This window comes from Mus caroli, unplaced genomic scaffold, assembly GCF_978045245.1.
Source record: "Mus caroli unplaced genomic scaffold, Mus_caroli_1 scaffold_20, whole genome shotgun sequence".
Taxonomy (NCBI): Eukaryota; Metazoa; Chordata; class Mammalia; order Rodentia; family Muridae; genus Mus; species Mus caroli.
The window spans coordinates 21,374,806-21,515,805 of record NW_028227275.1 but is presented as its reverse complement, the minus strand read 5'-3'; the positions used below and the strand labels follow the sequence as shown (position 1 = coordinate 21,515,805).

The following is a 141,000-nucleotide window of genomic DNA, read 5'->3' as shown; positions in this document are numbered from 1 at the left end:
ATCGTGATTATTGTGTTTAGCCATCGACAAAGTGCTTTTTATCTTATAATTATAGCTGAAAAAAGTAAAATTCTTTGATTGGTATAAATTTATAAGATTTGTGTAGGCGCTTCATTTGGCTTTTGGCTGGTCTTAAAAGTATAAATATGCTCTGCATGTCTTGGTCATAGAATATTGGCTTATAAATTATTGGGTATGATTAAAAAGGTGTAACATTGGTAACAAGACAGTTAGCTTTAAATTGGTAACTCAGAGTTGGAGTCATTTTAAAACAACATGTGGCATAAACTAGGCCAAAAACCTAGGTCTCTAAGGATACTTCTAATTGAGATAATATTTAATATGATTCTTATCCTAGATAGTAGACTTATAGAAATAAGATTCAAAACAATGTCTCTTTAATAAAACTTTCAAATTATACTGTCATGCACTCATAAATTGGACGCCAAACTTCATAATATGATAGTGATGCTTATAATATTGATTTTAAAGAGAATAAATTTTTTAAAATTGGGTTTTACTTCCAAAAGTTATAGATAATATTCTAATGTTTCAAAAGAAACTTAAAAATTATGGTTAAAATTGCCAATGTTCTATTGACTGCAGTTTGGAGGTTGATCACAAATTTAAGATTTTTTTACTCACCCATATATTTTTAAGATTATTAAATGAGAAATCATCTTATGAGATCACTAATGCAGCTCATTGCGGCCATCCAGCCATACAAAGCAAAGACAGACTTATTGTTAGACCTAGTGGGGAAACCCCCACCCCATTCCCGATTCGGCGTGCACCCAAAAAATCACGAATGACCATCTCTTGCTGTAATTACATGAGGACGTTTAATTACAGAGCTCTGGACCAGCATGTACCCCACACAGAAGATAACGAATATCGGCCCTGAGGCTTGAAAACCAGGGGGTTTTATGGGGTAAGGGGCTTACAGGTGTGGAATTCAGCATAGCGACACACTATTGGCTTATTCAAACATTAACAGAAAGCAGGACTTTGTTCCTGTGGGCTGGGAGCTTATCTTTGTTCACATAGCAACCAGTTGATGTATGACTTTACCCAGTGCCAAGGGACAATAGACAGAGGGGAGGTTCCGGCCAGATAGCCTTGCCTGCTTCCTTGCATTCTTTTCATCTTTACAGTCAAGATACTCTTAGGAATGCCTTCACAACAGCCCTGCCCTGGCATGCCTGGGGGCTGTTCTGCTTTGTTCTCAGTCCCAGACCGGGGCAGTGGGCTCTTAAACAACTCACAAGTTACAATATTTTATCTTCTTTCATTATCTAGATATATTCATCTTTGTGCAGAAATTAGACCCTCACACAATCAGTTTGGTTATGGTTGTGACCTTACAGGACCATAAAAGGTTATAAAAAAAAATGTTTTAATTATAAGTCATCTTAAGAAAGACTGTCCAAAATGAGAGGCATAGACAGACAGTTGAATTCTTCCCCTGGAATCTGTCCTCACTGCAGGAGGGCTGTATGCTCAGATTAAGAAATATTTACATTTGAGTTAATGCAAAACTCAGAGCAGCCTTGGCCAGCCTTGTGTAGCATTTTCTTTTGTTTTGCGAACCTGGCCCAAGGAAGTTCTTGAAACCTAGCCGCTCCCTGCCTTCAGGGGAATTTCTTTTTAGCTAAATGACCTTGTTTCAGATCTACCCAGGTGTTGTTCATAGTAAAGTTTAAATTTAAGATTTATAAAATATCAATCAGGCTATAGAACTTATAAAGGCATTACAAGCTAGCTTGTCTGCTCCATATGAAATTATTATAGATTTGTAAGATTGTTTTTTTCCTTTGCATCCTGTTAATTGTAAAGACTTTGCTATAGTGAACTGGTGACCATTAAAAAGGTTTGCCCCTCAGAATGGCTAATAGTCTTACATCATATAAGAAATTTTTATTTTCTCGGCTTCAATAGAAGAAGCTAAGACTTTGAATCTTTCAGTGTATTGTTTCTTAAATGAAAAGTAATTTATTAGCAAATGCCTCTAAAGAAACATTTACTTCAAATCTTTGCTGTCACATAATGAACTTTGAAGTTCTGGGGAATAGCTGTTGCTCCATAAAAGAGATTCAGAGGCAATATCTTTTTAATATTTATGGTCTTAGTTACCCTAGAAAAAGTGTGGTACATAAAATTAAAGAAAGAAATTATTTGCTTACTTCAAATTATTTGAGAACGCTTCTAGGAGATGTTAATTGGCTAGGACCTCACCTTAAACTCACCACAGGAGAACTTAACCTTTGTTAGGTGCTATCAAGTGAGATTCAAATTAAATGGTGAGAAACAAAAAGGCTTTACAGAAAGTAGAGGAAACCTCTGTGATCAATTGTTATCAATTATAATCAATAGTAATCAAATATTAGCTGCTTATTCTAATTGTTATGAGCACACAGCAATTCTTTGACAAAGAAAACATATATGTAAAATCATTTTTCTTCATCTCCAAGTAAAGTTTTAACATCCTATTATAAGGGTACTGTGGAGCCAATTAAGAATTGTAAGGTAGAGCCAGGCATGGTGGCACACACCTTTAATCCCAGCACTTGGGAGGCAGAGGCATGTTTATCCTGTACTTTATAACTAATGTCTATATCAGAGGTGAGTATATACAATATGTTTTATTCTACGTCTAGGTTGCTTTACTCAAGATTATATTTTCTACCTACATACACTTGCCTGAAAATTTCATGATATCCTTGTTTTTAATTGCTGAATAGTATTCCATTATCTACATATATCAAATTTTCTTTATCATTCTTCAGTTGAGGTACACCTTGGTTGTTTCCAGTTTCGGGATATAACAAATAAAGCTACTATTAGCCTAGCTGAGCAAGTGTCCCTGTGTTATAGTAGGATATCATTTGGGTATATTCCCCCGAGTGATTTACAAGGGTTGTGGGGTAGAATTATTCCCAATTTTCTGAGAAACTGCCAAATTCATTTCTGAAGGGATTTTTTTTTTTTTTAACTAGCTTTCAGTTCTACGAGCAATGTAGGAGTCTTCATCTTTTTCACATCTCTCCAATGTGTACTGTCACTTGAACGTTTTCTTTTGTACTGTTTTGTTTTGTTTTGTCTTGTCTTGTTTCGTTTTGTTTTCTTTTGTTTTTAATCTTACCTATTGCAATGGGTGTAAGATGGCATCTCAGAGTCATTTTTATTTGCATTTCCCTGATGACTAAGAAAGTTGAACATTTCTGTAAGTGTTTCTTGGCTGTTAGAGATTCTTCTGTTGAGAATTTTCTGTATAGCTCTCTGCTCCATTTTTAATTGGGTTATGTAGTTTATTGGTGTTTAACTTCTTGAGTTCTTTATATATTTTGGATATTGGCTGTCTGTTGGATGTAGGTTTGGTAAATTTTTCCCATTGTAGGCTGTCCTTTTGTCCCATTGATGGTGTCCTTAAACTTACAAAGCTTTTCAGTACTAAGTCCCAATCTTAGTGGTTCTTCTTTCTTGTTTGTTATTCCTAAGACAGTGGAGTGAAAAGAGTGTTGTGGGGTAAGACTTGGTCTTAGGAGATATTTAGGATTGCTATATAATAATAAAACATTTATCTGTCTTATGTCTAAGTCACTATGCTTAAATAGCAGACATGCCTTCTGTGAGATCCTCTGAAGGGAAAAACTGTTTAGCACCTCATCATAAAACAGCAAGGGATAAGAGAAAGGATTCATTGCTAGTGCTCCTTCTTTGGTGAGTCACCTAGAAGCCTCTCTGGCTAAGCTGGTCAACTCTTTGTGAAACAGAGAGGAAGAGCAGGAAAAGGATTAAGATGTTCTGTACAGGTAAATATGCACAGACACATATACATTTAAACATTCATATACCGATACTATGAACAGGCCTGACCATTTGTCACCATCAGTTCCACAAGTATTCATGCATATTTATCCATATAGTCATATAGCTACATACAAACATATAGACAAACAGACATACATATTTGGATGAATGGAAGAATGGATAGATGGATGGATGGATGGATGGATGGATGGATGGATGGATGGGGCAAAGCTCCCCATGCTAAGCCACTCAACTAAAAACTTTATTTCTTGCTTCTAGTCTTTGTATACTTATTTACAGAGAAAGTGCTTTAGAAAATTACCTCAGACTTTAAATGTTACATAAAATGCAAGTTACAAAAGGATGTTAATATTAAGTTTAAAGCAGTGTTTTGTTATAGTGTACCCATTAAAAGTTGAAAGCAAGTTTTGCATGGCCTTGCCTTATCATAGTACCTATCTGTGACTTTATCCTTGGACCTAAATTCTTCTCTATGAACACAAAATTCTCCCAAGTCTTTCTCATTTTGGTTTGATTATGAAAGCTGATTGTACCTCTTATTATGCAGTCTTTACATACTATCCTGATCAGTAAGCATATTCTATTCTTGCTTCTAAATTTATTACATCCTTCTAGCAACTAAGGCCATCTCTAAAAATTTTCTTCCCAAACTTGTTTGAATTAAATTAGGAATACTACAAAATCATTTTCTGGTTGTATATATAGCATCACTCTAAGTCATACATCTTCAATATATACATACAGAGATCTGAATAAAAGGATGAGATAATACCTAGTGATTGTTATATATTTTTATTAATAACAGAAAAGTATATTAATGCAGGAATATTTCCTAAAATGGATTTCTCATGAGGCTTGGCAAATCTGTTGTAAGTTTTTAATCTAAGGTAAACTCATCTCAGGAAGATCACCTGCTACTTTTCAGCTTTGATTTTTTTGGCTCCTGACATTTTAGTTTCAAGAGGTCACTTTTATTAATTATTAATCTTTTTGCCTGAGGTCTTGGTGTGTTGTTCAGGAATTTGTCTCCTGTAGCAATGAGTTCACGTAATTTACCCCAATTTCTCTTCCATGAAATTTAGTGCATGTGTGGTTTCTTTTGTTTCATTTGAATGTAAGTTTTGTGCAGGGTGATTGCTATGAGTCTGTTTACATTCTTCTACATGCAGTTATCCAATTAGACCAGCACAATTTCTTTAAGATGCTTTCATTTCTCGATTGTATAATCAAATGTCAAGTGTCGATAGGTGTGTGGGTTCATTTTTGAGTCTTCAATTGTGTACCATTGATTGACATGTATGTTCTTATGCCAAATCCATGGTGGTTTTTTATTGCTATTGCTATTGCTCTGTAGTATAGCCTCACATCTGAAATAATCATACCTCAAGAAGTGATTTCATTGTCCAGAACTGTTTTATCTGTCTTGTGGGTTTTGTGGAATAGTTTGAAATGTGGCACTGATTTTAGCACTATTTCCTGCTGTCTACTCATCTTGAGTGTGTTTGCTTCTTTCTGTTCTATAGCTTTCAGGTTTTATGTTAAGTTGCTTGAATGAGGTCTCTCCCATTTCTTTATGAAGACACTTAGTTCTTTGAATTTTCCTCTTAGAACTGCTTTTAATTGTGTCACATAAATTTGGGTATGATGTGTCCTCATATTCATTGAACTCTATGAAGTCTTTAATTTCTTTCTTGATTTATTCCATGACCAAGTTGTAATTGAGAAGGGCATTGTTCAATTTTTTTGACTGTGTGGGATTTCTGTTGGTTTTGTTGTTTTTAAGTCTACCCTTAGTCAGTGATAATTGGATAGAATGCATGGTATTATTTCAATATTCTTATATATTTTGAGTCTTGTTTTATGTCCAATTGTGTGATCAGTTTTGGAGAAGGTACCAGGAGGTGCTGAGAAGAAGGAATATTCTCATATTTGGGGGAAGGGTGGTGAAATGTTCTGTAGATATTTTGAATACTTTTGGTTCATATCTTCTGTTAGTTTCACTGTATCTATGATTCTGTTTATGACCTGGCCATTGGTGAGAGTGAAATGATGAAGTCTTCCACCATTATTTTGTGAGTTTCAATGTGCATTTTTTACCTTTAGTAAAGTTTCCTTATGAATGTCCTTCCCCTTCTCATTTGATAACTTTTGGTCAAAAGTCTATTTTATCAGACATAAGGATGGCAACTCCAGCTTGTTTCTTAGGGCCATTTGCTTGGAAGACTTTTTCCAACTTTTTACTCTGAAGTAGTGTCTGTCTTTGTCACTAAGGTGGATTTCCTGCATGCAGCAAAGGTTGCCTGTGCCTTTTTATTGAAGAATTTAGTCCATTGATGTTGAGAGATATTAAAGATATATGCTTCTTATTTTCTGGGGGTTTTTGTTGTTGTTGCTGCCGATGAAGGCTGTATTATATGTGCATTGTTCTCTTCTTGGGTTTTTTTGTGATCTATTTAGTTTCTTGTGTTTTCTTGGGTATAATTACCCTCTTTGTGTTGGGAATTTTATTGCAGTATCCTTTTTAGGACTAAATTGGTAGAAAGATATTGTGATTTTGTTATGGAATATCTTGATTTCTCCATGTATGATTGTTGAGAGTTGTGCTGGGTTACTATCCTGGGATATAATTTGTGTTCTCTTAGAGGATGGTTGACATCTGTTCAGGATCTTCTGGTTTTAGTGTCTCTGTTGAAAATTTTCATGTAATTCTTATAAATAAGAGTTTATATGTTACTTAAACTTTTCCCCTTATATTTTTAATATTCTTTATTTGTTTTGTGTATTTAGTGTTTTGATTATCATGTTACGAGAGGATTTTCTTTTCTGGTCCAATCTATTTGGTGTCCTGTAGGCTTTCTTTTAAATTTTTGGCCATCTCTTTCTTTAGGTTAGGGAACTTTTCTTCTATGGTTTTCTTGAAGATGTTTTCTGGTACTTTGATCTCGGATTTTTCACGTTCTTCTATTTCTACAATTCTTGGGCATATACCCCAAAGGTGCCCTACCATACCACAAGGACACATACTCTACTATGTTCTTATAAGCCTACTTTGTACTAGCCAGAAGCCGAGAACAAATCAGATGCCCCATAACAGAAGAATGGATACAGAAAATGGGGTTCATTTGTACAATAGAATACTATTCAGTTATTAAAAATGAGGACATTCATAAATTTTGCAGACAAATGAATGGATTTAGAAATTATAATCCTGAGTGAGGTAACTCAGACCCAAAAGGACATGCATGGTATATTCTCACTCACTGATGAGTGAATATTAGCCAAAAGTACAGAATACCTAGGATACAACCTACAGACTAGAAGCAGAAGGTCCCAAGTGAGCAGGTTTCAACCCCACATAGAAGAGGGAAAGAAATAATCATGAAAAGAAAATATCATTCATTCTTTGAAAGCACTAGGTGAGTAGCAGCCAGAGTGCTAGCAAAATAATAATCATCAATATTCTAATACAAAAGCCTATAAAGATGAACATGACTTCAAAGACTGTAGAAACAGAGGAATGCTAGGATCAGTGAAACTGTTTCTAGTTTACTGAAATGAATCATACTACTAGTTTCCATGTAGGCATACATTTTAAATATTTGCCTTAAAGTTGCTTTAATGAAGGTTATAAATAAAAATATTAATTCTCATGTAAGAATAAATTATGATAATATTTTGAAATTACGCAATGATCAGAAATACTATAATTGATGGAAATTCTATTGTAATCAGTTGAGAAAGGAAAATAAACCATAACAAAACATTTACCAAGATCTACAAACATTATTCTAGAAAGACACTTAGAAACTTGAGTGAAGCAGTTCCTCTTCAAAAAAGAAAGGAAGGAAGGAAGGAAGGAAGGAAGGAAGGAAGGAAGGAAGGAAGGAAGGAAGGAAGGAAGGAATCCTATAGTACGTGGTCTAGGCTCCTTATATTTATGTGTTACCCATTAACATTGACAATAATTCTCTCATGACACTATGCAGAGAAAAAATGACATTTGTACTTAGGGGAATTTATGGCTCTACAATGCACTAAAAGTTAGCATGAGACCTGTACTCATGAAATCACATCAGAAAAAAATCTTAGAATAATATAGAAACAACATGGCTCTTACATAGCCATGCATAGACCAAGATATAAAAGTCAGAATCTGACCTGCACTTACCATGTGTTTTCTTCAGTTCCTTCATGAGCCACTGTGCTTCCTCTTGTACTTTGTCCTTAATAGTCCTCTTTCCAATGCCCAAATTCCTCAGGTGATGAGTGTGAAGTGCCTTGTGGCTTTCCATACATTTCCATGGCTAAAACCAATGCCAGAAGAAACTGGAACAGACACTGGAAATCTCAGACATAGAAGGAGCTCACAGGTGGCAGTAATAGAGTCCTAACATATCTTTGAAAAACAGGCATGACCTCTACTCTCCACCTTTCAGTTCACTCTCAAAACTGCCTACTGCACACACAAGCACACACACATTTACCCCCTCCTTTAGAAATCTTTTCAAAACTTGGGAACCTTCCTCTTCCAAAGAACAATAATCCATGATCAATGAGGGCTTCTTTTCCTTCCTCATAGTCAAACAATACCACAGTAGGCTGTGAGTCAAAATACAGAATGCACATAAAGCCATAGGATTAAGAAAACTGGAAAGAAAAAGGAAACAAAACTAATAATTGACAATTAACTTGCATTTTCATAGCGATAATCTATTTAACCTGATGATAGAATCATGTTATAGTATTTTTATTCAGAGAAACTGTGTAATTCCTTACATTATGAATACTGTTACATATATATGGCCTACAGTGTGCCAGAAAATCTGCAAAGATATTAAAACACTAAAGCCATAGAATTATCACACTAAGATATTAATATCACCTGTTTTTCAAATTACACACAAAAATGCAGTAAATTTAATATCAATGGACTCAATTCCCCAATAAAAAGACATAGACTAACAGACTGGCTACACAAACAGGACCCAACATTCTGCTGCTTACAAAAAAACCCATCTCAGGGAAAAAGACAGACACTACCTCAGAGTGAAAGGCTGGACAACAATTTTCCAAGCAAATGGTCTGAAGAAACAAGCTGGAGTAGCCATTCCAATATCGAATAAAATCGCCTTCCAACCCAAAGTTATCAAAAAAGACAAGGAGGTCCTTAATCATCACAGAAATGCAAATCAAAACAACCCTGAGATTTCATCTCACACCAGTCAGAATGGCTAAGATAAAAAATTCAGGTGACAGCACATTCTGGTGAGGATGTGGAGAAAGAGGAACACTCCTTCATTGTTGGTGGGATTGCAAGCTTGTACAACCACTCTGGAAATCAGTCTGGTGGTTCCTCAGAAAACTGGACATAGTACTACTGGAGGATCCCGCAATACCACTCCTGGGCATATATCCAGACGATGTCCCAACCGGTAAGAAGGACACATGCTCCACTATGTTCATAGTAGCCTTATTTATAATAGCCAGAAGCTGGAAACAACCCAGATGCCCCTCAACAGAGGAATGGATACAAAAAATGTGGTACATTTACACAATGGAGTACTACTCAGCTATTTAAAAGAATGAATTTATGAAATTCCTAGGCAAATGGATGGACCTGGAGGGCATCATCCTGAGTGAGGTAACACAAGCACAAAAGAACTCAAATGATATGTACTCACTGATAAGTGGATATTAGCCCAGAAACTTATTATAGCAAGATATAAGATACAATTTGCAAAACACATGAAACTGAAGAAGAAAGAAGACCAAAGTGTGGACACTTAGCCCGTTCTTAGAATTGGAAACAATCACCCATGGAAGGACAGAGACAAAGTCTGGAGCTGAGACAAAAGGATGGACCATCTAGAGACTGCCATATCAAGGGATCGATCCCATAATTAGCTTCAAAACGATGACATCATTGCATACACTAGCAAGCATTTGCTGAAAGGACTCTGATATAGCTGTCTCTTGTAAGACTAGGCCGTGGCCTAGCAAACACATAAGTGGATGCTCACAGTCAGCTATTAGATGGATCACAGGGCCCCCAATGGAGGAGCTAGAGAAAGTATCCAAGGAGCTAAAGACATCTGCAGTCCTGTAGGTGCAACTACATTATGAACTAACCAGTACCCCGGAGCTCTTGACTCTAGCTGCATATTTATCAAAAGATGGCCTAGTAGGCCATCACTGGAAAGAGAGGACCATTGGACACACTAACTTTATATGCCCCAGTACAGGGGAATGCCAGGCCAAAAAGTGGGAATGGGTGGGTAGGGGAGTGCAGGGGAGGGTATGGGGGACTTTTGGGATAGCATTGGAAATGTAATTGAGGAAAATACGTAATAATATATATATATATATATATATATATATATATATATATATATATAATAGCCAGAAGCTGGAAAGAACCCAGATGCCCCTCAACAGAGGAATGGATACAAAAAATGTGGTACATTTACACAATGGAGTACTACGACAGGGCCAAGAAGTGGGAGTGGGTGGGTAGGGGAGCGGGGACATGGGGGACTTTTGGGATACCATTGGAAATGTAAATGATGAAAATACCTAATAAAAATATTTAAAAAAATGAAAAGAAAGAAAAAAAGGAAAAAATAGTTCTGTATTAACATGAATATTTTCATCATCCTTAGCCACTATGTGGATCACTTGTATATCATATGTATTATAAAAGTTATAGGTGTATTTGCTATGATAGACCCTACAGAAGTTTTTGTTTTTGTTTTTGTTTTTGTTTTTAATTAGATATTTTCTTCATTTACATTTCCAATGCTACCCCAAAAGTCCCCCATGTCCCCCCTCCCCTACCCACCCACTCCCACCTCTTGGCCCTGGCGTTCTCCTGTACTGAGGGCATATAATCTTTACAAGACCAATGGGCCTCTCTTTCCACTGATGGCCAAATAAGCCATCTTCTGATACATATGCAGCTAGAGACACGAGCTCCAGGGGTATTAGTTAGTTCATATTGTTGTTCCTCCTATAGGGTTGCAGATCTCCTTAGCTCCTTGGGTACTTTCTCTAGCTACTCCATTGGGGGCCCTGTGTTCCATCCAATAGCTGACTGTGAGCATCCACTTCTGTGTTAATGGATGATTGTGTGGTACCATTGGAAAGAGTAGGTTGATGAAAGTTTTGAGAATAATTTTTGATGAATTTGCCCTAGGGGGTTAAAGATAGGTGTCTATTGATATGCAAGATTAACTATTGGCATTGTGTAATTTAGGAAAAAGACAATTTTCCCACAATTTCTTTGACATTCTAATTTATAAAATAACTGATGACATTCAGGTTGGTTGTGAGGAGTCACTTCTGTTCCTTTGCCTTTGTTTATATCCTTTACTTGTGGTGCAGTGTCAGAGTTCCCCACTAATGAAACTATTTAACACTATGTAAAACTCCAGCACTGTGTGTCCCTAGACTATGCTTCTTGTTTTTCAAGACTGCTTGATCAATCTGCATTCTTTAAACTTCCATATAAATTTTAAGATATGTTTTCAGTTTATGTAATGAGGCCAGTGAGGATTCATACAGATTGCCCTTAATCTGCCAATCATTTAAGGGGACTGGGCCATTTATAAACAGAGATAAAATTAATATATGATGTCAGTCACCATATTTGGGGCACACTGCAATAGGATCTCGGTCACTCACAAATACTGTAACTACCAGCTCTCTAATTTAAAAATGCTACATCATTCTATAAAACACAGCCATCAACAAGCCATAAACTCCACAGCATTATTAGTAACTGTAACTGTGATTTTACTTTTTATGTACTTCCCTATATCTCTGTGACAGAGCATAACCACATCTAAACCAGATTATAGCATATATGGCTTTCCTTTCTGTGTTCTTGCATTTACATAAAACCTTGTGTATTCCTTAAGGTTCATCTTCATTTGTTTACTGTCTTTCTCTGATACAACAAACTTCAGCTTACAAGCATGGAAACCATAGTGAATTATTCGGCATTCATATATCTTTCCGTTATTTCTACCTTAGAATTTTCTGAGCTATTTATCTGTAAATATCTGGGCACAGGTTTCATGAAGGTATGGTTTCCTTTCTGTGTGCACATCCCCAATAATGAGATATTTTTCATTGAAACTGTAATTTCATATTTCCTTTGTCTAAAAAACAAATATATACATAAATCAAAACTATTATTATTATAAAAATAAATTAGTAAATAAGAAAAAAAGGGGGGTTTTCAACCCACAAGATAAATTCAGGCCGGCTGAAAATACTCATCAGAGAGGGAGGGGCCACCTGCAATGTGCACATGACACTTCTTTTTTTTTTTTTCTTTTTTTTTTTTTACTTAGGTATTTTCTTCATTTACATTTCAAATGTTATCACAAAAGTCCCCCAGACCCTCCCCACCACTCCCCTACACAACCACTCCCACTTATTGGCCCTGGCATTCCCCCGTACTGAGGCATATAAAGTTTGCAAGACCAAGGGACCTTTCTTCCCAATGATGGCCAACTAGGCCATCTTCGGATACATATGCAGCTAGAGACAAGAGCTCCAGGAGTACTGGTTAGTTCATATTGTTGTTCCACCTATAGGGTTCCATACCCCTTTATCTCCTTGGGTACTTTCTCTAGCTCCTCCATTGGGGGCCCTGTGTTCTATCCAATAGCTGACTGTGAGCATCCACTTTTGTGTTTGCCAAGCCCCTGCATAATCTCACAAGAGACAACTATATCTGGGTCCTTTCAGCAATGGGTCCTTGCTGGTGTATGCAATGGTGTCAGCGCTTGGAGGTTGATTATGGGAAGAATCCCTGGGTATGGCAGTCTCTAGATGGTCCATCCTTTCGTCTCAGCTCCAAAATTTGTCTCTGTAACTCCTTCCATGGGTGTTTTGTTCCCAATTCTACGAAAGGGCAAAGTGTCCACACTTTATTCTTTGATCTTCTTGAGTTTCATGTGTTTTGCAAATTGGATTGAAGAAGTATTAAAAAAGTATAGCAAAGTAAAAACAAAATTCGAGGCTTTTGGGCCCAGGCTTGGGAGTGTAGCCTTTGTGGCTTAGTGCTCCAGGTGCTGGTCATAAAACAGATAGCTACATTCCTTCCTCCACCTACCCGCTTCCTGGGTTCAATTCAAAGAATGGCACCCTGACCATTACTGGAACCTACAATGCAAATGTGCTATCTTTAGGGGCTCTTAGATTGTTAGGGGCTCTTAGAAACTGTCTTGAGAGATAACCTGACACTTGTGACTTTATACTTCCTTGTGACTCTTAACTGGTATTTTTGGTATTTTCCAACAACACCCTCCCCACCTCCTTGAGTTGTGGGTTCTTCCTTTAAATACCCCCTTACTCAGCTACTCGGGGCGCCATGGTCCTCTACCCCGCGTGGTGTATGACCATGGGCCCTAGAGCGCTCTCGAATAAAAATCCTCTTGCAGTTGCAGGAAGACCGTTTCTTGTGTGATTTGGGGTGTCGCCTCTCCTGAGTCAGAACGTGGGGGAGTCCTCACCTTGTGGGTCTTTCATTTGGTGCATTGGCCGGGAAACGCGACCACCCCTCACACCCGAGAACCGACTTGGAGGTATGGGGATCCCCTCTTGTGTGTGTGTCGGCCGGTGTCTCTGTTTTGAGTGTCTGTTTTCTGAAACGAACATTGGAACATGTGCTTGTTGTGTTGGGTTATGTTTCTTTGCGCGACCACCCAGGGGTCCTAGACCCACTTGGAGGTAAGATTCTCTGTTTTGTCTCAGTGCTGTGTCTGTATTCTGTTCTGTGCGATCGCAGTTTCGGTTTGCAGATGCTCAGTAGTGAGACTGGGCTCCAGGAAGGAGAGTGGGGTGGGTAAGGGTAGACGTATCCAGGTGCCCACCGTCCGTTCGCCCTGGGAGACGTCCTGGGAAGACAGGGGGAGGACCAGGGACGCCTGGTGGACCCCTGCGGTAGTCAAGAGATAGTTTTTCTCCTTGACAATCTGTGTCAGCGGCCTAACTCTAGGCCGGCTGACTCTGGTCGACATGAAGTCGACGTTGGTTTTGGTTTCTTTTTTCCTTTGTGTTTGTGTCTGCTTGTGTGGTGTGTATTGTCGAGCTCGAGATGGGACAGACAGTGACAACTCCTTTGACTTTGACTCTCGATCACTGGACTGAAGTAAGGACTAGGGCCCACAATCTGTCAGTGGATGTCAAGAAGAGCGAGAGAGAATTAAATAAACAGTATTAATTGGTCTTTGGAGCCCTGCACCTGTAGTTAGGAATCTAGTGTGGCTGGAGAAGCCCTGCTAGGAGCTGATTATAAATGCTGCTCTTATAGGGACCAGCAGCTTCTAAAGTTCTATGGTAAGGGAACAAATGGCTGTTTTTCCTACAAAAATCTCTGTGCTTGTAAAAATTGGATTCATCAGGTGACAAGGTGCTCCTCTCTTGAAATTATAGCTAGAAAAATTAAGGATTTTGTTTGGTTTAAATGAGCAAATGTATACGGCCATTTCATTTTTGTTTCTAAATAGTTTCAAAAGTATAAATATGTTTTATATATCTTGATTATAGATTAGTGGCTCATAAGTTATTGGTTATGATTAAAAATTTGTAACATTGGTAACAAAAAGTTGGCTTAAAACTGGTAACTCTGGGTTAGAGTAATTCAGAACATGTGGCATGAGCCAACCCATGGGAAAAGGTCTCTAAAGATACGCCTGAATTGTTTTTAGAGTTAATTTTTAAAGAAAATAGATTGTTTAAAGTTTGGTTTTGCTTCTCAAAATTGTGGTTGTATGAAGCCTCCTGAGTGGCCTGGTCCACAACCTTCCCCTTATCCACAGCCTCAACCCCAGCCACGGAGGGAACCCCAAACCCCTCAGGGTGTCGAGAGGCGGACCGCTGCGGGTACATGGAGCTGCAGAGCACAGAGTCCGGGCAGACTCTGGTGGACCCGCCCAAACTTTAACCCTTCAGTACTGGTCATTTTCCTCTGCTGGTATTTATAACTGGAAAACTAACCACCCCCTTTCTCAGGATCCCCAATGCCTCACAGGGTTGGTAGAGTTCCTTATGTTTTCTCATCAGCCTACTTGAGATGATTGTCAACAGCTGTTGCAGATGCTCTTAACAACCGAAGAGCGAGAGAGAATTCTGTTAGAGGCTAGAAAAATAGCCCGGAAGCCAACGGGCGGTCTACACAGCTACAAAATGAGATCTACATGGGATTCCTTTTGACTCGCCCCAGTTGCGACTGCGACATGGCTGAAGATAAGGAGAGCTTGAAAATCTAACGCCAGGCTCTGGTCTCCAAGGTGCCTCAAGACCGGCGGCCCACTAATTTGGCTAAGGTAAGAGGTAATGCAGGGGCTGATCGAACCTCCCTCAATGTTCCTTAAAAGGCTTATGGAAGCCTTCAGGTGGTTCACTCCCTTTGATCTTACCTAGGAAGAAACTTCAGAGATTAGAAGTTGTATTACAAGAGAGAGACAGTTATGTGATCTAGTGAAAGAGGCAGAGAAAGTGTGTGTGTGAGAGAGAGAGGCGGGAAGCAGAAGAAAGAGAAAACAGGAGGGATCTTAGACAAGAGAGAAATTTGACTAGAATCTTGGCCGCAGTGATAGGAGAGAAAGAAAAAGACAGGATCTCGACAGGAAACCTGGGCAACTGAAGACTGAGCCTCAGCTAAAAAGACTCAGCTGTGTCAGACTGAAGTTACTTATTTGAGATACACCCTTTGAGACGGGAAGTAGTGGCTAACTACACCAAGGCAAGTAAGAAAATTCTTGGGTATTGCTGGCTTCTACAGACTCTAGATACCTGGGTTGGCGACCTTAGCTGCCCTGTTGTACCCCCTAACCAAGGAAGGGGAAGTGTTTGTGTGGACCCCAGATCACCTGAAAGCCTTTAGAGAAATAAAAAAGGCCCTACTGATGGCCAGCCTTTGCCTGACCTAACCAAGCCTTTCACTCTTTATGTGAAAGAGAGATCAGGGGTCGCCAGAGAAGTCCTTACTCAGACTTTGAGACTTTGAAAAAGGCCAGTGGCTTACCTATCCAAGAAGTTACACCCTGTTGCCAGCGGGTGGTTTTCTTGCCTGTAAACTATTGCTGCCATAATCTGCTTGTCAAGGATGATGATAAGCTCACTCTGGGACAGCAACTAGCTGTAATGGCATCCCACGCTCTTGAAAGCATTATCCAAAAGCCCCCTGACTGATGGATGACGACCAACGCATCTGTGACACATCAGAGCTTTTTGTTGACTGAATGAGTGACCTTCGCTTCGTTCCACCTGCTGTCCCACTGCGTGAGACTGCACCTACTCATCACTGCGCTGAGAAACTGGTACTTGAAATGATCTGAAGGATCAGATCAGCCTTGGCCTGAGGGTTCGAGCTGGTACACTGATGACAACAGCCTCGAGGTTAAAGGTAAGCAGAAGGCGGGGACAGCAGTACGGTGGTGGACAGAAAGCAAGTGATCTAGGCCAGCAGCCTCCCTGAAGGGACGTCGGCCCAGAAAGCTGAACTTGTGAATTTGAGACAAGGTCCATAAATGGCAAAAGAAAAGTCTACACTGACAGCAGGTATGCTTTTGCCACTGTACGGAGCAATATACAGACAGAGAGGACTGTTGACATCTGCAGAGAAAGACCTAAGATGTTGTGGCTAAAGAAAATCAGATGGCAGATCTAACTGTCAAACAGGTGGCCCAAGGAGCAATGATCCTGGCAGTCAAGGAGCCTAAAGATTATTATGACATCAGAGAGACCAGCTTTAGATACACCCCTGAGCAAATCAAGTTATGGATTTGACTTGGCCTGGGGGCCAAAATAATTCAAAGGTGTGGTTAGGTCCTTTGACTAATATGTTACAAGACTCTCTGATTGGCAGAAAAAATAGTCAAAAGCTGCAAGGCCTGTGCTATGACAAGGTAGAATTTCTAAAAGAAATCTTCCCAAGGTAATGGACCTGCCTTTGTTGCCCAGGTAAATCAGGGACTGGCCAAGATATTAGAGATCGGTTAGAAGTTACGTTGTGCATGCAGGCCCCAAAGCTCAGGACAGGTAGAGAGAATGAATAGAACCATTAAGAGACCCTTACCAAATTAACAGCGGAGACTGGCGCTAATGATTAGATAGCTCTCCTACCCTTTGTGCTCTTCAGGGATAGAAACACCCCTGGGCAGTTTAGACTGACCCCCTATAAATTACTCTACAGGGGGCCCCCTCCACTGATAAAAATAGCCTCTGTACATAGTGCTGACATGCTGCTTTCCCAGCCTTTGTTCTCTAGGCTCAAGGTACTCCAGTGAGTGAGACAGCGAGCGAAAAAGCAGCTCCAGAAGGCCTGCTCCAGAAGACCTGCTAGACGTCTCCACGAAGAAAACCTTGAGACTCGGTGGAAAGGCCCTTATCTTGTACTCTTGACCACCCTACTTTCTACCTTTATGGGACCCCTTTTGGTTTTGCTTCTGCTTTTAATTATAGGTCCATGTGTGTTAAATAGGCAAGTCACCTTTACTAGAACAAGAATTAGTGCAGTGTGGCTTTTAGTTTTGAGACAACAGTACCATGCCCTAAAGGAGCAAGTATGTCAGGGAGAAGATAGTGTCTAGTTCTAAGATTAGAACTATTAACAAGAAGAAGTGGGGAATGAAGAAGTATTAAAAAAGTATAGCAAAGTAAAAACAAAATTCGAGGCTTTTGGGCCCAGGCTTGGGAGTGTAGCCTTTGTGGCTTAGTGCTCCAGGTGCTGGTCATAAAACAGATAGCTACATTCCTTCCTCCACCTACCCGCTTCCTGGGTTCAATTCAAAGAATGGCACCCTGACCATTACTGGAACCTACAATGCAAATGTGCTATCTTTAGGGGCTCTTAGATTGTTAGGGGCTCTTAGAAACTGTCTTGAGAGATAACCTGACACTTGTGACTTTATACTTCCTTGTGACTCTTAACTGGTATTTTTGGTATTTTCCAACAACGCCCTCCCCACCTCCTTGAGTTGTGGGTTCTTCCTTTAAATACCCCCTTACTCAGCTACTCGGGGCGCCATGGTCCTCTACCCCTACGTGGTGTATAACCATGGGCCCTAGAGCGCTCTCAAATAAAAATCCTCTTGCAGTTGCAGGAAGACCGTTTCTTGTGTGATTTGGGGTGTCGCCTCTCCTGAGTCAGAACGTGGGGGAGTCCTCATGTTGTGGGTCTTTCAGGATCTTGTATCTTGGGTATTCTAAGTTTCTGGGCTAATATACACTTATCAGTGAGTACACATCATGTGAATGGGGCTCAGAGCTAAACAAAGAATTCTCACCAGAGGAATACTAAATGGCTGAGAAGCACCTGAAAAAAATTTTCAGCATCCTTAACCATCAAAGAAATGGAAATCAAAACAACCCTGACATTCTACCTCACACCAGTCAGATTGGCTAAGATCAAAAATTCAGGTGACAGGAGATGCTGGCAAGGATGTGGAGAAAGAGGAACACTCCTCCATTGTTGGTCGGATTGCAAGCTTGTACAACTGTCGCGTCTGCTCTCAACCAGCAAGAACGACACGACCACCAGTCCTTCTAACAGCAGTTTATTCAGTCCTGTTTCTTCTTGTTTATATCTCCGCCGCCCCCCCCCAGCCCTGGGCCTCTCACTCTTAAATACTCTCAGTTCTCATTCACACACAGCAGGCCATGCCACCTCACCAGGCACACAGCTTCAGCTAATCAGGGCAGCAGGGGCATATCTCCATCAAAATGGATTTACCAGTATCCTGGTACACCTGCGCAGCTCTCAATATGTTTGTGGTTTATATGAGGAAGTCAGGTGCAAGTCATCTGACTTAGCTGCAGTCCCTGGCGCCTTTGGGGCTGCTGCCACACCCGCTCCCCACATCTCCCCCTTTTTTCTTTTTTGGCAGAGAGAATGTCTGTAGATAGCCTCCCACAGCCATGCCCCTTACCCGTCCTTGGGAGACAAACAGCATTGGTTTGATCCCTGTCTTAGGCTGGTGACATGCCCAGGGAGGCTTATCACTGACTACCTCTCTATCATGCCAAGCCACACCTGGGGAGATTGTGTTTTGCTTGCAGCAGGTGCATCAAAAGGCCAGGATGTTGATTAATCTATGGCCAGATCTTAATTGCTGCAAGCAAGCCTCATGGGTGAAGGTAGAGGACTGATCCCCAGTGTGCAAGCATAGGGGCCTTACACAAAACCATCCCTTGGGCTCATCACCCAAAGAGGTCTTGGCCAGCTCCCGTGTAGTTTTTCCTGGGGGAAGGGAACTAGGACACTGAACCTTCATGCAATCAGATGTGCCTTCCAGAGGATGCCAACAGCAAGCTATCCTCTGTGCAGTGCTTAGCCTTGCACCCCACGGCATAACGCAGCATAATTTCTTTTAGAACGGCAAACCGAATCTGAGAAGATTGTCCTGCCTCCACTGCAGCAAAAGCCTATGCTACCATGGCGAAAGTGCAGGCCTGCACACACTGCACCTGACACGTGTCAAACACACAACACACACACACTATAACAAGCATACATCCCAGGGCTCTCATCCTGGCTCATCTTCCCTGAAGCAAGGGATAGATAGCCAGAGGGGCTATCTCTTTAAGGGGAATTCAGGGATCAAAAAGGTGTGGAAAAATTTGAACGTCATGCCGAGCTGTTATCGGCTTCTGGAACACCGAAAGGATCTCCCATCTCAACTCCATCGTCCGTGCTTGTGGGACCATCCACCACATCCACAGGGGCAACTGGATCAGGAGCCTCATTCTTGCAGCGTCTCACCAATCTCTCCGGCACCCAAAGAGGTTCCGTCTGGTCCTGTGGAAACACACAAACAGACCCTCTCGCCCACGTCAACACCGGATCTGGTCCTTTCCATGTGCCTGTAAGCACATCTTTCTACCTGGCATATCCTTGTAGGCCAGGCACTCTTTGAACATGTCTATCTGCTGCTGCGTGGCCATCTTTATTCAAATTTTAAAAATTTAAAGTATAAAAAACTAAAGAAAGTCTCATCTTAGGGATGCGGCTATAGCCTATTCCCTCCTTTTGTTTGTATAACATCTCTTTGATGGTTCTATGGGTTCTTTCAATAATCCCCTGCCCTTGAGGATTATGGGGCAAGCTATGCTTCACCTGCACTTCCATTTGTTGACAAAAGGACATAAAGGTCTTTGCAGTATAAGCAGGTCCATTATCTGTTTTAAGCTGTTGGGGTTTACCCCAGGCAGCCCAGGCATCGAGACAATGCTGGATAGCATAAATTGCTTTTTCCCCTGGCATAGGTGTGGCATGTACAATACCTGAACAGGTATCCACTGAGACATGAACATATTTAAGCTTTCCAAACTCAGGAACATGAGTAAGGTCCATTTGCCACACCTGAAGGGGCAATAGGCCTCGAGGATTCACTCCAAAAGAAGGAGGATGTTGGAACACTGCGCAATGCCCACAGGAGACAACTATGTCTCGTGCTTCAGCCCTAGAGATATGAACCCTTTTCTGCAAGGTACTAGAATTAACATGAAAGTTATCATGAAAGGCTTTGGCCAATTCTAAGGTGGTGGATAGAAACACAAATTGCATTCGCGTGCAGGCATCCACAACATCATTCCCTCTGCTCAAAGGTCCTGGGAGCCCTGTATGGGCGCGAATATGATTAATATACACTGGAGTGGAGTGCTGCCAAATGAGCTGCTGCAATGTAGCGGCCAATTCAAATATAGGACTATGTGATCGAATTTGTCCTGCAACTTCTAATCCTTTAACCATATTAATCACATACTGAGAATCAGAAATTAAATTGAAGGAAAAAGAACAATTTTTAAATACGTCTAATACAATTTGTAACTCCACCAATTGGGGTGCTCTGGGTTGATATTGCCTAAGAACTGGTTGTTGAGATTCAATAAGATAGGCTCCACATCCAGTTTTGGACCCATCTGTAAACATATTCACGGCTCCTGAAATGGGCCTTTCCTGCACTATCTTAGGAAACACAACAGCATGAGCTTTATAAAAGGTAACCAATGGATGTTTTGGATAATGATTATCTATTATGCCATTAAAGCTACAAAACAGAATGGCCCATTCATCCACTGTGGCTACCAAAACCTTTTGCTGATGACTATCATAGGGAGTAACCAGCATACTCGGTTGACATCCAAAATGCTGCAAACATTGTTGAAGTCCTACCAACGCCAAATTTGCTACTGCAGTTGGATAATGTTCCACAGTCTTACCCATGGATATTCTTGGATGAATCCGGAGCAAAGGTCCTTCCTGCCAAACTAAACCAGTGGGCTGCATTTCTGTTTGCAGTATCAAATGGTTGATGGGCATTCCCTCCTTACATCTCATTAATTGCGCTTTACTCAGCTCCTTTTCTACAATAGATAAGGCTTGTCTAGTCTCAGGGGTCAGACTCCTCACTGAATTTAAATCTGGATCTCCTTCTAATATCTTAAACAAGGGCTTTAATACAACATTAGGTATCTTTAAATATGGCCTAATCCAATTAATATCTCCCAATAGTCTCTGAAAATCATTAAGAGTATGTAAAGAATCTAATCTTAACTGAACCTTTTGTGGCTGCACCTCAGTAAGAGAAATCCTGGCACCTAAATAGGAAACTACTTGATCTTGTTGAACCTTTTCAGGTGCTATATACAGCTTCCACCTTTGTAACTCTTTCACCAAGGCAATATAGGCTGAATAAAGATATTTTTCTGTCTTTGCTGTCAAGAGGACATCATCCATATAATGTGCGCAACGCAATTTGGGAAAGGCTTTTCTAATTGGCTCTATGGCTTGACTAACATATAACTGGCACATGGTGGAACTATTAGCCATGCCTTGGGGCAACACAATCCACTCATATCTTCCATCGGGCTCCTCATGGTTACATGATGGAAGAGTAAAGGCAAAACGTTCACTATCCTGGGCACAAAGTGGAATAGAAAACAAACAATCTTTAATATCTATTACTATAATGGGCCAATCCTGAGGCAAAGCAGACAACAATGGCAAGCCGCTTTGTATGGATCCCATAACCTGCATCTGTGCATTGATGACTCGAAGATCATGCAACAATCTCCATTTGCCTGACTTCTTTTTTATCACAAAAATAGGTGTTTCCCATGGTGAAACAGAGGGACGAATATGGCCTAATTGAAGTTGCTCCTCAACCAAACTTTTAGCTGCCTGTAATTTTTCCTTAGACAAGGGCCACTGAGGTACCCACACTGGGTCCCCCTTATTCCAGGTTATGGGAATGCCCTCCTCAGTGGCCCCTAGGAAAAACCCAGGTCTTCAGTATTCATTTTCTTCCTTTGTATCATGGGGGACTTTCTTCCTTGTAAATATTTCCCTAACCCATAGGAAGGGTGCCACCCCATATCCTGCATCAGATGTCGAGAAGTAGGTGAAGATTCATTGGTAAGTCTCAAGCCTAAATCTTTTAATAGATCTCTTCCCCATAAAGAAATGGGGAGCTCCAGCACGTAAGGCTGAATTTCCCCTGAATGGCCCTCAGCATCTTTCCATTTAAGACTCCGTGCACTCATATCTGGAGCTTTTGCATACCCTAGGCCTCACAGCATCTGATTAGAATTTTGCACTGGCCATCCCTGGGGCCAATCCTTCTGTGCTATGATGCTGCAATCAGCTCCAGTATCTAGGAGCCCTAGGATGGCTTTGCCATCCACCTTCAACTCCAGAACTGGACACTGGTCCATCTGGAGAGAGAGACATGTCAGGTCTACGCCCGAGGCACAAAACCCTCCTTTTCCTCTTTGTTTACCAGCGGAGGGGAAGAGCCCATGAAGGCTAGGTAAAAGTACAATTTGAGCTACTCGATCCCCAGGGGAGATGGACACAATACCTCATGGTGATGAGACCATAACCTTAACTACCCCTTGATAATCAGGGTCAATAACTCCTGGATGGACAATGAGCCCACATAAAGCAGACGAGGAGCGGCCAAATAACAATCCTACAGTGTCTTTTTGTAGAGGACCTTTAAAAATCTGTCTCAATCACCTGTGTGCCCATCTGGGGAGTTAATACGAGTCTGGTGGTAGAATGGAGGTCCAATCCTGCTGAACCTTCAGTGGCTCTCCGCGGTTGTGGGGATGTCTCAATGTTGGCCAGGTCTCCTCTTCCCCCTGGAAATTGTCCACTGCCCCATATATTTGCGGGCCCTGGAAGCGAGGGCCCCACTGCCCGTTTTTTGACCACACACTTTCATTTCCAGGAGTAAGAGGCTGGCCATGGATGTTTCTGAGTGATCTGCATTCACTAACCCAGTGGTTCCCTTTCCTACACTTTGGACACAAAGGGACTCCAGGGGGGCGAGTCCCGCTTCCCCTGGAGCCACTTCCTTTTTCAGGACAATTCTTCCTCAAGTGTCCCTGCTTGCCGCACCTAAATCAAGCTCCAAGAGGCACATCCCTCTTTCTCTTTTGCAACTGCATGACAGCTGCAGCAAGACCAGCATTGGTCAATGGCCCACCAAGCTCTCGGCACACCTCATCCATGCCTCAATACCCTTGCTTTTAAAGGGCATAATGGCAGTCTTACACTCTCAGGTACATTGTTCATAAACCAACTGCCTTATCAGGGGCATTGCAGTATCAGGGTCACCAAAGATTCTTCCTGCTACCTCAACCATCCTAGTTACAAAGTCTGAGAACGCCTCAGTGGGACCTTGGATGATCTTAGTTAAGTTTCCACTAACTTCCCCTCTGTTGGGCAATGATTTCCATGCCCTTATGGCAATCGGATTCACCTGCTCAAACACCTGCAATGGATATCCTGTTTGTTGTAGTACAAATCAACCTTGACCCAGCAGCATATCCCTATCCCATGCTGGATTTCCTGCAACAGCGTTAGCAGCTGCCTGTTCGTTTGCAAATTCAATAAGAAAGGCTTTCTGATTTAAATACTGCCCAGGTGAAAGGCATGCCTTCACCAAGCCTGCCCAATCGGACAGCGTCATGCAGTGTCTATTCAAGGCCTCCACCTGAGCCACAGTATAGGAAGCACTCAGGCCGTATGTCCGCACGGACTCAGCCAAATTCTTAATTACCTTGAAATCCAGAGGCTCATGATATCTCTGCCCTGTTTGGTCAGTGAAAACAGGACATCCCAGCAAGGAGAGCCTAACTTCTTTCCAGACCTCCGGACAGAAGGTCCGCCCATAACCGGCTGACGAGGAGGCATAGGGAGGGGGAGCAGAAGCTAATTCACCTTCCTCCTCTGCCTCAACTCTGTTGTCTTGTCCTTTCTGTTCACCTGATTTTACTGTGTCTTCTTTCTTTTTCTTTTTTCTTTTTAAGCCCTTCTCCTCTTCCGACATACTCTCTTGTTGCTCTATAAGGATTTTCTGACATGGTTTGACTGCCTCTCGATTCAAACAGTAACAGAGTCCATATATCAGAACAAACAAGACCAAAACTATCAGACCTACCCACAAAGGGTCAATGGAAGACAAAAGCATAACTACACAGTGAGGATCTATTGTTATCATAGTTCCTTAATTTGTCCCAAAACCATGAACCTTAACTTGTCCCAAAGGCATGAACCTTAACTTGTCCCAAAACCGGGAACCTTATCGTTACTTTGTGCCTGCTTCGTGGCAACTTTATATTCGCCTCTATTTTATCCGAGGTCCTTCCCAAACTCCTGGGGTCATAAGTTTCACTTACCATGAACTTACCCTGCCAGCAACCACTGACTGCTGAAAGTTCTGAACTCGGTGGGGGAGTTGGTTCCCCATACGGGCCACCAATTGTCGCGTCCGATCTCGACCAGCAAGAACTACACAACCACCAGTCCTTCTAACAGCAGTTTATTCAGTCCTGTTTCTTCTTGTTTATATCTCCCCCCACCCCCAGCCCTGGGCCTCTCACTCTTAAATACTCTCAGTTCTCATTCACACACAGCAGGCCACACCACCTCACCAGGCACACAGCTTCAGCTAATCAGGGCAGCAGGGGCATATCTCCATCAAAATGGATTTACCGGTATCCTGGTACACCTGCGCAGCTCTCAATATGTTTGTGGTTTATATGAGGAAGTCAGGTGCAAGTCATCCGACTTAGCTGCAGTCCCTGGCACCTTTGGGACTGCCACCACACCCCCTCCCCACATACAACCACTCTGGAAATCAGTCTGGCGGTTCCTCAGAAAATTGGACATAGTACTACCGGAGGATCTCGCAATACCTCTCTCCTGGGCATATATCCAGAAGATGTTCCAACTGGTTAGAAGGACACATGCTCCACTATATTCATAGTAGCATTATGTATAATAGCCAGAAGCTGTAAAGAATCCAGATGTCCCTCAACAGAGGAATTGATACAGAAAATTTGGTACATGTACACAACGAAGTACTACTTAGCTATTAAAAGAATGAATTTATGAAATTCCTAGGCAAATGGATGGCCCTGGAGGGCATCATCCTGAGTGAGGTAACCCAAGCACATGGCACTTCTTACCTAAGATGTTATGTGGTGAGTTCCCACACTCTTAGAAGAATGGAGTTTGCCAAATGGGTTTGTGTCTTACTAGTGGGGACCAGAGAGGCTTCTGCTCACTTCCTCTGAGTTACATAGGTAAGACATCTATAGCATAGCCAGAGGACACCTTCCATTCACATAACAGTGTGTCGCTGGATGAATTCCTGCAAGGTTCATAATTTTTTCTGGAAACAATTATGTCCTAATCAGTCTGTCTGCCCTCACATATCCCTATCTTTCAGGGAAATATTATGGCGAATCCTGACAACTAGTATTAAAAACAAAGTTGCATTGACAGTATCTAGCTTGCTTTAACCCGGAGAGAAATTTGAATCCAACATACTAAGAATGAAGAGAAAATGGAAGAGTAGAAGGGATGCAAAAACTTGAATAAATATTTTATATTAATATATGAATTGGGCATGTTTTCATTTATTGATTAACACTTATATCAGTTTATTAACCTGGGCTAAAATGATTGGTTGTAATATATGTAATGCTTATTATATCTATGATATTTATATTTCAGAAAGATAAGTTGCAGTTTTTAATAAGCCTTCCTATTTTAACTAAATTACTAATTTTCTGAGAAAAATTGTGATTTGATCGTATTATAATAAATATTTATTTGGTAATTTATCTTATCTGCTCAAAAAGCAAAAAAAAAAAAAATGCTTCAGCAGTAGAAAATAGAGTTTCAATAAATCTCCCTGTTATCAAAAGCCTGCCCTATAACTGAATCCCAGAATCCCATAGATTACATTATTAAAGGTGGTGGGAGAGATTCTTTCTAAATTTCCACAGGAAGACTGGCAACGTGGCAGTTTTTAAATACATAAAGGATAAAACTTAAAAGTACTGCCCTGTGTAGCAGTGGGCCATGCCAGGAAACTTGGTAGGTTGAGCAGTACACTTTTAGACATAAATTGTTACTGAAGTCATCTATTTGATGCTGGACTCTAGAGAAATAAGTTGATGCCTAATTTAACTAAACACCAGTGGACATATAGTAATACAAGAAATGCAACAACAACAACAAAAAAGAATCCAAACTTTCAGCATAACTGGTGATATTCATATCTATTTTTAATTCATGCAAGCCTAAGTCTGGAGTTCAAAATGCTGTGAGATAAGGGACCGTTTTTCCAGAAAATACTGCGTATGTGTGGTACAGCTTCTGGAGCTCCCACTTCTGTGTTTGTAGTAGCAGTAAACCAAATCTGGAATGATCAATAGAATAATTTGTGGTGGATTAAAATTTACACTTTAAACATCAAGTGAGCCAAGCTTTATTGCTCTATTTCTGCATCATTTTTCTACTTCATTGGTCTACTAGTCTATTTTCTGTGAGTATTATATCACTATAGTTCTATAGTATAATTTCATGTGTTATAGTGTTGTACCATGAGCAGTATTTTTACTCCTTAAGAATTCTTTTACTACTCTTGGTCTGTTATGGTCCCATATGATGTCCTCTCTGTAAATATGGTATCATAAGTTTGACATATAGTACTAACCCTATAAATTAAATTTAGTAGTATATGTATTTTGTACCTTGACTTCTGTTTTGTGTTCATCATGTGATCTGAGTGGCTTGTAGTTGAGTTGAAGGTTTCCACCCAAGTTGTAGTCTGGATTTCTACAGAATAAGGTGGCCTGTGGGAAGCCACATGTGCTGATGCAGAGTGGCACAGGCTTCTGCTGGCCACCACGCATACATAGGCAGGAAAGTTGTTTGCCAAGATGAGGTTTTGAGAATTGACCAAAATTGACCAATCAGAAGAGAGAGAAATTGACCAATCAGATGAGAGAGAAATTGACCAATCAGAAGAGAGAGATGTTAATCAATCAGATGAGAGAGAAAGTAACCAATCAGATGTAGGAATGCAAATGAGGTAGTAAGCAAAAACCAAGCACAACACAATCCGGGTGTGAGACACGCCTCTCCTAGGCCTATATAAAGCAGCACCAGGGCTGGGCTCAGGGTCTATTCGCCTCTACAATCAAGCTCTCCCAATAAACGTGTGCAGAAGGATCCTGTTGCAGCGTCGTTCTCGCTGGTCGAGTCAGCAAGAACTGGTGCCGAAAACCCGGGAAGAGACATCTTCAGGCATGAGCAAAGACCCCCTGCTACAGGGAGGATTCAGAACTGCATCGCGGGGAAGGAGCGGTTAATAAAGGTTCCCGTAAAACAGGCTGCTGAGAAGGATCCGGCGTGGATTCAGAACTCTTCAGCTGGGGAGCGGTGTTAATAAAGTGTTCCTGCAAAACAGACTGCTGAGAAGGATTCAACTGCGTGGATTCAGAACTCTTCAGCTGAGGAACGGTGGTACCAGTAAGTATAAAGAAATTAAGGTAAGTCTCTGAGAGGTATGCTTTCTTACACAATAGGTCTGGTAGTTGTTGCTGAGTTTGTGTGGGACCAGCTGTTAAGGAAGGGCAGCAATTTTGTAGGAGTACCAGGAAGGCATATCAGAAACAGAGAGAAAGGAAAAAGAAGATGCGTGCAGAAAAATAAGTAACTTAAGAAATATAAAAAAAGAGAAAAAGAAAGGAAGCTAAAAATAAAGATACAAAGGATAATATAAAATATAAAGATACAAAGGATAATATAAAGATACAAAGGATAATATAAAGATACAAAGGATAATATAAAGATATAAAGGATAATATAAAAAATGAAGAACAAAAAATTAAGTCAATTTACCCTCCTCTCGAGGACTTTGACTAAAGAGGCAGCCTTCATCAAAGGCTTAATGATAGCTCTCAGGGAAAGAGGAGTAACTATTAGAAGCAGCCACTGTGCAGAATTCCCAGAAGAAAGAGAAAAAAAATGAAAATAAGCTATTTCAGAGCCCTCCTAGGGACAGAAGGAAAACGGGAGACGTCCTGCTTCCTCTCTGACTCCTAGGAGATATTCTTAGCTCTGGTTAGGATATCTGTGTCCTTTGAGCTGTCTATTGTCTGTTTTTGGTGCACCAAATTGTCTATAAACATTGTCTATAAACATTGTCAACTCATGTTTGTTTTTGCTTGGATGATTGAATGATTGTTGTTCTGTGTTTCATGTTGAAAAATATAAAAAGCAGTCTCAGTCTGCACAGCAAAAATTGACAAGTTAGCTGCACGGTGGCTGGGAATCAAGTACAGCTGAAAAAGCCCTGTTGAGGGCCGATTGCAAATGGAGCTTTTAAAGGGGCAGGCAGCCTTTTGCTTGTAACAGAAAGTTAGCTTAAAATTGGAAACTCAAGGTTGGAGTTATTGTAAACAACATAAAAAAAAAAGGTCATATGCAAAAGCAGTGTACAAAGGGTAGAAAGAGTAGGTTTGAAAATAAAGTACACATCTTTACAAATAGAAGGAAAAACCTTTCAAGGTATAATGGATACAGGAGCAGATAAAAGCATTATATCTAGTAATTGGTGGCCTACTTCTTGGCCTGTTAATCAATCGTCACATAGCTTACAAGGATTAGGATATGAGGCTACCCCAACTATAAGTGCAAAATCCTTACAATGGAAAGATAAAGAAGGAAGGACAGGGCTTTTTCAACCTTATGTACTCCCTTTACCTGTAAACTTATGGGGAAGAGATGTGTTGTCAGCCATGAACTTTATACTGACTAATGATTATTCTCAGAAAAGCAAGGAAATGATGAAAGGAATGGGATAACCCACACAATGACCCTGGAACACCCCTATTTTTGTTGTAAAGAAAAAGTCAGGTAAATGGAGATTGTTACATGACCTCAGAGCCATTAATGCACAAATGCAAGTTATGGGTCCTGTACAAAGGGGACTCCCCCTACTTTCAGCTCTACCTAAGGATTGGAAAATTATAGTAGTAGATATTAAGGATTGTTTCTTTTCCATTCCGTTAAACGAGAAAGATAAACCTAGATTTGCATTTACCCTACCTTCTGTTAATCATATGGAGCCTGATAAAAGGTATCAATGGCGAGTGTTACCCCAAGGAATGGCAAATAGCCCTACCATATGTCAATTATATGTAGGAAAAGCTTTACAACCAGTTAGAGATGGTTTCCCCTCCTTAAAAATTTGTCATTATATGGACGACATTGTGATTTGTGGACCCGAAGAAGAAAGTATACAGCGAGCTTATGGCTTTCTTAATGAAACTTTAAAAAATAATGGCTTGATTATTGCACCAGAAAAGGTACAGCAGTCTAATGTTAGTCAATTTTTAGGAGCCACTATTACTTTACGGTGTGTTACCCCACAAAAGATTAGTATGAGAAAAGATCATCTAAAGACATTAAATGATTTTCAAAAATTATTAGGAGATATAAATTGGATTCGACCTTATTTAAGGAGCCCTACTTCGAAATTAAAAACTTTATTTCAAATTTTAGAAGGAGAATCACATATTACCTCATTGAGACAATTAACACCTGAGGCTTCTGATGTTCTTAGGAAGGTAGAAGAAGCGATCCAAACAGCACAGCTAAATCGTATAAATGAGCAAAAACCTTTTTGCCTATGCATATTATGAACCATAAATTTGCCAACTGCTGTATTATGGCAAGATGGTCCTCTAGTATGGATACATCCACACATATCCCCTAATAAGACTATAGAGCATTATCCCACCATGGTGGCAAATATGGCCCATAAAGGCATAAAAAGTTCAATTACTCACTTCGGAAAAATGCCGGATAGCATAATTGTTCCCTATAGTGCTGCACAAATGCAAACATTGTGTGCGACTATAGATGAATGGGCTATTCTTAGATGCAGTTATTCTGGTTTAATTGATAATCATTACCCTAAACATCATTTATTACATTTTCTGTTATTACATCCAGTGATATTTCCAAAGGTAACGGCTAACACTCCTATAAAGGGAGCCATTGATATTTATAAAGATTGATCCAAAACAGGAATTGGAAGTTATGTGATTAATGAAAAGGCTGTAAGGTTGCAATTTACACCAGGAGCCCCTCAATTGGTAGAATGTTTGGTGGTTTTAGAAGTCTTTAAAAGATTTCTTATGCCCATAAATATTATCTCTGATTCTGTTTATGTGGTTAATGCTGTACTAACGTTAGAGACTGTTGGAAATTTTAAGCAGTCTAGTCCAGTAACTGAAACTTTAATGAAAATACAAAATTGTATTTTGATGCGTGAGCATCCCTTTTATATTCAACATATTAGAGCACATACATCATTACCTGGACCTATGGTTAAGGGTAATGCAATTGCTGATTCAGCCACCAGAGATATGGTTTTCCTATCACAAAATTCTATAGAAAGTGCAAAAAATTTTCATCAACTTTATCATGTCCCTGCTTCTACATTATGACAAAATTTAAGCTCACATGAACAGAAGCTCGAGATATTGTCCTACAGTGTGGTAGGTGTGTAGAATTTATTAATGCACCTTCCGTGGGTGTTAATCCTTGCGGAGTGCGACCCCTAGATGTTTGGCAAATGGACGTCACGCATATCCCAGCTTTTGGGAAATTACAATATGTACATGTGTCCATTGATACCAGTTCTGGTGTCCTACATGCCTCTCCCTTGTCAGGGGAAAAAGCAGTTCATGTCATATCTCACTGCTTAGAGGCTTGGGCTGCATGGGGTAAGCCCCTAGTGCTAAGGACAGATAATGGTCCTGCATATACTTCTTCTAAATTTAGCCAATTTTGCAAACAAATGCAAGTGAAACATATTACTGGACTGCCCTATAATCCACAGGGCCAATGCATAATTGAAAGAGACCATCGTACTTTGAAACAATATTTGCAAAAACAGAAAGGGGGAATAGAGGCTATGACGCCAAAGATGGCTCTATCCCTTACAATATTTACTCTTAATTTTTTTAAATTGGATGATGCTGGAAGATCACCAGCTGAAAGGCACGGACAATGGCCTCAATCGCCCAATGAAATGGTCAAATGGAAAAATGTCCTTGATAATAAATGGTATGGCCCGGATCCTATCTTAATCAGATCCCGGGGAGCTATTTGTGTTTTTCCATAGGGTGAAGAAAATCCACTTTGGGTTCCGACGCGACTGACAAGGACCGTGAAAGAGCAAGATGAATCCCAAGATGATCCTGCTATTCCTGCTCCTGTTGATTGAGACCGGGATGAGTATACCTTTGTGGGCATAGTAAGATCATGGCCAGTACCTTTACCGGTACATTCCAATTCTTCTACCTTGCCTTTGTTTTATGCAACAGAATGTTTTCTGGATGCGCCTTGTGTACGACAAACTCCTCAAGAGCCACGGGTGTATAATAGTACGAGTTTTCATTTAAATTATACACTATGCTTTGTGCATGATGTGGATAGACCTTTTACACCCTGTATATTTTTAAAGAAAAAGATTATCTCTAATTGGGCAGACCCCATTATCCAAAATAAAGTGAGCTCTGGAGTGTTACTTAATGCTTTAATGCAAGTCATCCAAGGAGCGCAATTAGGCTCAGGTGATGTTGGAAATAATGTAACTTCACCTATAAACATCACCACTATTATGATAAAGGGAAAGGTGACTATTCCCAAAAGATCACGATGGCCTGTTGGCAATGCTACTGCTAAATGCAGCGTGCCCTGGTGTCATCCGGACCTCACATTTCCTATAGTTTTTTCACCTTGTCAATCAAAAATTTTCCCTCGAAAAGAAATAGCAAAGGGTTTTGTTTTGTCACCTCCATTAGATTTTACTGTAATGAATGATAAAGAAGATGCTACAGGAAAAGAAAATATTTGGCCATATTACCAATGGATTTTAAGTAATGAGGCAGGTGCTAGTACCAGTCTGTCAGCCTTTGCACTGCTGACTGGAACCTTTCATGAGATATTGAATGTTTCTGCCACACTTTCCAATACCTCTGCTCATTTAGATAATGTGACAACTAATAGAGTTTTCAGAAATATGACTACCTATCCAGTAGAAGTTTGTGTTAGTCCTCCATTTTTCTTTATATTGGCTGAATTTCAAAATGATACAGAATGATTAGATTATACAAATATCACTTGTTTTTTGACGCAATGCTGGAATGGAACCAAATTCTTAGCCTTAGTGGTACAGCTACCAATCTTGGTCCCTGTACCTGTTGAGGCAGATCCAGAGAAGTTCCCAATAATGAATCTAGTTAGACAGAAGAGAGATTTTGGAATCACAGCTGCCATTGTCACTGCCATTGTAGTGTCTGCAGCATCAGCGGTTACCGCAGGAATTGCTATGGCCAATCAAGTTAATAGTGCTGATACCATAAGTCAGATAGCAGAAAAAAACGTCTGAGGCATTGCTCACTCTGCAAAGGGTGGATTCGCATATCACCTCAGGATTAATGTTAGTGAATCAGAGAGTGGATATTTTACAGCATAACATGGAACAGATGATGGATGTCATTCAAATGAGTTGTGTGGCATCCACTCCGCATGTATGCATTACTCCCAATAGGTATATTAATAATTCTTTTATTAAAAGTACAGACCTATCGAATTATCTGAAGGGAAACTGGTTGCAGGAGCTGGACAGGCTGCAGAAGAGGCTGCAGATACAGATCCTGAACCTTAATGGAACCAGAGTGGAACCTGTGACCCTTGGAGACTTTACCTCTTGGCTTTCCTCTGCTTTCTCTTAACTTAAGGAATGGGTGGGAGTGATTTTCTTTGGTGCTGCCATATGCTGTGGACTGGCGTTCATGCTCTGGTTGGTATGCAAATTTAGAACACAACAAAAACATGACAAGGTGATTATAACTCAGGCACTATTGGCTATTGAAAAGGGCGCCTCCCCTAAAGTTTGGTTATCTATGCTCAAGAATTAGTCGGCCTCTGAGTTCTCTGCTCTTGTGCATGAGAGAGACTCAACAATCATTGATCAGCCCTTGCACATTGATGCATACGACAGGGTGATCATGATTTCCCCACTAATTCATTTTTTGACTGGCCTCTTTTGCAGAGTTTGCCCTAGGTCATTTAGCAGTTACTGTCACACAGCACTGGGGTATCCAGAGACGGGCAACTTTCCTCATGCACAGGCCAACCTAAGACACGGGGCCCAGTGGCGATAGGGTTACCCTACAACGGGAAAAGACTGTGACATTGGAGGAACGACCTAAAACAGGAGCCACAGCAGATGGACATAATTGCACAGGCCTAGTCCAGCCTCATTTTATTAAACAAAAAGGGGGAGAAGTGGGAAGCCACATGTGCCGATGCAGAGTGGCACAGGCTTCTGCTGGCCACCACGCATACATAGGCAGGAAAGTTTTTTGCCAAGATGAGGTTTTGAGAATTGACCAAAATTGACCAATCAGAAGAGAGAGAAATTGACCAATCAGATGAGAGAGAAATTGACCAATCAGAAGAGAGAGATGTTAATCAATCAGATGAGAGAGAAAGTAACCAATCAGATGTAGGAATGCAAATGAGGTAGTAAGCAAAAACCAAGCACAACACAATCCGGGTGTGAGACACGCCTCTCCTAGGCCTATATAAAGCAGCACCAGGGCTGGGATCAGGATCTATTCGCCTCTACAATCAAGCTCTCCCAATAAACGTGTGCAGAAGGATCCTGTTGCAGTGTCGTTCTTGCTGGTCGAGTCGTACGCGCGCAAGAGTGGCCTATGGTTGCGCAGGACATTTCTGTTCCAGTTAGTAGGTTGGAGAAGGTGAGAAGGGTGAGAGGCATGATTTCAGTTTGAGTTGATAGGTACTGAGGAAGAGAGGGCAGTCTGCAGCCAAGTGATAGCCTACCTGGAGTTCTGGTGACTGGTGTCCTGCTGAATGTTTTGATGTAAAAATTTACTGTAATCTTTGCATAACTGCCTGAACCCTATGCCATTACATGGTTGACTGCAGGCAATTGATAACTGACAATTGCCATAACATTATATAAATTGCATTAGGTAAGTTTTCTTCTATAATCTTACTGAAGATACTCACTGGCCCTATAAGTTGGGAATCTTCACTTTCTTATATGCCACTTATCTTTAGATTTTGTCTTCTCATTGTATCCTGGATTTCCTGGATGTTTTGGGTTAGGAACTTTGTTCATTTTGCATTTTGTTTGATTGTTGTATCAATGTTTTCTATGGTATCTTCTATATCTAAGATTCCCTATCCTATCTTATGAATTCTGTTGGTGAGTCTTGCATCTATGGTTCCTGATCTCTTTCCTAGGTTTTCTATCTCCAGGGTTATCTCCCATTGTGATTTCTTTATTATTCTATTTCCATTTTTAGATCCTGGATGGTTTTTCTTAAATTCCTCCATTTTTTTGGTTGTATTTTCCTGTAAATTTTGAAAGGATTTTGGTGTTCCCTCCTTAAAGGCTTCTATCTCTTTCCCTGTATTATATTGTATTTCTTTAAAGGAGTTATTTATGTCCTTCTTGAAGTCTTTTATCATCATCATGATCTGTGATTTTAGATTAGAATCTTACTATTCAGGTGTGTTGGTGTATGTAGGGCTTGCTGTGGTGGAAGAACTGGGTTCTGATGATGACAAAATATAGTGACTTCTGTTGCTTTTGTTCTTGTTCTTGCCTCTCACTACATGGTTATGTCTAATACTAACTGCCCTTTCTGTCTCTGAATTCAGCCTGTCCCGCCTGTGATCCTGGCTGTATCAGAACTCATTGTAGTCCAGCTGTCTCTATGATTCTGGGATTCTGGGATCCTGGAATCCTGGGATCCAAAACCTTGGGTGTGTCAAAGTTCCTGGTAGTCGTCAAGCTGCCTCTGTGATCCTGAAAACCTGGTATGACCAAGCTCCTGAGATCCTATTGTTTCAGAGCTCCTGGAAATCAAGTTTTCTATTGGTGTTGCAGAAATGGGTGGGGAGCCAGAACCCTGGTTCTGCTCTAGCACACGTGCAAGCTCTAAAGAACATGTGACCCTGAGGGGATATTGTATTTTCTCAAAAGTGTTTGTGCATCTACTGAGATGGTCATGTGACTTTTTCTGGAGTTTGTTCATATACTATCTTAAATTGATGGATGTTCTTATATTGACACATCCCTCCATCCCTACAAGGAGGACTCCTTGATCATGGAGAATAGTGGGTTTGACAAGTTATCGGATCAGTTTGCGAGAATTTTATTGAGTATTTTTCCCTGATATTTATCAGTGAAAATGGAATGAAGTCCTCTTGCTTGTTTGGGTCTTTGTGTGAATTAGATAACACAGTTACTGTGGCATTGTAGAATAAATTAGGTAGTGTTCCTTCTGTTTCTATTTTGTAGAATAGTTTAGAAATATTGGTAAGAGCTTTTCTGTGAAGGTCTGGTACAATTCTGCCCTAAAGTCATTTGGTTCTGGGCTTATTTTGGCTGTGAGGTTTTTAATTACTATTTCTATTTCCTTGGAGATATAGGACTGTTTAGATAGTTTACCTGCCCTTGATTTAACTTTGGTATATGGTATCTGTTTAGAAAATCACTCATTTCACCTAAATTTTCCAGTTTTATTGAGCATAGGTTTTTGTAGTAGAATCTGATGATTTAGTTTTTTTTTTTTAATTACTCAGTTTCTGTTGCTATGTCTCCCTTTTCCTTAGTAATTTTGTTGACATTGATACTATCTCTGTGTCCTTTAGTTAGTTTGGATAGGGGTTTATTTTGTTGATATTCTCAAAGAATCAGCTTATGGTTTTGTTGATCCATTGTTCCATTCATTCCCTTTTTTTCTACTTGGTTGATTTTGGCCCTGAATTTGACTGTTTCCTACCATCTACTCTCCTTGGGTAGAAGTGTTTATAGTTTTGTTTTGGTTAGTTGGTTTTTATTTTTGTTATTTATTTGTTTGTTTGTTTGTTTATTTATTTTGTTTTTTTTTTATCTGAGACAGGGTTTCTCTCTATAGCCCTGGCTGTACTGGAACTAACTTTGTAGACCAGGTTGGCCTTGGATTCAGAAATTTGCCTGCCTCTGCCTCCCAACTGCTGGGATTAAAGGAATGCACCACCACTGCCCAGTGTGTTTATAGTTTTAATGTACTCCAAACAAACAGATTATATCTAAATCAGTATGTTTATGATTAGAAAATACTAATATCTAACTTCTAATACTAATATCTAACTCAATGATACATCATATAATCTAAGAGTAAAAAAAAAAGTTTTCTTTTACTCAATTATTTACTGAGTTTTATTCCTTCCTTTTTTCCTTTGCTGTATGAACCCTTAACTTTAAATTATCTTTTAAGAGAGCTCGGCACATTAAAAGAGAGGGGGAGGGAGAGGAGGAGGGAACGGGGAGAAGGAGAAGAGAGAGAACCATCAATCTGTAACCTACTCTGGACAGTCAGAGTTTGTCAATTGCCTCTGTTTATGTCACCAATTATACTGTGTGAATTTGCTCATGTGGAAATACTCAAAGAAGATTCCTTGAGTAATTGCATCATTTAGCTGTGTGCAATTCTGTATGTAATGATCTCCGGGGCATAAGAAAGATTTCCAAATAGAGGCCAGACAAAGTTAAATTTGGACTTTTCCTAAAAGCCTCATACATAATTTTTGCAGAAAAAGACACAAAAATCATAATACGGAAAGTTCCCAAGAATGCAACATTGGGATCAAAACCCAAAAGTTCAAGATAGATTTTAGCGATCAGTGCAGCTTTGCTGGAACTATGCTGAATTCCTGACTCTTGCCATTACTAATGAATTTGTCTTTGCCAATGTCTTCTCATTTAAAAATTTTCAATGATATGGGAAGGAATTATAGTAACTAAAAATAATAAAATATGCTTCCTGTGACTGTTATTCTTGCTAGAAAGAATAGAGAAGATTAGAGACAAGATAAAAAACATGAAAGCAAAGAATTTACTAAGGTTTAAGATGAAAGACAACTATAAAATGCTTTTGCATGTTAAACAGCTTTAAAATGTTTTGATTTTGATCTAGGTAAAAACAAAGCAGTAGTGGCTTTACCCTGCCAGTGTATTCCACACTTGTTTCTGTAGAGTGTGAAGCTACTCCTTGACACAGATTATTTAATTCAAATGTCAGTCCTTCCAGTAACTTCAGGTGATGCCTATCTAAAGAGATTTCTCATATCATCCGCACCAAGTGCTCTCTCTCTCTCTCTCTGTGTGTGTGTGTGTGTGTGTGTGTGTGTGTGTATAAAGGTGTAAGGCTTATGTGGAGGTCAGAGCTCAATTTTTGGTTTTGTTCCTTAGGAACTCCCAAAATAGGTTTAGAAACATGATATCAGAGTTGAACCATTTAATTTGCAATGACTTTTTCGCTAATGATCATTTACATTGACTTCAGAAACTACATAATGGAGAACTGTTATCCTTGGGCAATTAGAGAACAGAAGCTGTGATAAGAAGGAATATACAGTGACATTTCTGGGACTGGGTTAAATGAGGGCTTCCGTGGGTAATTGAGAAAAACAGCACAGCAGAAGCTTTCCTCATCTTCACTTCTGTTTTATCATCTTCATTCCATAGGGATGAAGCACATCTGGAACTTGGGAGGAATTTTAGAAAATCCAGAACATTTGGGGGTCATATCGATGTCCTTTGGGTCAACCAGAGGTTTCAGTTTGAAATTCTGTAAAATGGTGGTCAGGAATAGAAACAGCTCCATGCGGGCAAGGGTCTCTCCCACACAAATCCGTTTTCCTATGGGAAATAAAGATTGGAAGAAGGTAACTATGCCTTGTACATAAGTGAGTTTGAGTGGCGCTGTGTTTGTAAATAGCATGAGAGAATAAAATTGAATGAGTTATTGGATGAGTGTTTAGATGTATTGATGGTTGAATGGATATCTAGTTAAACAAAGACACAAAGATGAGACATATTTTCCCTGCTAACATATGATGTTAAGAAATATATTGTGGCTTCAGGTTTCCACCGATGTCTGGAAGCTGACCCTAAGCCATAGCTCTTCCCAACTCAATCCTGACCAGTGATAACTTGTCCTCCAAGAGTGCTGACACACCTAACCTCACAGGTGAGACCACCACTACTGTCTCAATACCTGATCCAAGTGGCACCTGCCCAGGGCCCAACAAAGCCAGGAACAGAGGAACAGACAGGGACATTATCCTGATTCTATCTGTCCCCAGGACCTACCCTTGTGAAACACCACACCACACCTAATCCCACCTCATGATAACATGCCCACATGAGGGTTGACACACCTAAGCTCACAAAATCTCAGGCTCACACAAGGAAGCTCCAGTCTGCAGCAACATCTGTTTACACTAGAGATGACCAAATAGTGAGAAGCAAGTGCAAGAACATAAGCAATAAGCACAGAAACCAAGACTACTTAGCAGCCTTAGAACCCAGTTTATCCAACACATCAAATCCTGGATATTCCAACACACCTTAACACTAAGATTCTGATCTAAAATCAAATCTCATGATGATGATAGAAGACTTTAAGAAAGACATAAATAGCTCCCTTAAGGAAATAAAGGAGTACACAGGTAAAAAGATAGAAGCCCTTAAAGAGGAAACTCATGAATCTCTTAATGAAATATAGGAAAACAAAAGCAAACAGGAAAAGGAATTGAAAAAAAAATCCATGATCTAAAAATGGAAATAGAAACAATAAAGAAACCAAAAAGGAGACAACCCTGGAGATGGGAAACCTAGGAAAGATATCAGGAGTTACAAATGCAAGCATCACCAACAGAATACAGGAGATAGGAGAATCTAAGGTGTAGAAAATACCAAAGAAAACATTGACACAACACTCAAAGAAAATGCAAAATTTACAATGCTCCTAACCCTAAACATACAGGAAATCCAGGACATCATGAGAAGACCAAACCTAAAAATAATAGATACAGAAGAGAATGAAGATTCCCAAATTAAAGGGTCCATAAATACCTTCAACAAAGTTATAGAAGAAACTTCCCTGGTGTAAATACAGAGATGACTATGAACATAAAGGAAGCCTACAAAACACCATATGAAATGGACCAGAAAAGAAATTCCTCCCATTACATAATAATCAAAACAACTAATATACTAAACAAAAAGCTAGAAGATCCTGTGAAAATGTCATACAGATGCTAAGAGAATTAAAAAAAAAAAAAAAAAAAGCCTTGGCTAATATACCCAGCAGAATTCTCAATTACCATAGATGAAGAAAGCAAGATATTTCATGAAAAAAAAACCAAATTTAAACATTATTGTTCTACAAATCCAAACCTATAATAAATAATAGTTGAAAAACACTATCACAACGAAGTATACTACACCCAAGAAAAAACAAAAAATTAATCTACTTGCAACAAACCCAAAAGAAGATAGCCACAAAAACATAATTCTACATCTAACAACAAAAATAATAGGAAAGAGCAATCACTGGTCCCTAATAACTCTAAATAACAATGGACTCAATTCCCCAATAAAAAGACTTAGACTAACAGAACATATACATAAACAGGACCCAGCATTTTGAAGCACACAGGAAAAAATACCTCAGGGACAAAGACAGACACTCCTCAGATTAAAGGGCTAGAAACAAATTTTTCAAGAATATGTTCACAAGAAAGAAGCTGGAGTATCCATTCAAATATCATATAAAATCTACTTGCAATGAAGTTATCATAAAAGATGAGGAAGGATACTTCATACTCCTCAAAGGAAAAATCAATCAAGATGAACACTCAATTCTGAATGTCAATGCCCCAAATGCAAGGATATCTACATTTGTAAAAGAAAAATTACTAAAGCTCAAAGCAAAACAATGAACCTTGCAAAATAATAATGGACAGATCATGGAATCAGAAAACAAAGAGAGACACAATAAAACTAACAGAAGCTCTGAACCAGAACAATTTAACAGATATCTGTAGAACATTTCACCCTAAAACAAAAGAATATACCTTCTTCTCAGTAATTCATGGTACCTTCTCCAAAATGGATCATATAATCCGTTACAAAATAGAACTCAAGATACAAGAAGTTTGAAGTAACCCCATGCATTCTATTAGATCCCCACAGACTAAGGGTGGTCTTCAATAACAAAAACAACAGAAAACCCAAATGCATATGGAAGCTGAACAACTCTCTACTCAATGATAACTTAGTCAGGGAAGATAATAAATAAAGAAATTAAAGATATTTTAGAATTTAACGAAAATAAAGGGACAGCATACCCAAATTTATGGGACACCATGAAAGCAATACTAAGAGGGAAAATCATAGCGCTGAGTACCTCAGTAAAGAAAATGGAGAGAGCAAATACTAGCAGCTTAACAGCACATCTGAAATCTCTAGAACAAAAAGAAGCATATTCACCCAAGAGGAATAGACAGGAGGAAATATTCAAATTCAGGGCTGAAATCAGCAAAGCAGAAAAGAGAACTACAGAAAATATCAACAAAATTCTGTTTCTTTGAGAAAATAAACAAGATAGATAAACCCTCATCCAGACTAACCAGAGGGCACAGAGATAGTGTGGTAGTTTTACACAATGAAGTACTACTCAGCTATTAAAAAATTTACTTCACGAAATTCTTTTGCAAATGGATGCAACTAGAAAATATCATTCTGAGTGAGGAAACTCAGTCAAAAAATAACACACCTGGTATGTGCTCAATGATAAGGAGATACTATACATAAAGCTCAGATTACACACCATACAACTCACAGACCATATCAAGCTCAAGAAGGAAAACATAAGTGTGGATACTTAAGTCCTACTTAGAAGAGGGAACAAAATAATCATGAGAGATAGACAGAGGGAGGGACTTGGGAGGAAGAGAGTCAGTAAAGGGGAAAAGGGGGCAGGATGAGGTATAGGAGGAATTGGGCTCGATATACAGAGGGTAAGGAATTGAACAGAGGTGTATACCAGTGGGGGATGGGAAACTGGGGTTAGCTACCAGAGAGACCCAGATGCCAGGAAAACAAGAGATTCCCAGGACCTAACTGAGGTGACATTGGCTAAAATACCCAAAAAAGGGGAGAGAGAACCTGTAAAGACCATACCCATAGATTAGGTACTACCCTCTTTTAATGAATGGGACCACCTACCATCTCAAAATTTTTAACTCAGAATTGCTCCTGACGAAAGGAAATTCGGGGACAAAGAATGGAGCAGAGATCGAAAGAAAGGCCATGCAGAGACTACCCTACCTGGGAATTCATCCCATATGTAGACACCAAACTCAGACAGTATTGCTGATGACAAAAGTGCATGTTGGCATGAATCTGATATAGCTGTCTCCTGAGAGGCTCTACCAGTCTGACCAATACAGGTGAAAAGAATTCTACCAGTTTGAATGAAAATTAAAGCCAGTAATCCCAATATTATTCCTCAAAATAGAAACAAAAGAACTTGCCTATTTCTGTTATGAGGTCACAATTATCCACACCCCTAAACCACCTAAACCCAAATATGAAATACAATTAAAAAACTAAATTGTCTTACAATCATAGATTTGACAATTCTCAGTACACATACTTGCTAAGAAAACACTAGAACACTCAAAAAGTCTGTCAAGTAGGTTTCATCCCAAAGATGAACAGATGGTTTGACACACATAAATCAATGTAATCCACAATATAAATATACAAAAAGATATGATCACCATGATCATCTCATTAGAAGAACCTTTTACTGAAACACAGCATTCCTTCATGAGGAAAGTCCTGGGGAGACTAGAAATAGAAGGAACGTTACTCAACATAATAAATGTTATTTTAGATCAAACCCACAGGCCAAATCAAACTAAAGAGAAAGTCTTAAAATATTTTTACTAAAATCAGGAACATGAAAACAATGTCCACTATCTTCATATTTATTAAATATAGTATTTGATTTTATGCAGGATCAATGAGACAATTGAAGGAGATCAAACCAACACAAATAGGAAGGGAATATTTAAAAATATCCTCTTTTCAGATGATAAGATTATATCCATAAACCCCAAAAATCTCTACTAGATAACTTCAACATCTGATATCACTTTAAGAAAAGTACCACTATTCAAGATTAGCATGCAAAAATCAAGAGGCTTTCTATATACAAATGACAACTGTACTGAGAGAAAAGTTAGAGCAACAGTATCGTTTGCAATATTAACAAGAAAAAACATCTTAGGGTAGCTGAACAAGTAAGTGAAAGACATAAAGACAAAAATTTAAGATATTGAAGAAATGAATTAAAGAAAAAATTAGAAGATGGAAAGATCCCAATGTTCACAGATCAGCAGGATTAATAGAGTGAAAAATTGTTATCCTACCAAAAGCAATCTACAGATTAAAATTCCATCACAAAGAAAGATTTTTCAGCTTTATATGAAAGAAACACAAGAAGCCATGATAGCTGAAACAATCCTGAATGATAGAAAAATGGACGGGGGGGAGGGGAGATAAAACTATCACTGAACTCAAATTGTATTATAATAATAAACTCAGGGTGGTATTGACAAAAAATCAAACAGGCAGAAGGTGTCACGTTATGATTTGTTCTCAAATTCACTTGACAAATGAACATGAAGCCATTTCAACACTTTAGATAAGGAGATGTGATATTGTTAAAAAGTATCCTCACTGGTAGAGCAACAGTGAGGTCCATGATCACAGCATAGACTTCTGCCACAATCACAGGTTTTCCATAGTCTCATTGGGAATACAAAGTCTCTAACATCTGGCACTAAAAAGTATTGTCTATCTGTGTTTCAACTTTTATATAAATGAATGTGTATTACAGTTGCATCTGTGGGTGAGTAAATATCAAAGTTAGCTGGTTTTCGAGTTCAGAAGATCCTCAAGGTCTCCTGGAAGAAGAAATACAGTTGGTTTTAACACCCAAGATAGGTGCTAGGCATTCAACGCAGGTATATGGCAAGAGCTACATGTTCTCTTAAGTGCTGAGCCATCTATCAAGCCCTTTATTGCTTTTGTAAGAATATCAAACACCAGCCAAGGTTCCAGCAGTGACTGGGAATGTGCTCACAAAGCCTCAATCCTAACTCAGAGCTAAGGACAGCTGCAGCCTACTAAGAGATGGAAAGCCAATTTTATTTATCAATTAAACCATATATGGGTTACATATACTCCAGAGGTTGTCACTAAACAAATAAATGTATTACAGGACATAGTTCACACAGTAGCTTTTAAAAAGTTGTACAAGCGTAGAAAAAATGTGCTGAAAATATGTTATGCACATGTGATGGTTATTTTGAAATATCAGGTTAGTTTTGATCAAAGGACTTATATACACGTATGAAACTAAAACAATAAAAATGAGATCTAAGAATATTATTCTCTTTTTCTCCTACCACTTATGTTCTTTGTGTCAGGTAGGAATGTCTCAATTACAATGTTGATTCACTTTTGCATTTTAAATTTGAGATATTGGAGAGCAAACACTGGAGAGTTCTATCCAGCAGCACACTTGTTCAGTGGTATGCATATCTATCTAAACACAAGTCCAGTTATATTAGCATCTTAGCTCATTTACTTCTATATGGACTTTATGCCTGTTGGAGAATTTCTGGTGTTTTTATTTTACACTTTAACTTTTAATTTTTTAATATTTAATGTATAGCTGAGCCTGGAGGAGAGTGATATAACAAAGACAAACGTTCAAATTATGGTTTAACTTTATCTCAATGGTGATTAATCAAAGGCTAACTACCATTTATTCTCTAGGGTAATGTCTTTTGGATCCCCAAGATAGACATAAAAGAAAATTTCAAGTGTATAAGCAGTAGGATTGCTACGAAGGCATGAACACAGTGAATCCTTAATATTTGATTCTGGCAAGAAAATGTGTCATCATTACCAAGGACAGTGCATGGGCACTGGGATTAAAGCTGCAGATCATGCACAAATTGCAAGTCTACCAGCAATTGGGAGCCACTGGATAAGTCCCACAGATCCTCATGTCACTGGAGCCTTGGAAATGACTTTCTATTACCTGCTGAGAAAGGCATGAAGTAGTCACTTTTCTTAAAGTTTCCATTGTCATCTAGAAAGTGGCCAGGGTCAAACACCTCTGGGTTGGGGAACTCCTTACTGTCATGCAGCACTGATGTCAGTGATGTTATTACCTGTGTTCCCTGCAAACAACATACAACAAAGAAAGCAATGTATAAATGTCTCAGGGTGCCAAACATTGCTCACCTTCTCCTCCATAGAGGAAGTACAAAGAATGGTACTTGGGAGTTGTTATTCTTGTCCGTTGTCACAGGTTATTGATCTCCTCCAACTTTTTGTTTGTCTTTTCCTCAATTTCTTTAAGGAATTTACTCACTTATTTAAGATCTTCTGCCTTCCTCATAGTGTTGATACTGAGGTCTTTTTCTTGTGCTTTAACTGCACTAGAGTATTCCAAGCTTTCTGCAGTAGCCTAGTTCTGGTCTAATAGTGAAATAATGCTTTGGCTATTGATTTTGTTCTTATTCTGGCATCTAGGCACATGGATTTGGAATGATTATATATTTAGGTGCTATCTTTCAGGTGTAGTGTGATTATATACCTAGGTGCTTATTTTTCTAAAAACTTAGATACATAGAATTATTCTAATATAGATTTATACCATCATCCTATAACATAGCTAATATTCGTTATTATACGCTAATTGTTTTTATCCTTTGACTACAACTTAATCTAATAAAATCATTTTCCAAATCATCTGAAGTCTTGGAAATTGACAGAGAAATGTTACAGTTATATTAACCATAAGTGACATGAATATGCCCATGTATCAGTTGTTTCTATTCATTCAGTCTTCTTTACCTCATAAGATTTATGTCAAACTCATTATTTCTCTAGAGAATCCATGAATTAGTAGTAGTATAATTTACATTTTAAGTTTCTGCAGTCTTTTCTATTTTTTGATTGCACACATATTCCAAATGTCCTGAATTATTTCTATAAAAATTTTATTTTAACGAATTTAGAAATTAATAGCTGTTCAAATTAATGGTTTCTGAAATTCATCAATAATATTTTAATGGACCAATAATAACTTAAATGGTAATGAAATACAATTATATGAAAACAAAAGTATAAATAAAATGTTAACCAGAAGCCAACTTAAATTCTGCATAGGCTTTTCAAAGAAAGCATCATAACTAGTAAAATATATGAGGATAGGTAAAATAAAAATCACATAATATTTCATTTCTATACACCATATTTAAAAAATAATAATAAAAGAATATTCATTGCTCAGTAAACCTCTAAAGCTAGATACAAGCTGTATCATTGAAAGAAAATTAATATGACTAAAATAAACCAAACAAGTCAAAGTGTAATATGGCCTTTTCATAAGTTGAAGAATTAAGCATATAAACTACTTCTAGTTATTTGTAGATTTTCCTCTCAATAATAAAAATTCCAAAACGTATTGGTTGAATTCAACTTAAATTGAAAAATATATATGAGAATATAAACAACTAATCTTTATTCAAATGATCTGTGGAAGACAAAGCAAATGTCAGATTGCCACTACCATGTCCCTGCCTCATTATAGCTTCTTTCTCAGTTGTGAACCAGCATAAGCAATGGAAAGTAAGTGTGATGGAAAGGACTGGAATCACACTGAAATGGAGAACATCAAGATCACAGAAGTGTAACAGGGAGAAACAAGCTTACCTTGGGGATGAAGTAGTTTCTGAACTTGGTGTGACAGGTTACTTCATGCACCACACCATTTGGGCCAAGGTCAAGGTATCGCTGGACCTCATGCACCATGGCATTTGTGTAAGGCATATGGTTCCTATCCTGCATACAGGGGCTGCGGTGTCTCCCAATCACATTGTCAATCTCTTCCTGGACTTTAGCTGGATACAAGTAATGACAAAATTGGAATGGGAAAAATGTAGCCTGTATCTCCCATAAATGCACAGCTACCTAGGCCATGAAGAAAGTGGCCCAGAAACATTTTGAACATATATTTTATGCTGAGGAATAAACTTAGATACATAGGATTATTCTAATATAGTTTAATACCATCATCCTACAACATAGCTAATCATAATATGATTCATTATTATATGCTAATTGTTTTTATCCAGAGTATCAAATAATATGAGATAAAATAAATATTGATAACAATAAAACAGAGTACAATTAATTTGTCAATATTGATATTAATAAAAGATATCAGAAGTAAGTTATTATAATGGTGAATATATGTAGTACTGATTGTAAAATTATGTATCTGAAGGTCTTTTTGCAATGTTATTCTCCCTATCTTAACTATCAGTGGTCAGGTTCATCACCAACAACTACTTAGAAATGTATTTGTATTTTAAACAATAACTGTTTTATGTACTCAATCATATACGATATTTATTGAGATATTGGTAGCAAAAAAGAACATATCAGTTATTTCTATATCCTATTTACAAATATAAGTAGATAATGAACACACATACATACCATATACACGTGAATGCCCACACACATCATTCATAGATTATCATACTTGGTAATATAGACAAATTGTGGAAGGAGATATATAAATATGATTCCCTATCTCCAATGTAAGAGTTTTCTAAATTATTGATATACTTTTTGATTAATGCATACTGTTCACTTTAGTTTTTAATTGTCTCTTTCATGATTTATACTTCCATGTATTTCAGTGGATGTTTCAGCTCCTAGAATAAATGTGCACTGAATGAAGACATGAGAAGACACAGTACATCTGTGTGTTCCCTCATGCTCTGTTCATTCCTGAAGCATCTCCCACGTCAATACCAAATCTTAGGCTTTCTAATTCTAGTACCCAGAACACTCTGTGAAAGTGTAGACTTGGCTCATAGGCTGTAAAGATATCTGGAGTAAATTGCTTTGTGGAAAGTTACTTTAGACAATTGAATGGAAAACCTCTTACAGGGTTACATAAAGAAAGCAGAAAAGGGAGCAAAATTTACTATTGAAGATCTATCTTTACATTCTTGCTTTTCTGCGCATTAGACAATCACCAGCTACTCTTGAGAAAGCTGGTGTAGTGGCACTATTTTAATGTGTATTGGGAATAAACCTGAAAATCTTTGTGCTTTCATTCCATTCCTTACTTCCTGGGTTTTATATTGTTATTTCTGATGGATATTTGGAAAATATGTCTTTGCAAAACACAGAGATGTTTATAGAACAATACAATCTGGGTGGTAGATTCAGTTGTTGATACTCATGAAAGGGTGGAAAGACAGAGCTTTGAGACTATTCAACATTGCCAGTTTTCTACTTTCATCCTCTTCATTATTCTTCCTATGTCAACCATTCAATGTTCTTTACATATGGATTTCTTTTAGTTTAAAAAAATTCTAAGATTTATGTGTTGGAAACTCTTACCAGAAGGGGGAAGTAATTAAGAGAATAGTGGGCAGAGCAGCCTCTGTTTCCCAACCTGATTTTCTATTTAAAATTATTAGATACAAAGAGGTACCCTTAGGGACACAGGAGAGGCACAATATGTATTTGCTATTGTATAGCAATTCTTCAAGCATATAAGCCCTAATCATCTTACAGAATCTCGCCCCTGCCCTGTGACGATTGTATTATTCTTGTATTATGAAGGATTCTGTTGTTTACTGTTGTCTTTATTTGCTAGTCTAAATAAACAAATTCTGTCTTATAATTCTGCTATTGTCATTTCAGCGGATATTGGCAAAGGATGGAAGGCATATTTCATAAATGTGAAACACCTGGTTCTATTTAAAAATAAAATTTTACAATAATGTTATTTGTAACATGAAATTTTGGTATATTTGCAAAAATATTGTTCATCAGACTTTTTTATTAGACAATTTCTTCATTTACATTTCAAATGCTATCACCAAAGCCCCCTATACTGTCACTGCCGCCCTGTTCCTCAACACACACACTCCCACTTCCTGACTCTGCCATTCCCCTGTATTGGGATATATGATCTTTGCAATACCAAGGGCCTCTCCTCCCATTGATGGCCGACTAGGCCATCCTCTGCTACATATGCAACTAGAGACATAGCTATGAGAGGTTACTGATTAGTTCATATCATTGTTCCACCTATAGGATTAGAGACCCCTTTAGATCCTTGGGTACTTTCTCTACCTCCTTCCACTGTGTTCCATCCAATAGAAGACTATAGAAGACTAAGCATCCACTTCTCTTCGCCAGGCATTGGCATATACTCACAACAGAGAGCTATGTCATGGTCCTGTTAGCAAAAACGTTCTTGCATATACAATAGTGTCTGGGTTTGGTGGTTGTATATGGGATGGATCCCCGGGTGGGGCAGTCCCTGGTTGGTCTTTCCTTCCATGTTAGTTTCAAACTTTGTCTCTGTAACTCCTCCATGGGTATTTTGTTCCTCATTCAAAGAAGGAATGAAGTATCCAGATTTTGGTCTTTCTTCTTCTTCAGGTTCATGTGTTTTTCCAAATTGTATCTTGGATATCCTAAGTTTCTGCGCAATATCCGCTTATCAGTGAGTACATAACATGTGTGTTTTTTGTGACTGGGTTACCTCACTCAGAATGATATCCTCCAGATGCATCCATCTGCCTAACAATTTCATGAATTCATTGTTTTGTTTTGTTTTGTTTTGAAATTTACACAAAGAAAGTTTCTTTTTCTTCATTCTATTTCTTAATTGGGTATTTTCTTCATTTACATTTCAAATGTTATCCCAAAAGTCCCCCATACCACCCACGAACTCCCCTACCCACCCACTCCCATTTCTTGGCCCTGGCATTCCCCTATGCTAAGGCATATAACGTTTGCAAGACCATGGGGCCTCTCTTCCCAATGATGGCCGACTAGGCCATCTTCAGATACATATTCAGCTAGAGACATGAACTCCAGGGGTACTGGTTAGTTCATATTGTTGTTCCACCTATAGGGTTGCAGACCCCTTTATCTCCTTGGGTACTTTCTCTAGCTCCTCCATTGGGGGCCTGTGTTCCATCCAGTAGCTGACTGTGAGCTTCCACTTCTGGGTTCGCCAGGCCCTGGCATAGCCTCACAAGAGACAGCTGTATCAGTGTCCTTTCAGCAAAACCTTGCTGGTGTATGCAATGGTGTCAGTGTATGGAGGCTGATTATGGGATGGATCCCTGGATATGGCAGTCTCTAGCTGGTCCATCCTTTTGTCTCAACTCCAAGCTTTGTATCTGTAACTCCTTCCATTGGTGTTTTGTTCCCAATTCTAAGTAGGGGCAAAGTGTCCACACTTTGGTCTTCCTTCTTCTTGAGTTTCATGTGTTTTGCAAATTGCATCTTGTATCTTGGGTATTCTAAGTTTCTGGGCTAATATCCACTTATCAGTGACTACATATCATATGAGTTCTTTAGTGGTTGGGTTGCCTCAGTCAGGATGATGCCCTCCAGGTCCATCCATTTGCCTAGGAATTTCATAAGTTCATTCTTTTTCATAGCTGAGTAGTATTCCATTTTGTAAATGTACAATATTTTCTGTATCCATTCCTCTGTAAAGGGAAATCTGGGTACCTTCCACCTTTTGCATATTATAAATAAGGCTGCTATGAACATAGTGGAGCATGTGTCCTTATTACCAGTTGGAACTTCTTCTGTGTAGATGCCCAGAAGAATTATTGCCCGGATCTGCCAGTAGTAATATGTCCAGTTTTCTGAGGAACCGCCAGACTGATTTCCAGAGTGGTTGTACCAGCTTGCAATCCCACCAACAATGGAGAAGTGTCTCTCTTTCTCTACATCCTCACCAGCATCTGTTATCAACTGAATTTTTGAACTTAGCCATTCTGACTGGTGTGAGGTGGAATCTCAGGGGTGTTTTGATTTGCAATTCCCTGATGATTAAGGATGCTGAACATTTTTCCAGGTGCTTCTCAACCATTCGGTATTCCTCAGGTGAGAATTCTTTGTTTAGCTCTGTACCCCATTTTAAAAGGGTTATTTGATTATCTGGAGTCCATCTTCTGGAGTTCTTTATATACATTGGATATTAGTCCCTTTTCATATTTCAGATTGGTAAAGAGACTTTCCCAATCTGTCGGTGGCCTTCTTATCTTATTGACAGTGTCTTTTGCCTTACAAGAGCTTTGCAATTTTATGAGGTCCCAAATCTCGATCTTACAGTACAAGCCATTGCTGTTCTGTTCAGGAATTTTCCCCCTGTGCCCATATCTTCAAGGCTTTTCTCCACTTTCACCTCTATAATTTTCAGTGACTCAACTTTTATGTGGAGTTCATTGATCCATGTAGACTTGATCCTGCATCCCTGGAATGAACCTTACTTGATCATGATGGATGATCATTTTGATATGTTCTTGCATTCAGTTAGTGAGAATTGTATTGAGTAATTTTGTATCAATATTCATAAGGAAAATTGGTCTGAAGTTCTCTCTTTTTGTGGGGTATCTATGTGGTTTAGGTATCAGAGTAATTGTGGCTTCAAACAATGAATTTGGTAGAGTACCATCTGTTTCTATTTTGTGGAAAAGTTTGGGGAGAACTGGAATTATGTCTTCTTTGAAGGTCTCATAGAATTCTGCACTAAAAACATCTAGTCCTGGGATTGTTTTTGGTTGGGAGACTATTATTGATTGCTTCTATTTCTTTAAGGGAATTCGGACTGTTTTGGTCATTAATATGATCTAGATAACTTTGGTACCTGGTATCTGTCTAGATTTTTGTCCATTTCATCCAGGTTTTCCAGTTTTGTTGAATATACCTTTTTATAATAGGAACTGATGGTGTTTTGGATTTCCTCAAGTTCTGTTGTTATGTCTCCCTTTTCATTTCTGATTTTGTTAATTAGGATACTGTCCCTGTGCCCTCTAGTGAGTCTAGCTAAGGGTTTATCTATCTTGCTGATTTTCTCAAAGAACCAGCTCCTGGTTTGGTTGAGTCTTTAAATGGTTCTTTTTGTTTCCACTTGGTTGATTTCAGCTGCGAGTTTGATTATTTCCTGTCTTCTACTTCTCTTGGGTGAATTTGCTTCCTTTTGTTGTAGAACTTTTAGGTGTGCAGTCAAACTGTTAGAATATGTTCTCTTTAGCTTCTTTTTGGAGCCACTCAGACCTATGAGTTTTCCTTTCAGTGTGTACCATAAGTTTGGGTATGTTGTGGCTTCATTTTCATTAAACTCTAAAAAGTCTTTAATTTCTTTCTTCATTTCTTCCTTCACCAAGGTATCATTGAGTAGAGTGTTCTTCAGCTTCCACGTGAATATTGACTTTCCATTATTTATGTTCTAATTAACGATAAGCCTTAGTCCATGGTGATCTGATAGAATGCTCAGGATAATGGGAACATTTTTGTATCTGTTGAGGCCTGTTTTGAGACCAATTATATGGTAGATTTTTGAGAAGGATCCATGAGGTGCTGAGAAGAAGATATATCCTTTTGTTTTAGGATAAAATGTTCTGTCAATATCTGTTAAATCTATTTATTTCATAACTTCTGTTTGTTTCAATGAGTCTCTGTTTAGTTTCTATATCCAGGATCTGTCCATTGATGAGAGTGGTGTGTTAATGACTCCCACTATTATTTGTGAGGTGCAATATGTGCTTTGAGCTTTACTATAGTTTCTTTAATAAATGTGGCTGCCCTTGCATTTGGAACATAGATATTCAGAATTGAGAGATCATCTTAGAAGATTTGACCTTTGATGAGTATGAAGAGCCCCTCCTTGTCTTTTTTGATAACTTTGGGTTGGAAGTCAATTTTATTCGATATTAGAATGGCTACTCCAGCTTGTTTCTTCAGACCATTTGCTTGGAAAATTGTTTTCCAGCCTTTTACCCTGAGGTAGTGTCTGTCTTTTTCCCTTACGTGGGCTTTTTGTAAGCAGCAAAAGGTTGGGTCCTGTTTATGTAACAGTCTGTTAGTCTATGTCTTTTTATTTGGGAATTGATCCCATTGATATTAAGAGATATTAAGGAAAAGTAATTGTTGCTTTCTGTTATTTTCGTTGTTAAAGTTTGGATTCTGTTCTTGCGGATGTCTTCCTTTAGATTTGTTGAAGGATTACTTTCTTGCATTTTCTGGGGTATAGTTTCCATCATCCTGTTTGTGCTTTCCATTATTATTCTCTGAAGGGCTGGATTCATGGAAAGATAATGTGTGAATTTGGTTTTGTCATGGAATACATTGGTTTCTCCATCTATGGTAATTGAGAGTTTTGCTGGGTATAGTAGCCTGGACTGGCATTTGTGTTCTCTTAGGGTCTGTATAACATCTGTCCAGGATCTTCTGACTTTCATAGTCTCTGGTGAGAAGTCTGGTGTAATTCTAATATGTCTGCCTTTATATGTTACTTGACTTTTCCCCCTTACTGCTTTTATTATTCTATCTTTATTTAGGGCATTTGTTGTTCTGATAATTATGTGTCAGGAGGAATTCCTTTTCTCATCCAGTCTATTTGGAGTTCTGTAGACTTATTGTATGCTCATGGACATCTCTTTCTTTAGGTTAGGGAAGTTTTCTTCTATAATTTTGATGAAGATATTTGCTGGCCCTTTAAGTTGAAAATCTTCATTTTCATGTACTCCAATTATTGGTAGGTTTGGTCTTCTCATTATGTCCTGGATTTCCTGGAAGTTTTTGGCTTAGGATCTTTTTACATTTTGCATTTTCTTTGATTGTTGTGTCTATGTTCTTTATGGAATCTTCTTCATCTGAAATTCTCTCATCCATCTCTTGTATTTTGTTGCTGAGGCTCACATCTATGCTTCCTGATTTCTTTCCTAGGGTTTCTATCTCCAGAGTTGTCTCCCTTTGGATTTTCATCGTTTCTACTTCCATTTTTAGATCTTGGATGGTTTTGTTCAATTCCATCACCTGTTTGGTTGTGTTTTCCTGTAATTATTTAAGGGATTTTTGTGTTTCCTCTTTAAAGTCTTCTACCTGCTTCACAGTGTTTTCCTGTAACTTCTTCAGAGATTTTTGTGCTTCCTCTTTAAAGTCTTCTACCTATTATTAGTGATCTCTTATATTTCTTTAAGTGATTTATGCATGTCCTTCTTAAAATCCTCTACCAGCATCATGAGATATGATTTTAGATCCAAATCTTGCTTTTCCCGTGTGTTGGGGTATCCAGGGCTTGCTGTGGTGTGTGTAAAGGTTTCCGATGATGCCCAGTGGTCTTGGTTTCTGTTAGTAAAATTTTTTTCATTTGCCTTTCACCATCTGGTAATCTCTGGTATGTTGGATATTCTAGCTGCCTCTGGCTGGAAGTTGTTCCTCCTGTGATTCTCTAGCTTCTGTCAGCACTCCTGTGAGAACAACTCCTCCTGTGTCCCAGTCGCAGAACACTCTCTGCAAGCAAACTCTTCTCTTTCAGGAAAGGTACACAGAATTCTGGAGCTCAGATCCACCTCCTGATTCCTAAGGTCAGAGAGCTCCCTGGAGGCCGACTCTCCTTTGTCAGGGAATGTGTCCAATGGTCTGGGTCTCAGCTCTGTCTTCTGACTGAGGATGAAGGCCCAAATGGACCCTGTCCAAGAAGCTTTGTTGCTTCTGCTGCCCATGAGCTTTCCTGAGTAGAATGGTCTCAGTGATCATAAGGTTCTGGGTGTCCTAGGGCCTGCCTTTGTCCTTTGACCCCATTGCTGCTAGCACAAGAACCTCTGGGTTTTTTGAACTGATGCTGTGTTCCACTCACCAGTGATCTCAAGATCCCAGGTGTGCTAGAGTGCCTGCAGTGTGGAGACTCCTCTGGGAACCTTGGGGCCCTCTGCTGAGATTGCACCCAAGATGGCACAGGGGTGGCACAGACCGAAACAAATGCCAGCCACTGGTCAGGCAATTGTTCTTTGTTACTGTTAACAAAACCCTCTGGGTTTTTTGGAACTGATGTTGCATTCCACTCACCAGTGATCTCAAGATCCAGGGTGTGCTAGGGTGCCTGCAGTGTGCAGAGGCCTGTGGGGACCTTGGGGGTCTCTACTGAGATCACACCCAAGATGGCATGGGCTCATCAGACATTTTATAGAACATGAGAAAACTCTCTATTCTCTAAATTTGACAACATAACCTTGACATCAAGGGAAATCCAATTATAATGAAACAAAAAATGTAAAATGCTTCACAGAATAAAAAAAAAAATTCCAGCCGGGCGTGGTGGCGCACGCCTTTAATCCCAGCACTCGGGAGGCAGAGGCAGGCGGATTTCTGAGTTCGAGGCCAGCCTGGTCTACAAAGTGAGTTCCAGGACAGCCAGGGCTATACAGAGAAACCCTGTCTCGAAAAACCAAAAAAAAAAAAAAAAAAAAAATTCCAAGGAAATTGCTTTAAATATTGGACCTTATTTTATGCTTTAGTGAGCTGAGTTTTCTTTTATGTACCCCAGAATTAGATTTATCACAATGAAGAAAGTAACTGCAAGAATTCATCTGCTATGAAGTCTTGAATTGGAGGAAGAAGCATAATGCAACCATGGCCCAATATATGCTCTAGATGCTTAGAACAGACCACCTGCCAGAAAACTCAAAGTACTGGCCTTGATGGCTTTTCAACTGCTAAGGTATCTTCATTTACTTAGTCAACATTTTCATTAAAGCCAATGGGACAGAAAGTTGAATACTGACATTTTGAATAACAATGTGCAGGACACAATCTGCATTATCCTAGCAACTTTTAGGAATGTTGTGCTTCATTACCTGTATTCTTACCTGTGACATGTGTGTGCTTCATCAAGAGGAGGAGAGTATATCTCATCGTTGTGCTTATGGACTCTGTCCCACCAAAAACCAGATCAGTCACTAATGTTGCCAGGTGTTCAATGGTATAGTCCATGTGCTCAATGCCTTTTTTCTAAGAACAGTTTAATACCATTATCTGATAAATATTGTCTTTGCACAATCAATTATAATTGAATAGACAATTTTTGACAAATACATATTGTTGATAACACAGAATCTAAAATGTTCATCAGTGGCAAAACATTTATACCATTTCAGAGACTGTGGTGTAGATGGTCTAAACTTCATTTTCCACACTTATTTTCCCAGTTTGTCAAAATTGCATTCTGAAGATTATGTTCTTAAGTTTTGTGTGTTTGTGTGTGTGTGTGTGTACAATGGATAATCAGTCTACAGAAAATATGAAAAAAGCTAATTTTGTTTGTTTTCTAGTCCTACAACCTGTATTCTAGTCTTACTGCATGTAAGAAAGATTTATGTTTCATCTCACCTGAACATAAAGAGACACATTTATTCAAAGAAAGCCTACACAGTAAACATTGTAAGAATATTGAAAGGCACTTGACTCTAAAGCTTTATATCTCCTTCACTATATCAATATTGGGTTAACAATGAGTTTCTTTGTACCTGACTTCTAGAGATCCTTTATATTTTTAAGGCATCCATAGCTAAACTTTCCCTTATTGGTTAGGAAGCACAATTTGATTTAGTAAAAATAGGAAAGTTGGAGCCATTATCTTAGCTGCTTCAAGTCTGTATGAAATTTTTCCTTTAATTTGTTCTCAAAGTTTTTTATGGACAAACAATAGCTGCAGGCTCTGCACAAAGTTCAAAGTTTATAAACAATGTGATGAATCCCTCCTAGCAAAATTATTTATGTTCACAGGCAGTACAACTAGGCTACACTCTATATGAAAGGCAATTATCAATATGATCTTTATAAAATGTAAGGGTTGATAACTTATATGTTAAAAAAATTCTAAATCACAAAGACAGAAAATGACACATTTGTGATATGCAAAAGATAAAGCAGAGAAGGAGAGGAATGCAGGTGACAAAGCTGCAAAGATGATATGCTACAAGATTGTCAACAAGGTTATAGCTTTAAATGTTAAGGCAGGAGCAGAAATAGAACATAATTATTTTCTAACCGTCATCTCGATATCATGATCCGTAGATGGCCTTCAGGGCATATAATATTTTATAACCAACACTAGTAAAAGCACTAGCATTCTCTGTATTCATACCAACATGACAAAGACACTCATTCACTTTGTAATGTAGCTCCACAGATTATTCTAACTATAAATGTGGCATTTATGGCTTGAAAACATCTTCAATAAACGGTGCTGGTCAAACTGGGGTCTGTATGTAGGAGAATGAGTATAGATCGATATTTATCACTTTGCACAAAGCTCAAGTCCAAATGGATCAAGGTCTTCAACATAAAACCAGATACATTGAATATTTTTTGGTTCTTTTTCAATTGATGTATTTTATTAATTAGATATTTTCTTTATTTACATTTCAAATGTTATTCCCTTTCCTAGTTTCCTCTCCCAAAGTTCCCTATTCTATTCCCCTCCCCCTCCCCCTGTTCCCTGACTCACCCATTTCTACCTCCTGGCCCTGGCATTCCCCTATACTGGGGCATAGAACCTTCATAAGACCAAGGGCCTCTATTCCTATTGATGGCTGACTAGGCCACCCTTTGCTACATATGCAGCTAGAGACATGAGTCCCACCATGTGATTTCTTTGATTGAGTTGGCTGACAAAAGCCTGATACAGTGGTCTCTTGAAAGGCTCTACCAGTGCCTGGCAAATACAGAAGTGGATATGCACAGCCATTCATTGGACAGAGCAATGGGTTCACAATGAAGGAGCTAGAGAAAGTACCCAAGGAGCTGAAGGGTTTTGTAGCCCCATAGGAGGAACAACAATATGGATCTAATCAATACCCCCCAGAACTCCCTGGGACTGAATCACTTTTTATTAATCATTTTATTTGTTTACATTTTAAATTTTATCCCCCTTTCCAGTTTCCCATCTGCCAATTTTCCATTCTATTCCCCTCTATTTTGTCCCAACTACAGTGTACCCATCTATCCCCTGAGTCACACCTCACACCTTTGGACTCCCTCTTCTCTGGGGAATCAAGTTTCCACAAGACAAAGACCCTCCTCTCCCACTGATGTGAGATGAGGCAGTCTTCGGGTACAAATGTAGTGGGACCCTAGGAACAGCTCATATATACTCTTTGGTTGATGATTTAGTCCCTGAGATTTCTAAGGGGTCCTGAGAATTGATACTGTGGTTCTTCCAATGGGTTTGCAATCCCGTTCATCTCCTAAAGCTTTTGCCCTGACCCTTCCATTATGGTCCCCAGGCACAGTCCAATTGTTGGCTGTGAGCAACTGCATTGGTTTTAGTCAGGTGCTGGCAGAGCCTCTCAGAGGACAGGAATACAAGGTTCCAGTCTGTAAGCACATTATTTTTAGTAGAGGAAGGCTGCTGATTTGGTTGAGGTAATTTTATATTCAGTCAATTTGTTGAAGTTACTTATCAGGTTTAGGAGTTCTGTGGTGGAATTTTATGGTCACTTAAGTATACTATCATATCATCTGCAAATAGTGATAGTTTGACTTCTTTTTTTCCACTTTGTATCCCTTTGACCTCCTTTGGTTGTCCAATTGCTCTGGTTAGGAAGTCCAGTACTATATTGAAGACGTAGGGAGAGAGTAGGTAGCCCTCCAGAGACTGCCCCACCTTGGTATCCATCACATATACAGAAGCCAAACCCAGATAACATTGTAGATGCCAAAAAGTACTCAAAGGAGCCTGATATAGCTGTCTCCTGAGAGGCTCTGTCACAGCCTGACAAATAGGCAGATGTAGGAGTTAGAGAAAGGACTGAAGGGGCTTGCAACCTCATAGGAAGAATAACAACATCAAACAACCAGACACCCCCCATCCCTGCCAGAAGTCCCAAGGACTAAATCACCAACAATGTATGTAGCAGATGATGGCCTAGTCGGCCATCAATGGGAGGAGAGGCCCTCAGTATTGAGAAGATCATATGCCCCATTACAGGGGAATGCCAGGGACAGGAAGTGGGAGTGGGTGGGTTGGGGAGCAGGGTAGGAGGAGGATATAGGAGGATATAGGAGGATATAGGAGGATATAGGAGGCTTTGGGTATACCATTTTAAATGTAAATGAAGAAAATATCTAATAAGAAATTGCCTTAATAAAAATTAAAAAAAAAAAGAGTACACATGGAACAACCTATGACTCCAGCTGCATGTGTAGCAGAGAATGGCCTTGTTTCAGGCATCAGTGGGAGGAGAGGCCCTTCCCCCTATGAAGTCTTGATGCCTTAGTGTAGGGGATTGACAGGACAGGGAAGCAGGTGTGGGTGGCGAGGTGGGGAAGCACCCTCATAGAAGCAGTGCTACGTGAGATGGGATAGGGGTTTTTCTGGAGTAGAAACTAGAAAAGGATCTAACATTTGAAATGTAAATAAATAAAACATCCAATAAAATGATAATAATAATAAAAAGTTTTCCCTGCTTTCTCTATGTCCTAAACTTGTGCTCTTCTCCTGCTCTCCTGCTGCTTTTGCTCTCTCCCATTGCTCCCAATGCTCTTACTTCCAATTTGCTTTACTATGAATGCTTTAACTCCCCAGGCCTTTGCAATTTAATCTTCCCAGTCTTTTGTAACATTTCTAGGAGAGTAGATCACATGGTTATTCCAAGTACTCTAATTATTTTTTACAAAAGTTCACTAGATATTCAAACATAAATTTATATCATGAATTGAATAAGTTTACAAAAGTGAATTTTTAAAAGCATATCTATTAAAAGTGGTTATCTAATAAACATTCATTATCTTTCACAAGATGAATAGGTTCATTGAAAGTTAAAATCCATACATTTTGTGACTAAGGTATTATTAAAGTTTTGTATAGATAAATCCAGCCAATTTTGTATCTTCTGTCCTTGCACTTAATATAAACCCTTGCTTTCCTTTATTTCCTAATATCATTTTAGGAATTCTTACAGAATTTTCATTAAGTATTAAGAAATTATCCTTTTGTATCTAGTACCTCTATAAAAGAGTACAACTTTGTTGTTCTGCAGAGGGGTGGATTAATACTTAGTTATACACATGAAAAGCAAATTAATATCAAAAAATTTTCCTCAAATGAAATCTTCTTACCCTAGCCCAAAGAACCAAAACCCCCATAGGATTACAGTTCATGGTAGAAAAATCTTAGGAAGATTACATGCTAACTTTTAACTTCTTCAAAATGGCTCCTGGCAATTTATAAAATATACTGTTACTCAACTGTTCAAAATGATTAATAAAGTTTATAAAATAATTGTGTGTAGAATACTTGAAAACTATATAGAAGGTCACTGTAATATAATCATGCACAATGTTCAAGTCAGCTTCATTACAGCGATGTAACACTTCTATCGAGATATAAATAGCCTTGATCTCCAAATTATGCAGACTTATATGTAATCAAAACTGCTGTACACATGGTATAAGAATTTAGAAATAAAATGTAAAGGATCTTATTGCTATTAAAATATACACTATCTTTTGTAAACTTTAATTTTTTTCATAATAGCAAATATGAAATTACAGTTTGAAGGAGAAAGCTCATTATTGGAGATGTGTACACAGAAAAGAAAAACATACCATCAAGTAATATCTGCACATATATTCATAGGTAAATAACTAAGAGAGCTCTAAGGTAGAAATAATTCAAAGATATATGAATGATATATAAGTGCATTGTAGTTTCCATGCTTGTAAAATGAAGTTTGTTGTATCAGAAAAAGATAGTACAGAAAGAAGTTGGCAGATGAAGGATAATCTCTAAAGATTACAAGCTTGTCTGCTCCTCTGAATACACCTTAGTCTGAAGGCCTCCCAGGAGTTCTACTGCACACAGGGCAGCCAACAGGGGACAGTCCCAAACAGCTGCAGCAGATGAGAATCTTTATGAGGTACAGTGGACTTGGGACTCATCATTCCTCACACCCCTGGTTCTCCAAATTCCACTCCCCTTCTAGCCTGAACCTTCTGCAGGAGCATACTCTCAGCTTGCCTGCTCCTCTGAAGAAATTAGAGTCTCAAGGCTTCCCAGGAATTCCACTGCTAGCAGGACAATAGACAACATAGGCTGAAGGCCAGATAGGAGTTCCACTGCATGCACGGCAACAGACCACATAGACTGAAGGTCTCCCAAGAGAACAGGGCACAACAGCTGAACTGCCCTTTTAACAACCCATCAGTCTGAAGGCATCCCAGGACATCTGCAGCCACCAGGAAAACAAATCAGCAGCTTGAATGCCTCTTGAAGACACCACATTCTGAAGACCTCCCTGAAGAGCCATTGTAGCCAGGGCAACAGGTCGATGGCATACATTCCCCTTTGAAGACCCCACAGTCCAAAAGCCTCACAGGAGGTCTGCTACAGCCAGAGCCATAAGTCTGCCAGGAGACCTGCAGCAACCAAAGGACACAGGAGGCAGCCCCAGACAGACACATCCAGACCACCTAACACCAGGAATAACAAGATGGTGAGAGTTAAGCACGAGACCATAAGCAGCAGAAGCCAGTATACTTGAGAACAATCTGAACCCACTTCTCCTACCATGGCAAGCCCTGGATACACCCAAACACCTGATTATCAGGAAGTTGACCTAAAATCCTATATCATGAAGATAATATAGTCCTTTAAGGAGGATGTAAATAATTCACAATACATGAAAACGTGTAAACAGGTAGAAACACTTAAAGAGGAAACAAATAAATCCCTTAAAGAAAAAGAGGGAAACAAAATCAAACAGGTGAAAGAATTGAACAAAGTGGCCAAAGCCCTAAAACTGAAAGTAAAAACAATTAAGAAAACAAAATGGATGCAGCCCTGGAAGTAAAAAACCTAAGAAAGATTTTAGGAACTACAGATATAAGCATCACCGACAGAATACAAGAGATAGAAGAGAGAATCTCACTCATAGAAGATACCTTAGAAGATATTGCCACAACAGTCAATGGAAATACAAATCATAAAATACTCATGAACCAAAAAAGATCCAGGAAATCTAGGACACAATGAAAGGACCAAACCTAAGTATAGTAGGAATAGAGGACAGCAAAGATTCCCAGCTCAAAGGACCCACACACTCATTTAACAAGATCATAGATAACACTTTCCCACCCTAAAGTAAGAGATAGCCATATATGTACAAAAAGCCTACAGAACACCAAATGGATTGGACAAGAAAAGAAAATCTTTTCATTATATAGTAATCAAAACACTAAATGCACAGGACAAAGAAAGAATATTGAAAACTTCAAAAGAAAATGGCCAAGTAACATATAAAGGCAGGCCTATGAGAATTACACCAGACTTCAAAACAGAGAAAATTAAAGACAAGAAAGCCTGGAAAGTAATTACACATATCCTAAGAGAACATGAATGCCATGAATATTATACCCAGAAACACTGTCGATCAACATCAATAGAGAAACCAAACTAATACAGGACAAAACAAAATTCAAACAATATCTATCTACAAATCCACCCTACAAGGATTCTTGAAGGAAAAATCCAAAGCAAGGAGGTTACCTACACCAAAGATAAAAACAAGATATTAATCATCCCAATTAATTTTTACAAGAAAACCAAAATGAGAAAATCACTTATATATAAAGCTATCTACAATAACAAACATACTAGAAATTAACAATCATCTAAATTTAATTCTCTCAATATCAATGGATACAACTCCCCTATAAAAAGATATAAACTAACAGACTAAATACCAGACAGTTTTAGTGCAGAATTCTATTTGACCTTCAAAGAAGGCCTAATACAAACACGTCTCAAACTACTTTGTAAAATTGAAACAGAAGGAACACTACCCAATACATTTTATGAAGCCAGAGTTACACTGATTTGCAAACCACACAAAGACACGACCAAGAAAGAGAACTTCAGACCAATTTCCTTCATGAATATTGATACAAAAGTACTCAATAAAATTCTTGTAAACTGAATCAAAGGACACATCAAAATGATCATTCACCATGATCAACTAGTTATCATTCTAGGGATGCAGGGATGTTTCGATATATGAAAACCCATCAACATAATCTACTATATAAACAAACTCAAAGGAAAAAACACATTATCTTCTTATTAGATGCTGAAAAAGTCTTTGACAAAAACAACAACAACAACAACATCAAAAACAACACCTTCATGCTAAAAGTATTGTAGAGAATAGGAATTCAATGTACATACATAAATATAAGTGCAATATAGGACAAGCCGTGCATAACATCAAACTGAAATGAGAGAAACTTAAATCAATTCCACTAAAATCAAGGACAAGACAAAGCCATCCACTCTCCCTCTATCTAGTCAATATAATACTTGATGTTCTAGCCAGAGCACGTAGAGAACAGAAAGAGGTCAAAGGGTTACAAATTGGAAAGGAGGAAGGCAAGATTTCACTATTTGAAGATAATATGATAGCATATTAAGTGACCCAAAAATGCCACAAGAGAACTCCTATAGCTGATAAATCACTTCAGCACAGAGGCTGGATACAAAATTAACTCAAACAAAAGAGTATCTTCCCTCTACTCAAAGGATAAAGAGAATGAGAAAGAAATTACAGAAAAGACCCCTTTACAATAGTCACAAATACTATGAAATATCTTGGTGTGACTCAAACCAAACAAGTTTTCACTTACTGTATGTTTTGTCTGTTGACAAAAATTCAAGTCTTTGAAGAAATAAATGGAAGAAGACCTCAGATGAGGGAAAGAACTCCCATGCTAATGGATCAGCAGAATTAAAATAGTAAAAATGGCCATCTTATCAAAAGCCATCTACATATTCAGTGCCATCCCTATCAAAACTCCAACTCAATTCTTCACAGAGGAAGAAAGTGCAATTCACAAATTTATCTGGAACAACAAAAATCCCAGTATATAAAAAACTATTCTCAACAATAAAAGAACTTCTGAAGGAATCAGCATTCTTGACCTTAAGCTAAACAACAGAACAATAGTGATAATAATACAATGGTATTGGTACACAGACAGAAAGTTAGATGAATGAAATAGAATTGAAGACCCAGAAATGAATCCACACACCTATGGTCACTTGATCATTGACAAAGGATCCAAAACCATCCAGTGGAAAGAGACAGCATTTTTAACAAATGGTGCTGGTTCAACTGGTGGTCAGCATGTAGAAGAATGCAAATAGACCTGTTCTTATCTCCATGTACAAAGCTAAGTCCATGTGGATCAAGGACCTCCACATAAAACCAGATATGCTGAATCCAATAAAAGAGAAAGTAGAAAAGAACCTTGAACACTTTGGTAGAGGGGAAATTTTCTTGACCAGAACACCAATGGCTTGTTCTAAGATCAAGCATTGACAAATGGAAACCCATAAAATTGAAAAGCTTTTGTAAGGTGAGAAACACTTTCAATAGGAAAAAACAACAATCCTCAGATTGGGAAAAATCTTTACCAACACTACATCCACTAGAGGGCTAACATACAAAATATACAAAGAACTCAAGAAGTTAGACTCTAGAGAACCAAATAACCCTATTAAAGTTGGGTACAGAGATAAACAAAGAATTTTCAACTGTGGAATCTCAAATAACTTAGAAGCACTTAAAGGAATATGCAAAACCCGTAGTCATCATGGAAATGCAAATCAAAGCAACCCTGAGATTACACCTTGTACCAGTCAGAATGTCTAAAATCAAAAACTGAGATGACAGCAGATGCTGGTGACGATGTGGAGAAAGAGCAGCACTTCTCTATTGTTGGTGGGATTACAAGCTGGTACAACCACTCTTGAAATCATTCTGGTGGTTCCTCAGAAAATTGAAAACAGTTCTAACTGAGGACACAGCTATAACACTCCTGGGCATATACCAAAAAGATTCTCCAACATATAGAAAGTATACATATTCCACTATGTTCATAGCAGTGTTATTTATAATATTCATAAGCTTGAAACAACCTAGATGTGCCTCAACAGAGGAAAGGATATAGAAACTGTAGTATATTTACAAAATGAAATAGTACTCATCTAATATCACATAAAATTGACTTTCAACCAAGAGTTATGAACAAAAGATAAGAAAGGACACTTCACACACCTCAAAGGAAACATCTACCAAGATGAACTCTCAAGTCTGAACTTCTATGCCCCAATTACAAGAACCCCTATAACTGTAAAAGAAATATTGCTAAAGTTCAAGGCAAACACTGAACCTCACACAATGATTATGGGAGACTTCAACTTTCCACTCGCACCAATAAACAGAACATGGAAACAGAAACTAAAAAAAAGACACAGTGAAACTAACAGAAGTGAAGAGCTAACTTTATTTAACAGATTCATATAGAACATTTCACACTAAAACAAAAGAATATAAGTTCTCAGCATCTCATGGTACCTTCTCCAAAATTAGCCATATAATTGGACATAAAACGAGCCTCAACCAATACAAGAAGGTTGAAATAATCCCATGCACATTATCAAATCACCAAGGAATAAGACTGGTCTTCAATAACAACAAACAGAAAATTCACACATGTGGAAACTGAATAAATCTCTACTGAAAGATAACTTGGTCAGGGAAGAAATAAAGAAAGAATTAAAGGCGTTTTAGAATTTAATGAAAATGAAGGCACAGCATTCCCAAGATTATGGGACACAACTTAATCAGTGCTAAGAGGAAAATTGACAGCTCTGAGGACCTTCATTAAAAAAATTGGAGAGGGCATCATCAGCTAGCAACTTACGAGCCCATCTGAAAGCTCTAAAACAAAAAGAAGGAAATGCACACAAGGTAGTAGACAACAAAAAATAATTAAACTCAGGACTGAAATCAGCCAAGTAGAAACAAGAGAAGTATACAAAGAATCAACCAAACCAGGAGCTGGTTTTTGAGAAAATCAACAAGAAATATAAACCCTTAGACTGAATTACCAAAGGGCAGAAAGATATTAACCAAAAAAGTACAGAAGATCCAGGATAACATTCTCAGAACTCAAGAAGGTTGACAAGCCAAAGGGAACAAGTGAGGATAACTCAGTATCACATAGTAGAGAGAAGAAAACAATCACAGGGTTTGGGAGAGGGCAGAAGGAGGAAGGGATCTGGAAGAGGGCACAGAAACAGGAAAACAGGAACATGATCATGTATTCAGATGGGGAGCAAGACAGGAGCCCTGAGAGCCAGCAACCTCATGATGTAAGAGGTATGGTATCCTCAAATATGTACCAAAGACTTGGGAGGTGAGAGATTCTCAGTACTCAAAGGGCAGAACCCTGGACAGAAGGCCCTGCAGTGAGAAGAATCTTTTAGTGTCTACCTCCAGTAGAAAGACAGAATATCAAGTGGAGTGATGGAATAGCCTTCCCACAGTCACAATAAGGAACCCAGGTTTGTTCATTTCTAAAAGAACTGCACAGACAAAAATGGAGAAGAACATGAGGGAAAGGAAGTCCAGTGACAGGCCCACTTTGGGATCCATTGTACTACAAGGCCTGACACAATTACTTCCACTATGGTGTACTTACAGATAGGAGCCTTGCATGGCTGCCCATTGAGAAGCTCAACAAGCACCTGACCTAGACAGAGGCACATACTTGCATCCAAACAATGGACTCAAGTTGGGGACCATTGTGGTTGAATTAGGGAAATGGTGGAAGAAGCTGACTGAGGAGGAGGGCGACCCCATAGGAAGTCCAGCACTGTGAACTAACCTGGATCCCCAATAAGGGGATGTCCCTAATCTCTGGACACTGAGCCACCAACCATGCAGCATACACTAGCTGATCTGAGGCCCCTGAGACACATACAGCAGAGAATTGCCTGGTCTGGCCTTAGTGAGAGAAGATGCATCTAAGCCTCCAGAGACCTGGGCCTCCAAGGAGTGGGAAGTTCCAGTGGGATGGTGAGTTCGGAATAGGAAGATCCTATTAGAGACAGGAGAAGAGGTATATTTTGAACAGTCAGAGGGCAGACCTAGATGGGGATAATGACTGGACAGTGAAAAAAGATTAATAATAAAAACTAAATGAAAATCAACATACATAAAACGGGCAATCTCTGTATGAATGAATACTCACTGACCTCCTTACAGAAATTGACAACCTATCTTAAAATTTATATGGAAGTTTAAAGGATGCATATTGGCCAAGAAGTCTTGAAAAACATGGAGCATAGTCAAGGGACACACAGTGCTGGATTTTTAAATAGTGTTTAAATAGCTTCATTAATGGAGAGCTGTAACACTGCACCAGAATTTACAGCTAACAGCAAACCTGAATGTGATCAATTGTTTTGTAAATTTGAGTGTCAAAGAAATTGTGGGAAAACTGTCTTTTTCCTAAATTACACAATGCCAGTAGTTAATCCTGACAGCAAAGCCAATAGATACCTATCTTTAACCGCACTAGGGCAAATTCATCAAAAATTATTCTCAGAAATTTCATTCATCAATTCTTTCCAATAGTACAACACAGTCATCCATTTACAAACATCTATAGGGTTCAGCTCAAGGGGAGGCCCCAAGACCTCACTCTATTACTGAAGATATGGAGTGCTCACAAAAAGGGATCTATCATGCCTGCCCTTCAAAAGACCCAACAAGCAGCTGAAAGAGTAAGATGCAGATATTTGCACCCAACCAATAAACAAAAGCAGCAGACCCCTGTTGTTGAATTAGGGAAGACTGAAAGAAGCTGAGGAGAAGGGTGACCCTGTAGAAGGACCAGCAGTCTCAATTAATTTGGACCCCTGAGATTGTTCAAACACTGGACCACCAAAAGGGCCATATACAACGACTGATATTAGGCCCCAAACACACATAGAGTAGACAATTGTCTGTGTTCATTCAAAGATGATGCACCCAACCCTCAAGAGACTGGAGACGCCAGGGAAATTAGAGGTCAGGTGGGATAGGGCATGAGGGCATCCATATGGAGACAGTGGGGTACAGAGGAGGTGTGGGATGTGGAGCACTTGGAGGGTGGATGGAGGGGTAGGTAATGGAATATGGAGTGTAAAAATTAAAAATAAAGTAAAAAGTAAAAAAAAAAAACTCTATAGGGTTTATTGTTGCTAGAGTCCATATCTTTTTAAATACATAGAATATAAAATTGATCCACACAATAGAAAATGATGCTGAAAATGTTTATTTTAATACAGAATTAGTTATGATGTATAGTCAAGTTGTAATTTATTTCATTTTTTCTGCCATTTGTCTTATTATTTTTTCTGCTTGACTATTCTAAGTTTATTTTTTCTTTTAATTCAAAAAATAGGGCAATGTGCTCAAATTAACAAATGCACTCTATAGCAGAGACCTGGGAGGTGAGCAAATCTCAGGACTCAAAGGAAGAAACCTTAGATGAAATGTCCTACAGTAGGGAGAAGGAACTTGTAGAGCCCACCTCCAGCAGAAATATAGGGCATCAAGAGAGGTAGGGGGTTGCCATCCCACATTCAAAAACTCTGACCCATAGTTGTCCCTGTCTGGAAGAACTGCAGGGATGTAATTGAGAGGACTCTGAGGAAACCAAGGTCCAGTAACAGTCCCAAAGTAGGATCCAGCTCAAGGGGAAGTCCCAAGGCCAGACACTATTACTGAGACTATGGAGCGCTCACAAAAAGGGACCTATTATGACTGTCCTCTGAATGATCCAAGAAGCAGCTAAAACAATCAGATGCAGATATTTGCACCCAACCAATGGACATTAGCTGCTGCCTCGTGTGGTTGAATTGGGGAAAAGCTGGAAGAAGCAGAGGAGGAGCATGAGCCTGTAGGAGGACCAGAAGTCTCAATTAGCCTGGACTCTCGAGATCTCTAAGACACTGGACCACCAACGAGGGAGCATACACCCATTGATATGAGGACCCTAACACATATACAGTAGAGGATAGTTGGGTCTTAATTCAGTCAGGGAAGATGCACCCAACCCTCAAAAGACTGGATGACCTCAGGACTTTAGAGATATGGTGGGGTGGGGGGTGTGGATATCCTCGGGAGACAGTGGAATGGGGATGAGGAACAATTAGATGATGGCCAGGGCAGGGAATAAAATATGGAGTGTAAAAAACATAATTAATTAATAAAAGAAAAAATTTTAAAGAACGCACAAAATCACTCTATTTCTCTCAGCCATTCCCACACATGTAATAAAAAATAAATTGTTTCTTAAAATGATACTTGCATGATTTTAAACATCATTTGTAACTCAGTAAGTATTCAATGAACTCTACAGTCCATGACAAAGTCCATAACTTTACAATTATGTATTAACCCTTTACCTGACGTCTTTGAATTAGGAAGTAATCAATGAAGTCCCGAGGATTTGCAACATCCAATGATTCTTCATGTTCTTTTATTTTCTCCAAAACATAGTTCTTAATCCATGTATGATTTTTAAAAAAATTGTTATGACTTCCTGGACAATAATCAATAAGAATAGGGACTGCACTTAAAATCTACAAAAAAAGACAGAATTTACTAAATAAATATGCTGTAATGAAGTAATTAAGACATATTCCTAACAATGCATGATTGTTTTCATTGATAGATCAAGATATGAATGAAATTCACCTTAGGTCATTTACATATATAATAATTCTCCATTCTAATAGATTTGATGAACAAATTTCTGCAAAATGAACAAAGATCATAAAAAAAAAATCTCCACACTCACATATCTTTTGAGTGTAAACAATGTTCATGTTAGTTACACAATGATTCAAATAAACTCTGTTCTAAAGTTTGAATAACCATCTGATATAGATTATTAACTCTCACACTTTTAAGGTGATAATAGCAGGTTAAATTTTGGGATGACCTGATTTATAAAAGAATTCTAATGCCTGAGCTTCATTTCTATCTACCTGTTTCTGAAGTGTAAAATCTATTTAGATGTATGTGGGGCTTCAAGATGCACTGAAATCAAGAGCATACCGTATCACTTTATAATGTCTGCATGATCACACAATCATTTTATTTGCAGTGTGCAGTCGACACCAGTTCAGGCTAGGACAATTCTGTGAGTATGTACATGGTACACACAATATTAAAACATTCATGTTCTCATTTTGACCTTTCCTCTTGTCAACAATTATCTCAGCAATCCCATCAAACAACTGTAACTACTCAGTTCTCCTGAAAGCTTTCATTTCCATTAATACTCTTCATTATTTGACAGAATGTTATTTCTATACTGAGGTATTCTTGCCTAGTAATATGATGAAAATGTGTTTAATTGTTTTAAAGTAGGAAAGGAATTTCCATAGTAGGAGAATGGCATATATGTGACTACCCACACTTGTAGAAGTGAATGGAATTATTTTACACACAATTCAGTAGTAGTCATTGAGAATATTTATGGATAAGCAGATAACAGGCTTGAACTGTTTTGGCATTTGCCCCTTAGTTGTAATGCTTATATAGCTGAGGTTTACAAACTCCATTTCAGATACTCTCTGCATATGATACTCAGAATTGAAGTACTTGTCTGACAAGTCTCTATTGATTTGAATCTGTGAGAAAGAAAGATGTTACATGTGTTTTCACAAATAGAAGACCTTGGCTTTACCTGACACCCAGGAGAGCACAAAATTTCAGTGCATTCATTCACTTTTACTATCAAGCTAAGAAAATCCTTATCCTTATAGTCAAAACGATTCTGGAAAACAATGGAGCAGATGACATTGCAGGGAGCACATCCTATGATGAATTGGGGATCACAGGGTGAACCTGAAAATTTGAAACAATTGTAAAATTCTTTAAAAATAAATACATATATTTGCCCTTGTTAACATGATAAGGTACTTTTGAAATTGTAACAAGTAATTAAATTATGAATATACTTAACTGCTAGGTACTTACCTGCTGAAGAATGGTGATCATCCTGACATTAAATCTGACTTAGTTTTCATTCTCACTAGTTAATGTGTCTACTGCCACATTGAAGGATCTTAATTTAAGTGGCATAACATCCTAAAAATTACCAATTACTTCAGCATATATTATTCAGAACCAAAGTTTAAAGAATGACCACAATAACATCTTTATTTTTATAACCATATAAATGTGACCAAAGTGTGTCCCACATGAGTGTTCCGAAAGAAACATGCAATAAACATCCAAACACCAGTGTATATGTGGATTTCCAGGAGGTCTCTATGCTTATTCATGTACCACTCACACTAATAGATTTTTTTGTATTAGGTGTAGCATATTAAGACACTTCAGTGTTTGCACATAAGTGTTGCACTTCTAACTGAGAATGGAGAAAAGTTTTCAGTTTTACACTTCTAAGCTAAGTTGCATCTATCTTTTCAAAAATTGCATCAATATCACTGTCTTCATTTTGTTGTTAAATTCCATACATTCTCCCTTTGGTACACAATGACAACCTTAGATTATATCACTTACATATTTTTACACTCAATTTCTCACTCCCATAAACTTGTTCCTTTTCTTATAACAAATATTTTATAGAAAATTCAAATTTAACGTAGATCTCTTTGATATGATTTTTATGGCATGTTTCTTAGAGATATGTTCTGATCACCTGATGAAGACTTGTGTCCCTCAAAAATCTGCATGATATATCTGCATGATATATCTCCTTCAAGATACGTAGAACTCTTTCCCTTTTTATTTATTTTTTTTATTTTTATATTGCTGTCACAGTCTCATTTGTTACCTTTCCCTTTTTCTTTTGATTTTTGAAAGAATGTACAGAATTTATGGTATGTAAATATTTCATCATCCACTTATATGAATAAGTGGTATAAGGGAATTTATTTTTAATGTCTACATAAGGTGAAAAAAAAACACTATTATAAGACAAATGAACCCTTTTTGCATGTTCATCTGTCAAACACTGAATTTTACTATCTATGAAATACATATGCTATTGTAATATCCATTTTGAACCAATTATAATAAAGGAAAATTGTGTGGTAACTATGAATAATAGGAAAAATTGACGAGGAAAATACTGTAATGGCAAGCAAACCAAAATGAATATACTACAATTACAAAAATATATGAATAATTTAGACCCAGCACCTAGTACAATTGCAACAATAACATTCACTGAAAAGAAGGTAAATATTCAATATTATGGTTGGGGAGCATCTTCACAGAAGCAAAGGGAGGGGCAATGGAATAGGGGGTTTCCAGAGGGGAAACCAGGTAAGGGGATATCATTTGAAATATAAATAAATAAAATATCCAATAAAAAAGAAAGTAAATATTCATCATGGCCAAACATCCCATTTAATATATTTAAGCAAAACCTAAATGTGTGGATATTTTATATCAAGTAAGTATCAATATATTATATTACAAATATGTTTATAATGTGTGCATCCTATTAGTCATGTGATTTATTTTACATGTCAGAATCATAAATAATCAGTGTTTGTCAAGTAGTTTAATCAAGCTGACACAAATTACAGTCAACTTAAAAGAAGGAACCTCAGTTGAGTAATTGCTCCAGGAAACTATTCTGAGGTCATGTCTCTCTGTTCTCTTCCTTCATTGTTGATGATAGGGACATTAGCTAAACCCACTGTAGGCAATGTGAGTCTTAGGCATGTGATTCTAGGCAGTAGGAAAATGAAAGTGAGAAAGACAAGTGGAATAGGTGACTGAGAAGCTATCCTTCATGTTTTCTGTTGCAGTTAATGCTCCCAGGTTCCTTCTTTGAGGTCCTGCATTGGTTCCCTCAATGGTGGCTATAACTTGTAAGCCAGTTATTTTATGACAGAAACAAAAACAATAATATATGAGAGAATGATTTCAGTAGTGAAATTTCTGTGATCAAAGGATCAAAATTGTGATGTTGTGCTGAAGGTGATCTTAAATTGTGTACCTTCAAACAAAGGTCACATGAGTTAACAAAGATGAACACTTAAATATGTGGAATTTCTTGAGATTACTGATGCTCTATTAGGATTTTAACACCTTTCAATATACTAAGATATCACATTCTTTTAAGGAATGAGGGTGAACTGAAGTACTTTGAGATTACTTCTTGTGAGCATACCTTTCACATGGAAAATCTGATTGTATGTGATTTACTGTATTTAGAAGTAAAAGTGCTGAAACTTTTCATATAGAAATTTAAATACAAAATATAATATTCTTTCTTTAAAATCACTAGGTGAGTAGCATCAAGTGTGCTATCAAAGTAACAGCCAGCAACTTTCTCATACCAAAAACCTGTAAAGGTGATTATGACTCCAACAACTGAAAACCAATAGGAAAATACTAGAGTCAATGAAACAGTTTTGAGTTTTTTAAAGGAATTATTTTACTAGTTTTCATGTGTGCGTAAATTTTGACTATATGTGTTGAAGTGTGTTTTAGAAAAGTTTATAAATAAAAATATAAAATGCTATGCAAAAAGAAATAATAATAACGTAATCATGCTAAAATCAGAGATATAATAATTGATAAAAATCTATTGCAATCAGCTGAAAAATGAAAATAATCCATCACACCACCGTTACTGAGAACTATAAACAAGATTATATAAGGACAATTAGAAACTTCAGTGAAGAAGTGTTATCTATTGCCAGAAAGAAAGGAAGGAAGGGAGGGAGGGAGGGAGGGAGGGAGGGAGGGAGGAAGGAAGGAAGGAAGGAAGGAAGGAAGGAAGGAAGGAAGGAAGGAAGGAAGGAAGGAAGAAAGAAAGAAAGAAAGAAAGAAAGAAAGAAAGAAAGAAAGAAAGAAAGAAAGAAAGAAAGAAAGAAAGAAAGGAAAAGAGAGATAGAGACAGACAGAGAGAGAGTGAGAGAGAAAGAAACAAAGAAAGAAAAAAGAAAGAAAGAGAGAGAGGGGGAGAGAGAGAAAGAGAAAGAGAGAGGAAGGAAGGAAGGAAGGAAGGAAAGTAGGGAGGGAGGGAGGGAGGGAGGAAGGAAAGAAGGAAGGAAGGGGAGTGAGAGAGAGAGAAAGTGAAAGAAAGAAAACCAGTACTACATGGTCTATGCTCCTTACTTTTACATGGTAACCATTATCTCTGATAACCACCCTCTAATTCTGGTATTCAAAGAACAAATGACATTTGTGATTAGGGGAATTTATGGTTTATAACGCACTAAAATTATCATGGTACCTATGCTCATGACATCTAATTAGAAAAATATTTTTAGAAAAAGTTAGAAACAACATGACTCATACACAGCCATGCATAGGCCAAGATATAAAAGGAGAATCTGACCTGCACTTACCATTTGTTTTCTTCAGTTCCTTCATGAGCCACTGTGCTTCCTCTTGCACTTTGTTCTCAATGGTCCTTTTTCCCATGCCTAAGTTCCTCAAGGTATTGATTGTGAAGACCCTTGTGGCTTTCCATACATTTCCATGGCTAAAACCAATGCCTAAAGAAATTTGAACAGACACTGGAAATCCCAGACACAAAAGGAGCTAACAAGAGGCAGCTTTATAGAGTCCAAACCTATGCCTGACAAGCAAGCATGACCTCTACTCTCCACCTTTCAGCTTGCTCTGGAAACTGCCCAGTACACATAAGCACACACACACACACACACACACACACACACACACACACTTACCCTTTCCTTTAGAAACTTTGTCAAAAAACAGAAACCTTCCTCTTCCAGAGAACTCTTCTCCATGGTCAATGAGGGCTTCTTTAATTGCCTCATAACCATGTAATATCACAATAGGCTGTGAGCCAAAATACAGAGTGAACACAGGGCCATACGTTTTAGAAAACTGGAAAGAAATAGCAAACATAAATATTAGTAAACAACAAAAAAAGTCATTGTATTTTCAATAGAGTCAATATATTCAGTTTAATTATCTTATTGGATTATGATATTTTTAGTCAGAAAACCTCAGTTTAAAGTCTATATAATTCTATACATTATGATGATTATCATGTATTCATGGCTTACAGTATGCCAGAAAATCTTTCAGGCTGTTGACACACTAAAACCAAAGATTTATCACACTAAGATCTGATCTGTTCTTCATAGTACACAAGATACTGAAGTAAAATATCCACATTTATTTACAGGATTCTATTGAAAATAAGTACACTTGAATTTGACACCCTGCTTATTCATTATTGGATACTTGGGCATCACTCTCATGATAACATCATACTGAAATGAATTTCAATTGTCAGAAAAATGCTGCAGATCCAGCTGGGAACACTCCTTGTGAAACCTAAGAGAGCCCTGTGATAAAGACTAGAAAACTAAAACCTTAGATTACCACAAATTTTGATTTCTATTCTTATCTATTGCTACAAATGTACGTAGAGTAGGTATCATGCAAAGTGTACCATATTATGAAGCATCACAGAAAAACCACATTCTTGCTAAACAGCATCCTAGGTCCAAGTCACAGGCTATGAATGGAATAAAAGGTTATTGGGAAGATACGACAGATGCAAACTCCCACTATGTTTTTTATTTCATGTATGAGCTCCTACACATTGTATTTACTTCAATTCAGACAACAATAAATTCTTCAGAGTACAAAATTAATGTCAAATCCAAGAAAAATGCATCACTAAAATTCAGATTCATTTTATGAAATATTCCCTACTCTTCACCTTCAGTCAAAATTGCTGGAAGCGGGTGCGGCCACAAGCCCCATGAAACCCACTTGTTTATTTCCTTGCCTGAGCATGCACAGTGAAAAAGCATGCGCGGGTTGCCTGCCAGTCTGGACTGTTCCTTGTGATCCAGACCTGTAGTCTGTCTGTGACCCACCTGAGCTCGTGCCTGGATCATGTGTGATATCTGATTGGATGAGGTGGGTTAGAGCTAGATGGGGTCAGTCGGCTGGAGGATAGGGTTTAGCCCTTGCCCTAAGTAGAAGTAGTAGAAGAGAAGCAGTTGTAATAGGAATAGTTTTAGCCCTTGTCTTGAGTAGAAGTAGAGTAAGAGAAGCTGTTGTTATAGGAGTTATTTTATGCCTTGCCCTAAGTAGAAGCTAGTGGTAGTAAAAGAAACTGTTGTAAGAGAGAATTGTAAGTAAAGTTGCAAAAAAGAAGGAAGGAATAGAAGAAGAGGCTGCTGGGGAAGACAGCTATAAGGGAAAAAACCTGAAGTAAAGACTTTGTTGCGTGAACCCGACTTGGTGTCTGTTTTGTTCCTATCGCCACCGCTGGCTTGGAGGACCAATGAAAAGTGGTGGCCCATATGGGGAACTCATCATGTCAGTCGGCAATGGTAAGTAAGAACATTTTAGTAAGTAGAGGTAAGGAAATTTTGGTAAGAACAGCGATAGGAAAAATTTTGGTAAATAGCAGTAAGAAAATTTTGGTAAACAGTGGTAGAAAAATTTTGGTAAACAGTAGTAGGAAAAGTTTTGGTAAACAGTGGTAGGAAATATTTTGGTAAACAGAGGTAAGGAAACCTTAGTAAACAGCGGTAGGGAATTTTAGTAAACAGAGGTAAGGAAACCTTAGTAAACAGCGGTAGGAAATTTTAGTACACAGCAGTAAGGAAACCTTCGTAAACAGCAGTAGGGAAATTTTGGTAAACCGAGGTAAGGAAACCTTAGTAAAAAAACGGTAGGAGATTTTAGTAAAGAGAGGTAAGGCAACCTTAGTAAACAATGGTAGGAAATTTGAGTAAACAGCAGTAAGGAAATTTTGGTAAGCAATGGTATTTAAAGAAAGCACAGGCCTGTAAGATTCCGGGGAAAAAAGGGACGAAGCATTAAGGATCTCAGGTATAGAGATGAAGGTAAGGTTCCCGGGAAAAGAGGGACAAAGCATTAAGGTTCTCAGGAATAGAGACGAAGGGAATTTCAGCAACTAAAGAAAGCATAGGCCTGATAGGTTTCCCGGAAAAAAGGGGACGGAGCACTAAGGATCTCAGATACAGAGACAGAGAGAATTTAAATCATATGGGTTCAACCGTGACTAAAATGATAGTAAAAATGTTAGCCATCTTCATCTTGGTCAGGGCATGCTTGGGGGATGACAGTGGAAAGTACAGTGCTGAAATAGAGGAAGGAGCGACAGCACTTGAGGAGGCTAAGGAGATTGCTCTCAGGCTAGCCGCCGAAAACCTAAACAGCTTAGACAACAAACCAAATATAAGAAAGAGAAGAAGGAATCTAGCTCTGAAGGGTCTACTAGTGACAGTGATGAGACAGATAGCAACAGTGACATCTGTAGTCGGATGTTCCGTTGGAGTTTGAGGCACAGTAGGCCGCCCAAATCATGAGCCCCTCTGTGGCCTTTTCCTCCACCCTATAAAGATGAGGGAGACAAAAGGGGAAAGCATAGTCTTCATGCAAAAGTCTGGAAAATTGTGCCCGCCGTTTCGGGGGACTTCCCAGTATTTTAGGACCAACAGGGGCAACAGTATCATGAACCCCTGGATTGGAAGGTTGTACAAAGATTGAAGGAATAAACTTGAGCCATTAAAAGAAAATGCTTTAAATGAAAGAAAAAGAGAAAAGATGGTCTTATATAGTGGATGGGAGGACTAGCCAATAGTATTAGAAGGAAAACAACACTATGAAAGGGAACATTGTTTTGTGTAAGATAAAAACCCTCAAAGTTCTTAGGTATGCACATGTATGTTCTATGTAAATATGTTACAAATTTATTTCTATAAAATCTGTATTTTAGTAAGCATTCAAAGATATGGAAAAGACATTTAGTGAACAGGCAGGGAACAGAAGGCAGTGTGGTATTGGGGTATAGAACAGAATATAGCCAAGTTTGAATAAAAGGTTTTTCTTTATGTACTTCTGTGTTTTGAAAGTAATATGGTGTTCACAAAAATAAGTTCATGGTTTCCTCCCCCAGAGAGGTGTCTGCTATTTCCCCTGGAGATAGAATTGCTCAAATTTTGCTTTTGCCTAGTCACCATGCTAGCTTCCCTTCAAGGGGACTGAAAAGAGAAAATCGGGGCTTCAGCTCCACTGGAATACAAATTTGAAAGCTGGTATCCTTATGGTTAACCAAAGAGTGGATTGGTTGCAGGAACAGATGAATATTTTGGAGCAGTTAGTATTTGCTTCCTGCATTACTCATATGTCAGGAATGTGTGCAACCTCTGTCAGTATCAGAATTTTCCAGAGCTGTCACATGCAATTGGTGCAATGCTGCTAGGAAATTGGAGTCATGATCTCGACACAAAGATGAAGGAATTGCAAGCATCGACTGTTGCTGTGAACAACACTCGTGTGGACATTGCAACTGCAAAGCAATGGATGGAGATCATCCAGGGAACTGTGGGATTCTTTAAAAATTAAGGAGAGATGGGCTTTTCAGCGCTCCTGCTGTCTGTTGTGTGTGGAGGAATGCTTTGGTGAATGGCATGTATGTGAAGGTGGCACAGGGCTGATAAATGAGCCTTAGTGCAGGCTATGGCAGCCTTGGAAACAGGAACATCCCCCCAATGTTGGCTGAACATGCTGGATCAGTAATCAATGATGGGTAAGACCCTCACGTGTGTATACCAACATAAGACAGGATGGCAAAAGTGAGTTCGTCACTCCCATGATGGGTAAGGATGTGGCACGGATGGGGGAAACCTAAGACAGATCTGATCCCAGAGCTACTAATAAAACAACAAGGGGGAGATGCAGGAAGTGTGTGCGGCCACAGGCCCTGTGAAGCCCACTTGTTTACTGCCTTGCCCAAGCATGCACAGTGAAAAAGCATGCATGGGCTGCCTGACAGACTGGACTGTTCCTTGTGATCCGGACCAGTCAGCCTATGGGTGACCGACCTGAGCTCATGCCTGGAGGATGTGTGAATTCTGATTGGATGGGGTGGGGTGGAGCTAGATGAGGTTAGTCGGTGAGAGGATAGGGTTTAGCCCTTCCCTAAGTAGAAGTAGTAGAAGAGAAGCTGTTGTAATAGGAGTTTTAGCCATTGCCGTGAGTAGAAGTAGTAGTAAAAGAAGATGTTGTTATAGGAGTTGTTTTATGCCTTGCCCTAAGTAGAAGCTAGTGGTAGTAAGAGAGACTGTTGTAAGAGAGAGTTGTAAGTAAAGCTGCAAGAGAGAAAGAAGGAATAGAAGAAGAGGCTGCTGGAGAAGAGAGCTGTAAGGGAAAAACCTGAAGTAAAGACTTTGTTGCATGAACCCGACTTGGTGTCTGTGTTGATCCTGTCACCACTGGCTCGGAGGACCAACAACACAAAATAATAGAAAATGTGTGTAAAAATAGTATATAATTACCGCATTTGTTTAAAAAAAAACATGTATATAATTACCTACATTTCAGGGTCTTCAATCTGAAACTTAGAGCATTACTAATTTCCTGATCAGAACTAGAGGCAAATGTCAGAAAAAAAATATTGAACTTTCCAGTATTTTACATCATATTCATTTCCACAATATTACCTCCACTAATAGAATTTTATGAAAGTTACAAGAGTTCTATCTTAATTTGAAATGTACCTGAAGGACATAAGGCATACTTACATTGGTAAGGCACTGCCCAATGTCCTTCATATCTATCAGGTGGTAATTTCCAATAATTGGGAGAGGAGTGGGGCCAGGAGGAAGGTTCCCTCTTGCAGATCTCTGTCTCCACAATGACAGGAGAAGCAGAAAGGACAGACAAAGCAGCAAGACTACAAACAGATCCATGGAGACCCTTCTTACTGACACAGGTATGATCAGGCACTCCAGACACTTTATACAGCATTCGCAAATCAATATTTTGTGTTTGGGCATCTTTGTGCAATCAACTAGTTACTGTTTAACTCTCTTCCAAACGGACTTTGTCTCAATGATAAGAAAAAACAAGCACTTTTAACATTGTCATTTTTGTAGAGTGCCTGTAAGACTTTTGGGCTTAATTTTGTTGAGTTGTGACAAGTAAGGCTGATAAATAATAATCATTCAAAACTTGAAATAGACTTGAGTTAATTTGTAAAAGTTATGAGATTGTACTAAAATTATGTCAATTTCTTCTTCTCTTCTTTATCAAAAACAACATATATAATTTCCTTATTCACTTTCTAACACATGGGTTTTTTTTTTCTTTCATCTTTTTTAAATTAATTATTTTATTTTTTACAGTCCATATTTTACCCCCCCCCATCCACCCTCTGATAACCCACATCCCATACCTCCTCCCCACCCCTGTCTCCATGTGGATATCCTCACCTCCACCCCACCTGACCCCTCTAAACTCCCTGGGGTCTCCAGTCCCTTGAGGGTTAGGTGCATCATCTCTGAGTGAACACAGACACAGCAGTTCTCTAATATATGTGGGCTGAAGCCCTCATATCACCTTGTGTATGCTGTTTGGTGGTCCAGTGTTCGGTGGTCTATTTGGTGGAGAGATCTAGGGGATTCAGATTAAATGAAACTGCTTGTCCTCCTGGATTGCCCTTCTGCTCAGATTATTTCAGCCTTCCCTAATTCAACATCAGGGGTCAGCTGCTTCTGCCCATTGGTTGGGTACAAATATCTGCATCTGACTCTTTCAGCTGCCTGTTGGGTCTTCTGGAGTGCAGCCATGCTAGGTCCCTTTTTGTGAGTGTTCCATACCCTCAGTAATAGTGTCAGGCCTTGGGAACTCCCCTTGAGCTGGATCCCAATTTGGGCCTGTGGCTGGACCTTCTTTCCTCAGGATTCTCTCCATTTCTATCCCTGTAATTCTTTCAGACAAGAACAATTATGGGTCACAGTTGTAACAGTGGGATGGCCCCCCCTCTCCCTCATTTGATGCCCTGTCTTCCTGCTGGAGGTGGGCTCTATAAGTTCCCTCCCCTTACTGTTGGGAATTTCATCTACTGTCCCTACTTTTAAGTTTTGAGATTCTCTCACCTCCCAGGTCTCTGGTACATGCATGTTTAACTGTGTATTTAAATTGGTTCTTGCTAATATAAACATATGGACATATGCTTTAATTATAAATGCAATAAAACTTTCATATATGCTTTGAGCAACACAGCTAAGAAAAAAGACAGAGATGACTTACATTAGTAACACACATTTTAGTAAGAAAACATATTAAGTTGATATCTAGGAAAAGCTATATGACTTTTGCCACCGTGAAATTCAATGGAAGACCTAGGCTTATCCTTCTTTCTTTCTTTTCCTTCCTTCCTTCTTTCCTTCCTTCCTTCCTTCCTTCCTTCCTTCCTTCCTTCCTTCCATGCTGGCTTTCTTCCTTCCTTCCATGCTTGCTTGCTTGCTTGCTTGCTTTCTTCCTTCCATTCACTTGCATTCTTTATTTCCTTGCTTGCTTTCTCTTTCTCTCTCTTTCTCTCATTCTTTCTTCCTTCCTTTCCTCCTTTCTTTTATCCTTTATATTGTCATCACTGTAAAAGAAGGACTATAAATGTTTCACAACACATGGCTGGAAGAATTTAGAATTCAATGTGATTACCTTGTAGTTACATATATTCCCACTGGCTTTAGAGTTATTAGGATTCTCCACTTATCATCATGTAAGAAATGAGGCTATCTCAGCATAACCGAGCAGATGACAATAAATGAAAATTCTTGAGAAAGATTATCTTCTAGAATTTGAAACACTTCAGAGACATTCCTTGTGTTCATGTAATTATTTCATTGATAATAATCATAAATAGTTTGTCCAATATAATGAAGATTTGTTAAATGTGAAGCAGTAATGGAAATGTATGTTCTATGGATGTCAAAATTGTACTATAAAATGACCAAAGTATGCAGAATTAAATAAGTAGAGGCATACATTTCCAGTACTTAAATTCCAGAAGAATGACATTTATAATTTGAGCAGTAATGGCATTGTTCAGGGAAAGTCTCCTTCCATAAAGATATCATTATATTGGCTCAGACTAGACTAAGTAGGTACACAAAAATGTGCTCAGTATAAGAAGTTCTCTTCTTGATACTTGCTTATATCACATTCTATTAAGAGTTATTGACGTGGTTCTATCAAATGTTATTCTCTTATTTCTTTATATTTGTTCCACTTTCATTACTGTGGCACTTTTTTTACATATGAAGATGAGAATCTGGTCCTTAGTGATTCAAAACCTTGACAAAACTGGTTACTCCAGTGATTAGATTGGGGCTCTAGGCCATACCAATGTGTCCCATACCTTTATCTGAATGAATATATTCCACTCAATTGAATCAGTCTACAGTGCTGACTTTGTCCTAAAAGTCAATAATGACTATATTCATTAAGAATCAAAATAAATAAAGAGTTGCTCAATAACACGCTCATGATTTAAAACATGCATTTTATAACAGTTTGCTTTTTATAATTTATACAACATTAGTGACCCAACATTTCGGAGATTTCCATTACCTATAACAGAATAAGCAGTAATTTGTGACTGACACATTTTGCTCTAAAATTCCCCACTTATGAACAATTTATATTGAAGAAACATGCTCAGTATATTTCTTTAAAAAGCAGAATTATTTTACATCCAAAAGAATGGGTGCTCCTTCTCCATTTATCCATTTCTTACAATGAGAATTTGTACAAACTTTTTATTTCCTAGAGTAAAAACAGCATATCCATTTAACCATGGAAGTCGTTAATATATTTCTTAATTATTTAAATTTTGTACATTAGATTATGACTTCCTTCTTCCCTACTTCTCATATCACCAACCTTGTCTTCTCTTTCTTAACCCATCAAGTCTAGTATGTACTCTTGGCTGTATGGTGTTTCATCTGATAGGGGACATACGTATAACGATACCCAGTTTCCTATTTCTGGCAGCTTTCAATTACTAGTTGCTACTTCCAGTCCAGTGCAGTCTGCTTGGTAGGCCTAAAAGCCTGGAAGCAGTCAGGAGGCAAAGAGTTTCATGGAAACAGCCTCCTGGAACCTTGGCATTCCAATAGCCTGTATACCCAAACCCTGTTTCCGCATTAGTCTGGTATATGGATCCATGTGCTCTCTTTCAGTATTGTTTTATTATAACTGCCTTAAGGATTGATTTTGACATATAGCTAAGCCTCCACCAGTGTTCCAATGATTCCTAGAAAATCCTTGAAGCAGAAGGTGAGCTTGGAATTCAGTTAAGAATGTTACCTATTCAGCAACATTCAAATTCACTTCTAGTGGAGACAGTGAAACTAATTAGGCTTTACAATGCACATGAAACAGAGCTAGAAAAGCTCAGGGCAAGTCTGCATAGTAATTACTTAGGACAATAGCCAAGTCACAGGCAAACACAGTAATACAAAATGGCCTAGGAAATAGGTGGGTTGTCCATGACAAGGTTAGTGGAAGGCAATTCCCCTGGTGCAGATTTTTTCACTAGGCCCAGAACAATAGCATAATCAGGTATTTACTAAAGAACCCCTGGTGGTGGGTTTAACAATAGACTAGCATTGCGTCAGAGCATTCACCTGGCTTCTGTGTTTAGCAGACCTTTTTAATTAAAGGAACAATTCTATTCTCAGTGGTAAATGCAGCCTGGCTCCCGCCATCTTTTATGTATACATTCTTTTTTGTTTTGTGTCAATGTAACTTGGCAGATGTGATCACCTGATTTCTTGTTTTTCTTCTGTATTATATGTCTCGTGTTCGTTTGGACAAAATACATTCAGATTCAGCTCTCCCTTGAGTTTGTGTCTCTCTGTCAATTCTCTCCAACCCTTGTTCACCAGCAACCAGAAACCCGTTCCCCCACAGATAGGAGGCCCAATAGAGGTTAGTGTGTGGCAGTTGGCACCTTCTAACAGGGACTTTGGGGCAGGTAAGACTTTATCTCTTTTTCTTTTCTTTCTCTTTTTCTTCTTTATTTCTCAAGCAAGGATAGGATCTCGTTTCAGTGCTGCAGATCAACTAATAAAGGCTAATCAGCTTTAGGATGAGTAAGTTTTTTTTAACCATGGGGCAGTCTGACATTAAAGTATGTTTAGATACCTCACCAGCTGTAGTAAAGGCCTACACTGTAGTGATGAAAGGAGAGAAACTCAGCACCAATTTTAAGAATACCTGTAAGAATGAAAAGTGTTCTCAGGAGAATGAAAGCTGCATGTTCAGTTGTACAAACCAGGACACCTGAGGAAGTACTATAAAAATCCCCCAGGAAATGAGAAAGGCCTTTCTTCAGGTCTCTGTCCATGCTGTGGTGGAGAGAACCTTGAAGTAATGGTTGTAAATCAAAGTCCCATAAAGATGGAACTCTGCTCACTAAAGAAGCAGGTAGGACAAAAAACTAGATAAGGGGCAGCCTTTTAGCCCCATTCATGAACTGTGGACCTTGTTATAGGATACAGCCCCAGGTAAGAAAAACTTCAAGTTGTGGATTCTGATACTTTGGTAAAATTAAAAGTTATGGCTAAAGTACAAAAAGAGACTTCATAAATGTCAAAATATAGCTCAATTCTTACAGTTACCTTATTTACAGCTTCCCAATCCTACATTGTGCCAAAAATTCGTAGATAAGGATTTATTGGAAGTTAGGAAATAATTTTCTCAAACATATATAGTTCATTTTGTGGGTGGTGTTTTTGTTGGTGGCAAAAAGTGGAGACCGGGCAAAGCAGGTTTTGCAGATGGCTGTAAAATGTTTGACTAAGTGTGGGCTGGTGGTCGCTTCAAAAAAGATTCAGCATGGTAAACTTTTAGGCTATTTGAGACATTTAGTGTATAGAGATTGTGTGGTTTATCAGTGAATTGCCCTCAGATTAAATAAATTGGAAGTTTCAGATGCTTACCAGAAGCTGTTAGAGAATTTGGGGTTTTAATCCTGGTTTGACAAGCTGCCTCTTATAAGCAGGAAAGAAAGAAAAGAGAAGAGAAGAGAAGAGAAGAGAAGAGAAGAGAAGAGAAGAGAAGAGAAGAGAAGAGAAGAGAAAAGAAAAGAAGAAAATGGGAAAGGGGAAAGGGAAAGAAGAAAGACGGGAAAGAAGAAAGAAGGGAAAGAAAGAAGAAAGAAGGGAAAGAAAGAAGAAAGAAGGGAAAGAAAGAAGAAATTAGGGAAAGAAGGGAAGGGGAAGGGAAGGGGAAGGGAAGGGGAAGGGAAGGGGAAGGGAAGGGGAAGGGAAGGGGAAGGGAAGGGGAAGGGAAGGGGAAGGGAAGGGGAAGGGAAGGGGAAGGGAAGGGGAAGGGAAGGGGAAGGGAAGGGGAAGGGAAGGGGAAGGGAAGGGGAAGGGAAGGGGAAGGGAAGGGGAAGGGAAGGGGAAGGGAAGGGGAAGGGAAGGGGAAGGGAAGGGGAAGGGAAGGGGAAGGGAAGGGGAAGGGAAGGGGAAGGGAAGGGGAAGGGAAGGGGAAGGGAAGGGGAAGGGAAGGGGAAGGGAAGGGGAAGGGAAGGGAAGGGAAGGGAAGGGAAGGGAAGGGAAGGGAAGGGAAGGGAAGGGAAGGGAAGGGAAGGGAAGGGAAGGGAAGGGAAGGGAAGGGAAAAAGATAGAGGAAAATGGATTTTTGGAATTCTCCTAGAGACAGAAAAATTGGGAGATGTCCTGTTAATTTTCTCTGGCCCCTACAAGAGAAGTTCTCTACCCTCTTTGTATTGTCTATGTTTGGTGCACCAATCTTTCCACGTGTCAATTCATGTATGTTTTTGTTACATTCTCTGAATGAATGACTGTTCTATGTTTAATGTTGGAAAGAAAAAAAAAATGGTTAAAACTTTATCTGCTGAATCAGTCTCATTTTGCACAGTTAACCCTGAGAGTGGCCTGCACATTAGCCAAGAATCAAGCACAGCAAGAGAGCACCTGCTGAAAAGCTGTTCTTAAAAAGGACTCTGCAACTTCTTAGTTCTAAGGCAGATAAGCTGATAGTTGTTTTTTCCTAGAAAATTCTCTGCAATCGTGATTAATGTGTTTAGCCATCGACAAAGTGCTTTTTATCTTATAATTACAGCTAGAAAAAGTAAAATTCTTTGATTGGTATAAATTTATAAGATTTGTGTAGCTGCTTCATTTGGCTTTTGACTGGTCTTAAAAGTATAAATATGCTCTGTATATCTTGGTCATAGAATATTGGCTTATAAATTATTGGGAATGACTAAAAAGGTGTAACACTGGTAACAAGACAGTTAGCTTTAAATTGGTAACTCAGAGTTGGAGTCATTTTAAAACAACATGTGGCATAAACTAGGCCAAAAACCTAGGCCTTTAAGAATACTTCTAATTGAGACAATATTTAATGTGATTTTTATCCTAGATAGTAGACTTATAGAGATAAGATTCAAAACAATGTCTCTTTAATAAAACTTTAAAATTACACTGTCATGCACTCATGAATTGAAAGCCAAACTTCGTAATGTAATAGTGATGTTTATAATATTCATTTTAAAGAGAATAAATTGTTTAAAATTAGGTTTGCTTCCAAAAGTTGTAGATAATATTCTAATGTTTCAAAAGAAAATTAAATATTAAGGTTAAAATTGCCAGTGTTCTATTGAATGCAGTTTGGAGGTTGATCACAAATTTAAGATTTTTTTACTCACCCCTATATTATTAAGATTATTACAAGAGTAATCATCTTATGAGATCACTAATGCAGCTCATTGCAGCCATCAGGCCATACAAAGAAAAGACAGACTTATCTAGATATATTCGTCTTTGTGCAGAAATTAGACCCTCATACAATCTGTTTGGTTATGGTTGTGACCTTACAGGACCATAAAAGGTTATAAAAAATGTTTTAAGTATAAGTCATCTTAAGAAACTGTCCAAAATGAGAGGCATAGATAGACAGTTGAATTATTCCCCTGGAATCTGTCCTCACTACAGGAGGGCTGTATGCTCAGATTAAGAAATATTTACATTTGAGTTAATGCAAAACTCAGAGCAGCCTTGCCCAGGCTTCTGTGGCATTTTCTTTTGTTTTGCAACTCTTGCCCAAGGAAGTTGTTGAAACCTAGCCTCTCCCTTCCTTCAGGGGAATTTCTTTTTAGCTAAATGACCTTGTTTCAGATCTACCCAGGTGTTGTTCATAGTAAAGTTTAAAGTTTAAATTTAAGATTTATAAAAGCTCAATCAGGCTATAGAACTTATAAAGGCATAACAAGATAGCTTGCCTACTTCATATAAAATTGTTATATATTTTTAAGATTGTTTTTTCCTTTGCATCCTGTTAATTGTAAAGACTTTCCTACTAGTGAACTGATGACCATTAAAAAGTTTTGCCCCTCAGTATGGCTAATAGACTTACATTATGTAAAAAAAAAAATTATTGTCTCGGCTTCAATAGAAGAAGCTAAGACCTTGAATCTTTCAGTGTATTGTTTCTTAAATGAAAAGTAATTTATTAGCAAATGCTTCTAAAGAATCATTTACTTCAAATCTTTGCTGTCACATAATGAACTTTAAAGTTCTGGGGAGTAGCTATTGCTCCATAAAAAAGATTCAGAGGCAATATCTTTTTAATATTTAGGGTCTTAGTTATCCTAGAAAAAGTGTGGTACATAAAATTTAAGAAAGAAATTATTTGCTTACTTCAAATTATTTTTGAAATCTTCTAGGAGATGTTAATTGGCTAAGACCTCACCTTAAACTCACCACAGGAGAACTTAACCTTTATTAGGTGCTATCAAGTGAGATTCAAATTCACTGGTGAGAAACATGAAGGCTTTTCAGAAAGTAGAGGAAAGTTCTGTGATCAATTGTTATCAATTATAATCAATGGTAATCAAATATTAGCTACTTATTCTAATTATTGTTATGACCGCACAGCAATTCTTTGACAAAGAAAACATTAATGTAAAATCATTTTTCTTCATGTCCAAGTAAAGTTTTAACATCCTATTATAAGGCTGCTGTGGTGCCAATTAAGAATTGTAAGGTAGAGCCAGGCATGGTGGCACACACCTTTAATCTCAGCACTTGGGAGGCAGAGGCATGTTTATCCTGTACTTTATAAGTAATGTCTATATCCGAGGTGAGTATATACAATATGTTTTATTCTACGTCTAGGTTACTTTACTCAAGATTATATTTTCTACCTACATACACTTGCCTGAAAATTTCATGATATCCTTGTTTTTAATTGCTGAATAGTATTCCATTATCTACATATATCAAATTTTCTTTATGATTCTTCAGTTGAGGTACACCTTGGTTGTTTCCAGTTTCGGATATAACAAATAAAGCTACTATTAGCCTAGCTGAGCAAGTGTCCCTGTGTTATAGTAGGATATCATTTGGGTATATTCCCCCGAGTGATTTACCGGGGTTGTGGGGTAGAATTATTCCCAATTTTCTGAGAAACTGCCAAATTCATTTCTGAAGGGATTTTTTTTTTTTTACTTGCTTTCACTTCTACGAGCAATGGAGGAGTCTTCACCTTTTTCACATCTCTCCAACATGTGCTGTCACTTGAAGGTTTTCTTTTGTACTGTTTTGTTTTGTTTTGTACTGTTTTGTTTTGTTTTGTTTTGTTTTGTTTTGACTTGTCTTATCTTGTTTTGTTTTGTTTTGTTTTTAATCTTACCTACTGCAATGGGTGTAAGATGGTATCTCAGAGTCATTTTTATTTGTATTTCCCTGATGACTAAGAAAATTGAACATTTCTTTAAGTGTTTCTTGGCTGTTAGAGATTCCTCTGTTGAGAATTTTCTGTATAGCTCTGTGCTCCATTTTTAATTGGGTTCTATAGTTTATTGGTGATTAACTTCTTGAGTTCTTTATATATTTTGGATATTAGCTGTCTGTTGGATGTAGGTTTGGTAAATTTTTCCCATTGTAGGCTGTTTTTTTGTCCCATTGATGGTGTCTTTAACCTTGCAAAAGCTTTTCAGTACTAAGTCCCAATCCTATTGTTTCTTCTTTCTTGTGTTATTCCTAAGACAGTGGAGTGAAAAGAGTGTTGTGGGGTAAGACTCGGTCTTAGGCAATATTTAGGATTGCTATATAATAATAAAACATTTACCTCTCTTATGTCTAAGTCACTATGCTTAAATAGCAGACATGCCTTTTGTGAGATCCTCTGTAGGGAAAAACTGTTTAGCAGCTTATCATAAAACAGCAAGGGATAAGAGAAAGGATTCATTGCTAGTGCTCCTTCTTTGGTGAGTCACCTAGAAGCCTCTCTGGCTAAGCTAGTCAACTATTTGTGAAACAGAAGAAGGGCAGGAAAAGGATTAAGATGTTCTGTACAAGTAAATATGCACAGACACATATACATTTAAACATTCACATACCGATACACTGGACAGGCCGGATCATTTGTCACAATCAGTTCCACAAGTATTCATGCATGTTTACCCATATAGTCATATAGCTACATACAAACATATAGACAAACAGACATACATATTTGGATGGATGGAAGAATGGATGGATGGATGGATGGATGGATGGGGCAAAGCTCCATGCTAAATCACTCAAATAAAAACTTTATTTCTTGCTTCTAGTCTTTGTATACTTTCTTACACAGAAAATGCTTTAGAAAATTACCTCAGACTTTAAGTGTTACATAAAATGGAAGTTACCGAAGGATGTTAATATAAAGTTTAAAACAGTGTTTTGTTATAGTATACCCATTAAAAGTTGAAAGCAAGTTTTGCAGGGCCTTGCCTTATCTTAGTACCTTTCTGTGACTTTATCCTTGGACCTAAATGCTTTTCTATGAACACAAAATTCTCCCAAGTCTTTCTCATTTTTGGTGTGATTATGAAAGTTGATTGCGCCTCTTATTATGCAGTCTTTACATACTATTCTGATGAGTAAGCATATTCTAGTCTTGCTTCTAAATTTATTACACCCTTTTAGCAACCAAGGCCATCTCTAAAAATTTTCTTCCCAAACTTGTTTGAATTAAATTAGGAATACTACAAAATCATTATCTGGTTGTATATATAGCATCACTCTAAGTCATACATCTTCAATATATACATACAGAGATCTGAATAAAAGGATGAGATAAAACCTAGTGATTGATATATATTTTTATTAGTAACAGAACAGTATATTAATAGCAGGAATATTTCCTAAAATGGATTTCTCATGAGGCTTGGCAAATCTGTTGTAAGTTTTTGATCTAACATAAACTTATATCAGGAAGATCACCTTCTACTTTTCAGCTTTGATTTGTTGACTCATGACATTTCAGTTTTAAGAGGTGACTTTTATTAATAATTAATCTTTGTGCCTGAACTCTTGGTGTTTTGTTCAGGAATTTGTCTCCTGTAGCAATGAGTTCAGGTAATTTACCCCAATTTCTCTTCCATGAAATTTAGTGCATGTGTGGTTTTTTTTGTTTCATTTGAATGTAAGTTTTGTGCAGGGTGATTGCTATGGGTCTGTTTACATTCTTCTATATGCAGTTATTCAAATAGACCAGAACAATTTCTTTAAGATGCTTTCATTTGTCGATTGTATAATCAAATGTCAAGTGTCCATAGGTGTGTGGGTTCATTTTTTTTAATTAGGTATTTTCTTCATTTACATTTCCAATGCTATAGCCTCCCTCAGCCCTGAAGTAGGCTGATCCAGACTTTGCTGCCACTGTGAAGGAAATTGCCTAAGGTGGAGCCTTCCGACCTAGATGGCTCTTTTGTTCTGCCACCTGCCACTGCTCCCTCCAAGACACTGCTACCTGCTGAGAAGCACCTGATACATTCTAGAGGAACATCCTATTCTGCACATCACCTACAGGCTGGCTCCAGACTCCAAGAATGGACTGGCAAGGGATGGGCCTTCCCACATTTTATAAGCACACTCTCTTAGTAAACAGAGGGCCTTGAACAGAATCATGTCTTGGCTCCATTAACCTCTCGCCATCGAAGTCTCTTTCAGCCCCAGCCTGCCTCCCTGGTGTACTCGGCCTTGTAAGCCACAGGCCGTCATACAACACAATGCTATCCCAGAAGTCCACCTTAGCCAACCCCCCACACCCCTACCCACACACTCCCACTTCTTGGCTCTGGAGTTCCCCTGTACTGAGCATATAAAGCTTGCGAGACCAATGGGCCTCTCTTTCCACTGATGGCCAACTGGACCAATTTCTGATATATATGCAGCTAAAGACACAAATTCCATGGGGTACTGGTTAGTTCATATTGTTGTTCCACCTATAGGGTTGCAGATCCCTTTAGCCCTTTGGGTACCTTATCTAGGTCTTCCATTGGGGGCCCTGTGTTCCATCCAATAGCTGACTGTGAGCATCCACTTCTGTGTTTACTAGGCCCCAGCATAGCCTCACAAGACACAGCTATATCAGGGTCCTTTCATCAAAATCTTGCTAATGTATGCAATGGTGTCAGTATTTGGAGGCTGATTATGGGATGGATCCTCGGGTATGGCAATCTTTAGATTGTCCATCCTTTTGTCTCACCTCCAAACTTTCTCTAAGTAACTCCTTCCATGGGTGGTTTGGTCTCAATTCTAAGAAGGGGAAAAATTTCCACAATTTGGTCTTCATTCTTCTTGAGTTTCATGTGTTTTGCAAATTTTATCTTGTACCTTGGGTATTCTATGTTTCTGGGCTAATATCCACTTATCAGTGAGTACATATCATGTGAATTCTTTTGTATTTGGGTTAACTCACTCAGGATGATGCACTCCAGGTCCATCCATTTGCCTAAGATTTTCATAAATTCATTCCTTTTAATAGCTGAGTAGTACTCCATTGTGTACATTTTCTGTACATTGGATACATTTTCTGTATCCATTCCTCTCTTGAGGGGCATCTGGATTCTTTCCAGCTTCTGTCTATTATAAATAAGGCTGCTATGAACATAGTAGAGCATGTGTCCTACCTACTGATTAGAACATCTTCTGGATATATGCCCAGGAGAGGTATTGCAGGATCCTCAGGTAGTACTCTGTAGAGTTTTCTGAAGAACCGCCAGAATGATTTCCACAGTGGTTGTACAAGCTTGCAATCCCTCCAACAATGAAGGAGTGATCCTCTTTCTCCACATCCTTGCCAGTATCCGCTTTCACCTGAATTTTTGATCTTAGCCATTCTGACTGGTGTGAGGTGGAATCTCAGGGTTGTTTTGATTTGCATTTCCCTGATGATTAAGGATGCTGAACATTTTTTCAGGTGCTTCTCAGCCATTTGGTATTCCTCAGTTGAGAATTCTTTGTTTTGCTATCAGCCCCATTTTTTAATGAGGTTATTTGATTTTCTGGAGTCCACCTTCTTGAGTTCTTTATATATATTGGATATTAGTCCCCTATCTGATTTAGGATAGGTAAAGATCATTTTCCAGTCTATTGGTGGGCTTTTTGTCTTATTGACGGTGTCTTTTGCCTTACAGAAGCTTTGCAGTTCCATGAGGTCCCATTTGTCAATTCTCAATCTTACAGCACAAGCCATTGCTGTTCTATTCAGGAATTTTCTCCTGTGCCCATATCTTCGAGGCTTTTCCCCACTTTCTCCTCTATAAGTTTCAGTGTCTCTGGTTTTATGTGGAGTTCCTTGATCCACTTAGATTTGACCTTAGTACAAGGAGATAGGAATGGATCAATTCGCATTCTTCTATATGATAACCACCAGTTGTCCCAGCACCATTTGTTGAAAACGCTGTCTTTCTTCCACTGGATGGTTTTAGCTCCCTTGTTGAAGATCAAGTGACCATAGGTGTGTGGGTTCATTTCTGGGTCTTCAATTCTATTCCATTGGTCTACTTGTCTGTCACTATACCAGTACCATGCAGTTTTTATTGCAACTGCTCTGTAGTAAAGCTTTAGGTCAGGCATGGTGATTCCACCAGAGGTTCTTTTATCCTTGAGAAGAGTTTTTGCTATCCTAGGTTTTTTGTTATTCCAGATGAATTTGCAGATTGCTCTTTTTAATTCGTTGAAGAATTGAGTTGGAATTTTGATGGGGATTGCATTGAATCTGTAGATTGCTTTTGGCAAGATAGCCATTTTTACAATGTTGACCCTGCCATGAGCATGTGAGGTCTTTCCATCTTCTGAGATCTTCTTTAATTTCATTCTTCAGAGACGTGAAGTTCTTATTATACAGATCTTTCACTTCCTTAGAATCACGCCTAGATATTTTATATTATTTGTGACTATTGAGAAGGGTGTTGTTTCCCTTATTTCTTTCTCAGCCTGTTTATTCTTTGTGTAGACAAATTTGTTTGAGTTAATTTTATATCCAGCTACTTCACCAAAGCTGTTTATCAGGTTTAGGAGTTCTCTGGTGTAATTTTTAGGGTCACTTATATATACTATCATATAATCTGCAAAAACTGATATTTTGACTACATCTTTTCCAATTTGTATCCCCTTGATCTCCTTTTGTTGTCTAATTGCTCTGGCTAGGACTTCAAGTACAATGTTGAATAGGTAGGGAGAGAGTGTGCAGCCTTGTCTAATCCCTGAATTTAATGGGATTGCTTCCAGCTTCTCACCATTTACTTTGATGTTGGCTACTGGTTTGCTATAGATTGCTTTTATCATGTTTAGGTATGAACCTCAAATTCCTGATCTTTCCAAGACTTTTATGGTGAATGGGTGTTGGATTTTGTCAAATCCTTTCTCTGCATCTAATGAGATGATCATGTGGTTTTTGTCTTTGAGTTTGAGAAGAAGGTATATCCTATTCTTTTAGGATAAAATGTTAGGTAGATATCTATTAAATCCATTTGTTTCATAACTTTTGTTAGTTTCACTGTTTCCCTGTTTAGTTTGTTTCCACAATCTATCCATTGATAAAAGTGATGTATTGAAGTCTCCCACTATTATTGTGTGAGACGCAATTTGTTCTTTGAGCTTTACTAAAGTTTCTTTAATGAATGTGGCGGCCCTTGCATTTGGAGCATAGATATTCAGAATTGAGATTTCCTCTTGGAAAATTTTATCTTTGATGAGTATGAAATGCCCATCCTTGTCTTTTTTGGTAACTTTGTCTTGGAAGTCAATTTTATTAGATATTAGAATGGTTACTCCAGCTTGTTTCTTCAGACCATTTTCCTAGAAAATTGTTTTCCAGTTTTCATTCTGAGGTAGTGTCTGTCTGTTTCCCTGTGATGGGTTTCCTGTAAGCAGGGAAATGTTGGGTCCTGTTTCTGTAGCCAGTCTGTTACTCTATGTTTTGTTTTTGTTTTTGTTTTGTTTTTTGTTTTTTGTTTTTTTCTTTGTTTTGGTTTTTGGTTTTTCGGGACAGGGTTTCTCTGTATAGCCCTGGCTGTCCTGGAACTCACTTTGTACACCAGGCTGGCTTCAAACTCAGAAATCTGCCTGCTTCTACCTCCCAAGTGCTAGGATTAAAGGCATCTGCCACCATGCCTGGCAGTCTAAGTCTTTTTATTGGGGAATTGAATCTATTGATATTAAGAGATATTAAGGAAAAGTAATTGTTGCTTCCTATTATTTTTGTTGTTAGAGTTGGCATTCTGTTCTTGTAGCTCTCTTCTTTTAGGTTTGTTGAAGGATTATTTTCCTGCTTTTTCTAGGATGTGATTTCCATATTGTTTTTTTTTCTGTTATTATCCTTTGAAGGTATGGATTCGTGGAAATGTGGTTTTGTCATGGAATACTTTGGTTTCTTCGTCTACCATAATTGAAAATTTGGCTGGGTATAGTATCCTGGGCTAGCATTTGTGTTCTCTTAGTGTCTGTATAACATCTCTCCAGGATCTTCTGGCTTTCATAGTCTCTGGTGAAAAATCTGGTGTAATTCTGATTGGCTTTGCCTTTATATGTTACTTGACCTTTTTCCCTTTCTGCTTTTAATATTCTATCTTTATTTAGTGCATTTGTTGTTCTGATTATTATGTGTCAGGAGGAATTTCTTTTCTGATCCAGTCTATTTGGAGTTCTGTAGGCTTCTTGTATGTTCATGTGCATCCCATTCTTTAGGCTTGGGAAGTTTTCTTCTATAATTTTGTTGAAGATATTAGCTGGCCCTTTAATTTGAAAATCTTCATTCTCATCTACTCCTATTATCCATAGGTTTCGTCTTCTCATTTTCTCCTGGATTACCTGGATGTTTTGAGTTAAGATCTTTTTACATTTTGCATTTTCTTTGATTATTGTGCCGATGTTCTCTATGGAGCCTTCTGGACCTCAGGTTATCTCTTCCATCCCTTGTATTCTGTTGCTGATGCTCCCATCTATGGTTTCATATTTCTTTCTTAGTGTTTCTATCTCCAGCGTTGCCTCCCTTTGGGTTTTCTTCATTGTGTCTACTTCCATTTTTAGGTCTTGTATGGTTTTGTCCATTTCCATCACCTGTTTGGATGCATTTTCCTGTTTTTCATTAAGGACTTCTACCTGTTTGGCTGTGTTTTCCTCTTTTTCTTTAAGGACTTGTAACTCTTCAGCAGTGTTATCCTGTATTTCTTTAGGTAAGTTATTAAAGTCCTTCTTGATGTTCTCTACCATCATCATGAGATATACTTTTAAATCCGGGTCTAGTTTTCAGGTGTGCCGGCGTACCCAGGACAGGCTAAGGTGGGAGTGCAGGGTTCTGATGATGGTGAGTGGTCTTGTTTTCTGTTAGTAAGATTCTTGGTTTGCCTTTTGCCATCTGGTAATCTCTGGAGTTAGTTTTTATAGTTGTCTCTGGTTAGAGTTTGTTCCTCTCCTGATTCTGTTAGCCTCTATCAGCCCACCTGGGAGACTAGCTCTCTCCTGAGTTTCAGTGGTTAGAGACTCTCTGCAGGCAAGCACTCCTCTTGCAGAGAAGGTACACAGATATCTGGTGTTCTGATCTGCCTCCCGGCAGAAGATGAAGGCCTGAAACAGGGTCTGTCCCAGAAGCTGTTAGCTTCAGTAGTCTGCACTCTCACCTATGCAGACTAGTCTCTACAGGATCTGGTAACCAAGTTGGCTCCCCCAGGTGCTACAGCAAAGCCCTCCCGGTGCAGGGCAAACACCTCTCCTCTGGCAGCAAAAGTGCCTGGATGTCTGGAACCCAAAATGCTGTCTGCCTCAGTAGCTCTGTGGCTTCTGCCTGTCCCAGAAGCTGTTTGCTTCTGTACTCCACACTCTCACCTGCACAGACTAGTCTCAACAGGATCTGGGAACCAAGGTGGCTCCCCAGGGTTCCACAGAAAAGCCCTCCGGGGCGGAGCGGACACCTCTCCTCTGGCAGGGAAGGTGCCAGAATGTCTGGTGCCTGAAATGGGCCTGCCTCAGGAGCTCTGTGATTTATTTAGATTTAGATTTCAACAAATGTTTGATTTCCATTCTCACCTATTGTTGCAAATATAGAGAGAAGGCATCTTAAAAGTGCACCATAGCTTGCAGGATCTGAGAAAAATCACATTCTCATTAATCACCATTCGAGACTCAAATCACAAGGTATGTATGGAATAAAATGTGTTGGTGTTGGCAAAACACCACATATGCTACAGCACTCTGCATATAAACATATATATTGACCCGTGTATCATTTCTTCAACCTGAAACCTTGATCATTACTAATTTCCTGACCAGAACTAGAGGAAAAAGTCAGAAAAAGCATAGAAGTCTACAGTTTTTTTTTTACTTTATATTCATGTTCACAATATTTTCTCCAGAAGTACAATTTTATTAAAAGCAACATGACTTGTATTTCCCATTGTAATATACCTGAGGAGCATAAGGCATACTTACATTGGTTAATGATTGGTGGGTATCCTTCATATCTATCTGGAGGAAATTTCCATTAATTGGGCAAGGAGTGAGGCCTGGAGGAAGCTTCCCTCTTCCAGATCTCTGTCTCTACAGTGAGAGAAGAATCAGAAAGGACAGCCTAAGCACTAAGACCACAATTGGATCCATGGTCTTACTGACACAGGAGTGATCAGACACTTCACACATTTTATAATTCATCAGCAGAATCAACATTTTCTGTTAGGACATCTTTGTACAATGAAATGGACACTATTTCACTTATAAGTTCACCTTGTCTCAATGATAAAATTTAAAAAGCTCTTTAATGATGTCATTTTTATAGAGTGCTTGTTAGAGATTTTGGCTTAAATTTATTGAGCTGTGACATGTAATACTATTAAATATGATTATTCAAAACATGATAGATGTTTAAATATTGTTTAAATTTTTAAAAAGTAAATTTATGAGATTGTACTAAAATAATTTCACTTTCCTCTTTATTTTAATCCAAGACCTAAAATACTCAATTATTCTCTTTCTAAACCATGGTGTTTGTTCTTTTACACTTGTTTGAGATGTGTGTCTGTGTGTGTGTGTGTGTGTGTGTGTGTGTGTGTGTGTGTTATACATATACATATATTTGTATATGTGTGTGCATAATAACATATAATACTTATATGTAGTACATATAGTTTCCATTTATATATTTGTAAAGATTTAAATGCAGTCTTCTAAATCCGTGTAATGTTGATTGTAAGTATGTATTTCTTTTCATAGGCTTGGGGTCTATGTAGCTTCCTCTACCCCCTGCAAGTCTTTCTGTTAATGTTATTTCTCTTGGGTATTTTTGGGCAGATATTTTAGTAAGATTTTATGGGTAGTCCTGCTGGTATTAATAGGAGACACAATCATGTGAGTTAACTTTTAGATGAATAAAAATTCCTCAAAAGTCTTCATTTGTAAGGTAGAGTCCATGTGGAAATTTGTGGTTTATGGATATTTTGTGTTTTCCATGATATTTTCCATGGATATTTTGTGTTTTCCAGAACGAAATGGGGATCCATGAAAGAAATGGGGATAATGGACACACTAAGAAAATTTTTGCTTCCTGTCCCTTCAGCATTAAGTTCTGGGGGCCTGTATTTGGCTCCAGGTTGGAGGGCACTACTGTCAGAGACATTCTACTGACCCAGTTGCATACACTTCCCATTGGCCCCTTGGGGCTTCAGAGGTCCTTTAACCCAAAGCTAAGAAATGAATAGGAGTGTTATGAGGGGTGATTGAGCCATATTTCCTTGGGAAAATTGGATTGCTTCTCTATGACAGAAATAAAAATGTTTATGTCTGAAATGAAGGTGATCTTTTAAGTCATCTGTTAATTTTAACAAATCCTCAGATTAAGTTCAATCAGAAGCTACAATAGCCTATTCTGGGAATAATATCAAAGGACCCAGACTTGTCAGGAATGGACATGTACATCATTCTGACAGGATAGGACTCAAGATCTGCTGAGGTAGTAATGAGCATGGAGCAAATACAAAATGAATAGTAGTGAAAAGTAGTTCAAAATACTGTCTATATCCAGGGATCCATCCCATAATCCAAACGCTGACACCATTGCATACACTAGCAAGATTTTGCTGAAAGGACTCAGATATAGCTGTCTCTTGTGAGACTATGCTGGGGCCTAGCAAACACAGAAATGGATGCTCACAGTCAGCTATTGGATGGATCACAGGGCTCCCAATGGAGAAGCTAGAGAAAGTACCCAAGGAGTTAAAGGGATCTGCAACTCTATAGGGGGAACAACATGATGAACTACCCAGTACCCCGGAGCTCTTGTCTCTAGCTGCATATGTATCGAAAGATGGTCTAGTCGGTCATCACTGGAAAGAGAGGCCCATTGGACTTGCAAACTTTATATGCCCCAATACAGGGGAATACCAGGGCCAAAAGAATGGGAATGGGTGGGTAGGGAAGTGGGGGGGGGTATGGAGGACTTTTGGGATAGCATTGGAAATGTAATTGAGGAAAATACGTAATAAAAAAAATACTGTCTAGGGGTACCTGACTATTTGCAGAAATGAAGATTAAAGTAGAAATGAAAGTTGAGGTTGTACTTTTTTTAGAAAGTGTTTGTACTGTAGAGTTTAGTTTCCCTAGAATTTGGGTCATTAAAGATCAATGGATTACCAAGAAGAACAAATAATTTTGAAATCCATGTTCTATAACCAATGGTAATATTATTGAAATATTCTTTGTTTACTTGCCACTGATTAAGGACAATGTTTTACCTTAAGGTAAATAACGGTTGAAAATATAACATAGATTGGTATAATTCAAGATAGGGAAAGATGTGATGCTCAAATATATTGGCCTAAAACCCCACTATACCATCTGCAAACTCTGGTATTGTCAAGATCCTGAATATCCAAAGTTGATCTTTTCATCACAAAGTTAGATGAATTTTACCTCAGTAACAACACAGAAAAAAAAATGTAAAAAAAAAGAAATGAGAGAGTGAGAATTGACCAAATTAGGGATGACCAATACAATGTGATGTATGCAAGACAATTTCCCTTACTGAGGAAGTTCATGAGTATCAGAACAAACATGCTAACATCTTTACAGAATGAGTCTTTGCTTGAAGAAGCCATTACTTCATCTGATATACAAGTCTCTGTAAAGGATGTCTCTACCCATTTAGTTCTGCACTTTGATCCTTTTATAGTAATTTTTACTTGCAGAGCACCTATGCTCTGCATACACAAGGCAAAAAGCTTCAGTATTGTGTATGCACCAACAGTGATCAGTAATTCTTAACAATGAGAGAGTATAAGGTAGAAAAAGTGACTGTAGGGGTGCTGCAATGTCAACAAGACACTCTTCCTTAAATGCTTTTTGACATAATCTTTGTGCTCAGTTATGCTGAGCCATGCTTACTTCTTTTTTTCCATATTTTCAATTGGGTATTTATTTCAATTACATTTCCAAGGTTATCCCAAAAGTCCCCCACAGGCTCCCCCACACACTCCCCTACCCAACCACTCCCACTTCTTGGCCCTGGAGTTCCCCTGTACTGAGCCATATAAAGTTTGCACAACCAATGGGCCGCTCTTTCCACTGATGGCCATCTTCTGATTCATATGCAGCTAGAGACAGGAGCTCCAGTGGGGGTATTGGTTAGTTCATGTTGTTGTTCCACCTATAGGATTGCAGATCCCTTCAGCTCCTTGAGTACTTTCCCTAACTCCTCCATTGGGGACCCTGTGATCCATCCAATAGCTGACTGTGAGCATCCATTTCTGTGTTTGCCAGGCCTGAGCATAGTCTCACAAGAGACAGCCATATCTGGGTCCTTTTGGCAAAACCTTGCTAGTGTATGCAATGGTGTCAGCGTTTGGAAGCTGATTATAGGATGGATCCCTGGATATGGCAGTTTCTAGATGGTCCATCTTTTCATCTCAACTCCAAACTTTGTCTCTATGACTCCTTCCATGAGTGTTTTGTTCCAAATTCTAAGAAGGGGCAAAGTGTCCATCTTTGGTTTTCGTTCTTCTTGAGCCATGCTTACTTCTAAAATGATTAGAATTCCTAGTGGTTGCAGATGATTTGTTAATCATGACATGATGGAGTTCCTCCACCTACAAGTTAATGACATTCAATTCTAAGTTGTTCCCGGTATGAGCTATGAGACACTTGCAGTCATTCTGTCATATTGCTTCCAATTGAAATAGAAAAAAAGAAAAAGAATGGCCTGGAGCTCCCAGGATTTTGTTTCACAGTGGTAAAAGACAGACATCTTTCTCTAGGTAACAATTTAATATATTCTCTTACTAGAAATTATATGACTACTATATTTTTGATTAGCAATGTTGGTCTAAGCATAAATTGCCAAACTGTAAGTCTTCCACTAGTAAGAACATAAACCTAAATGTTTAATTTTGCATGAACCATTTTAAATATACAGTTAAACATGCAGGTGTTCTTGTGTGCATATATTTCTAGTAATTGGAGAAGGCACAAGAAGAGCTCTGAGTTTGATTCTACTCTGATGTGTACACAGTGAGACTTTATGAAATAAGGACATACCTTGGGACACACAAATATCTATAAAACATTAATTTCTTCCTGGACTCTAACCCTCAAATGAAGACTTTGAGGAATTTTCATTCATCTAAAACTTAACTCAAACATTGTATCTCCTAGGAATGGCAGCATATCTACCCATAAAATGCACTCATGTGTTTGCTTCAAAATAGCCTAGATGGACAACATTAATAGAAAGGCTTGCATGGGTAGAGAAAGTTCAGGATGTCTGAACCCTCTACAAAAAATACAGACTACTAAGGAATGGTGACACAGAGAGAAATAGCTTGGCACTAATGAACTTAACAATTGATTATTCAATTTCAAATTGTCAGTCTTAAAACATATGTACAGCCAACATGTAAAGACTTGATCCTAGAATGCTGATTGGTGAGAATATGGTTTTTTCTTTCTTTTATTTTTTTTTATTATTTATTAGGTATTTTCCTTATTTACATTTCCAATGCTATCCCAAAAGTCCCCCATACCCTCCCCCCACTTCACTACCCACCGACTCCCACTTTTTGGACCTGTCATTCCCCTGTACTGGGGCATATAAAGTTTGCATGTCCAATGGGCCTATCTTTCCAGTGATGGCCGACTAGGCCATCTTTTGATACATATACACCTAGAGTCAAGAGTTCCGGGGTACTGGTAAGTTAATAATGTTGTTCCACCTATAGGGTTGCAGATCCCTTTAGCTCCTTATGTAATTTCTCTAGCTCCTCCACTTCCCTGTGATCCATCCAATAGCTGACTGTAAGTATCCACTTCTGTGTTTGCTAGGCCCCAGCATAGTCTCACAAGAAACAGCTATATCAGGGACCTTTCAGCAAAATCTTGCTAGTGTATGCAATGGTTTCAGAGTTTGGAGGCTGATTATGGGATGGATCACTGAATATGGCAGTCTCAAGGTGTTCCATCCTTTTGTCTCCACACCAAACTTTCTCTCTGTAACTCCTTCCATGGGTGTTTTGTTCCCAATTCTAAGAAGGGGCAAAGTGTCCACACTTTGGTCTTCATTCTTCTTGAGTTTCATGTGTTTTGCAAATTGTATCTTGTATCTTGGGTATTCTATGTTTCTAGGATAATATCCACTTATCAGTGAGTACATATCATTTGAGATCTTTTGTGATTGGGTTACCTCACTCAGAAGAATGCCCTCCAGGTCCAACCATTTGCCTAGGAATTTCATAAATTCATTGTTTTTAATAGCTGAGTAGTACTCCATTGTGTAAATGTACCACATTTTTTGTATCCATTCCTCTGTTGAGGGGCATCTGGGTTCTTTTCAGCTTCTGGCTATTATAAGTAAGGCTGCTATGAACATAGTGGAGCATGTGTCTTTCTTACTAGTTGGAACATCTTCTGGATATATGCCCAGGAGAGGTATTGCCGGATCCTCCAGTAGTACTATGTCCAATTTTCTGAGGAACAGCCAGACTCATTTCTAGAGTGGTTGTATAAGCTTGCAATCCCAACAACAATAGAGGAGTGTTCTGCTTTCTCCACATCCTCACCAGCATCTGCTGTCCCCAGAATTTTTGATCTCAGCCATTCTGACTGGTGTGAGATGGAATCTCAGGGTTGTTTTGATTTGCATTTCCCTGATGATTAAGGATGTTGAACATTTTTTTCAGGTGCTTCTCTGCCATTCAGTATTCCTCAGGTGAGAATTCTATGTTTAGCTCTGAGCCCCATTTTTTAATGGGGTAATTTGATTTTCTGGAGTCCACCTTCTTGAGTTCTTTATATATATTGTATAGTAGTCCCCTATCTGATTTAGTATGGCTAACGATCCTTTCCCAATCTTTTGGTGGCCTTTTTGTCTTATTGATGGTGTCTTTTGCCTTACAGAATCTTTGCAGTTTCATGAGGTCCCATTTGTCAATTCTCAATCTTACAGCACAAGCCATTGCTGTTCTATTCAGGAATTTTTCCCCTGTGCCCATATCTTCAAGGCTTTTTCCCACTTACTCCTCTATAAGTTTCAGTGTCTGATTTTTTGTGGAGTTCCTTGATCCACTTAGATTTCACCTTAGTACAAGGAGATAGGAATGGATCAATTCACATTCTTCTACATGATAACTACCAGTTGTGCTAGCACCATTTGTTGAAAATTGTGTCTTTTTTTTCCACTGGATGGTTTTAGTTCCCCTGTCGAAGTTCAACTGACCATAGGTGTGTGGGTTCATTACTGGGTCTTCAATTCTATTCTATTGGTCTACTTGTCTGTCACTATACCAGTACCATGCAGTTTTTATCACAATTGCTCTGTAGTACAGCTTTAGGTCAGGCATGGTGATTCCACAAGTGGTTCTTTTATCCTTGAGAACAGTTTTTGCTCTCCTAGTTTTATTTTTTTTATTCCAGATGAATTTGCAGATTGCTCTTTCTAATTTGTTGAAGAATTGAGTTGGAATTTTGATGGGGATTGCATTGAATCTGTAGATTGCTTTTGGCAAGATAGCCATTTTTACAATGTTGATCCTGCCAATCCATGAGCATGGGAGATCTTTCCATCTTCTCCGATCTTCTTTAACTTCTCTCTTCAGGGAATTTAAGTCCTTATCATACAGATCTTTCACTTCCTTAGTTAGAGTCACACCAAGGTATTTTTTATTATTTGTGACTATTGAGAAGGGTGTTGTTTCCCCAATTTTTTTCTCAGCCTGTTTATTCTTTGTGTAGAGAAAGGCCATTTACTTGTTTAAGTTAATTTTATATCCAGCTACTTTATTAAAGCTTTTTATCAGGTTTAGGAGTTCTCCCGTGGAGTTTTTAGGGTCACTTATATATAGTATCATATCATCTGCAAAAAGTGATATTTTGATCTCATCTTTTCCAATTTGTATCCCCTTGATCTCCTTTTGTTGTCGAATTGCTCTGGCTAGGACTTCAAGCACAATGTTGAATAGGTAGGGAAAACGTGGGCAGCCTTATCTAGTCGCTGATTTTAGTGGAATTGCTTCCATCTTCTCACCATTTATTTTGATGTTGGCTACTGGTTAGCTGTATTTTGCTTTTCTCATGTTTATGTATGGGCCTCAAATTCCTGATCTTTCCAAGACTTTTATTGTAAATGGGTGTTGGATTTTGTGAAATGCTTTCTCTGCATCTAATAAGATGATCATGTGGGGTTTTTTTGGCTTTGAGTTTGTTTATATAGTGCAATACATTGATGGATTTCCATATATTAATCCATCCCTGCATCGCTGGAATAAAACCTACTTGGTCAGGTTGGATGATTGTTTTAATGTGTTCTTGGATTCGGTTAGCGAGAATTTTATTGAACATTTTTGCATTGATATTCATAAGGGAAATTGGTCTGAAGTTCTCTACCTTTGTTGGACCTTTCTGTAGTTTAGGTATCAGAGTAATTGTGGCTTCATAAAATGATTTTGGTAGAGTACCTTCTACTTCTATTTTATGGAATAGTTTGTGAAGAACTGGAATTAGATCTTCTTTGAAGGTCTGATAAAACTCTGCATTAAACCCATCTGGTCCTGGATTTTTTTTTCTTGGTTGGGAGACTATTAATGACGACTTCTATTTCTTTAGGGCATATAGGACTCTTTAGATAATTAACCTGATCCTGACTTAACTTTGGTACCTGGTATCTGTCTAGAAATATGTCCATTTCATCCAGGTTTTCCAGTTTTCTTGAGTATAGCCTTTTGTAGAAGATCTGATGGTGTTTTGGATTTCTTCAGGGTCTGTTGTTATGTCTCCCTTTCATTTCTGATTTTGTTAATTAGGATGCTGTCCCTCTGTCCTCTAGTGAGTCTGGCTAAGTTTTTATTTATCTTGTTGTTTGTCTCAGGGAACCATCTCCTTGTTCGGTTGATTCTTTGAATATTTCTTGTTTCCACTTGGTTTATTTCACCCCTGAGTTTGATTATTTCCTGCCTTCTACTCCTCTTGGGTGAATTTGCTTCCTTTCATTCTAGAGCTTCTAGGTGTGCTGCCAGACAGCTAATGTAAGCTCTCTCAAGTTTCGTTTTGGAGGCACTCAGAGCTATGAGTTTTCCTCTTGGAAATGCTTTCATTGTGTCCCATAAGTTTGGGTATGTTGGGGCTTCATTATCATTAAACTCCAAAAAGTCCTTAATTTCTTTCTTTATTCCTTCCTTGACCAAGGTATCATTGAGAAGAGTGTTGTTCAGTTTCCACATGAATGTTGGCTTTCTATTATTTATATTGTTATTGAAGATCAGCCTTAGTCCATGGTTATCTGATAGGATGCATGGGACAATTTCAATATGTTTGTATCTGCTGAGGCCTGTTTGTGATCAATTATATGGTCAATTTTGGAGAAGGTACCATGAGGTGCTGGGAAGAAAGTATATCCTTTTGTTTTAGGAAAAAATGTTCTGTACATATCTGTTAAATGCATTTGTTTCATAACTTCTGTTAGTTTCACTGTGTTGCTATTTGTTTCTGTTTCCACAATCTATCCATTGATGATCCATTGGTGTGTTGAAGTCTCCCACTATTATTGGGTGAGACATAATGTGTGCTTTGAGCTTTTCTAATATTCTTTAATGAATGTGGCTGCCCTTGAATTTGGAGCATAGATATTCAGAATTGAGATTTCCTTTTGGAAAATTTTACCTTTGATGAGTATGAAGTGCCATTCCTTGTCTTTTTTGATAAATTTGGGTTGGAAGTTGATTTTATTAGATATTATTATTATTATTATTATTATTATTATTATTATTATTATTTTATTAGATTTTATTAGCTTGTTTCTTCAGACCACTTTCCTGGAAAATTGTTTTCCAGCCTTTCATTCTCAGGTAGTGTCTGTCTTTTTCCCTGTGATGGGTTTCCTGTAAGCAGGGAAATGTTGGGTCCTGATTGTGTAGCCAGTCTGTTAGTCTATGTATTTTTTTGTTTCTGTTTTTGTTTTTTGGGTTTTTGTTTGTTTTGGTGTTTGGTTTTTTGAAACAAGGTTTCTCTGTATAGCCCTGGCTGTCCTGGAACTCACCTTGCAGACCAGGCTGGCCTCGAACTCAAAAATTGGCCTGCTTCTGCCTCCCATGTGTCGGTATTAAAGACTTGTGCCACCATGCCCAGCAGTCTAAGTCTTTTTATTGGGGAATTGAAACCATTGATATTGAGAGATATTAAGGAAAAGTAATTGTTGCTTCCTATTATTTTTGTTGTTAGAGTTGGCATTCTTTTCTTGTAGCTCTCTTCTTTTAGGTTTGTTGAAGGATTAATTTCTTGATTTTTCTAGGATGTGGTTTCTGTCCTTGTATTGGTTTTTTTCTGTTATTATCCTTTGAAGGGATGGATTCCTGAAAAGATAATGTGTGAATTTGGTTTTGTAATGGAATACTTTGGTTTCTCCATCTACCTTAATTGAAAATTTGGCTGGGTATAGTAGCCTGGGCTAGCATTTGTGTTCTCTTAGTGTCTGTATAACATCTCTCCAGGATCTTCTGGCTTTCATAGTCTCTGGTGAAAAATCTGGTGGAATTCTGATAGGCCTACCTTTATATGTTCCTTGACCTTTTTCCCTTACTGCTTTTAATATTCTCTCTTTATTTAGTGCATATGTTGTTCTGATTATTATGTGTCAGGAGGAATTTCTTTTCTGGTCCAGTCTACTAGGAGTTTTATAGGCTTCGTGTATGTTCCTGTGCATCTCTTTCTTTAGGTTTGGGAAATTTTCTTCTATAATTTTGTTGAAGATATTTGCTGGCCCTTTAATTTGAAAATCTTATTCTCATCTACTCCTATTACCCATAGGTTTAGTCTTCTCATTGTGTCCTGGATTTCCTGGATGTTTTGTGTTAAAATCTTTTTGAATTTTGCATTTTCTTTGATTGTTGTGCTGATGTTCTCTATGGAGTCTTCTGCACCTCATATTCTCTCTTCCATCTCTTGTAGTCTGTTGCTGATGTTCCCATCTATGGTTCCAGATTCTGTTCCTAGTGTTTCTATCTCCAGCGTTGCCTCACTTTGGATTTTCTTTATTGTGTCTACTTCCCGTTAAGGTCTTGAATGGTTTTGTTCATTTCCATCACATGTTTGGATGTGTTTTCCTGTTTTTCTTTATGGACATCTACCTCTTTGGTTGTGTTTTCCTGTTTTTCTTTAAGGACTTGTAACTCTTTAGCAGTGTTCTCCTGTATTGCTTTAAGTGAGTTATTAAAGTCCTTCTTGATGTTCTACACCATCATCATGAGATATGCTTTTAAATCCGGGTCTAGCTTTTCGGGTGTGTCGGGGTGCCCAGGACAGGCTAAGATGGGAGTTAAGAGTTCTGATGATGGTGAGTGGTCTTGTTTTCTGTTAGTAAGATTCTTGGTTTGCCTTTTGCCATCTGGTAATCTCTGGAGTTAGTTTTTATAGTTGTCTCTGGTTAGAGTTTGTTCCTCTCCTGATTCTGTTAGCCTCTATCAGCCACCCTGGGAGACTAACTCTCTCCTGAGTTTCAGTGGTTAGAGCACTCTCTGCAGGCAACCTCTCCTTTTTCAGAGAAGGTGCACAGATATCTGGCATTCTGACCTGCCTCCCGGCAGAAGAAGGCCTGAAACAGGGACTGTCCCAGAAGCTGTTAGTTTCTGTAGTCTACACTCTCACCTGTGCAGCCTAGTCTCTACAGGATCTGGTAATCAAGGTGGCTCTCACAGGTGCTGCAACAAAGCCCTCCCGGTGCAGGGCAAACACCTCTCCTCTGGCAGGGAAGGTGCCCGGATGTCTGGAGCCCAAAATGCTGTCTGCCTCAGTAGCTCTGTGGCTTCTGCCTGTCCCAGAAGCTATTAGCTTCTGTAGTCCATACTCTCACCAGCTCAGACTAGTCTCAGCAGGATCTGGGAACCAAGGTGGTTCCCCAAGTTGCCACAGCAAAGCCCTCCCGGGCGGGGCGAACACCTCTCCTCTGGCAGGGAATGTGCCAGGATGTCTGGTGCCTGAAACAGGCCTGCCTCAGGAGCTCTGTGATTTATTTACCAAAATCATTTCACTTTCCTCTTTTTTTAAAATCCAACACCTAAAATACTCAATTATTCTCTTTCTAAACCATGGTTTTTGGTCTTTTACACTTGTTTGAGATGTGTGTGTGTGTGTGTGTGTGTGTGTGTGTGTGTGTGTGTGTGTGTGTTTATACATATATATATATGTTTGTGTGTGCATAAAAACATATAATACTTATATATAGTATATATAGTTTACATTTATATATCGTAAAGATGTAAATGCAGTCTTCTAAATCTATGTAATGTTGATTGTAAGTATGTATTTCTTTTCATAGGCTTGGGGTCTATGGAGCTTCCTCTACCCCCTGCAAGTCTTTCTGTTAATGTTATTTCTCTTGGATATTTTTGGGCAGATATTTTAGTGAGATTTTATGGGTAGTCCTGCTAGTATTAATAGGGGACACAATCATGTGAGTTAACTTTTAGATGAATAAAAATTCCTCAAAAGTCTTCATTTGTAAGATAAAGACCATGTGGAAATTTGTGTTTTATGGATATTTTGTGTTTTCCATGATATTTTTCATGGATATTTTGTGTTTTCCAGAAAGAAATGGGGATCCATGGAAGAAATGGGGATAATGGACACACTAAGAAAATTTTTGCTTCCTGTCCCTTCAGCATTAAGTTCTGGGGGCCTGTATTTGGCTCCAGATTGGAGGGCACTACTGTCAGAGACATTCTACTGACCCAGTTGCATACACTTCCCATTGGCCCCTTGGGGCTTCAGAGGTATTTAACCCAAAGCTAAGAAATGAATAGGAGTGTTATGAGGGGTGATTGAGCCATATTTCCTTGGGAAAATTGGATTGCTTCTCTATGACAGAAATAAAAATGTTTATGTCTGAAATGAAGGTGATCTTTTAAGTCATCTGTTAATTTTAACAAATCCTCAGATTAAGTTCAATCAGAAGCTACAATAGCCTATTCTGGGAATAATATCAAAGGACCCAGACTTGTCAGGAATGGACATGTACATCATTCTGACAGGATAGGACTCAAGATCTGCTGAGGTAGTAATGAGCATGGAGCAAATACAAAATGAATAGTAGTGAAAAGTAGTTCAAAATACCGTCTAAGGGTACCTGACCAGTTACAGAACTGAGGATTATAGTAGAAATGAAAGTTGAGGCTGAACTTTTTTTAGGAAGTGTTTGTACTGTAGAGTTTAGTTTTCCTAGAATTTGGGTCATTAACGATCAATGGATTACCAAGAAGAACCAACAATTTTGAAATCCATGTACTATAAACAATGGTAATATTGTTGGAAAATTCTTTATTTACATGCCATTGATTTAGGACAATATTTTACCTTAAGGTAAATAACTGCTGAAAAGATAACATAGATTGGTATAATTCAGGATAGGGAAAGATGTGAGGCTCAAATATTTTGGCCTAAAACCCCACTATACCATCTGCAAACTCTGGTATTGTCAAGATCCTGAATATCCAAAGTTGATCTTTTCATCTCCAAGTTCGATTAATTTTACCTCAGTAAACAACACAGAAAAAATGAAAAAAAAAGAAATGAGAGAGTGAGAATTGACCAAATTAGGGATGACCAATACAATGTGATGTATGCAAGAATGAAAGAAACAATTTCCCTTACTGAGGAAGTTTATGAGTATTTGCTTAGTCAAATCAGAACAAGCATGCTAACATCTTTACAGAATGACTCTTTGCTTAAAAAGCCATTACTTCATCTGATATACAAGTCTCTGTACAGGATGTCTCTACCCATTTAGTTCTGCACTTTGATCCTTTTATAGTAATTTTTACTTGCAGAGCACCTATGCTCTGCATACACAAGGCAAAAAGCTTCAGTATTGTGTATGCACCAACAGTGATCATAATTCTTAACAATGAGAGAGTATAAGCTAGAAAGAGTGTCTGTATGGGTGCTTCAAAGTCAACAAGACACTCTTCCTTAAATGCTTTTTGACATAATCTTTGTGCTCAGTTATGCTGAGCCATGCTTACTTCTAAATGATTAGATTTCCTAGTGGTTGCAGATGATTTGTTAATCATGACATGATGGAGTACCTCCACCTACAAAGTAATGACATTCAATTCTAAGTTGTTCCCGGTATGAGCTATGAGACACTTGCAGTCATTCTGTCATATTGCTTTCAATTGAAATTAAAAAAAAAGAAAAAGAATGGCCTGGAGCTCCCAGGATTTTGTTTCACAGTGGTAAAAGACAGACATCTTTCTCTAGGTAACAATTTAATATATTCTCTTACTAGAAATTATATGACTACTATATTTTTGAGTAGCAATGTTGATCTAAGCATAAATTGTCAAACTGTAAGTCTTCCATTAGTAAGAACATAAACCTAAATGTTTAATTTTGCATGAACCATTTTAAATTTACAGTTAAACATGCAGATGTTCTTGTGTGCATATATTTCTAGTAACTGGAGAAGGCACAAGAAGAGTTCTGAGTTTGATTCTAGTCTGATGTGTACACAGTGAGACTTTATTAAATGAGGATATACCATGGGACACACAAATATCTATAAAACATTAATCCCTTCCTGGACTCTAACCTGCAAATGAAGACTTTGAGGAATTTTCATTCATCTAAAACTTAACTCAAACATTGTATCTCCTAGGAATGGCAGCATATCTACCCATAAAATGCACTCATGTGTTTGTTTCAAAATAGCCTAGATGGACAACATTAATAGAAAGGCTTGCATGGATAGAGAAAGTTCAGGATGTCTGAACCATCTACAAAAAATACAGACTACTAAGGAATGGTGACACAGAGAGAAATAACTTGGCACTAATGAACTTAACAATTGATTATTCAATTTCAAATTGTCAGTCTTAAAAACATATGTACAGCCAACATATAAAGACTTGATCCTAGAATGCTGATTGGTGAGAATATGGTTTTTTTCTAAGGTGCTATATGCTATGGTATAGTTTCTAGGATGAGAATTGTAGTCAAACATTTGTGGTAATTGAATATTTATGATTTCTACATTTCATCACAGGGCTCTCTAGTTTTAACATGTGTTGGGGGCCTCATAACAGCTAGTGTATTTGTCTGATTGGTAGCTCAGTGTCTTAGAGATCTCTGGAGTCCAGGTTAGTTGAGACTGATGGTCTTCCTATAGGGCAACCCTCCTCCTCAGCTGCTCCCAGTTTTTTCCTAATTCAACCCCAGGAGTCTTTGGCTTCTGTACATTGGTTGGGGGTAAATTTCTGCATCTGACTCTTTCAGCTGCTTGTTGGGCCTCTCAGAGAGCAGCCATGATAGGCTCCTCTCTGTAAGCACACCATAGCATCAGTAATAGTATCAGGCCTTGGAGCCTTTCCTTAACTGTATCCCAGTTTGAGCCTGTCTCTGAACATCCTTTCCCTCAGTCTCTTCTCCATTTTTGTTGCTTCAGTTTTTTTTTTGTTTTGTTTTTTTTTAAACTGGAGCAATTCTGGGTCAGAATTTTTAACTGTGGGGTGACAACTCCATCCTTCCACTTGATTCCCTGTCATTCTACTGGAGGTGAAATCTACAGTACATTTTATTCAAGGTCCCTTATTTTGAGTCTTGACAGTCTCTCATCTTCCCTGGTCTCTGGTACATTCTCTATTCATCAATTATCTTATATGCTATTTTAGCCTTAGTTCAAATATTTTCATTATTTTTACATAGCATTTCATATTTTGCTTTATAACCTTTACTAAAACAAACTCCAACACAAATATTCAAAATGTATGCACTCACAGAAACTAATAAAATGATTCATTTAACTACACTAGAAGCACTCTCATTGACTAGTGTTTTCCTATGCATCTTCAGAAGTGGAAGTCATATTCACCTTTATAAGTTTTGTATTAGAAAACTGATGACTGTTCCTTTGTTGGCAGGCTGGATGCTATTCACCTACTGTGTTCAAAGAAAGATTCATACTGTTTTATTTTATTTCTACATGAATAGTTACGAACATTTATTCTTCTAAATACAGTAAAAGACTGACATCAGATTTTCCATGTGAATGGCATGCACACTAAACAAGTAATCCCAGTATTTCGCTTCATCTTCTTTGCTTAAATGAACATGATCTTATTACATTATAAGGTGTTAAAATCCTGGTAAAACATTAGTAATTTCAAGGAACTCCACATGTTTAAACGCCCAACTTTGTTATCTCATATGACCTTTGTTTGTGTCTACATAGTTTAAGATCACCTTCAACACAACATCATAATTCTGAGGCTTAGATCACAGTAATTTCACTACTGAAAGTAATATAAACAATCATGTTCTCATAGATTGTTATTGTTTTTGATCCTGTCCTAAAACACTGACCACACTAAGTTGGTGTTGGGTTCAGATGGTTTAGAGGTTACAGCCCACCATTGAGGCAACCAAGGCAGGACCTCAAAGAAGGAACCTGGAGGTATTAACTTCAACAGAAAACATGAAGGATAGCTGCTCAGTGACCTATTCCACTTGTCTTTCTAGTTTTTTTTCCTACTGCCCAACCATGTTTTCAAGACTGACATTGCCCATAGTGCATTTAGCTCATGTCCCCATCATCAGCAATGAAGAAAAAGAACAGAGACATGACCCCAGATTAGTTCCCAGGAGCAACTGAGGTTCCTGCTTATGGGTTGACGGTAGTTTGTGTCAACTTGACTAAAACTACCCAGCACAAAAGCTGATTATTTATATTCCTCACATGTAAAAATAACCCACATGACCAATATAATGTAAACATTGGAAACACATTTGTAATATAATATCTTGATACTTACTTAATGGAAAATATGCACAATTTTAGGCCTTGCTTAGATATATTAAATGTGAAGTTTAGCCATGATGAATATTTACTTTATTTTTAGTAAATGTTATTGTCTGCAATGTAATACATGTTGTGTCAAGATCATGAAGATATTTTTGTACTAGTAAATTAGGCATTTTGGCTTTACTTGCCTGTATTAGTCAGGGTTCTCTAGAGTCATAGAATTTGTAGTATCTATATAGTAAAGGAATTTATTGATGACTTACAGTCTGCAGTCCAATTCCCAACAATGTTTCAGTAGTAGCTATGATGGAAGTCCAAGGATCTAGCAGTTGCTCAGTCCCACAAGGCAAGTATGCGAAAGAGTTAGAGTGAGACTCCCTTCTTCCAATGTCCTTATATGGTCTCCATCAGAAGGTGTATCTCAGATTAAAGGTGTGTGCCACCACACCTTTAATCCCAGATGATCTTGAACTCAGAGATCTCCCTGTATTAATTTTCTGGAATCCATAGCCACGACACTCAAAATCTCCATACCAACATCCAGATCAGAAACTACCTCCCAGCCTCCAGATTAGGGTCACTGGTGAGCCTTCCAATTCTGGATTGTAGTTCATTCCAAATATAGTCAAGTTGACAACTAGGAATAGCCACTACACTTGCCCTTATAATCTTTTTCCTCCTCCATTTTCTTCTATTATTCCTAGTTACTATCCAATTTTTGTTTTATTATACATTCACATTGGATATTACCATAACATATGTATTAAATACATAGCAAAATTCATTTTTTGAAAGATGATCATGTGAAAAGAAAAATGTTCATTTGTTTTGCCATAGTGTTTGCTCCACCATATATGGACATTCATATCTTGATGTGTCAGTGAAAATAATCATGTATTATTTTATAAATATATTTTAATTACATCATGGGACTCTATTCATTTAGTAAATTCTTGCATTTCTTTTTAGGTTTGTCCATGAAGTCATAACATATTTTTTTAAATTATACATGTATTGAGATACCTTTGAGAGAAAATAAAAGAAAATGAAAAATTGATTGATGTTACAAATCCTTAGGAATTCATTGATTACTTCCTAAAGCAGAGGCATCAGATAAAGGGTTAATAAATAATTATATAATTGGTGAACTGGTCTAATATTTTATAATTCATTTAATACTTACTACTTTATAAGTGATGTTTAAAATCATGCAAGTTATGTAGAAGAAGATGGCCTAGCCAGCCATTATTGGGAAGAGAGGCCCCTTGGTCTTGTAAACTTTATATGCCCCAGTACAGGGGAATGCCAGGAAGTCGGAGTGGGTGGGTTGGGGAGCAGGGCAGGAGAAGGGTATAGGGGACTTTTGGGATAGCATTTGAAATGTAAATGAAGAAAATATCTAATAAAGAATTGTTAAAAAATAAAATAAAAACAAAATCATGCTAGTATCAATTTTAAAACAATTCATTTTTTATTACATATGTGGGTATAGCTGGGAAAAATAGGGTGAATTTCTTAATTTCAGAATATTACACTATTCTTTGAATTAAAAACAAAAAGAAAACTTAAAATAGTCAAGCAGAATAGAATGATAAGACAAATGGCAGATACAATGAGACAAATTCAAACTTGGCTATAAATCATAAATAGTTCTGTATTAACATGAACATTTTCATCATCCTTAGCCAGTAGGTGGATCTCTTGTATATCATATGTATTATAAAAGTTATGGGTGTATTTGCAATGATAGACCCTACAGAGGTTTTTGGTATTTTTTTTAATTAGGCATTTTCTTCATTTACATTTCCAATGCTATCCGAAAAGTCCGCCATAGCCCCCCACCCACTCCCTACCCACCCACTCCCACTTCTTGGCCCTGGCATTCTCCTGTACTGAGGCATATAATGTTTACAAGACCAATGGGCCTCTCTTTCCACTGATGGCCAAATAAGCCATCTTCTGATACATATGCAGCTAGAGACACGAGCTCCAGGGGTATTAGTTAGTTCATATTGTTGTTCCACCTATAGGGTTGCAAATCTCTTTAGCTCCTTCGGTACTTTCTCTAGCTACTCCATTGGGGGCCCTACGTTCCATCCAATAGCTGACTGTGAGCATCCACTTCTCTGTTAATGGATGATTGTGTGGTACCATTGGAAAGAGTAGGTTGATGAAAGTTCTGAGAATAATTTTTGATAAATTTGCCCTAGTGGGGTTAAAGATAGGTGTCTATTGATATGCAAGATTAACTATTGGCATTGTGTAATTTAGGAAAAAGACAGTTTTCCCACAATTTCTTTCACATTCTAATTTATAAAATAATTGATGGCATTCAGGTTGGCTGTGAGGAGTCACATCTGTTACTTTGCCTTTTTTTATATCCTTTATTAGTGGTGCAGTGTCAGAGTTCCCCACTAATGAAACTATTTAACACTATGTAAAACTCCAGCACTGTGTGTCCCTAGACTATGCTTCTTGTTTTTCAAGACTGCTTGATCAATCTGCATTCTTTAAACTTCCATATAAATTTTAAGATATGTTGTCAGTTTCTGTAAGGAGGCCAGTGAGGATTCATACAGATTGACCTTAATCTGCCAATCATTTAAGGGGACTGGGCCATTTATAAACATAGATAAAATTAATATATGATGTCGGTCACCATATTTGGAGCACACTGCAGTAGGATCTTGGTCACTCACAAATAGTGTGACTACCAGCTCTCTAATTTATAAATGCTACATCATTCTATAAAACACAGCCATCAACAAGCCATAAACTCGACAACATTATTAGTAACTGTAACTGTGATTTTACTCTTTGTGTATTTCCCTATATCTCTGTGACAGAGCATACCCACATCTAAACCAGCTTATAGCATATGTGGCTTTACTTTCTATGTTCTTGCATTTACATAAAACCTTGTGTATTCCTTAAGGTTTTTTAAGATATGTTGTCAGCTCCATTTGTTTACTGCCTTTCTCTGATACAACAAATTTCAGTTTGCAAGCATGGAAACCGTAGTGGATTATTCATCATTCATATAACTTTCCATTATTTCTACCTTAGACTTTTCTGAGCTATTTTTTATTACGTATTTTGCTCAATTACATGTCCAATGCTATCCCAAAAGTCCCCCATACCCTCCCCCCCACTTCCCTACCCACCCATTCCCATTTTTTTTGGCCCTGGCTTTCCCCTGTACTGGGGCATATAAAGTTCGCATGTCCAATGGGCCTCTCTTTCCAGTGATGGCCGACTAGGCCATCTTTTGATACATATGCAGCTAGAGTCAAGAGCTCCGGGGTACTGGTTAGTTCATAATGTTGTTCCACCTATAGGGTTGCAGATCCCTTTAGGTCCTTGGGTTCTTTCTCTAGCTCCTCCATTGGGAGCCCTGTGATCCATCCACTAGCTGACTGTGAGCATCCACTTCTGTGTTTGCTAGGCCCCAGCATAGTCTCACAAGAGACAGCTATATCTGGGTCCTTTCAGCAAAATCTTGCTAGTGTATGCAATGGTGTCAGCATTTGGAAGCTGATTATGGGATGTATTCCCGGATATGGCAGTCTCTAGATGGTCCATCCTTTTGTCTCCACTCCAAACGTCGTCTCTGTAACTACTTCCATGGGTGTTCTGTTCCCAATTCTAAGAAGGGGCACAGTGTCCACACTTTGGATTTCATTCTTCTTGAGTTTCATGCATTTAGCAAACTGTAACATATCTTGGGTATCCTAAGTTTTGGGCTAATATCCACTTATCAGTGAGTACATATTGTGTGAGTTTCTTTGTGATTGTGTTACCTCGCTCAGGATGATGCCCTCCAGGTCCATCCATTTGCCTAGGAATTTCATAAATTCATTCTTTTTAATAGCTGAGTAGTACTCCATTGTGTAAATGTTCCACATTTTCTGTATCCATTCCTCTGTTGAGGGGCATCTGGGTTGTTTCCAGCTTCTGGCTATTATAAAAAAGGCTGCTATGAACATAGTGGAGCATGTGTCATTCTTACTGGTTGGGACATCTTCTGGATATATGCCCAGGAGAGGTATTGCTGGATCCTCCGGGAGTACTATGTTCAATTCTCTAAGGAACTGCGAGACTGATTTCCAGAGTGGTTGTACAAGCTTGCAATCACACCAACAATGGGGGAGTGTTCCTCTTTCTCCACATCCTCGCCAGCATCTGCTGTCACCTGAATTTTTGATCTTAGCCATTCTGACTGGTGTGAGGTGGAATCTCAGGGTTGTTTTGATTTGCATTTCCCTGATGATTAAGGATGTTGAACATTTTTTCAGGTGCTTCTCTGCCATTCGGTATTCCTCAGGTGAGAATTCTTTGTTCAGTTCTGAGCCCCATTTTTTAATGGGGTTATTTGATTTTCTGGAGTCCAGCTTCTTGAGTTCTTTATATATATTGGATATTAGTCCCCTATCTGATATAGAATAAGTAAAGATCTTTTTCTAATCTGTTGGTGGCCTTTTTGTCTTCTTGACGGTGTCTTTTGCCTTGCAGAAGCTTTGCAGTTTCATGAGGTCCCATTTGTCAATTCTCAATCTTACAGCACAAGCCATTACTGTTCTATTCAGGAATTTTTCCCCTGTGCCCATATCTTCAAGGCTTTTCCCCACTTTCTCCTCTATAAGTTTCAGTGTCTCTGGTTTTATGTGAAGTTCCTTGATCCACTTAGATTTGACCTTAGTACAAGGAGATAGGAATGGATCAATGAGATCTTCTTTAATTTCATTCTTCTTATTATACAGATCTGTCACTTCCTTAGTTAGAGCCACGCCTAGATATTTTATATTATTTTTGACTATTGAGAAGTATGTTGTTTCCCTAATTTCTTTCTCAGCCTGTTTATTCTTTGTGTAGAGAAATTTGTTTGAGTTAATTTTATATCCAGCTACTACACCAAAGCTGTTTATCAGGTTTAGGAGTTCTCTTGTCTTCAATAACAACATAAATAATGGAAAGCCAACATTCACGTGGAAACTGAACAACACTCTTCTCAATGATACCTTGGTCAAGGAAGGAATAAAGAAAGAAATTTAAAACTTTTTAGAGTTTAATGAAAATGAAGCCACAACATACTCAAACCTATGGGACACAATGAAAGCATTTCTAAGAGGGAAACTCATAGCTCTGAGTGCCTCCAAAAGGAAACTGGAGAGAGCACATACTAGCAGCTTGACAACACATCTAAAAGCTCTAGAAAAAAAAGGAAGAAAATTCACCCAAGAGGAGTAGAAGGCAGAAATAATCAAACTCAGGTGTGAAATCAACCAAGTGGAAACAAGAACTATTCAAAGAATTAACCAGAAGGAACTCTACCCAACTCATTCTATGAAGCCACAATTACTCTGATACCTAAACCACAGAAAGATACAACAAAGATAGAGAACTTCAGACCAATTTCCCTTATGAATATCGATGCAAAAATCCTCAATAAAACTCTCGCAAACCGAATCCAAGAACACATTAAAGCAATCATCCATCCTGACCAAGTAGGTTTTATTCCAGGGATGCAGGGATGGTTTAATGTACGGAAATCCATCAATGTATCCATTATATAAACAAACTCAAACACAAAAACCACATGATCATCTCGTTAGATGCGGAAAAAGCATTCGACAAGATCCAACACCCATTCATGATAAAAGTCTTGGAAAGATCAGGAATTCAACGCCATTTCTGAGCTATTTATCTGTAAATTTCTGGGCACAAGTTTCATGGAAGTATGGTTTCTTTTCTGTGTGCACATCCCATTAATGAGGTTTTTTTTTTCATTGAAACTGTAATTTCATATGTCCTTTGTCTGAAAAACACCCAAAAGATTCAAAAGATAATATACATTTCAATAGATATAAGGTTCTTTATTTATGATTTTTAATTTCTTATACCATGTGTAAAGCAGTTTTGCTAACATATGAGTCTGCATAATACAGACATCAAAGCTCTTTACAACTTGTTGGTGATCTGTGTGTTAGCATCTTGCTCCTATCATTGCTATAGTAACCTGTGAGTTTTCAAGTTTAGGGTTCAGATCTCTCTCCACATCCACATTTGCATTTGCATGTTAGGATTTGCATTCCCATTTCAACTCTAGTAGAGATCGAAGTGATACATTACTTTGAGGCATATTATCTCATTTTAAAACTATTCCAATTTCCAGTGCTTACACATTACCTGATTTTTCACTTCTGTAAAAGTTAATTTTTGTTTCTGAATAACGGAAATACGGGTATCCGATTAATTTCATTTAGTCCACTAATTTTTGTTGTAGAATGTTACAAGGAAGTTTAAGTTTTCTTTAGAAAGTGTGGTTACAATTTATTACCTTTCTTTATTTTTCCTTAAGTTTTTAATTTTTTTAATTTTTTAAATTTTTAATTAGGTATTTTCTTCATTTACATTTCCAATGCTACCCCAAAAGTCCCCCATACCCTCTCCCCCCACTCCCCTACCCCCGCTACTCCCACTTCTTGGCCCTGGTGTTCCCCTGTACTGAAGCATATAAAGTTTTCAAGACCAATGGGCCTCTCTTTCCACTGATGGCCGACTAGGCCATCTTCTGATACATATGCACCTAAAGACACGAGCTTCGGGTACTGGTTAGTTCATATTGTTGTTCCACCTATAGGGTTGCAGACCCCTTTAGCTCCTTGGGTGCTTTCTCTAGCTCCTCTATTGGGGACCCTGTGATCCATCCAATACCTAACTGTGAGCATCCACTTCCGGCATAGCCTCACAAGAGACAGCTATATCAGGGTCCTTTCAGCAAAATCTTGCTAGTGTGTGCAATGGAGTACAGCTATTAAAAAGAATGAATTTATGAAATTCCTAGGCAAATGGATGGACCTGGTGGGCATCATCCTAAGTGAGGTAACCCAATCTCTAAGGACTCACATGATATGTACTCACTAATAAGTGGATATTAGCCCAGAAACTTAGAATACCCAAGATGCAAGATACAATTTGCAAAACACATGAAACTCAAGAAGAATGAAGACCAAAGTGTGGACACTTTGCCCCTTCTTAGAATTGGGAACAAAACACCCATGGGAGGAGTTACAGAGACAAAGTTTGGAGCTGAGACGAAAGGATAGACCATTTAGAGACTGCCATACCCGGGGATCCATTCCATAATCAGCCTCCAAATGCTGACACTATTTTTCCTTATGTTTTTGTGGGATTTTTATACAAAGTTTTATAACTTGGATGTAGTTAATTTTGTTGAGACTAGGAAAAGCTGATGTTTGTCTTTCCTTAAAAAAAAAAATGAGTATTACTGTGTCAAGTGGAGTGTTCTGTACAATAAGGCTTAAATGGTTTTTGATGTCTAGATATCCTTTATTTCCTATTCATTTGATGTAGGCCAAGATTCTCTTGTTATATAATGGTAAATTTCATATTTGATTGCAGAATTTTCCATTCATTTGGAAGGTCTATTTGATAATTATTGAAGGTCATTTATTTGATACATACACATTTGCAATTCTATGATTGTTTTTAACAATTTAGTCATTTTGCAATATAAATTATCCATCCATAATTTCTTTTATTTTAGTATATTCTAGTAATTCTTTCAGGATGTCACAAAATGTTTTGATCACCTCAAATTCATATATGCCTTTATTCATTCCTTATTAATCTCCACCTATCTCTGCCTAACTTCTTGACATTTTACAATTTTATTTAACAACTCATTAAGTCCCATTTTTGATTGTCACTTATTCTATGAGGCCCTCTAGTGGAACATAGTAGACATGCCAAACATTCCACTCTAGGAAAACTATTCTTTTTAAGATTATTTATTTATTTATTTATTTATTTAATGTATATGAGTACATTGAAGCTTCAGACACATCAGAAGGGAGCATCAGATCCCATTACAGATGGTTGTGAGCCACCATGTGGTTGTAAGGAAGGTCTCATAAACACTGAGCCATCTAATTCTCCTTTTAAAACCCCACACCTGCACCTCACTACAATTCTAGAGGTCATGAACATTTTTCCTTCCCCATCAAGACAGGAAGGCTGACTGGTTTGTTCTTGATGGTCTTGTGGAGATGAACCCAGAGTATGTGAATTTGTGAGTGCAGAGTTTCTCTCCTACCCAGAAGATAAAATGCTAGGAAATGCAGTTCATCTAATGAATTCATGCTAATATTGTCTGTGATATATCATTATATGATTTATAACACTTACTGATTTACATGTTTTAGAACTGTTCTATCTCTATGATGAAGCTGACTTGATCACTGTGGATAATCATGTTGAAATTATCTTAAATACCGTTTTCAAGCATCCTATACAGAAGTTTTTTAATTTTATTAATCATTTTTAAACAAATGAGTAACACTGTATTTTGTAAATGTGCTAAATTATCTTTATCAGTCCTTCTATTGAAGGACATATTTCAATTTCCATTTCTGAATATTAAAATAAAAGAGAAATTTACTCAGTTGAGAAATATCCTTATGGGAGGATGAATGGTCTTTTATATAAGCAAGAGTAATATAAGTTTGTCTTGAAGTAGATCAACCTCCAAATTTTTGAGGAGCCACCATATTTATTTCCATAGTGACTATAGAAGTTTACAATTACATCAGATAAGGATTAGTGTTCCTCTTGCTCCATATCTCTGCAAGCCTAAATTGCCACTTGTGTTATTGATCTAAGCCATTCTGACAGGTATAAGACAACATCTCAACTTGATTTACATTAGGATTTCACTAATGTATAAGCATGTTGAACATTTGTTTAGGTAATTTTCAGTCACTTAATATCTTATCTTTTTCTTTAGTCCAGTTTTACAGTCCAGTATTCACCCCTCTCCTGATCTGACCCCTGGCTGCTCCCCATCCCATACTTCCTCTGAATATGCTAACTACCTGGTTGCTGGTTCAGAGTCTGAAAAATTTCAGAGGTCCAGGTCTTCCCATGGGGCCACACTCATCCTCAATTTCTTCCAGCCTTTCCATAATTCAACCCCAAGGGTCTTTGGCTTCTGTCCATTGGTTGGGTGTAAGTATCTGCATCTGACCCTTTCAGCTTTTTGTTGGGCCTCTCAGAGGGCAGCCATGCTGCTGTCTGTAAGCACACCATAGCATCAGTAATAGGGTCAGGCCTTGGAACCACCCTTTGAGGTGGATTTCAATTTGAGCCCTTCAATGGTCCTCCTTTCCTTCAGTCTCCTCTCCATTTTTGTCCCTGTAGTTCTTTTATACTGGAACAATTCTGTGTCAGAGTTTTTGAATGTAAGATGGCAATCCCATCTTCCACTTGATTCCTTGTCTTTCTACTGGAGGTGGACTCGAAAAGTTTACTCTCGCAACTGTAGGGCATTTCATCTAAGGTCCCTCCTTTGAGTCCTAAATGTCTTTCACCCCCTAGGACTCTGGTATATTTTATAGGATTCTCCCACCTCTTATCTCCAGAGGTTGTCTGTTTCCATTCATTCTGCTGGCCCTCAAGACTTCAGTCCTAAAAACCGGGCCTGATCAGGGGCACAAGTCCCTTCCAGTCCCGCCAGCACTGACCCACAAGACCCGCCACGGAATCTTAAGACCTCTGGTGAGTGGAACACAGTGTCTGCTCCAATCCAATCTCGAGGGACCTGAGACTACATTAGTTAGGGAAGCAGAAAACCCGGCTTGATCAGGGGCACAAGTCCCTTCCGGTCCCGCCAGCACTGGGGTAGCTAGGGTGCAGAGTCGGCTGACACCCGCCAGCTACCCACAAGACCCACCACTGGATCTTAAGACCTCTGGTGAGTGGAACACAACATCTGCTCCAATCCAATCATGCGGGACCTGAGACTGCATTAATTAGGGAAGTAGAAAACCCGGACTGATCAGGGGCACAGGTCCCTACCGGTCCACACCAACACAGGGGTACCTTGGGCGTGGAGTCTACGGACATCTGTAAGGTATACACAGGACCCTCCATGGGATCTTAAGACCTCTGTGAGTGGATCACAACTTCTGCCACAAGGCAGGTTAGAACACCAGATATCTGGGCACCTTTCCTGCAAGAGGAGAGCCTAGCTGCAGAGAGTACTCTGAACACTGAAACCCAGGAGAGGGCTAGTCTCCCAGGTCTGCGGATAGAGGCTAACATAAACACCTGAGGAACAAGATCTAACCAGAGACAACTATAACAACTAACTCCAGAGATTAACAGATGGCGAAAGGCAAACTTAAGCATCTTACTAAAAGAAACCAAGACCACTCACCATCATCAGAATGAAGCACTCCCACCCCACCCAGTCCTGGGCACCCCAACACACCCAAAAAACTAGACCCGGATTTAAAAGCATATTTCATGATGATGGTAGAGAACATCAAGAAGGACTTTAATAAATCACTTAAGAAATACACGAGAACACTGCTAAACAGGTAGAAGACATTAAAGAGGAAGCACAAAAATGCCTTAAAGTATTTCAAGGAAACACGACCAAACACGTGAGAGAATTGAATAAAACCATCCAAGACCTAAAAAGGGAAGTAGACACTATATAGAAAACCCAAAGTGAGGCAACGCTGGAGATAGAAAACCTAGGATAGAAATCTGGAACAACAGACCCAAGCATCAGCAACAGAATACAAGAGATGGAAGAGAGAATCTCAGGTGCAGAAGATTCCATAGAGAACATCGGCACAACAATCAAAGAAAATACAAAATGCAAAAAGATCCTAACTCACAACATCCAGGAAATCCAGGACACAATGAGAAGAACAAACCTACGGATAATTGGAGTAGATGAGACTGAAGATTTTCAACTTAAAAGGCCAGCAAATATCTTCAACAAATTATAGAAGAAAACTTCCCAAACCTAAAGAAAAACATACCCATGAACATACAAGAAGCCTACAGAACTCCAAATAGACTGGACCAGAAAGGAAATTCCTCCCGACACATAATAATCAGAACAACAAATGCACTAAATAAAGAGAGAATATTAAAAGCAGTAAGGGAAGAAGGTCAAGTAACATATAAAGGCAGGCCTATCAGAATTGCACCAGACCTTTCACCAGAGACTATGAAAGCCAGAAGATCCTGACCAGATGTTATACAGACCCTAAGAGAACACAAATGCCAGCCCAGGCTACTATACCCAGCCAAACTCTCAATTACCATAGATGGAGAAACCAAAGTTTTCTTCAACAAAACCAAATTCACACATTATCTTTCCACGAATCCAGCCCTTCAAAGGATAATAACAGAAAAAAAAAAACAATACAAGGATGGAAACCATGCCCTAGAAAGAGCAAGAAAGTAATCCCTCAACAAACCAAAAAGAAGACAGCCACAAAAACAGAATGCCAACTCTAAAAACAAAAAATAATAGGAAGCAACAATTACTTTTCCTTAATATCTCTTAATAGCAATGGACTCAATTCCCGAGAAAAAAGACATAAACTAACAGACTGGCTACATAAACAGAACCCAACATTCTGCTGCTTACAGGAAACCCATCTCAGGGAAAAAGACAGACAGAGTGAAAGGCTGGAAAACAATTTTCCAAGAAAATGGTCTGAAGAAACAAGCTGGAGTAACCATTCTTATATCTAATAAAATCGACTTCCAACCCAAAATTATCAAAAAAGACAAGGAGGGACACTTCATACTCATCAAGAGCAAAATCCTCCAAGAGGAAGTCTCAATTTTGAATATCTGTGCTCCAAATACGAGGGCAGCCACATTCATTAAAGATACTTTAGTAAAGCTAAAAGCACATATTGCACCTCACACAATAATGGTGGGAGACTTCAATGCACCACTTTCATCAATGGACAGATCGTGGAAACAGAAACTAAACAGGGACACAGTGAAACTAACAGAAGTGATGAAACATATGGACTTAACAGATATCTACAGAACATTTTATCCTAAAACAAAAGGCTATACCTTCTTCTCAGCACCTCATGGTACCTTCTCCAAAATTGACCGTATAATGGGTTACAAAACAGTCCGCAACAGATACAAAAATGTTGAAATTGTCCCATACATCCTATCAGACCACCATGGACTAAGGTTGATCTTCAATAACAACATAAATAATGGAAAGCCAACATTCACATGGAAACTGAACAACACTCTTCTCAATGATAACTTGGTCAAGGAAGGAATAAAGAAAGAAATTAAAGACTTTTTAGAGTTTAATGAAAATGAAGCCACAACATACCCATATTTATGGGACACTATGAAAGCATTTCCAAGAGGAAAACTCATAGCTCTGAGTGCCTCCAAAAAGAAACTAGAGAGAGCACACACTAGCAGCTTAACAACACACCTAAAAGCTCTAGAAAAAAAGGAAGAAAATTCACCCAAAAGGAGTAGTCAGCAGGAAATAATCAAACTCAGGGGTGAAATCAACCAAGTGGAAACAAGAACTATTCAAAGAATCAACCAAACGAGGAGCTGGTTCTTTGAGAAAATCAACAAGATAGATAAACTCTTAGCCAGACTCACTATGGGGCACAGGGACAGCATCCTAATTAACAAAATCAGAAATGAAAACGGAGACATAACAACAAACCCTGAAGAAATCCAAAACACCATCAGATCCTTCTACAAAAGGCTATACTCGAGAAAACTGGAAAACCTGGACGAAATGGACAAATTTCTAGACAGATACCAGGTACCAAAGATAATCAGGATCAAGTTAATGATCTAAACAGTCCTATATCCCCTAAAGAAATAGAAGCAGTCATTAATAGTCTCCCAACCAAAAAAAGCCCAAGACCAGATGGGTTTAGTGCAGAGTTCTATCAGACCTTCAAAGAAGATTTAATTCCAGTTCTGCACAAACTATTCCACAAAATAGAAACAGAAGGTGCTCTACCCAACTCATTCTATGAAGCCACATTTACTCTGATACCTAAACCACAGAAAGATCCAACAAAGATAGAGAACATGAGATCAGTTTCCCTTAAGAATATCAATGCAAAATACTCAATAAAATTCTCGCTAACCGAATCCAGGAACACATCAAAACAATCATCCATCCTGACCAAGTAGATTTTATTCCAGGGAGGCAGGGATAGTTTAATATATGGAAATCCATCAATGTAATCTATTATATAAACAAATTCAAAGACAAAAACCACATGATCATCTCCTTGGATGTGGAGAAAGCATTTGACAAAATCCAACACCTATTCATGATAAAAGTCTTGAAAAGATCAGGAATTTGAGGCCCATACCTAAACATGATAAAAGCAATCTACAGAAAACCAGTACCCAACATCAAAGTAAATGGTGAGAAGCTGGAAGCAATCCCACTAAAATCAGGGATTAGACAAGGCTGCCCACTTTCTCCCTACCTATTCAACATTGTACTTGAAGTCCTATCCAGAGCAATTCGACAACCAAAGGATATCAATAGGATAGAAATTGGAAAAGAAGAAGTCAAAATATCAGTTTTTGGAGATGATATGGTAGTATATATAAGTGACCCTAAAAATTCCACCAGAGAACTCCTAAACCTGATAAACAGCTTCGGTGAAGTAGCTGGATATAAAATTAACTCAAGCAAGTCAATGGTCTTTCTCTACACAAAGAATAAACATGCTGAGAAAGAAATTAGGAAAACAACACCTTTCTCAATAGTCACAAATATTATAAAATACCTTGGCGTGACTCTAACTAAGGAAGTGAAAGATCTGTATGATAAGAACTTCAAGTCCCTGAAGAAAGAAATTAAAGAAGATCTCAGAAGATGGAAAGATCTCCCATGCTCATGGATTGGCAGGATCAACATTGTAAAAATGGCTATCTTGCCAAAAGCAATCTACAGATTCAATGCAATCCCCATCAAAATTCCAACTCAATTCTTCAACGAACTAGAAAGTGCAATCTGCAAATTCATCTGGAATAACAAAAATCCTAGGATAGCAAAAACTCTTCTCAAGGATAAAAGAACCACTTGTGGAATCACCATGCCTGACCTAAAGCTTTATTACAGAGCAATTGTGATAAAAACGGCCTGGTACTGGTATAACGACAGAAAAGTAGACCGATGGAATAGAATTGATAACCCAGAAATGAAACCACACAACTATGGTCACTTGATCTTCGACAAGGGAGCTAAAACCATCCAGTGGAAAAAAGACAGCATTTTCAACAAATGGTGCTGGCACAACTGGTTGTTATCATGTAGAAGAATGGGAATCGATCCATTCCTATCTCCTTGTACTAAGATCAAGTCTAAGTGGATCAAGGAACTTCACATAAAACCAGAGACACTGAAACTTATAGAGGAGAAAGTGGGGAAAAGCCTCAAAGATATTGGCACAGGGGAAAATTCCTGAATAGAACAGCAATGGCTTGTGCTGTAAGATCGAGAATTGACAAGTGGAACTTCATGAACCTGCAAAGCTTCTGCAAGGCAAAAGACGCCATCAATAAGACAAAAAGGCCACCAACAGATTGGGAAATTATCTTTACCTATCCTAAATCAGATAGAAGACTAATATCCAATATATATAAAGAACTCAAGAAGGTGGACTCCAGAAAATCAAATAACCCCATTAAAAATTGGGGCTCAGAGCTAAACAAAGAATTCTCACCTGAGGAATACCGAATGGCTGAGAAACACCTGAAAAATGTTCAGCATCCTTAATCATCAGGAAAATGCAAATCAAAACAATCCTGAGAATCCATCTCATACCAGTCAGAATTGCTAAGATCACAAATTCAGGTGACAGCAGATGCTGGTGAGGATGTGGAGAAAGAGGAACACTCCTCCACTGTTGGTGGTATTGCAAGCTTGTACAACCACTCTGGAAACCAGTCTGGCAGTTTCTCAGAAAATTCTTACATGGTACTACAGGAGGATCCAGCAATACCTCTCCTGGGCATATATCCAGAAGATGTTCCAACTAGTAAGAAAGAAACATACTCCACTATGTTCATAGCAAACTTATTTATAATAGCCAGAAGCTGGAAAGAACCCAGATGCCCCTCAACAGAGGAATGGATTAAAATATGTGGTACATTTACACATGGAGTACTACTCAGCTATTAAAAAGTATGAATTTATGAAATTTCTAGGCAAATGGTTGGACCTGGAGGGCATTATCCTGAGTGAGGTAACCCAATCACAAAGTACTCACATGATATGTACTCACTGATAAGTGGATATTAGCCCAGTAACTTAGAATACTCAAGAGACAAGATACAATTTGCAAAACACATGAAACTCAAGAAGAATGAAGACCAAAGTGTGGATACTTTTCCCCTTCTTAGAATTGGGAACAAAACACCCATGGAAGGAGTTACAGAGACAAAGTTTGGAGCTGAGACAAAAAGATGGACCATCTAGAGACTACCATATCCAGGGATCCATCCCATAATCAGCCTCCCAAAGCTGACACCATTGCATACACTAGCAAGATTGTGCTTATAGGACCCTGGTATAGCTGTCTCTTGTGAGACTATGCCGGAGCCTAGCAAACACATAAGTGGATGCTCACAGTCACCTCTTGGATGGATCCCAATGGAGGAGCTAGAGAAAGTACCCAAGGAGCTAAAGGGATCTGCAACCCTATAGGTGGAACAACATTATGAACTAACTAATACCCCAGAGCTCTTGACTCTATCTGCATATGTATCAAAAGATGGCCTATTCGGCCATCAGTGGAAAGAGAGGCCCATTGGACTTGCAAACTTTATATGTCCTAGTACAGGGGAATGCCAGGGCCAAAAAGTGGGAGTGGGTGAGTAGGGGGGTGGAGGGAAGCTTATGGGGGACTTTTTGGGATAGCATTGGAAATATAAATGAGGAAAATACCTAATTTAAAAAAAAGACTTCAGTCCTGTTTTCTTCTCCCTTCAAAATCTGACCACGTTCCCCTTTTTCCCTTCTTGTGCCATCTTTCACCACAATCCCTCCCTCTCTATGCCCACCATGACTGCTTTCTTCTATTTATCAAATGGGATTGAGGCATCCTCACTTGGGCTCTTGTGTTTGGTAACCTTCATGAGTTTTGTGATTCTATATAGTTTTTGGTTAGTATCTACTTATTAATGAGGACATACCAGTCAGTCCTTTTGGATCTGAGTTACCTCACTCAGGATGATAGTTTCTAGTTCCATCCATTTACCTGCAAAATTCAGGATGTCCTCGTTCTTAATAGTTGAGTAGTATTCCACTTTGTAAATGAACCACATTTTCTGTATCCATTCTTCCATTGTGGGAGATCTTGCTTGTTTTCAGCTTCTGGCTATTACTAATAAGGCTGCTGTGAACATACTCGAACAGGTGACCTTGGGTCATGGTGGGGCATGTTTTTGGTATATGCCCAAAGAGTGATATAGCTGTGTCTTCAGGTAAATCTATTTCTAATATTCTGAAGAACAGGGATTGCATTGGTTTCCAGAGTTGTACCATTGTGCAATCCTACCAGCAATGGAGGATTGATCTTTCTCCACATCTTCACCAACATATGCTGTCACCTGAGGTTTTGATCTTAGCTATTCTGATTGGTGTAAGGTGGAATCTCAGGGTCATTGTTATTGGAATTTCCCTGATCACTAGGACTTTGTACATTTCATTAAATGCTTTTCAGCCATTCAAGATTCCTCTGTTGTGAATTCTATGTGAAGTTTTATACCTCATTTTTGTTTGAGTTGTTTGTTTATTCGTTTGTTTGTTTTTGGTTGTTAGCTTTTTGAGTTCTTTACATATCACTTTCCTTTGTTTAAGGAAGTTTTCTTCTATAATTTTGTTGTAGATGTTTATTGGCCCTTTGACTTGGGAACTTTTGCTATCTTCTATACCTAGTATTCTTTTGTCATTGTGTCCTGGATTTCTTGAATATTTTGAGGTGGGACCTTTTTACTTTTTGTACTTTCTTTAACTGTTGTGTCAATGTCTTCTATGGTATCTTCTACCCCTGAAAGTCTCTCTTCTATCTCTTCTATTCTGTTGGTGATGCTTGCATCTGTGACTCCTACTCTCTTTCCTAGGTTTTTTTCATCTCAGGGGTTGTCTCGCTTTGTGAATTCTTTAATGTTTCTATTTTCATTTTTTGATCCTGGAAGGTTTTGTTCTCCTGTTAGATTGTGTTTTTCTGTATTTATGGGATTTATGTGTTTCCTATTTAAGGACTTCTACTTGTTTACCTGTGGTCTGTATTTCCTTAAGGGAGTTATTTATATTCTTGTTAAAGTCCCCTATATTCTTCATGGGATGGTATTTTAGTTCTGCTTCTTACTTTTCACATGTGTTGCAGTGTCCAGGGCTAGTTGTGGTGGGAGAACATTGTTCTGATAATGCCAAGTAGCATTGGTTTCTGCTGCCCACTCTCCCAAGTGCTGTAGCAGGTGAAGGGCAGGAACAGCTCGTCTACTCTCAAGACCCTATCATGTTCAACTCTTCCACCCACTGCTGGAGGTGAGAAAAAAAGAGAGGGAAAGGGATCTCTCCCTTACCCATGCCACTGTATAGCAGACAAAAGGAATGTCCAGTTCTTCCATGCTCATGCTGGAGCTGGATCACCTGCAACACCCACATCCAGGGCCAACTCTACTGTGCTACCCAAGGAAAGTGCAGGGGCTTCACTCCTGAATGCTGTAGCAGGTTAGGGGCTGGAACAACTCTCACTCTAATGACCTCTGATCCAGTTCTTCTGCCTGACATAAGTGGCAAGGAGAAAGGTTGGGGTCATCTCACCCTTGCCCATGTCACCATATGGTAGACAAATAGAAAGGCCAGGTCTCCCATGCTCATGCCCTTGGGCTACACCCACATACCACAGCCATCCCTGTTAGTTCTATTGTGCTGCCCAGGTGAGGAGTAGAGTCTGCTTTCCAGAGTGCTGCAGCTGGTGAGGGGCAGGGACAACTCTCTTGCCATGTCTCCCACTTCCTTAGGTGGTATGGTTTGAGTCAGGAAGATGATATCTCTCCCTCGTCCATGCCACCAGAAGGGAGACAAGTGGTAGGGCCAGGTCTCCCACATCCATATCTTTGGGAACATCTCATTCACACCTCCCACAATGTGTGAGGCCACTCTCCCAAGTACTGCAGGTGGATAGGTTGGGATGAGCTCCCCTAATCACATGCCCCAATGCCCAGGTTATTAGTGGAGCCAGTTCAGCGCTGCCATCAGACATCAACACATTCCCAGGTTTCAGCTCAGACCAGGGATGTCTGCTTGGTTTTTTGGTAGTAATGAACACCTGTTGCAGCAAGGGTATAGAACCTTATGTTGTTCCCATTGGCATTACAAGTCAGGACCCTGTCATAATCCCAGGTGGCATCATCAACTACTCATATAAGGCTGTTCTTCACCTAGACTCTCCAGGTCTGCCTCTCTTTATTGTGCTCACAAACTTCTGTTTCTCTTTTTCTTTCATTTACTCTCCAATTACTTACTCCTCAAAGAGATTCCAGAAGGTCTTTGAGTGTCTGGGGTCATCACAGGAGTGCTCTCAGCAGTGCTATGCCCCTCTCAAGCATTATGGCACTGGGTAGGTTCATCTTGGGCATGATCTGATTCTCCAGACCCAAATATACATCAGAATGTCACAGGCTAGCTTGCTGAAAATGACCCAGAGATTCAGTATGATGGTCACCTCTGGCCCATTCTTCACCCAGTCTTCCTGAGTATCAACATTCAAGAGTCCTCTGTCTCAGTCACAAACCTGCCCAGACATCTTAGTCTTTTAGACAGGAACAACTTTGAGTCAGGAATTTTGACTGTGGGTTAGTAACCTTTTCCCTCTACTTGAGACCTGTCTATCTACTGAAGATGGACTCTTTGAGTTTCTTTTCCCCACTGTTGGGTATTTGGCTAAGATCATCCCCAATGAGTCCTGAATCACTCACTTCCCGGGTCTCACTTTCTAGACAGTCCCCCGACCTCCCACCCTGTTCTCTTGCCCATCTGGGCTTCTCTCCTGTCCCCTACATATCTGATCCTATTCCACCTTTCCCTTCCTCCTCCCATATTCCACACATATTCCTCCCACCTTCTACCTCCTGTTATTATTTCCTTCAGCCTTTTAATTGAGATTGGCACACAGTTCTGTAGGTTGTATCCTAGGTATTCTGTACTTTTTGGTTATTATCCAATTATTAGTGAGTACATACCATGAACATTCTTTTGGATCTGAGTTACCTCACTAAGGATGATATATTCTAGTTCCATCCATTTTCCTGAAAAACTGATAATATCCTCATTATTAATGAGTAATATTCCATTTTGGACATGAGCCACATATTCTTTATCCATTCTCCCATTGTGGGACAACTGGGTGCTTTCCAGCATCTGGCTATTACAAATAAGGTTGCTATAAACATGGTGGAGAACCTGTTCTTGTAGTATGGTGGGGCATCTTTTGGGTATGTCCAGGAGAGATATAACTGAGTCCTCAGGTAAAACTATTTCAAATTTTCTAAGGAAATGCCAGATGGAATGCCAGAGTGCTTGTAGTGCAGTTTACAATCACACCAGCAATGAAGGAGTGTTCGACTTTCTCCGTATTTTCAGCAGTATGTGCTCTCACTTGAGTTTTTGATTTTAGCCATTATGACTGGTGTGTGATGGAATTTCAGTGTCATTTAGACTTGCATTTATCTGATGCCTAAAGACTTTGAACATTTCTTTAAGTGCTTCTACATCATTCAAGATTCCTCTGTTGTAAATTTTCTGTTTAGCTCTATACCCCATTTATTTAATTGGGTTAATTGGTTTGGAGGAGGTTAACTTCATGAGTTCTTTATATGTGTTGGTTATTAGCACTTTATTGAATGTAGGGCTATTGAAGATAGTTTCCCAATCCATAGGTTGCCAGTTTGTCTTATTGATGGTGTCTTTTGCTTTACAGAAGCTTTTCAATTTCATGAGGTCTCATTTATCAATACTTGATTTTAGAGCCTGAGCCATTGGCATTCTGTACAGAAAATTTCCCCCTGTGCCAGAAAGTTTGAGATTCTTTCCTACTTTCTCTTCTATTAGATTCAGTGTATATTGTTTTATGTCGAAGTCTTTGATCCACATCGACTTGAGCTTTGTGCAATGTGAAAAAACATATTAACATTCACACATTGGTAGTAGGAGACTTCAATACCCAACTTGCAACAATTCAGAGGTTATCCAGACAAAAACTAAATGAGAAATAGTAGAGATAAGTGATGTTGTAAACTGAATGGTCCTGACAGAGATTTACAGAACATTTACCAAAACACCAAAGAATATTCTTTCTTCTCAGCACCTCGTGGAAATTTCTCCAAAATTAAGAACATACTGATTGGCCTTCTAAAACCAGCGGAGACCACTAAGGGCTCCTGAGTACTTTCCACAGCACAGGACTTCGGGATCACCTCGGGATCACAGGTAAGTGGATCACAACATCAGCTCCAAAGAATCGCAGAGGGTCTTGTGCCAGCAGGAACAGGGACAAAGGAACCCCGCCTGACCAGAGGCTGGGATCCATTCTGGTTGAGGCCACCCACACCATCTTCCGCCTGAACCCAGCATAGGGAGCTGAAGGCTCCAGAGTACTCTCCATGCCACAAGACCTCGAGATCAAGGATGAGTGGAACACAGCATCAGCTCTGGAGAACTGCGGGGGGTGGGGGGTGTCTTGTGCTAGCAGGAACAGGGACAAAGGAGCCCCACCCGACCAGAGGCTCAGATCCCTTTCAGTCAAGGCTAACCCCACCATCTTCCTTTGGAACCGCCAGAGGCGACCAGGGGCCCTAGAGTACTCTCCACTCCATAGGACCTCAGGATCTCCTCAGGATCACAGGAGGCAGAGCTGAGACCCAGACTCCTGGGCACATTCCTTGCCAGAGGAGAGTTGGCCTATGGCGAGGGCTCTGACCCCAGGACTCAGAAGGTGGATCAGAGCTCCAGACTTCTGGACACCTGCCCAACAAGAGGAGAGCTTGCCTGCAGACATTGCTCTGACTTCTGGAACAAAGGTAAGAGTTGGACTCCCAGGAGTGCTGACAGAGTCTAACAGAATCACAGGACGATCAAGCTCCAGTCAGAGGCAGCTTGAATATTAACACCAGAGATTTCCAGATGGCGAAAGGCAAACATAAGAAACTTACTAAAAGAAAGCAAGAACACTGGGGATCATCAGAATTCAGTATACCCACCACAGCAAGACCTGGATACCCCAACACACCCGAAAAGCAAGATTCAGATTTAAAATCATATCTCTTGATGGGGGTAGAAGATTTTAAGAAGGGCATTAATAACTCACTTAAAGAAATACAGCAGAACACTGATAAACAAGTAGAAGCCCTTAATGAGGAAACACAAAAGTTCCTCAAGGAATTGCAGGAGAACACTGCTAAACAGGTAGAAGTCCATAAAGAAGAAACACAAAAATCCCTTAAAGAATTACAGGAAAACACAACCAAACAGATGATGGAATTGAACAAAACCATCCAAGATCTAAAAATGGAAGTAGAAACAATGAAGAACACCCAAAGGGAGACAACTCTGGAGATAGAAACCCTAGGAAAGAAATCAGGAACCATAGAGTTGAGCATCAGCAACAGAATACAAGAGATGGAAGAATCTCAGGTGCAGAAGAGTCCATAGGGAACATGGACACCACAATCAAAGAAAATACAAAATGCAAAAAGATACTAACTCAAAACTACCAGGAAATCCAGGACACAATGAGAAGACCAAACCTATGGATAATGGAGTAGATGAGATGAATATTTAAACTTGAATGGCCAGCAAATATCTTCAACAAAATTATAGAAGAAAACTTCCATAACCTAAAGACAGAGATGCCCATGAACAAACAAGAAGCTACAGAACTCCAAATAGACTGGACCAGAAAAGAAACTTCTTCTGACACATAATAACCAGAACAACAAATGCACTAAATCATGAAGGAATATTAAAAGCAGTAAGGAAAAAAGATCAAGTAACATATAAAGGCAAACCTATTAGAATTACTCCAGGCTTCTCACCGGACACTATGAAAGCCAGAAGATCCTGGACAGATGTTAAACAGACACTAAGAGAATACAAATGCCAGCCCAGGCTGCTATACGCAGCAAAATTCTCAATTCCCATAGATGGAGAAACCAAAGTATTCCATGACAAAACCAAATTCACACATTATCTTTCCATGAATCCAGCTCTTCCAAGGATAATAAAAGGAAAACACCAACACAAAGAGGGAAACTACACTCTAGAAAAAGAAAGAAAGTAATTCTTCAACGAAACTAAAAGAAGACAGCCACAAAAACAGTTCCCAACTTTAACAACAAAAATGACAGGAAGCAAAAATTGCTTTTGTTTGATATTTCTTAACATGAATAGACTCAATTCCCCAATAAAAAGACATAGACTAATAGACTGGCTACACAAACAGGACCCAATATTTTGCTGCTTACAGGAAACCCACATCAGGCTCAAAGACAGACACTACCTCAGAGTAAAAAGCTGGAAAACACATTTCCAAGCAAATGGTCCGAAGAAACAAGCTGGAGTAGCCATTCTAATATCGAATAAAATTGACTTCCAACCCAAAGGTATCAAAAAAGACAAGGAGGGGACACTTCATACACATCAAAGTTAAAATCTACCAAGATGAACTCTCAATTCTAAATATCTATGCTCCAAATGCAAGGGCAGCCACACTCATTAAAGAAACTTTAGTAAAGCTCAAAGCATACATTGCACCTCACACAATAATCAATAATAGTGAGAGACTTCAACACCCCACTCTCACCAATGTACCAATCCTGGAAACAGAAACTAAACAGAGACACATGGACACTAACAGAAGTTATGAAACAAATGGATTTAACAGATATATACAGAACATTTTATCCTAAAACAAAAGGATATACCTTCTTCTCAGCACCTCATGGTACCTCCTTCAAAATTAAACATATACTCAGTCACAAAACAGGCCTTAACAGATACAAAAATATTGAAATTGTCCCATGCATCCTATCAGATCACCACAGACTAAGGCTGATCTTCAATAACACTATAAATAATAGAAAGCCAACATTCACATGGAAACTGAATAACACTCTACTCAATGATATCTTAGACAAGGAAGAAATAAAGAAAGAATTAAAGACTTTATAGAGTTTAATGAAAATGAAGCCACAACATACCCAAACTTATGGGACACAATGAAAGCAGTCCTAAGAGGAAAATTCATAACCCTTAGTGCCTCCAAAAAGAAACCAGAGAGAGCACACACTAGCAGTCTGACAACACACCTAGAAGTTCTAAAACAAAAGGAAACAAATTCACCCAAGAGAAGTCGACAGCAGGAAATAATCAAACTTAGGGCTGAAATCAGCCAAATGGAAACAAAAAGAACTATTCAAAGAATCAACCAAACGAGGAGCTGGTACTTTGAGAAAATCAACAGGATAGAAAAACCCTTAGCCAGACTAACTAGAAGTCACAGGGACAGTATCCTAATTTTAAAAATCAGAAATGAAAAAAAAAGACATAATAGCAGACCCCAAGGAATTCCAAAACATCATCAAATCCTACTACAAAAGGCTATACTCAACAAAACTGGCAAACCTGGATGAAATGGACTTCTTAGACAGATACCAGGTATCAACGTTAAACCATGATCACATTAATGATCTTAACAGTCCCATTTCCCCTTAGCAAATACAAGCAGTCATTAATAGTCTCTCAACCAAAATAAGCCCAGGATCAGATGGGTTTAGTGCAGAATTCTATCAGACCTTCAAAGAAGACCTAATTCCAACTCTTCTCAAACTATTCCACAAAATAGAAACAGAAGGTACTCTACCCAATTCATTCTATGAATCCACAATTACTCTGATACCTAAACCACACAAAGATCCAACAAAGAAGAGAACTTCAGACCAATTCCCCTATGAATATCGATGCAATAATACACAATAAAATCCTCGCAAACTGAATCCAAGAACAAATCAAAATGATCATCCATCATGACCAAGTAAGCTTTATCCTAGGGATACAGGGATTGTTTAATATATGGAAATCCATCAACGTAATCCACTATATAAACAAACTCAAAGACAAAAATCACATCTCGTTAGATGCTGAGAAATCATTTGGAAAAATACAACACCCCTTCATAATAAAAGTCTTGGAAAGATCAGGAATTCAAGGCCCATACCTAAACATAATAAAAGGAATGTACAGCAAACCAGTAGCAAACATCAAATTAAAAGGAGAGAAACTCGAAGTGATTCCACTAAAGTCAAGGACTAGACAAGGCTGCCCACTTTCTCCCTACTTATCCAATATAGTACTTGAAGTTCTAGCCAGAGCAATTCGACAAAAAAAGGAGATCGAGGGGATAGAAATTGAAAAGGAAGAAGTCAAAATATCACTGTTTGCAGATGATATGATAGTATATATAAGTGATCCCAAAAATTCCATCAGAGAACTCCTAAACTTAATAAACAGTTTCAGTGCAATAGGTGGATATAAAATTAACTCAAACAAATCAATGGCCTTTCTCTACACAAAGGATAAACGGACTGAGAAAGAAATTAGGGAAACAATACCCTACACAATAGTCACAAATAATATAAAATACCTTGGTATGACTCTAACTAAGGAAGTGAAAGATCTGTATGATAAGAACTTCAAGACTCTGAAGAAAAAAATTGACAAAGATCTCAGAAGATGGAAAGATCTCCCATGCTTGTGGATTGGCAGGTTAATATAGTAAAAATGGCTATCCTGTTGAAAGCAATCTACAGATTCAATGCAATCCCCATCAACATTCCAACTCAATTCTTCACTGAGATAGAAAGGGCAATTTGAAAATTCGTCTGGAATAATAAAAAAACAAAATAGCAAAATCTATTCTCAACAATAAAAGTACCTCTGGTGGAATCACCATGCCTGACATTAAGTTGTACTACAGAGCAATTGTGATAAAAAAAAAAAAAAAAAAAAAAAAAACGCATGTAACTGGTACAGTGACTAACAGGTAGATCAATGGAATAGAATTGAAGGCCCAGAAATGAACCCACACACTTATGGTCACTTGATCTTTGCCAAGGGAAGTAAAACCCTCCAGTGGAAAAAGGACAGCATTTTCAACAAATGGTGCTAGCACAACTGGCAGTTATCAATTAGAAGGATGCGAATTGATCCATTCTTATTTTCTTGTACAAAGCTCAATTCTAAGTGGATCAAAGACCTCCACATAAAACCAAAGACACTGAATTTAATAGAGGAGGAAGTGGGGAAAAGCCTAAAAGATATGGGCACAGGTAAAAAATTCCTAAAGGAACAGAAATGGCTTGTGCTGTAAGATCAAGAATTGATAAATGAAACCTCATAAAATTGCAAAGCTTCTGTAAGGCAAAAGACACTGTCAATAAGACAAAAAGGCCACCAACAGATTGGGAAAGAATTTCTACCAATCCTAAATCTTAAAAGGGGCTAATATCCAATATATACAAAGAGCTGAAGAAGCTTGACTCCAGAAATTCAAATAACACCATTAAAAAATGAGGTACAGAGCTCAACAAAGAATTCTCAACTGAGGAATACTGAATGGCTGAGAAGCACCTGAAAAAAATGTTCAACATCCTTAATCATCAGGGAAATGCAAATCAAAACAACCCTGAGATTCCACCTTACACCAGTCAGTATGGCTAAGATAAAAAATTCAGGTGACAGCAGATGCTGGCGAGGATGGAGAAAGAGGAACACTCCTCCATTGGTGGGATTTTAAGCTCATACAACCCCTCTTTAAATCAGTCTGGCAGTTCCTCAGAAAATGGGACATAGTACTACTGGCAGATCCAGCAATACCTTTCTTGGGTATATACCCAGAAGATGTTCCAACTGGTAATAAGGACACATGCTCCACTATGTTCATAGCTGCCCTATTTACAATATCCAGAAGCTGGAAAGAATCCAGATGTCTCTCAACAGAAGAATGGATTCAGAAAATATGGTACATTTACACAATGGAGTACTATTCAGCTACTAAAAACAATGAATTTATGAAATTCTTAGGCAAATGGATCTATCTGGAGGATATCATCCAGAGTGAGGTAACCCAGTCACAAAAGAAGTCACTTGATATGCACTCACTGATAAGTGGATATTAGCTCAGAAACCTAGAATACCCAAGATACAATTTCCAAAACACAAGAAAGTCAAGAAGACAGAAGACCAACGTGCTGATACTTCATTTCTCCCTAGAATAGGGAATAAAATACCCATTTAAGGAGTTGCAAAGACAAAGTTTGGAGCTAAGACGAAAGGATTGACCATCCAGAGACTGCTCCACCCAGGGGTCCATCCCATAATCATCCACCAAATGCAGACACTATTGCATATGCCAGCAAGAATTTGCTAAAGGACCCTGATATAGCTGTCTCTTGTTAGGCTATGCCAATGCCTGGCAAATACAGAAGTGGATGTTCACAGTCATCTATAGGATTGAACACAGGGCCCCCAAAGGAGAAGCTAGAGAAATTACCCAAGGAGCTGAAAGGGTCTGCAACCCTATTGGTGGAACAACAATATGAACTAATCAGTACCCCCAGAGCTCGTGTCTCTACCTGCATATATAACAGAAGATGGCCTAGGCGGCCATCATTGGGAAGAGAGGCCCCTTGTTCTTGCAAACTTTATATGCGCTGGTACAGGGGAAGAGCAGGGCCAAGAAGTGGGAGTGAGTGGGTAGGGGAGCAGCGTGGGGGGAGGATGTAGGGGACTTTTGGCATAGCATTTGAAATGTAAATGAAGAGAATATCCTATAATTTTTTTTAAAAAAGAACATACTGATTAATAAAGCAAGTCTCAAAATATACCAAAAATTTACAATTAAATTTAATATTAATTAAATTTAATTTAATTTAAATTGATCAGATTAAAGCTTGGTTCAACAACAACACAAACAATAAAAAGCCTACAAACTCATAAACCTGAAGAACTCTCTCCTGATTGAAAAATGCATAAAGACAAAAAGAAAGAAAGAAATTAAAGTGTTCCTAGGTACCAATGAAAATGAATGCAAAACATACCTAAACTATGGGACACAATAAAAGCTAAGAGAAAAATTTATAGCACTAAATTCTTACAGGAAAAAAAAATCCAGCGATCTTCCTCTAGCAATTTGAGAGCATATCTGTAAGTTCTAGAGTAAAAGAAAAGTACAAAATTAGAAAAAGAAAGTATGCAAACCCAAAAGAGGTAGATGCCATGAAATAATAAAACTAAGGGCTGAAATTAATAAAATAAAAAATAGCAATACAAAGAAACAATAAAAGAGAATTGCTTCTGTGAGAAAATCAACAACATAAAAAAATCCTGATCCAACCAACTAAAAGGAAGAAAGGGAATATCCAAATTAACAGAATCAGAAATGAGAAGAAAAACATAACATCAGACAGCAAGAAAATTCAAAGAACCATCAGGTCATACTTTAAAAACCTGTTCTCCACAAAATAAAAAAAGAAGTTTAAAAGAAATGGGTAATTCTCTCAATAGATATCACTTACTGATATAAAATTAAGATCAGGTAAACAATGTACGTGGACCTATAACCCATGAGAAAATTGAGACAGTCATTAAAAGTGTTTCAGCACACAATTTTACAACACTTTCAAAGAATTAATAACAATACTACTCTAATTATTCCACAAAATAGAAACAGAAGCAGCATCACAAAATTCATGTTATGAGGCCACAATCACACTGTTATCAATGTCACACAAAGATTCAACAAAAAAAGATTTATATGACTATTTCCTTCATTAACATAGATGTAAAAATACTCAAATTATTTGCAAACTGAATTCAAGATCAAATCAAAAAGATCATTCATCATGATCTGGTAGGCTGCATATTAGAGATGTAGATGTTGTCTAAGAAACAAAAATTAGACAACACAATACACTCTATAAACAGAAAGACAAAATTCCATGATCATCTCCCTAGATGCCAAAAAAGCCTTTGGCAAAATTCAACACACTTTCATGATAAAAGTATTAAAAAGATTATAGATCAAAGGCACATACCCACACATAATAAAAGCAATTTATATCAAGCTTATGGACATCCTCAAGTTAAAAAGAGAAAATATCAAAGAAATAATACTAGAATCAGAGACAAGATCTAGATACAACAATAAGTGAAGGAAATCAAGTGGGTATACACAGGGAAAGAATAAGTTAATTATATTTATTTGCAGATTATATGATAGCATGCATAACAACACCACATATTCTGCAACGAAACTCCTGTATCTAATATACACTCAGAGAAGTGAAAATACGAGATCAGCATGAGAAAAATCAGTAACCTTCCTTCATACAAATGAAATGGAATGAGAAAGAAAACAGAGAAACAATATCCATCATGATAACTACAAATGCTATTAAATTTTTGGGCTAATCTTAACCAAGTAATAAAAAAAATTTTAAAAAATATGACAAACTTCAAGTCTTTGAAGAACAAAATAGAAAATTTCAGAAGATGAAAAGATTTCCCATGTTTACAGATTGCTAGAATTAACATAGTAAAAATATCCTATCTACTAAAACCAATCTACAAATATGATGCAATCTCCATCAAAATTCCAAACCAACTCTTCTCAGACCTTAAAAATACAATTATCAAATTCATATGGAAAAACAAAGAGTACCAGAAGTCTAAAACAATCCTGAAAATCAAATGAACTTCTGGAGGTATGACCATTCCTGACTTCAAGTTTTACTACAGAGCTATAGTAATTAAAACATATGGTAATAGTATAAAACAGGCATGTTGATTAGTGGAATAAAATTGAAGGCCCAAACATAAATTTACATACCTATGACTAACTGACTTTTGATAAAAAGCCAGTAATATACAAACCTTTTTACAATTCTGAAAATAGCAGAAAGAGCATATTTGACTTGTCCTAGCTGTAAGTGGTTGGTTCTTGTTGCTGCCCGGCCCCTGGATGCCAGCAGGGTGTGGATCCGCCCATGTGCAACTGTCTCCAGTGCTTCCAAGGGTGACTCTACATGGCTCTTGGCCAGGATCAAACGTTCTTGCAGACAAAACCAGAATAGATTTTAGACTTCTTTTGGGGAATTTGGGAGAGAAGAGTAGTGCATATGTACAGCAAAAGTGGTGACAGTGTACATGGGGACGTGTTGGTGCATGGGTTTTGAGGAAGGAGGTGTGACCTTTCCCCAAAGACCTGAGAGCTGTGCCTTTTCTATGCAATATTACAGAGGTCAAATCAGAACACAGAGGGCTGTGTTCAATATAGATTCATTCAGGCTATATTCTAAACAATTGGACAGATTAAAAGTACATGGAAATGAGCAGTCTTTTGTAGTTTTATATTATACAATAAACAGTTAAAAGATGAAAAAAAAGAAAAAAGAAAACATCCTTAATAAATGGTGTTGGTCTAATTGACTGCCATCCCAGAGAAGAATAATGTTGATCCATATTTATCACCCTACAAAAATGCAAACTCGCTCTTCCGGTCAGAACAGCACCGGGGTACCTAGGGCGCAGGGTCGGCTGACACTCGCCAGCTACCCACAACACCCACCACAGGATCTTAAGACTTTTGGTGAGTGGAACACAGCTTCTGCTCCAATCCAATTGCGCGCGGGACCTGAGACTGCATTAGTTAGGGAAGCAGAAAACCGGCCTGAGTAGGGCCACAGGTCTCTTCCGGCCGGACCAGCACCGGGTTAGCTAGAGCGCA

The 141,000-nt window shown here is 38.5% G+C and overlaps 1 protein-coding gene across 2 annotated transcripts; it reads right to left on the bottom strand.

Moving 5' to 3' along the window:
- Positions 1–37,533: 37,533 nt before the first annotated feature.
- LOC147000132 (cytochrome P450 2C40-like) lies at positions 37,534–78,672 on the bottom strand. 2 transcript variants are annotated; one of them, XM_085834051.1, is made up of 9 exons: positions 78,466–78,672; positions 73,612–73,774; positions 73,267–73,416; positions 69,615–69,775; positions 68,326–68,502; positions 54,896–55,037; positions 45,903–46,090; positions 44,221–44,362; positions 37,534–37,952 (listed from the first exon to the last, which is right to left on the bottom strand). In XM_085834051.1, exons 1-9 carry the CDS (start codon positions 78,631–78,633, stop codon positions 37,768–37,770), a joined length of 1,476 nt encoding a protein of 491 aa, XP_085690177.1. In that variant the 5' UTR covers positions 78,634–78,672; the 3' UTR covers positions 37,534–37,767. The 2 variants fall into 2 exon arrangements, with proteins under 2 accessions (XP_085690177.1, XP_085690178.1); XM_085834052.1 differs by lacking the exon at positions 37,534–37,952 and adding an exon at positions 42,953–43,075.
- Between the last annotated feature and the right edge of the window lie 62,328 nt (positions 78,673–141,000).

Coding starts and splice junctions, on each gene's coding strand:
- LOC147000132 (XM_085834051.1), bottom strand. CDS start 78,633: ATGGATCTGTTTGTAGTCTTGCTGCTTTGTCTGTCCTTTCTGCTTCTC. Junction 73,775..78,465: donor TTGGGCAGTGCCTTACCAAT/GTAAGTATGCCT, acceptor ATTTCTTTCCAG/TTTTCTAAAACGTATGGCCC. Junction 69,776..73,266: donor GGAACTGAAGAAAACAAATG/GTAAGTGCAGGT, acceptor TCAAATTTTCAG/GTTCACCCTGTGATCCCCAA.